At 47.3% G+C, this 116,979-nt stretch overlaps 4 protein-coding genes across 8 annotated transcripts; 3 read left to right on the forward strand and 1 right to left on the reverse strand.

Annotated features, from left to right (window-relative positions):
• The first annotated feature begins 15,425 nt into the window (after positions 1-15,425).
• Positions 15,426-28,350, forward strand: dynlt2b (dynein light chain Tctex-type 2B). Its single transcript, XM_055645810.1, has 5 exons — positions 15,426-15,580; positions 16,602-16,735; positions 19,656-19,725; positions 26,551-26,614; positions 27,858-28,350. The coding sequence occupies exons 1-5, from the start codon at positions 15,537-15,539 to the stop codon at positions 27,903-27,905; spliced, it is 360 nt and encodes a 119-aa protein (XP_055501785.1). The 5' UTR covers positions 15,426-15,536; the 3' UTR covers positions 27,906-28,350.
• Positions 28,351-31,797: 3,447 nt separating this feature from the next.
• On the forward strand, positions 31,798-51,158 carry LOC129703409 (choline-phosphate cytidylyltransferase A-like). 5 transcript variants are annotated; one of them, XM_055645811.1, is made up of 11 exons: positions 31,832-31,932; positions 33,699-33,760; positions 38,937-39,038; positions 40,838-40,969; positions 42,142-42,241; positions 43,782-43,898; positions 46,418-46,569; positions 47,121-47,199; positions 48,152-48,294; positions 48,936-49,124; positions 50,001-51,158. In XM_055645811.1, exons 4-11 carry the CDS (start codon positions 40,850-40,852, stop codon positions 50,196-50,198), a joined length of 1,098 nt encoding a protein of 365 aa, XP_055501786.1. In that variant the 5' UTR covers positions 31,832-31,932; positions 33,699-33,760; positions 38,937-39,038; positions 40,838-40,849; the 3' UTR covers positions 50,199-51,158. The 5 variants fall into 5 exon arrangements, with proteins under 5 accessions (XP_055501787.1, XP_055501786.1, XP_055501790.1 ...); XM_055645815.1 differs by having other exon boundaries at positions 31,835-31,932; positions 40,838-40,960; XM_055645813.1 differs by having other exon boundaries at positions 31,838-31,932; positions 33,695-33,760.
• A 5,194-nt stretch (positions 51,159-56,352) lies between these two features.
• Positions 56,353-75,612, reverse strand: LOC129703411 (organic solute transporter subunit alpha). The gene is made up of 9 exons (XM_055645816.1): positions 75,458-75,612; positions 69,632-69,717; positions 67,331-67,485; positions 66,492-66,565; positions 65,184-65,342; positions 62,251-62,362; positions 58,739-58,885; positions 57,340-57,445; positions 56,353-56,595 (listed from the first exon to the last, which is right to left on the reverse strand). Exons 1-9 carry the CDS (start codon positions 75,487-75,489, stop codon positions 56,408-56,410), a joined length of 1,059 nt encoding a protein of 352 aa, XP_055501791.1. The 5' UTR covers positions 75,490-75,612; the 3' UTR covers positions 56,353-56,407.
• Positions 75,613-88,350: 12,738 nt separating this feature from the next.
• On the forward strand, positions 88,351-109,171 carry tnfsf10 (TNF superfamily member 10). Its single transcript, XM_055645817.1, has 5 exons — positions 88,351-88,565; positions 104,042-104,218; positions 106,014-106,059; positions 106,707-106,826; positions 108,314-109,171. The coding sequence occupies exons 1-5, from the start codon at positions 88,434-88,436 to the stop codon at positions 108,763-108,765; spliced, it is 927 nt and encodes a 308-aa protein (XP_055501792.1). The 5' UTR covers positions 88,351-88,433; the 3' UTR covers positions 108,766-109,171.
• Positions 109,172-116,979: the final 7,808 nt, after the last annotated feature.

The raw sequence follows: 116,979 nt of genomic DNA on the forward strand, positions 1-116,979 counted from the left end.
TGTTTTTGTCTCCTTTTCATCTCTAGCCTTTGCCACTCCTCCACCCAATCAACCCCCCCATCTCCCCCTCACCTGTATCCACTTGTCATTTGCCAGGCTTTGTTCCACCCCCACCATTGTTTCCAGTTTTATTCCCCCTACAGCAATCAGTCTGAAGAAGGACCCTGACCCAAAATGTTCTGTCCATTCCCTCCAGAAATGCTGTGGATATGGAGAGGATGTTTCCAGGTGGGAGAGTCCATGATCAAAGGCCATTGCCTCAGAATAAAAGGACGTACCTTTAGAAATGAGATGTGGAATTTCTTCAGTCAGAGGGTGTTAAATGTATGGAATTCATTGCCACAGAAGGGTGTGGAGACATTTTCAAGGTGGAGATTGACAGATTCTTGATTAGTATGGGTGTCAGGGGTTATGGGGAGAAGGCAGGAGAATGGGTGAGAGGGAAAGATAGACCAGCCATGATTGAATGTCAGAGTAGACTTGATGGGCCGAATGGCTTAATTCTGCTCCTATAACTTACTGTATGTTGCCTGACCCACTGAGTTTCAATCACACTTTGTGTCTTCATAAGATCAGTCCAGTACTACTTACATCATTGGAGACCCTCGGACTATCTTTTATCGGACTTTACTGGCTTTATCTTGCACTAAATGTTATTCATGTTATTTCTTTATAATGTATCTGTACACGTAATCATGTATTGTCTTGCTGCTGACTGGTTAGCATGTAGCAAAAGAGTTTTTCTGTGCCTCGGTACACGTGACAATAAATTAAACTCAAACTTTAAAGCAATTGAAATGGATGTATATAGGGGGTGACTCTTTGATATTAACTGAACAGTTTGAGATTATGGACCATGGATCAAGGAACTCGCCTCCATCTGGATAATCATTCATTGGGCCAGTTCCCAATGTCGGCGTTTCATGCTTGGTCCTTATCCACTCTCCACCGTCACTCCCACAGGGCTGGATCCAATCACAAAATGGCCTTGTATTGTTATTGAAATCACACCTCGTGATGTAGTCTGGAGAAAAACAAATGAAACATGTTACTTTGTGTGGCAACACAAGTATATACAGTGGTAAAGAAGGCATATGGTTTGCTTGCCTTCATTGGTCGGGGCATTGAGAATAAGAGTCAGGCCACATTTGAATGCAGTTTTGGTTGCTCCATTACAGTCGGTGGGCTGATTCCACGCTGTATCTCAATAGTCTAAAGGAAGGATATGGAGGCTTTGGAGAGGGTGCAGAGGAGATTTCCAACAATGCTGCCTGAATTAGAGGGTATAGCTAGAAAGAGAGGTTGGACAAACTTGGATTATTTTCATTGGAGAGTCGGACACTGAGGGGAGACCTGGAGGATATAAAAATATGAGATGCACAGATGGGGTAGACAGCAGAATGGGGTAGACTACGGGTGCCCTTTCTCATATACTCGAGTGCACAGCTATACTGCGAAAGGGGGAAAATTTAAAGGAGATGTGTGGGGTGTGTTCTTTTTAGACAGAGGGTGGTGAGCGCCTGAAAGGTGCTGCCAGTGGTGGTGGTGGAGGCAGATATGATACGATAGGCAACTACACTGTTGTCCTTGGGGGAAGAGGCAGGTATTTTTCTCGAGCTAAGAGAAAACTGGAGTACCAGATTTCCTTATTGGGTCGAATCTTTTTCCCAGGGTCGGGGAATCGGTGGGTATATGGAACAAGGTATTTAAGACAGGTACATGCATGTTCCTCCTCTAGGCGTATAAAGAAACAACGATAAGACATTTAACCTTTCAAAGCCCATCTATAAAAGCTTAATGATTTATCTCCCTGAGTCATTATGATGTTGTGCCAGGATAAATGAGGTAAAAGCATAAGGAAATGACCTTCACAACCTCAATCACCGAAACGCCCACAATAAACTTGTTTAGACCACCGATTACCTGTTCACACTAGTTCCACGCCCAACACACTAGGGGCGATTTAAAGAAGCCAATTAACCTACAAACATGCACGCCTTTTGGATGGGGGAGGAATCCAGAGAGAGAGGGGGAGAGGGGAAGGGGGGGAGGGAGGGAGGGAGAGGGAGAGGGAGGGAGAGGGAGAGGGGGGAGAGGGAAAGAGAGAGGGAGAGGGAGAGAGGGAGAGGGAGAGGGAGAGGGAGAGGGAGAGAGAGAGAGAGAAAGAAACGGGATCTTCAGCCCAACGAGTCCATGCTGACTAACCAGTCACTAACCAATCCTACATTCATCCCATTTTTAAAAATTATTTACACACTCTCCCCCATATTCTCCCCCTATTCATCTACTAATCGAGGCAGTGCAAGGGTGTAGGGTGCAGTTTGTTGATGGATTCAGAATCACTCCTGCACCCTTTGTAAGTTGGTAAGTTAGAAAGGGTGCAGAAACGATTAGCCAGAATGTTACCTGGGCTTGTGAGCTTGAGTTATACGGAGAGGATGGATCGGCTGGAATTTATTTTCTTTGGGGCATAGGAGGCTGAGGGGTGACCTTACTGAGGTATGCAAGATCGTGAGGGGCATGGATAAAGTGAATGGACACAGGGTAGAGGATTCTAAAACTAGAGTGCATAGGCTTAGGGTAAGAGGGGAGATACTTAAGGAGGGACTGCAGGGGGCAACTTTTTCACTCACAGAATAGTCTGGAATGAGGGCCAGAAGAAGCTGGAGAAGCAGATACGATTACGTCTTTTAAAATCATTTGGACATATATGGATAGTTATGCCCCTGTCCCACTTAGGAAACCTGAATAGAAACCTCTGGAGATTTTGCGCCTCACCCAAGGTTTCCGTGCAGTTCCCGGAGGTTGCAGGTGGTTGCCGGAGATTGCAGGTAGTGGAAGCAGGTAGGGAGACTGACAAAAACCTCCAGGAACTGCACGGAAACCTTGGGTGGGGCGCAAAATCTCCAGAGGTTTCCATTCAGGTTTCCTAAGTGGGATCGTAAGACGTGTAATCGTTTCCTCCAACACTCCAAAGACATGAGGGTTTGTAGGTTAATCGGCTTCTGTAAATTATAAATTGTCCCTTGTATGTAGGATACTGCTGGTGTACGGGGTCAGGCATGGACTCGAAGTGCCATGGGCCTGTTTCCTCATTGTATCTCGATTCTGAAGATTCTATGCACCATCTGAATCAACGCCCGTCACTGACAGTCCAGTTGTTTTGAACATACCTGCACCAGGAATCCAGATGTTTTGGTTCTGTTTGCCCGACAGGTCCTCGTCACTGTACATTTAATAAAATTGATTATTTTGAAAATTTTGAACAGTTAAAGCATTTTTAATGAATAAAAATTAAAAATCTGATTTGATCTTAATATTTTATAAACAGTTTGACACGTCATTCTTGGTCATCAGACCTGCAGGTCAGTGAAACACCACAATATAGAGTTTAACCATTCAGCACCATTGCCCATTATGTATGTCTGCATGAGAATATAAACTACAGGAGCAGGGATGGGCCATTCTCAAAAAGTCAATATTTGATGTGTTGTAGGGTTCACTTTCACTCTCCTGCCTGTTTTGTTCAGTTCAGTTGAATTTAGTTTAGAGATACAGCACAGAAACATGCCCTTCCGCCCACCGGATTCGCACCAGCCAACGATCACCTGTTCGCCAGTTCTATCCTACACACTAGGGACAATTTACAGTGGGCCAAGTGGTGGGACACGATGGCTGTTTTTCCCCGAGGCAGCGTGAAGTGCAGAAGGAGTCAATGGTGCGTAGTGTGCCTGGGCTACATCTACAACTCTCTGTAATTTTTAGCAGTCTTGGGCAGACCTGTTCCTAAATTAAAATGTGATTGAAAACAACAGTATGCTTTCTAGGTACACAAAAATGCTGGAGAAACTCAGCGGGTGCAGCAGCATCTATGGAGCGAAGAAAATAGGTGACGTTTCGGGCCAAAACCCTTCTTCATGCTTTCTACAGTGTTTCTGGAGCAGTTTGTACCTGCTGTGTTTGTGTAAAAGGGTACCGACCCGACATGTCACCTGTCCACGTTTTCCTGAGATGCTGCCTGACCCGCTGAGTTACTCCAGAGCTCTGCATCCCTTTGTGTAAACTAGCATCTACAGTTCCTTGTGTCTAGATCTGTATGTGTACAACTTGATTATACTCTTGTCTAGAATGATTTGACAAGATAGCCTGCAAGGTTTGTCACTGTGTCTCGGTACACATGCCAATAATAAACCAATACCAATCATTTTGATGTGCTCCGATGTATATTTTGTATTCAATTCCACTGCCGGTAAACAGTAAGTCTATTAGCTCTTTTATGTACGCACTTTATCACTTCATACTATCAACAACAAGCAGTTATTACCTTTATTTGTCAGTGAAAATGAATGAAGATACAAATTAAATTGAACTTACCTTTTCCCTGTCGTAACGGTTTGCAATAACTGCACCCCAATTAATAAAAGCATTTGGAGACTGTTGCTCCCCATTTTCAGTCTTGTTCTACACTGATTCATGCCAGAAGGTTCATGGCCGAGTCCGACTGCAGTGCACAGGGAAGTAACTGCATGCCGAAGGTGACGAATATATAATGGCAATAATCAGGCAATAAAAAAAGTAGGAGATGTGCACCCTGTCACCAATCGCTCTCCCGGCAGTGAATCTACCCAACAAAGTGCTGACTGCTAGTGGTTGTCAGAGAGAATGTTGCAATATTTGGGTTAAATTATACCCATTTCGCTATACTACTCAGCATCATTGATGACTGGGCTTAATTGAAGCACATTGTGCAAGAGTTATAAGATGTACCTCCCTGGGTAGGAAAGAACTGCAGATGCTGGTTTATACTGAAGATAGACTGGATAACTGGAGTCTTGAGTAAAACATAAAGTGCTGGGGAAACTCAGTGGGTCAGGCAGCATCTGTGGAGAAAAGGAAAAGGTGATGTTTGGTGACGGGGAATTACAGACCAGTTAGTCTAACATCGGTAGTGGGGAAACTGCTAGAGTCAGTTATTAAAGATGGGATAGCAGCACATTTGGAAAGTGGTGAAATCATTGGGCAAAGTCAGCATGGATTTACGAAAAGACGAATCTTATAGAATTTTTCGAGGATGTAACTAGTAGCGTGGATAGGGGAGAACCAGTGGATGTGGTGTATCTGGACTTCCAGAAGGCTTTCGACAAGGTCCCACATAAGAGATTAGTATACAAACTTAAAGCACACAGCATTGGGGGTTCAGTATTGATGTGAATAGAGAATTGGCTGGCAAACAGGAAGCAAAGAGTAGGAGTAAATGGGTCCTTTTCACAATGGCAGTGACTAGTGGGGTACCGCAAGGCTCAGTGCTGGGACCCCAGCTATTTACAATATATATTAATGATCTGGATGAGGGAATTGAAGGCAATATCTCCAAGTTGGCGGATGACACTAAGCTGGGGGGCAGTGTTAGCTGTGAGGAGGATGCTAGGAGACTGCAAGGTGACTTGGATAGGCTGGGTGAGTGGGGAAATGTTTGGCAGATGCAGTATAATAGTAAGATTAAACGAGAACTTACCAGTTTGAAGTTTGATCTGTATTTTATGAGGAGTTACGATGAGGGATTACGTGAAGAAGCCCGCTCAGGGCGCAGGCGTGGCATGCTTCCAAGCAGCGGTGTGGAATCACAGACAGACACGTATTTGAAGTAACATAGTAAAGAATAAAGAGACATCAATTATCAGTTTGATCCATGTAATGAGGGTGGGAGCGGAGGGCACGTAATCCCTCATCGTAACTCCTCATAAAATACAGATCAAACTTCAAACTGGTAAGTTCTCGTTTAATCTTACTATTTTACTTCGGAGTCACGTGAGTGACTTCGTGAAGATTTCAAAGCTCTGTGATTTCAAACCGTGTAACAGTTTTACTCACTCACTACCGAAAGCTCTTGAGGAAGGAAGTGTTATTGTAATCAACCAATGAATCTGTTTTGAAAACAAAACGGTATTTATTAACAACAACAAAACAAAATAGCTCCCCCGGGCTTTAAATTAAATATTTGCAGTTTCTAAAATTTTTGCTGCAAATACATCAGGTTTCACCAACGGCTTGTGATAGAATGTTCGGAATGTGGATTCCCTCGACCATCCTGCTTTATTTAGGATAATGTCAATAGGCACATCCATCCTTGCTGCCGATGATGTGGATGCTGCCCTGGTGGAATGAGATTTATATACATTAATGTCTATCCCAGCAGCTTCCAATACCTGTTTTAACCATCGTGAAATGGTCTGGCTTGTTACCCTGCCATGTGGTTTCTTGTGGCTGACCCATAAGGCTCTTTCACTTCCTCGGATATTATGGGTTGTGTCTATATAAATTTTTATGTGGGTCACCACACACAATCGTGGCTCTGGTGGGTAAGCCCGGAATGCCACTAGCGTGTTTGATGTTCCTGGCCTGCTTTGCTTTATCAGACCTTGTATTGTGAAGGTTATCTGATCTGACGTTGTTTCCATGCTGTCCAGTCGAAGTTTATGCAATGACTGGACCCTCTGAGCAGATACTAGAGCCATCAGCATGAGCGTTTTTAATGTCAATTGCTCTAGACTGAGGGATCTTGCTGGTGGTCTGTCCCGAAGGTATGTGAGCACAATACTGATATCCCAAATTTGAGTATATCTAGGCTTGGGGGGCTTGATGTTAAATATGCCCCTCATTAGTTTGACCACCAGCGGATGGGACCCCATGGGCTGATGTCCTGCAGGTTTGAGGTAGTTGGAGAGTGCACTACGTGCCGTGTTGATGGCACTGTAGCTCATATTTTCATGATGGTGTAAGTAGGCCAGGAACTCCAGAACATTGGCTACTGTGGCTGTTTCGTAAGCAGTCCCCGTTTCTTGGCAGTACCTCTCCCATTTCCTGATGTTGGTTAGGTACTGCCTCTTTGTAGATGTTCTGAGGGATGCTGACATGGTGGTGATGGTTTGTTGCGATAATCCCAGGTCCAGATAAGGTCGGTTTAGAATCTGCAACCCAGGAGATTCATGTCTTGATGGCATGGGTGGCTGATGCCTGACACTGGGTGAGTCAGTAACCCTGGATGACTGGGGAACACCATTGGTGCTTCCACCACCATGTCATGGAGTATTGGGAACCATGGCTGTGTAGGCCAGTCGGGCACCACCAAAATTCCAGATGCTGAGTCCATCTGGATTTTTCGAAGTACCCGACTGATGAGGCAGAAGGGAGGAAAGGCATAGAAAACAAACTTTCCCCAGTCCAGCGTGAATGCATCTACCGCTGATGCCTCCGGATCTGTTTCCCACGCGACATAGATAGGTAGTGGGTGATTCAGTCTTGATGCAAATAAATCTATATCTGGCTTCCCATATTGCTTTACAATTTTAGCGAACGTTTTAGGATTTAACATCCATTCGATGTTGTCATTGAATTTGCGTGACCTGGTGTCCACCACTGTATTTAGCTTACCTGGTAGATAGGTAGCTGAAAGCCAAATATGTCTTTCGACACACCATTGCCAAATCGTATTGACCAATTTGTCGCATGATAAAGATTTTATGCCGCCCATATGGTTAATGTAAGCCACCACCGTAGTATTATCTATTTGTAATCTAACATGCAAGTGATGCATATTGGATACATATGCTTTTAAACCATAAAAGGCGCCCAACATTTCCAAAGAATTAATGCCCAGTGTAGATAGTAATGATGATTCTAAATTAGTCCATCTACCACCTGTGCTGGATATGGAGTTAGTTGCTCCCCACCCTTTAGCACTGGCATCTGTTTGGAGTACTAAAGTAGCATTAGTAATAACAATAGGACTACAACTGTGCCAAATATTTTGTATCCACCACTGTAGCTCTGATATTGCTTCAGGGGGTAAACTCATGATTCGGTCATAATGACCTTTATGTTGTTTTAGTGCCCTTATCTTTGCTCTTTGTAAATTTTGATAGTGCAAAGGTCCAAATTGGATAGCTGGAAATGCTGCTACCATTTTGCCAATTACTGCTGCCACTTGTCGAATAGTTGTTTTTTTGTTTATCTTTAAGTTATTACATGATTGTACTAATGCAATCATCTTTCCCCTTGGCAGGGTAATAGTCATTTGGACTGAGTTAATTGTGAAACCCAGGTAATCCATAATTGTGGATGGTTTTAACTTGGATTTATCTGGATGTAAGACAAAGCCTAGAGTCTCTAGGAGTTGTTTAGTAGCTGATACTGCTGCTACAGCCAATTCCATAGTTTTCCCAACTATGAGGATGTCGTCCAAATATGCCATGACTATATGATTAAGTTTCCTTAACGTTGCCATGGCTGGCTTTAATATTTTGGTGAATAGTCTTGGGGCTGAAGTAAGCCCATTAGGCAGTGCTTTATACTGCCACAGCTCCCCCATCCAGATAAATTTAAGATATCTGCTATAATCCTTATGTATAGGTACCAGATAGTAAGCATCTTTGAGATCAATGCTTGCCATATAGTATCCTTTGGAAATCAGTTGTCTAGCAGTTACAAATGTTTCCATTTTGAAATGTATATACTTAACAAATTCATTCAGGGATGTTAAGTCAATGATGATGCGACATCCACCATCTTTTTTACTTTTAGTAAATATGTTGGAAACAAATTCCAAGGGCTCATGACTAGTTTTTCCTATGACCCCTTTGTTTATAAGCCTCACCAGTTCAGCTTGTCCCTCCTGTTGTTCCTTATTGGAGAGCACAAATTCCCTTTCGGGTCGGTGTTGAACTGGCGGTATTTTTGAGATAAATTCTATTTTATACCCTCTAATACTATTAAGTATATATTTATCATCAGTGATCGTTCCCCATGCTTTTTTAAACAAGTGTAACCTCCCACCCATTAGTAAGGCACCCTTATTCTCGATATGCGGGTAGGAACCAGATCCACCTACCTCCATGGTTATTGTCGGGGTTGTGGTTTTTTCTTCCGTAATGTTTTCCCCTGTCGACGTGCTGGCGATGTTGGGGGGAGGCGCATTTTCCAGGGGGTCCGCGGCGGGCCCTGACCTAAAAAAGGTCTCTGGGGATAGTGCGGCCCCAAGCTTTCACCAGTCGCATATTCCCGATGCCGACTGGTAGATACAGTGGTGTGCTGCCGCCTGGGTGTAAGTAACGGCTTTGGTTTGTTTGTCACTGGTGCTGCCCTCATGAGGCTAAAGGTTTTGGATGCCTCCTCCATATCCTTCAGTTGTTTGGTTAGGTCCTTCCCGAATAACAATGAGTCGGTCTCGAGTGATGGTGTTTTGCATAACCCTGCAAACTTTGGGTTGAGGGCAGGTCGGATGTTCTCTCTGCGCAGATTATTTAACTCATATTGAGTTGTGCACATGAGTGCGAGCACATCCTGCTGGTGTGTGGTCATCTCCTCCGTCTCTACGCACCGCGCATAGGCTGTAATTGCCGACGTGAGGAGGCGAAGTATGCGTTGCAGTTTGACTTCTTGTGCCCGAATAGGTCCCCCCACATTCCCCCAGATTTGAGCATTGAGACTCTTTACTTTGAGAGCCTCGCAATTGTCTGGGGCTGTGTGCTCGTCCAGTACTTGGGCGAGCACCTTCTCCTGAAGTGGTTTATTGGAGAGATGATTAATGCTGGCCGCCATCCTTGGCTCCAGCGGTGCTCCAACCCGTGGGGTAGCGACAAATCGGTTTACTACACCCAGCAGCTGTTCTTCCTGCACACCCTGCTCTCTTTCGAATCCTTCCGCCTGCCCCTTATTCAGACCAGCCCTGCCCTGGTCACTGATGCTAACCTCCAATTCTTGGTCTGAGGTAGCAAAGGGAGGTGCCGGGCTCGACACCATGGAGGAGGCGCCTGTCCTGTCTGTCCGAGAGCGCTGCTGCTCTCGGTAGACCATCCCCTCCAAGAGCTTCTGTATGCAGCCCAGGCGGTTGTCTCTCCTCCGTTTTGGGGAGGACATTTCCCCTTCCGACGAGTCGGAGTCGACCGGCCGGTTGGTCTTCCGGGTGGCTTTCCCAGCCCGCCGTGTAGGCTCTGGCGTGACTGGGACTGGCTCGGTCTCGGGAATCTCAAACCGCTGTTCAAGCGGTACTACCGCCGGTTGCTGCCCCGCTGGAATCGGCTCCTCCGGTGGAGTTAAAGCATGGGCAGTCCTCTGAGAGAGTTTCCTGCGTTGGGACATATTTGCAAAGCAAAGAACTAACGCCAACTCCCTCCGGTTTCCCAACGCACCGTCCACTTAACTGATGGTGCGTTTTAAAGTGCAGCTGGAGAGCCTGACTCCAGCTGCCGCCGCTGTTGCACTTGCTGGCGTAATGCCGCGCCTGCGCCCTGAGCGGGCTTCTTCACGAAGTCACTCACGTGACTCCGAAGTAAAATGTGGATAAATGTGAGGTTATCCATTTTGGTGGCAAAAACGGGAAAGCAGACTATTATCTAAATGGTGGTCGATTGGGAAAGGGGAAGATGCAGCGAGACCTGGGTGTCATGGTACACCAGTCATTGAAGGTAGGCATGCAGGTGCAGAAGGCAGTAAAAAAAGCAAATGGTATGTTGGCTTTCATAGCAAAAGGATTTGAGAAGAATTTTAGTATCCTATTCCCTCACCCCAGCTTTTTCTCATCTAAAAATGTTTTGATTCCATTCTATCCTGGCCAACTATTCTAACAGAATGATTCTAACTATTCTACAAAATGATGCTGGAAATGAAATTCAAATTTTTGCAGGCACAATGAATAAGTAAGTAAATAAGGTAAACACAAAATGCTGGAGTAACTCAGTGGGTCGGGCAGCGCCGCTGGAAAAAATAAATAGTTGATGTTTCACACAAACATCACCTATTCCTTTTCTCCACAGATGCTGCCTGACCCACTGAGTTTCCCCAGCACTTTATGTTTTACTCAAGACTCCAGTTATCCAGTCTATCTTCAGTATAAACTAGCATCTGCAGTTCTTTCCTACCCAGGGTGGTACATCTTATAACTCTTGCACAATGTGCTTCAATTAAGCCTAGTCATCAATGACTGGTCTAGATTGCAACACATAGAAACATAGAAACATAGAAATTAGGTACAGGAGTAGGCCATTCGGCCCTTCGAGCCTGCACCGCCATTCAATATGATCATGGCTGATCATCCAACTCAGTATCCCGTACCTGCATTCTCTCCATACCCCCTGATCCCCTTAGCCACAAGGGCCACATCTAACTCCCTCTTAAATATAGCCAATGAACTGGCCTCAACTACCCTCTGTGGCAGAGAGTTCCAGAGATTCACCACTCTCTGTGTGAAAACAGTCTAGAGTTAAATAATGGCAATGTTTTTCAATGTTTTAGCTTCATCTTTTTTCTACAATATTGCGTAATAGGCCAAAGTCTAAGATTGAAGCGACTCCACCTCCACAAACCCTCCTTTGATCATTTTTTATCAGTTACTTCCTCATCTTGATTATACGAGTCAACCATGGACTTGATAGCTGCAAAGGATTTGCCAATGTACTATGAAGATGTACAAAAAGCATGCAGGTACAAGTGATGGGAAAATGAATGGCCTCAAAACCATAAGCCATATGAGCATAATACCCAGAATTGTACCCAGAATAGGGAATTAAAGAACCAGAGGACGTAGGTTTAATGTGAGAAGGGAAAGATTTAATAGGAACTTGAGGAACAACTTTTTTAAACAGGGGGTGGTTGGTATATGGAACGAGCTGCCAGAGGAGATAGTTGAGGTAGGTAGATGGTGGCCAGGTGAGGCTATATCAAAATGGTGAACGTTGGTTGGCATTGGCAAGTTTGGGCTGAAGAGCCTGTTTCCGTGCTGTATGACTTTATGACTCTTATTAGGCTATTCTGCCGACTGGGTCTGCTCCACCATTCGATCATGGCTGATCTAATTTTCCCTCACAACCCCTTACTAATCAAGAATCTGTCAATCTCTGCTTTAAAAACACCCATTAAATTGGCCTCCACTGCAGTCTATGGCAATGAATTCCACAGATTCACCACCCTCAGTCTAAAGAAATTCCTGGTCTCATTTTTACAGGTAGATCCTTTTATTCTGAGGCTGTGCCCTCTGGTCTTAGACTCTCCAACTATTCATCAAGATTTTATAGTTTGCAAAGAGTGGGGAGAATAAGCGGGGAATGGTACTTATTGGAATAATCCTTTAAAAAGCTGGGACACTCATCACCAGTCAAATGTCCATCTGCACAAAAATACTTCATGACTTCCTGGTTAACCTGTGACCATCATAATGCACATCTAACAGATATCTCATAAAAGATAAAAGGATTGGGGAGAAAAATATTCTTCTTGGAAGAATTTACAAAAATAAATTGTACATTTATGACTCTCATGCTTGTTACTTCTTTAAAGAATGTCAACAGATTTGTTCCCTTAACAAAACCATACTGACCACAGCCTATGTTATCGTGCTTCCAAGTACCCTGAAACCTCGTCCTTAATAGTTGACTTTACAATGTTTTCAACCATGTTTTCGTCCTTTGCGGAGCTCTCGTCCAACTATAGCCTCCCAAACTCCCACCTTTTTTGTTTTTTCCAGATTAGGGATTTTGTGAAGAAGACATTCCCCCATTTCCCAAATCGCCCCCCTGAAACCCTGACCAATAGCATCTTAGCTCTAGATCCCAACCGGTAGAAATGCATCTCTGTTTTGTATAACTTGTTAGGGTCGGTTATATTAAAACCTCATACCTCATTAAAAGCTGCGTGGGAGGGTAAGCTGAATACGAAACTAACAGACCAGCAATGGGACTCTGCCTTGGATTTGATCCATTCTTCCTCCATATGTGCCCGTCATGGCCTAATCCAATGCAAAGTCCTTCACAAAGTCCACTACACAAATGCAAATTATCTAGAATTTACTCCACTGTTAGGGACACCTGCAACAGATGTAATCAATCTCCTGCCAACCATACCATATGTTTTGGTCTTGCCCTAAACTAGCAGCCTTTTGGAGGAGTGCTTTCGACGATAAGCAGAGACTACAGCCAGACTATTCCTCCAAACCCACTGTTAGTCATTTTCGGTACCCCTCCCAACACCAACCTCTCTGTTGCGGTGAAACGGGTTCTAGCTTTTACAACCTTGTTAGCCCGGAGACTGATCTTGCTTAACTGGAGGCGCACCTGTCCCCCGACACACGCCCGCTGGATTAAGGAGGTGCTTTACAATTTAAAGCTTGAAAAAGTTAGGTTCTCTCTCAAAGGTTCTACCAAGACCTTCCTAGATACATGCAGCCCTTTCTTGGAACTTGTTAACTCTCTCAACCGGTCCCCGGACTCGGAAGAGGACTGAGTATTCGCCACCATTGTTCTGCTCTACTGCAGCTGCTCTCCCCTTAACCCCCCCCCCCCCCCCCCCCCCCCCCCCACACTTATTTATTTAATTACTTACTTATTTACTGTTATTAGTGACCCTTTTTTTTTTTCAGTACTTTTTGTTTCGTTTATCTTACCATATTTGTGTGGATGTGTATGTATGTGAGTGTTGTTTGTCCCCGTTTGGTTCCGACCAGATTCGGGTGGGTAAGGGTAAGGGCTTTGAGGGTCGCTTACATACTGTTGCACAATTATGCCTTGACTGCCACTGTCTGTTATCATTGTATGTATGCAAATTGCTGTGAAATTCAAATAAAAAGATTTAAATCAAAATGTTTTCAACCATTAAAGTCAAAATTCCTTTCTCTTGAGTCACTCCCTTCTTAAACTGAGGAGTTATATTCGTGATGTTCCAGTCCTCTGGAACCATTCCAAATTCTAATGATTATTCACAGATCACTACTAATGCCTTCATAATCTCTACATCTATAAAACCTGGGTGTAGTTGACTTGCTCCAGGTGACAACCACTTTTAGACCTTATAATTTCTTAAGCGCCTTCTCCTCAGTAATAGTGACTGCACTCTCTTCTGCCCCCTGACTCTCTTGAATTTCTGGCACGTCGCTTCCGCTGTGAAGACCGAAGCAAAACAACTTATTCCATTCATCTGCCTTTTCTTCGTTGCCCGTTACTTCTCCAATGTCCACTCTTGCTTCTCTTTTATTCCTTATATATCTGAGAACATTTTTTGTATCCTCTTTTATATTAATGGCTAGCTTACCTTCATATTTCATCTTTTCTCTCTTATTGCTTTTTTGGGTGTCTTATGTTGGTTTTTAAAGGCTTCCCAATTATCTAGCTTGCCGTTAATCTTTGCCTTATGCCTTCTCTTTTGCTTTTATGCTGTCTTTGACTTCCTTTGTCATCCACGGTTGCCTTGTTCTCCCTCTGGTACTTTTCTTCCTCTTTGGGATGAAAAGATCCTGCGTCTTCCGAATTACTCCCAGGAACTCCTGCCATTGCTGCTCCACTGTCATTCCTGCTAGGTTCCCCTTCCAATCAACTTTAGCCATCTTTTCCCTCATGCAATCCAGTTGAGGTACTACATCAATTTACTCGACCCTTAGGTCTATGTTGGGAGGATCCCAGTGTGGTCTTGGTTGCTACTTGGGATCTTGGCCAACACTCATTCCAAAAGTTACAAATTGACTAGTTACTGATTTAGAGTAGTGTGTTCAGTTTTGATCACTCTGTTATAGGAAAGATGTTGTTAAGCTGGATAGGGTGCAAAGAAGAATTACAAGGATGATGTGAGATTGGAAGGCCTGGGTTATAGCAGGCTAAGGCTTTATACCTTTGAGCGCAGGAGCATGAGAGGTGTTGTTATAGTGGTGTATAAGAACAAAAGAGAAATAGGTAGTGGCAATCCACAGTCTTTTACCAAGAGTAGGAGACTTGAGAACCAGAGGACATAGGTTTAAGGTGAGGGGGGGAGAGATTTACAAGGAACCTGAGTGGCAACTTTTTTACACATAGGGTGGTAGGTTTGTGGAATGAGCTGCCAGAGGAGGTAGTTGAGGCAGGTACTATCGCCATGTTTAAGGAACATTTGGACAAGTAGATGGATAGGAAAGGGTTAGAGGGATATGGGCCATACGCAGGCAGGTGGGTCAAGTTGGTTGGCATGGGCAAGTTGGGCAGAAGGGCAGTATGAATGAGATGGGCCAAAGGGCCTGTTTCTGTGCTGCATGACTCAATAAATGGGAGAAGTGTAAATGTTGGACAAGGGCCTGTTTCCATGCTGTGTGACTATAAATGGGACGTTTAGATGGGGCATTTTGGTCAGCATGCATGAGTCGGGCTGAATGGCCTGTTTCTGCGCTGTATGACTCTATGTTCTGAGAGTTGGTGACGTGATTTTCAGGGCAGTAGCAGTGACTACCCTTCAGATAAAATCGTTTTCTGATAAGCCTCTGCTCATACGTCTGGAGGGATGGTTGGTTGAGGGCTTCAAGTTCCTTGCAGGTAATATCTCCAAGGATCAGTGGTGAGACCCAGCGGCTGACACGGCCTCTATCTATCGCCTCTCCCCGCCCGGCGGCAGAGGGACGGGCCGGAGGGAGCGGCGGAACCAGAGTGCGCGCCGCGGGTTCCGGCCGGACCAGGGTTGGGGAGCGGCGGGCGGCGGGCGGGCCGTGAGTGAGTGTGAGGCGCGTTGCCAGGGCGACGGGGCGGCTGGAGATGGGGGAGAACAGTTACAGCATCAGGCCGGCGTTCCAGCACAGGTAGCGGGGAGAGGGAGGGAGTGGCGGGGAGGGAGAGGGGATGTAGAGGAGGGGGGAAAGGGGGGGGGGGGGGGGCGAGGGCATGATCCTTTATGGGGGGGGGGGGGGGGGGGGGGGGGGGGGGGGGGGGGGGGGGGGGGGGGGCCGTGATAGTGATCCCAATCCCATGTCCCAATGATACGGATGGGGGGGGGGGGGGGGGGGGGGGATAGGGATAATGAAATGTGGAGGAAGCAATGATGAGGAGGTGATGAGGAGGGAGGAATGATAGGAGGTGGGTGGGGGGGAGGGAATGGAGGGAAGTTCCAAGGGAGAGGGAGGTTTCTGGGGTCTGTTTCCACTAAAGATACTAGAGGAGCTCCTCTAGTATCTTTGGTTTCCACACTGTATGAATTTGATGGAATCTGCGGGAATTGATGTGGGGAGAATTAAAAAAAAAGGATTAGTATGAATAAATGGTTGATTGTTGGCACAAACTCTGTAGATCGATCGGCTCGTTCCGTGCTGTATGTCCAACTATAATTTCAGTAATGGTGAACCACTGGATTGTGATTAGCAATAGGGTGATTAGCAATAGGTTGCACGGCAGTCAAGGTCACGACAATAAGCGTTGTTTACAGTTTACTATGTTTACAAATCTGCTGTAGGTAAGAATTTCATTATTCCATTTGGGACATATGACAATAAAATACCCTTGACTCTTGAGTAACTCAGCAGGTCAGACAGCATCTCTGGAGAACACAGGTAGAGGAAGTTTCAAGTCGGGACCTTTCTACAGGTTTTCATATCCTTCTTATTTGTTTTCCATCCACATATGATGGATTGTTACCAGTGGACCCACTGCTCTCGGATGTTGAGGAATGCAGGGGCAAACCATAAGCGTGGTATAATTCTGTGTGCTCTAGAAAATGCTGAATTATTTTACAGTGATAGGGAATGACCTTCATGCTATAAGCAAGGCAGACCAGAGGGCGAAAGATCTTGGATGGAACGTGCTAATGGACAATACTGTTGTCCACAGGTTCAAGCCAGCCATTGTGAAAGCAAAGATCAACACTGTGCTGAAGGAGGAGCTGACAAACAAGTTTTATGACCCAGAGGAAGTCCCTGTCCTGACCCGCAAGATTGCAGAGACCATTAAGACTCAAGTGAAAGGTACATTTTATACGCAGTGATAGTTTTAGTTTTAGAGATACAGCGTGGAATCAAACCCTTCGGCTGACACATGATCACCAGTCCATTGGTTCTGTTTTATCCCAGTTTTCATTCTACACAGTATGGGCAATTTACAGAAACTAATTAACCTACAAACCTGCACATAGGAACAGGCCCTTCAACCTACAATGTCTGTGCCGAACATGATGTCATGGCCATCTTTTATACAGTACACCTGCGCTTAATCCATATCCTGCATATCCATGTGCCTATCCAAAAGTTTCTTAAATGCCACTATCATATCTGCCTCAACCACCACCCCCTGGCAGCATGTTGCCTCTGAGTGAAAAGAAAGTTGCCCCACAACAAACAAATTAGCACCCTAAAGTTTCTGTTTCAGTAAAACCATTTCAGGTTGCCAGCACCTGCTTTTCTCTTTGATTTACAAACTTCACCTGCAGTCTTGTTCATATTTGGTGGACTCCAAATCTACTGTTAGCCTACTAGCAATACGATGGACTGCATGTAGTAACTTAACAATAAGTTGGCAGTATCAACATTTGTGGGGAGAAAATGTGAACAACATATCAGATAGATAAACTCTGCAAGTTTTGTGCCTGAATGAGGAAACTGCTGAAGATGAGTGATGACTTTGTGGTAGACAGATGGTTCTAGCACCTAGTGAGCCGCACCTCCTCGCAAGGTCCCTGCTGGAAACGTCTTCGATAGAGCGCGACGATGCCCAAAGTGGCTGGCCGACAAGCAGGGTTGTTGGGAAGACCGACCAAGCAAAATAAACTAAACAAGACGCACTCTTCAACCTCCTGGAAGGGCGTACCAATGACCCCACAGTGGCGCCGGCAGCATGCCTACTGCGAGCAAAGTGCTGCCCCAATCCTTGTCTCCACCTGAGGCATGACACTGATAGATGGCTTGTCAGTGGCCATCTATGATCAGAGCGGTGGGTTCCGGCTTGAGGCACGTGCTTCACAGCTTAAGTCTTGGTCGCTCGCTATGATACGGGAGCTATCTTTCTTTCTTTTTTAAGATCAAAGGCTAGACAGTGGGGTCCTTTGATCCCTGGCAATTTAAGCTCCACCGAATTAGATCACTGTGGACAAGCCACGGAAATACCCGAGAAAGGGTAACAATCACATGATGACCTACTCAGGTCTGAGGTTGTCACTATCCAAAAGTACTGTGGGTGTGTGTAGGTTTGGGGGCTAAAACTACATGCATTTTCTTGTAGAATGTTACTGCATGTTCGCCTACAGGTCCACCACCGATTTTCCAGCATTCTTGGTTTCAGAGCCTTTCTGGATTATCCGTTTTGCCGGACTAACCAGAGGTTACGTCCTCTGAAAGGAGTTCAACAGCACTGGAACAGTTCGCCTAGGCTGCCGAGGGGCCGGTCCGCAAAGTCGGCCTCAGAAGTCTGCTTCAGGAACGTATCTGCTGTCTTCAGAGAGTGTTCCAGAGTCCCGGCCACAGGGAGCAAATTTGAACTAACGATCAGCCGCGGTAGACCCGATGAGGTCAAGACTGGTCGCCTCAGCCAGCCTAGGCACCAGACCTTCAGGGGGGCTTCCGGGGGGAGATTTCAAGTGCGCTCTCATCATTTTGATGCTGGAAAAGTGGTGGTGGACCTGTAACACCAAAATTTGAAACAAACCATTATATTTCATTAGATCTAGAGACTATGTATAAATACAAATCATATTCAGCAAAGTCCGGTTATCAATGGTTAAAATTAAATGTTTTGCGAGAGTGGCCTTTGCAAGTGATCTGCATTGTCATATCTGGCTCTCCAAACACAAGAGTTAAGCCTCTGTTCTATTCTGACAAAGCAGCCTCACTCTTGTTACACCTACTGTTTCAATGAGAATTTTTTTAAACACTGCGGTGTGCAGTCCAACTCACTGCAGGATAACTCATTCCCACATCCTAAAACTCAATCTGTTGACTAACTGCATTGAACCCTGTCTGGGGCAGTGTATGCTTCCTTGAGGTTCAACCTTCCATGGCACTGGCGACCCCAGACTCAGGAACAGCTTTCCCCACCTCTGTTATTAGGCGACTGAATGGTCCTTCCATAAGCTGGGATATTGTCCGATTCACCCCAGACATTGGACTTTGCAGTAGAATCATACGGCATGGAAACAGGCCCATTCGGCCCAACTTGCCCTTGCCAACCAAGCTGCCCCATCTACCCTTGGTCCCATCTGGCCACGCTTATCAGCTTAAACCTTTCCTGTCCATATACCTGTACAAATGTCTGTTACACGCCGTTACAGAACTGATCTTTGGAACGTGTCTCTGGAAATGATGCGCTACAATGCTGAGAACTACAGTATATTCCGCACTCTGTATCTTCCACTTTGCTCTACCTATTGTATTTGAATTTGATGTGAGTTTTGCGGCTCAGTGGTGCAGCGGTAGAATTGCTGCCTCACAGTTCCAGAGACCCGAGTTCGATCCTGACTACGGCTGCTGTCTGTATGGAGTTTGCACGTTCTCCCCGTGACCACGTGAGTTTTCTCCAGGTGCTTCCTTCCACACTCCAAAGACGTACAGGTTTGTGGGTTAATTGGCGTTGGTGAAATTGTAAATTGTCCCTAATGTGTAAGATAGCGCGGTGGGCCAAAGAGCCCGTTTCCGAGCTGTATCTCTAAAGTCTAAAGTGATTGTAATGATGTATAGTATTATCTGATATGATTGGATAGCATGCAAAACAATGCTGTTCACTGTACTTTGGTACCCATGACAATAATTAACCTAAATCTAATGTAAACCTAATCTCACTAACACAATGTTCTAGGTGCCATTGACACGGGGCTCTTTATTCCTGCCATCTGAAACATCATCTATAGGTGGCCAATTCCCTGACTAATCACTGATTCTGTCCTTTTTCTCTCCACAGAGTGTGCGTTCGAGCGATACAAGCTGGTGGTGCAGGTTGTCATTGGCGAACAGAGAGGGGAAGGAGTGAAGTATGTTGGCTATTTATACAATACAGTATTTTATTATCACAAGTGCAAAACACAGTGAAATGCTTTTTGAGTCGCTAGATTTGTTGCCTGATTGGGCCCACTTGATATTATGGAGCGGTACCCAATCCAGGCGAGCTCTGGGATCGTTCAACGTACCAACGTTCCTCTGCTCGCCCGACCACCTTTGTGCTCCGAGGGTGCCTCCTGCAGCTGACCTCGAGGGCACAGGACGTATGACCCCGGTTCTCTTTCCTACTGGCCTTGCTCCTAACGACTGTCTCAGGCACCCTCCACTTTAGTTCTTGGCGAACAGTGGAACTAGTAGAATGACCGGTGAGGTGGGGAGGAGGAGGAAGGAAGGAAGGAAGGAAGGAATGAATGAATGAATGAATGCAGGAGTTATTTGAAGTTAGAGAAATCAATGTTCATACTGCAGGTGTGTAAGCTTGTAACCATATCCCAAGCATAAGATATGGTGCTGTTCCTCCATTTTGCATGTGGCCTTGCTTGTGTGTGATTCACAAAGAATCTCAATTTCAACAAAGCATATTTGAAGTGGAGGAGGAGGGAAATATATAATAGAATGGAACAGCACCTCATATTATGCTTGGGTAGCTTACAACCCCAGGGGATGAACATTAAATTCTCCTAACTTAGGTATAGAACCACCCCCTTTTCTCCCCTCCCCTTTTCTCCCGCTCTACCATCTGCCCTGCCTGGATACATACCCATTTCTCCATCCCTCGTCCCGTTCCATCTATATTCCTTCCTCTGGCTTCACATTTCATTCTCTTCTATCCTTTATCAATATTTCTTCATCTGATCCTTGTCCACCCATCTGCCAATCTAACCCTCCCTCTTCTGAATCCATCTATCACATGGACACAAAGTGGAATAACTCAGCAGGTCAGGCAGCATCTCTGGAGAAAAAGAATCGGGTGGAGATCCTTCTCCAGACTTGCCAGGCTTTGTCCCACCCCCACCTCTCTTCCAACTTTATTCCCCTTCCTAAATTAACTGAAGAAGGGTCTTGACTTGAAACATTGGCCATCCACGTTCTCCAGAGATGGTGCTTGACCTGCTGGGTTATGGCCCTGTCCCACTGTACGAGTTCATTCAAGAGTTCTCCCGAGTTTGCCCTGCTTCGAACTCGGAGGTTTATGGTAATGGCCGCTCGTAGGTACTCGGGGCTCTCGTGGACATTTTTCAACATGTTGAAAAATCTTCACGAGTCTTCCCGAGCTTACCGCGTTTCCCAAGTACCTGCCGTTAGCGTTACGAGCCGCTAAGAGACGTCCCGAGCTCCGACGTACCCGCTACGTACATTCTACGTTCTTCCACGAGTTTGATTTTTTTTTAAACTCTGGAGACCTCTTGAATGAGCTCATACAGTGGGACAGCCCCATTACTCCAATACTTTGTGCTTCTTTTATTGCGAAATGTTACTCTTTCCAATGGGAGCCAGCAGAGGGCGAGCAGGAGCAGCCACAGGGACTGATCCCTCCTCCCGAATCCTTTTAGCCTGATCCTTCATCCCTCAATGAGATCCTCTTCAAGCCAGCTCACTGAACACAGTCCGAGCTTTCAATCATTCGCATCCCTTGAGGCTTTTCATTAATTCCATTTTAATTGTTCTTTCACCATTTGTTTTCATAGAATCAACATGGCAGTAAAAGCAGACACATGCCATGGGGAAAGAACAAGGAACTGGGGTTAAATGAAGAGCTCTCAGTAAGATGAACAGACACAGTGGTTAACAGTGATTCTCTGTGCTGTGTTAGAACAGGCCCTTTGGCCCACAATGTCTGTGCCGAACATATTGTCAAGTTAAACCAATCTTCGTTGCCTGCATATGATCCATATCCTGCTATTCCACGCATATCCACATGCCCAGCTAAACATCTCTTAAACACCACTATTGTATCTGCCTCCAGCATCACACTTGGCAGCACATTCCAGGCACCCAAAAAAAACTTGCTCTGCACATCTGCTATCCAGGAGAATGGGGTTGAGAGGGAACGATAGATCAGCCATGATTGAATGGTGGAGTAGACTTGATGGGCCGAATAGGCTTACTGCTCCTACCATTTATGAACTTATGAAGCTACTATGCCTGCTAGTCTTTGACATTTACACCCTGGGGAAAGGGTTCTGACTCTCTACCCTGTCTATACCTCTCATAATTTTATAAGTTTCTATCAGGTCTCCCAAACTCCAGCATTCTGGAAAAAACAATTGGTTCAATCTCTCCTTGTGGCTAACATTTCCTCCGCATCCAAGCAGCCTTCTGCTAAACCTCCTCTGCACATTTTCCAAAGTCTCTAAATACTATCCGCAATGGGAAGACCATCACTGCACGCAATACTCCAAATTAGGCCTCGCCAAAGTCTTGTGGAGCTGCATCATGAATATTCAGGATGCGCCAACAGTGCTTTATGTTCCTGACAGTAGATATTTTAGACCAGTGAAAGAAGTTATTTGGTTCATTGTGTCTGTGGAAATAGAAAGAAATTGCATTTCTGAGATTCTTGGAACCTTTCAGCCCATTGGTTTTGGTCTATAGACATCCACATTTTTTAAAATCTGCTCCCGTCACCTATCAGACGTGATCTCCACGATTTCACCACGTGATCATTTCCCTCACTTTCCCGACACACACAGGAGTGTGGAAACTAGTTTCAAAGGGAAGTGCTGGAGGAACTCAGTGGGTCAGAAAGCATCTGTGGAGGGAATGGGCAAACAATGTTTTGGGTTGGGTCCCTTCTTCAGATTCCTCCATCAGCTTGCTTTTGTACTGAACAAGGGCCCCATCCTGAAACGTCACCTGTCTCTTCCCTCCAAGAATGCCACCTGACTTGCTGAGTTCCTCCAGCACTTTAGTTTGTGCTCAGGATTCCAGCATCTGCAGTCTCTCGTGTGTTCAGTTTCATTTGTAATTTAAATTTACTTCAGGGCCTTTCTTACATTCCTGGTATTGTGCAAGAACCAGTTTGTTGTCTTATTTAATCACTCCTCTATGGTTGATCCCCACCTACATTTCAAAACACACACACCTATAAATTTTTCCTCCTCCCCGTGTGGGTAGGAATTGCGGATGGTGGTTTATACCAAAGATAGACACAGATTTTTAAAGCTGTGGATGTTCTATGGACCAAAAAGCAATGGGCTGAGAGCTTCCAAGAGGAACTGGTCTCACAAAATGCTATTTCCGAAGGAAGTTAGACATAAAATGCTGGAGTAAAGCAGGGGCGGAAATCCCGGGGGGAGGACAGGACACGCCCCTCCCCCTTTGAGAGGTGGGGGCCAACCCCCCAAGTTTTTGTAATCCGGATTTAAAAACCCGGTGAAATCTCCGCTTTCCACGAGACAGTGTGTCCACGTGCAACTGCTGATCGAGGGCGCCGTTTGTACGAGAGATGTTGGTCAGCTGGAAATAGGTGCGGGACATGATGATTCAGCGCGATCATTGGAAGAGGGAGGAGTGGGGGGGGGGGTGGGACTGAGGATAGAGAGCGGTGATTGGAGGAGGGAGTCGTGGCACAGACCTGCGCCTCATCCGCAGCCAGTATCGATCTCGGCTCTCCGGCGCTGTCCCGTCCCCACCCGAGTGCCCCCTCCCACAGGTAGCCAGAGAGGTTGTGAGTGAGACGGGAGCTGTACCCCCAGGCCCACAGCCAGCGCAGAGAAGCAGCGCAAACCCAGCTCAACTCTGCCTGTCCCGCCAGGTTAACCTACAGCCCTGCCTGGGCTTGCGGAAAATATGGCCAGCGCGTAGAAACAGCGCTAGCTCCACAACTCCAGGCTGGTGTCCAGGCAGGGCTGTAGGTTAACCCGGCGAGACAGGCAGAGTTGAGCTGAATTTAGCGCTGGATTGAGCCTCCGATGCCTCGCGCGTGTGAGTGTGCGCATGTGCGCGCGGCCGCCAAATTATTGTGTGCCCACTGTCCCGGTTCCCTCCATATTTTGATCGCGATTTCCGTGTCTGGCGGGTCTGGCTGCATCTCTGGAGAAAAAGAATAGGTGACATTTCAGGTGTGAAGAAGGGTTCTGACCCAAAACGTCACCTATTCTTTTTCTCCAGATATGCTGCCAGATCTGCTGAGTTACTCCAGCATTTGTGTCTCTCTTTACTCCTCCCTCCATCATTTGTTGACAGTGGGAATCATTACATCTTTGCCTCTTCAACTTCTGAGAATAAGATGTGGTCGTATGCCTTAATGTAAATCCACTAATGTAAAACAGTGCGAAATTCTCCTTGGTCATGTTGATCACCTTAAATGTGTCATTACATTACATTAGGATACTTTATAAGTATGAGTTACCACTGAGTTCACACCAACCATTGATTATCCGTTCCCACAAATTTTAGGTTATCCCACTTTCTCGTCCACTCTCTACACTCTAGGGGCAATTTACAGAGGTCAATTAATGTACAAACATAGGGATGTGGGAGGAAACGGATCACCTGGAGCAAACCTACATGGTCCCAACGAGAACGTGCAAACTCCACACAGAGAGCACCCAAGGTCAGGATCGAACCCGGGTCTCTGGCGCTGTGAGGCTGCAGCTTTACCCGCTGCGCCATGATATCATCTGCCTGCACATGATGCATATCCATGTGATCTTGTGCTTTTAGTTGAGAGGTGAATGTGGGCCAGAAAAAATTGGAAAACTTCCCTACTTTTCTCAAAAAGCACGCCATGATATTTTGAGCACCTCTCTGTGGGAGCAGCTGAATTTCCAGTGAAACTTTTCAACTGAAAGACGGCGGCTCTGATTCCCACAGTGGCAATGCTCAAGCCTTCGGGATAGAAATTAAACCCGCAACCTTCCCACTGAGCCTGAGCTGACGGAATTAAAATACTTTGTTGAAAATCTGCCTCGCACGACCTTGAATTGCATTCAAGTAACCGATTTGTGCTGCTTCTTACAATTTCTTGTGGATACTTTCAGGGAAAGGTCATCGCTCAATTCCTTCTCCTCAATGAATTTTAGTGCATTCTTTACATTCTTCAGCTGTCCTGCGTTGCTGTTTTGAGGAACAGAGTTAGTTTTGGTGCCAGTTTATCAGTTGCAAATTACAGATGCATGACATGAACAAGGACAGGAGATCTGCTTTAAAGCCTGCCCCGAATTAGCAACAAGGCAAATATTTGTTGAAAGCAGACATTGTACTGTCAACCCACTGGCAGGCAGATTAGCCTATGCAAACATACAAATGCATTTAAGGGGAAGTTAGGCAACTGACGAATGCAATAGAGGGTTTTGCTGGTACAGGGAATTGGAAACGTCTTGTGTAGAACATAAGCACTGGCATCAACCATCGTTTCTGTGGTAGGAATTTTGTCACGATAAGCAAGCTACGTTTTACGCTTTACCACAAATCATGCAGGGGGCACATGACAACAGGGTTGAGTAATCATAGTCATTCAGCATGGAAACAAGCCCTTCAGCCCAACGCCCATGTCGACCAAGATACCCAATCTACACCAGTCCCACCAGCCCGCATTTGGCCCAAATCGCTCTAAGCCTTTCCTATCCATGTACTTATTCAAATATCTTAACAAAGAAAGCCGGGTTGAGTACAAGGTTCACAGGCTCACTACTCCCTCTTGTCCAATCTATAATTAAGTATAGGTGTATGAGTATTGAAGGCTGTTCAGAAGAAAGGCAAAGAAGCCCAGAGGAGGACTTGAGGCCTGGAGCAGTTCAGCTCTGAATATATTGAATGGAGGGCAGGCCTGAACCTACTCCAGCTCCTAATTTCTTGTTCCTTTTGTCTTGTGAGCACTTAAATTAATAGCTAGACGATCTGGGATTATAGCCTTGGGTTTTTTTTCTTTCTCAGCTGCTGGTTCCTGCCCACTGCAGCTGTGCTAGGCTGGAATGAACCATGATATACTGTGTGTGTGAGAAGGTTTAGTTTAAAGATACAGCGTGGAACCGCCCTTTGTCCCACCGAGTCCACCCCAACCGGCAGTCACCCGTACTCTAGCTATATCCTACACACTAGGGTCAATTTACAGAAGCCAATTAACCTACAAACCTGGACATCTTTCGGGTGTGGGAGGAAACCAGAACACATGGAGAAAACCTACGTGTCACATAGAAAACGTACAAAATGTACACACAGCGCTCATAGTCAGGATCGATCCTGGGTCTTTGATGCTGTTGGAGGAAACTGGAGCACCCGGAGGAAACCCACGCTATTACAGAGAGAACATGCAAACTCTAAACAGACAGCCCCCAAGGTCAGGATTGAACCCGGGTCTCTGTCGTGAGGCAGCAGCTCTACCGCTAAGCCACTCTGCTGCCTACTTTAATGTATTGGCTGTAATGTATTGTGGGATGCTCTGAAAGCAACTGTACAAAAATGCAATAAAAATGAACTGCAGATGCAGTATTATACCAAAGATAGACACAAAATGCTGGAGTAACTCAACCGGTCAGGCAGCATCTCTGGAGAAAACAGATAGATGATGTTTTAGGTCCAGACCTTTCGTCAGCCTGTAAAAGGGTCCAGACCCAAAACGTCACCTATCCACTTTCTCCAGAGATGCTGCCTGACCTGCTGAGTTACTCCACCACTTTATGTCTATCTTGTACAAATATGCATATGTATTTTCTGTCTTTTTTTTAAGGCATTACTCATTGTATAAATAGTTTAGGTTTATTATTGTCACGTGTAATGAGGTACAGTGAATAACTTTGTTTGGCATGTTGTCCAAACAGATCAGATATACCACACATAGATACAATCAAGTCAAACTCCAGTACAATAGATAAATACAAGTCTTATAGATATAAATCTTCATGTTCCTTTAGGATGGCCGCACGATGTTTCTGGGATGCTGACACGGATAACTTTGCACAGGCAGTATACATGAATGTAAGTGTGGCTAATGTATTGTTGCTTCATACTGATGGTTTGTGTGAGGGAACTGATCTCTTCATGAACATAAGTTGTTTTTCTAATTTTTCTTCGTCGCCTCCAGAGGTTTAGTTTGATTTTGTTTATTGTCACATGTACAGTGAAAGGCTTTCTTTGTTGCGTGCTATCCAGTCAGCAGAAAGACTCTACATGATTACAATCAAGCCATCTACAGTGTACAGGATAAAGGATAAAGGGAATAACATTTAGTGCCAGATAATGTCCAGTAAAGTCTGATTAAAGATAGTCTGAGATAGTCTCCAATAAGGCAAAGGGGAGGTCAGGCCCGCTCTCTAGTTGGCGATAGGATGATTCAGTTACCTAACAACAGCTAGGAAAAAAACTGTCCCTGAATCTGGAGAGTGCGTTTTCACACTTCTGTTCCTCTTACCTGATGGGTGAAGAGAGTTGGGTTGTAAGATACCCAAGCGGAATATGAGGTGCTGTTTTTTGTTCAACTGATGTTCAGATTGCATAATATCAGATCCAGAGAAAGGGAGATAAATCCGCCCTAGAACATGGGTAATTTAGTCAAGTCTCATTTTTTTTTTAGTTTAGTTTATTGTCGTGTGTACCGAGGTACAGTGAAAAGCTTTTGTACATGCTATCCAGTCATCGGAAAGACTATACATGATTATAATCAAGCCGTCCACAGTGCACAGATACAGAAGTCATAGAATTGCAAGTCTGTCTTTCTGTCTCCTGGGCTAATGTGAATCGTTCTAGCGAATAGCGCCTTGCCACAGGACGGGAAGCTAAAGGAACATTTCCAGTTCAAAGAAAGGTTCAGGCAGTCGGCTTCTTTTTTGGGTCTTGTCTCAGTAATTCCACCTAGCACAATGGCATTGACGCATAGAGTCATACAGCACGGAAACAGGCCCGTAGCCCAACACGTCCGTGCCGAACAATGTCTTTTAAATGTTGTTATAGTACCTGCTTCAACTACCTCCTCTGGCAGCTCGTTCCCCGTACCCACCACCGTCTGTGTGAAACAATTGTCCCTCGGGTTCCTATTAAAGCTTTCTCCACCTCCTTAAATCTATGTCCTTTGGTACTTGATTTCTCTCCTCTTGGAACAAGACTTTGTGCATTCACCTTATCTTTTCCCCTCTTATTTTATTCACTTCTATACTTATCTCGTGACTGTATGATGAATGTGTAATGTGCAGCATCACTCGTGTTATATTGTTTCTGCTTGCAGGACAGTCTGTTTTGTGTTGCTGCTGCATTTGGCTGCTACCACTATTAGAAAACCAAGATGCAAACAGCGTTGGTGCAATCCTTTCTGTGTAAATATGTTCTTTTTTTTAAAAAAACATTTGTATAATAAAGTGATGCTCAATCACATTTACCTCAAATAATGACATTGTTAAGATTAGTGCTCCTGTCGCATTGTGCTGGAATCTGCTGGACCCAGACCAGCAATCAAAATCTCTGCTGACGTGAGGGTGGGCAGACGTCTTGCTGACCCTCCACAGGCATCGAGATACAGACGGTGACTGGGACTCGAACAGCTGTGCAGAGGTCCTGTCCACACCCCTGTTGGTCAAAGGCAAGACTTGGGGCAATGGGTATCCTGACTGCAATGGATCTTAATGATTTTAAGTCTTAACACTAAAGGAAAATAAATACAGAAAAAAATCACAAAAATGTAAAAAGCTTAAAAGGAAACCATTAAAGTAATTGAAAGTTAATGTCTTATTTTGCACTTTACTTGCATGGTTTGATTAAATGGTGCCTCCACTTCTGTACCAGGGCCAATTTGGCATGGAATCCAAATAGTCATTAGGTTTAGGATTATAATTGTCATGTGTACCGAGGTTGTGTTTTTGTATGTTATCGAACCAGATCGTATAAACACGATTAAGTCAAATTCAAGTACAATGGGTAGAGCAAAGGGGAAGATACAGAGTGCAGAATATAGTTTCCAGCATTGTAGCACATCAGTTCCAGAGACAAATGACAATGTCCGCAATGGGCTACAGATGAATCGGACAGTACCCTAGCTTTTTGAAGGAACATTCAGAAGCCTGATCACAGAGGGGAAGAAGCTGTTCCTGAGTCTGGTGGTGTGCGCTTTTAAGCTTTTGTACCTTCTGCCGGACAAGAGCGGGGATAATTTGGCAAATAAGCAAAACTGGGCTCTGCTGCTGGGTCCAGCAGTCCTATGCACTGTCATTCAGTAAGCCCTAAGCTTACAGTGTTGCAGTGGGTGTGTATTGAAAAGTAATTTCAGACTTTTGGACTTCAAGGTGGCACCTAAAATGTGGTGACTCTTGTGTACTGGCTGTCACACCGGTTCTTCATGACTGTGCCCAAATTTGGAACTGTACGCTTAACGCTGAATGTCTCTGTACTTAAGTGTACGTGAGAATAAAGTACCATTGAACCAATAACATGCCGACTAGATCACAACATCCATTCGATCACTCAAAGAACATTAAAATATCAACAGAATCATAATTTATTTTTTTAAACAGCAGTGCTCTGGGCTATAATTGTCACCAGCATAACATCCATTCTCGCACTTGGAAAGTTTAAAAAAAGACTAAAAAGTGATTATAGAAATCCTGGGTAAGGGGAGCTCTGGACTGAAACGTTTTCTTAACTGAGTAAGTGTTCTCTTGTTGAAAACTTGTGTTTCACTGATAACTCGGGCTTTATATTTCACTCCTCCTCTCCTTATCTGACACCCCTTTGTCTCCTTTTTACCTGGAACACATGTCACTCACTCCACCTTTCTGCCAACCTGTATCCTGCCAACCTGTATCCACCTCTCACTTCCCAGAATTTGTCCCATCCCACCTCTCTTTTCCAGCTTTCTCCATCCCCCCCTCAACAAAAGTCAGTCTGAAGAAGGGTCCCGACCGGAAACATTGTCTGTCCATCCCTCCACAGATGCTGCTTCACTCACTGAATTCCACCAGCATTTTGTTTTTTACTTTAAACGGATCCATCTGTTCCTTTATTTAATGATAGCTGGTAGGAGCTTGGTGTACATAAATTGACTACAGATGGACACAAAAAGCTAGAGTAACTCAGCGGGACAGGCTGCATCACTAGAGAGAAGGAATCAGTGACGATTCGGGTGGAGACCCGTCTGTAGACTACTGTCTTTTATTTTACAAAGACGACTATTTAAGGTGTTCAGAAAAGGTCATCTCAAAATGCAATTTTTTAAAATCCTTTTAACCTTAAAAGAACTGGAATAATTGCCAATAATAAAATATAGATGTGAGGCTTTTGGACATCAAAAGAGGCGACTTTTAATTTGTGAGTTGTGACTTAAGTATCACTATTCCTTAAAGCAATTTGTTACACCAGGAGCTCATTTGAGAAGTATTCTAAATACCAGGCATGCCTGAACACAAAGACCATCTTTCTGTGGTGACATAATCAACTCTTTGGCACAGAACTTCAAAAGTGAATGCAGCTTCTGGTTCTATTCTCGGCAGAACCTCAAATAATTCTGTTGTGTCTTAAAGGGTATAATGATTAATGACATGCCATTTTGTGTAGTATGAAGGGGCCTTCTTGTAGAATGGAGACTGCAATCAGAATACATTTAAAAGTGGAAGAGATGAGAGAGATAAACACGAGCCAAACTGTCTGAGCTCCTCCACACAATCACAGGGTGGGTCCAGCGCTGAAGATGGCGATATGAGGAACTGCAATTGCTGGTTTTACAAAACAGACACAAAGCGCTGGAGTAACTCAGCGGGTCAGGCAGCATCTCTGAAGAACATGGATAGATGACGTTTCAGATCGGGACCTTTCTTCAGCATGATTGTGAGGGGGGGGGGGGGGAGGGGGGGGGGGAAAGCAGGATGAGAGGTGGGGGCAGGACAAAAGCCTGGCAAGTGACAGGTGGATACAGGTGAGGGGTGTTTGATTGGCAGATGGTTGGACAAAGGGCCAGAGATGAAAAGAAAGAAGCGTGAGATAATGATAGAAGAGTTGTGAATTGTGAAGCTAGAGGAAGGAATACAGGGTGAAGGGGTAAATTGGGTGAGAGTCCAGGTGGGACACAGAGAAGAGGTGGGGGTGGGGAGGTTGTAGTTTGTAGGTTAGATATTTAAAATTAGAGAATTCAACATTCATACCACTGGTTGATAAGCTACTCAAGTGGACTATGAGTCGCTGTTCCTCCAGTATGTGTGTGGCCTCACTCTGGCAATGGAGGTGGCCCAGGACAAAAATGTCTGTGGGAATGAGAAGGAGTGTTTTAAATGGTTAGCAAGCGGGAGAACCAGAAGGCCTTGGCAGACCGAGCGGTAGTGTTCCGTGAAACGGTTGCCAAGTCTAATGACTAAAGATAGCTATGTCAGCTCTGCATAAGAGCAATCCAGCCAGTCTCATCCCCCTGTCCTCACCTCACAATTTGCTTCCTCCCAGGGGGAGATAGCAAATTGGATACAAAGTTGACTTGGTGTTAGCGACAGTGGTTTTCAGATTGGAGAGCTATAGCCAATAGTGTGCCGCAGGGGTTGATGCTGGGCCCTTTCTTGGCCATTATGTGTAATTATGATTTGGAACAGAATGTGAGCAGCATGATTTGTTGATAGTACCAACATAGTACTCTGAGCTTCAAGGGCATGAATCGCTGTATCATTCAGATTCAGATTCAATTTTAATTGTCATTGTCAGTGTACAGTACAGAGACAACGAAATGCATTCCGTGATTGAACTCTAAAACGAAATCATGTCCCACCCTGGCCATTCCTTTTTCTCCTGCTCCCATTTGGCAGCAGGCCCAGAAGCTTGAAAACACACACAAGCAGACACAAGAACAGCATCTTCCCCTCCGTTATTAGGCTTCCATAAGCCAGGGTACTGTCCAGTTCACCTCTATCCCATTGCGGACATTGGACTTTGTCTCTGGAACTGATGCGCTACAATGCTGAGAACTATGTATCTTCCCCTTTGCTCTAACTATTGGTACTTGGGTTTGACGATTAAATTGATGTGTAGTAATATCTGGTCTGTTTGGATAGTACACGTGTCATTATGAAAATATTAAACGTAAACCTGAATATCCAGGTTGAGAGCTGACTGTGAGGCAGCCAGGGTGGGTTGCTGGGGGCTGGAGGGCGGGTTGCTGGGGGCTGGAGGGGCGGGGGAGGGCGGGCTGCGGGGGCTGGCAGAGGGGCCGGAACCATTGTTCGGGCCTCGGAACTATCGTGCGGCGCCCCGGTGTTCCGCGTTCCCGGAACAATTCCGGTCCGGCCGCCAATCCCGTCCAGGTCCGTGAGAGGGAGAGAGAGACAGAGACAGAGGTGAGCGTCTGTGGCCGGGCCCGGGCCCCCAGTCCCACTGACACCCCCCCGCCGTACCCCACTCATCTCCCCTGCGGCACCCTCACTCACTGTCACCGCTCGCTGACACACTCAGCCCCTCACATGTCTCCCCTTCCTCTCATCGGCCCTCTCCTCCTCTTCACTGTCACCCGTCACTGACACACTCTCCCTCACCCAGTCACTCTTCTGTCTCTCCTTCCCCTCATTGACCCTCACCCCGACCCTCTTCACTTTCTCTTTCTCTCTCCCCTCCCTCTCCCTCCCTCACTGATCTCTCTCCCCCTCTCCCCCTTCCCGTCCCCCTCTCTCTCTCATCCTCTCTCTCTCTTCTCCCCCCCTCCCTCCCCCTCCCCCCCTCTCCTCTCTCCCCCCCTCCCTCCCCCCCCCCCTCTCCCCCTCCCTCTCCCTCCCCCTTCCCCCCCCTCTCCCCTCCCTCCCCCCCCCCCCCCTCCCCTCTCTCTCTCCCCTTCCCCCCCTCCTCTCCTCTCTCTCTCTCTCCCCCCCCCCCCCCTCTCTCTCCCTCCCTCCCCCCTCTCTGTCTCCCCCTCACTGATCCTCTCCTCTCCCACTTTCCCACATGTCTCCCCTTCTGATCATTGGCCCTCTCCTCCTCACACCCTCACACAGATGTCCCTCTCCTCTTCCTCGCTGTCACCCCCTCACCTTCACTGATCCCCCTCTCCCTCACACTCCCGCTTATGTCTCCCCTTCTGCTCATTGATTCTCTCCTCACCACCTGACCCCCACATTGACCCCCGCTGTGACTCCATCACTGACCACCGTGTAACCCATTACTGACCCTATGACTGAACCCCCTGTGACTCCTCTCACTCACCCCTTTCTCCCTCACTGTTTCCCTCATTCCCCCGCTGCAACCCCCCCCCCCCCCCCCCCCCGGTCACCCTCTCTGGCCCGTGTCCCTCTCACTAGCCCTTTGTGACAACCTCACCCCCTCACCAACCCTTTCTCCTCTCCCTTATTGTGCCCCTCACCAACGCCCCTGTCCTTCTCACTGACTCCCTGTGATCCCCTCACTGATCCACCTCTGACCCTCTGACCCTCCTCTCCCTCGCTCCTTCCCATGCCACCCTTTCCATTCATTCACCCCCTCCTCGGGTCAATACTGTGACCCCCCATATTGACCTCACAGGGACCCCCCCGGCACACCGACCTTCCCTCACACTATCATCGCATGCCCAACCCCTCATGCCCCGCCCCCCATGTCCCCCTCAGTGTCTCTCACTGACTTCCGTCTCCCTCATCCTCTCCCTCTGACCCCACTCCCTTCCATCAGCCCCTTTTGTTTCTCACATTTCCCTCATCGACCCTCCGCTCCTCAACCCCCGTCGTGTCCTGCCCCTCACCCCTACTTTTATCCTCTTCTCTTTGATCCTGCTAACCAAGTCGCCCTCATCAGCCCTCCTCGCCTTCACTGAACCCCTCCCATGTCTTGTGTATTCTCCTCTCGCCCTCCCCCATTCTACCCATTACTGATCCAGTCAATCATCATCCCCTTCCTGCCTTGATCATCCTCACCACCCCCCAATTTCCTTCCATTGTAACAACTTGATCTCCCTCTCCCTTCCCTCTCCCTTCCCTCTCCCCCCTTCCCTCTCCCTCCCCCCCCCTCCCTCTCCCCCCTTCCCTACTCCCCACTCCCCACTGCCCACTCTCCACTCCCCACTCCCTCTCTCCCCCCCTTCCCACTACCTCTCTCCCCCCCTCCTCTACCTCCTACAAGTCAGGATGGAACCTGCCTAAGTGAATGCAGCACCAACAACTCTCAAGACTCTCGACACTGTTCAGGGTAATGCAATCCATTTGATCATCATCCCATCCACCCCACTCAATACCTCCACCACATGGCAGCAGTATGTGGCGCCAACAGTAGTTACTCATCCAGCACCCCACATAATAACATAGAGCCAGTGTGAACAGTTGATCGATGGTGGGCGAGCACTCAGCTGTATCTCCACACTAAATCTCCCAAATCTGTAACCTCTACCGCTGAGATGCGAACACCACTTTCACTTCAAGTGCCACATCACCTCGACTTGGACTTGAAATGCGGCACGGTGGCACGGCAGTAGAGTTGCTGCCTTACAGTGTTAGAGACCTGGGTTTGATCCTGTCTACGGGTGCTGTCTGTACGGAGTTTGTGCGTTCTCCCCATGACCGCATGAGTTTTCCCCTGGGTTCTCTGGTTTCCTCCCACTTTCCAAAGACATGCGGGTTTGTAGGTTAATTGGCTTCTGTAACATTATCCCTAATGTGTAGGATAAAACTAGTGTATGGGGTGATCGTTGGTCAGTACGGACTCGGTGGTCCGAAGGGCCTGTTTCCATGCTATATCTCTAAACTAAATCTATGACAACTTCCTTTTACCATCACTGGGTCTAAATCCTGAATCTCCCTTCTCATTGCAATGTAGTGAATTAAGTGGTGTACCCTTTACCTGTACACGATGGACATCTTGATTGTAATCACATAAAGTCGTTCCTTTGGATAGTACGCAAACAAAAGCTTTTGACTTACCTCGGCATACATGACAACAATAAACTAAACTAAACTAGGTTTGGGCAGTATATTCCACCTGAAACATGTAAACTAAGAAGTGCAGATGCTGGTTATATCAAAGTGCTGGAGTAACTCAGTGGGTCAGGCAGCATGTCTGGAGTAAAAGTCTGAAGAAGGACCCCGACCCGAAACGTATCCTTTTTCTCCAGCGATGCTGCTCGACCCGCTGAGTTACTCCAGTGTTTATCTGTGGTCAACAGAAAGCTTGTTTTCTGCAGTTGCCCTTCTAGGGACAGATACTGAGTATGCAACGCCTGTCCCTGTGACATCATGTAAGTCTCTGCCCACAATCGCCAGGCTCCATTCATGAGCTCACAGGGGGAGCGAGGTTGGATGGCAAAGGTTTCTTTTAAAGGTGGAAAGTAAGACCAGATCTTCAGTGTGGCGGTCCCATTCTTCGTGCGTTGGACACCTTGACTAAGTTGTAAGTTAATTGGCTGTTAGCTGTATTCTGCAGGGTATTCAATTGATATTTCTATTGTTATGTAATTCATTCTGTGTTCCTGAGATGTGAAGGTTGCAAGCAAGGCCAACATTTCCAGCCCCTTCCGAATTTCTGTTGACACCCTGTGCTGTTGAAAACTTACTCAGTACTTTTTTTTTTAAATGGACACAAACTGCTGGAGTAACTCAGCGGGTCAGGCAGCATCTCTGGAGAAGCATCTGCAGTTATTTTTTATTGCATCACCTCTGGTGAACATGGATGGGTGACGTCTTAGTTTGGGACCTTCTTCCAACATGAATAGGTTGACATTTTGTGTTGGGACTCTTCTTCCAATATGGATAGGTGACGTTTCGGATCGGAACTCTTTGCCCAATATGGATAGGTTGACTTTTCTGGTTGTTATCCTTCTTCCATGTGCTGTTTTAGGTCGGGATCCTTGCCTGACCTGCTGAGTTACTTAAGGGTCACGAACCAAAATGTGGCCTATTCACGTTCTTTGGAGATGCTGCCTGATCTGCTGAGCATCTCCGGAGCGTTTTGTGTTTTTTTTTTCTAAACCCATATCTGCAAACTTTCTCCGAACTTTTTAATTTGTGTCACTGTGTCGCAAGAAATGTTTGCAAGAACGTCTTGGATGAGCTTACATTTGAAGGATGCACTGGGCGGTTGGTGCTTGAAATAAGCCATTCAGTGGGTCCTTTACGTGGTGTGAACAACAACAGTAGGTTATGTGCACCGTGTCCTTGCAGAGGTTTGTTGTTTGCTGAGTCTCAGGGGCTTGTTGTGTTTGTAAAAGATTCCACACTTCACGGAGCACATGATCATTTGCAGCAGGACATGGGGGAATGCAAGTATCAAATACACACACACATTGGATGTTTTTGTGTGTGGGGTGTTGTGTTTCGTGGCCTTTCATTTTTGTTCAGTTGCAGTGATTTGGGTGAAAGCGGACGAGGGAACATCGCAGCCGGCAAAGCAGGTATTGGTCAGACAGGAGATGGAATTGTTTGAGGAGTTTCCTGCCCTTCCCTCTTTAAAGTGGCAACCCTGTGCTTTGTGGACCTGTTTAAACATGGACAGGGTTGGCGTCTTGAGTGTAATGTTGGTGCAATCATGTGCTTTAATATTGTGTTTAATATTCTCCTGAAACATTTCACACATCAGTCCCCTTGATGGAGGAATCTGTTGAGTGATTTGGAACGTGTAGGTTTATCATTGTCATGTGTACTGAGACACAGTGAAAAGCTTTGTTGTAGAATTTATCTGTCCTGAACACCATTCCAAGACCATTACTTATCTACCTGCCCATATCCCTCCATTCCCTGCATATCCATGTGCCGATCCAAAAGTGTTTCAAACACCACCATAGTATCTGCCTCCACCAGCTCCTCCCAGACCTCCACCACCTTGTACGTAAATCAACTTGCCCCTTAAACTCTACCCCTCTCACCTTAAAGCCATGCCCTCTAGTCTTTGATTTTTCCATCCTGGGAAAAAGATTCAGACTGTCTATCCTTTCTGCATACTATCTGGGGTGGCAGGGTGGCACAGCTGGTGAAGCTGCTGCTTCACAGCACCAGAGACCCAGGCTCGATCCTGACCTTGGGTGCTGTCCGCGGAGTTTACACATTCTCCCTGCTTCCCGGGTTTCCTCTGGGTGCTCTGATTTCCTCCCACATCCCAAAGACGTGCAGGTTTGTAGGCTAATTGCCCTCTGTAATTTGCCCCCTAATGTGCAGGGAGTGGATGAGGAAGTGGGATAACATGGGACCAGTATGAATAGGTGATCAATGGTCGGTGCGGACTCGGTGGGTCGTTGAGCCTGTTTCCATGCTGTAACTGAACTCTAAACTAAGTTTAGTTTATTATTGTCGCGTGTACCAAGGTATAGTGAAAAGCTTTTTGGTGCATGTTTTCCAGCTAGTGGAAAGACTGTACTCAAGGCGTTCACAGTGTACAGATAATGGATTAAGGGTATAATGTTTAGTAGAGACAAAGTCCAATAAAGCCCGATTCAAGGTATTCAATCTAATCATATAATACTATACGTAAATACAATTAAATCAAACTAACTAAATAGTTAGGGTGGCACAGTGATGCAGCTGTAGAGTTGCTTCATTACGGCATCAGTGACCCGGGTTGGATCTTAACTATGGGTGCTGTCTCTTTCTCTCTCCCTGTTACAGTTTCCTCCCACACTCCAAATACGTGCAGGTTTATAGGTTAATTGGTTTTGATAAGATTGTAAATTGTCCCTAGTGTGTAGGAAGGCGTTAGTGTATGGGGTGATTGCTGGTCGGCACAGACTCGGTGGGCCGAAAGGCCCGTTTCTGCGCTGTATCTTTAAAGTCAAAGGTTTCTGCAGGAGCACGATGTCTCCTCAATGCTGCTGTTAAGTGTTGTGACACTGGCTCTAGTTTCTGGAGAAGGAGTTTAAATCCTTAATCCTCCAACTTGACTTTGGGAAAAGCAGCAATTCTGAGATCGTGCAAAGGAAGTCAGGAAGTGACAGATGTGATACTTTGTTCAAGGCCAGGTCCTGTATCGCTTTCCCTCTACATTCATGTAAGATGAGTCAGGCAGCTATAAAAGGAGTAGAAGTGAGTGATTGTACTAACTTACACGTCATGCTAGTGTACAGTCCAATTCTCTATCTCATTGGACTTTTTCTCTGGAGCTGGTGTGCTACAATGTCTGTTGAGATACCTGAAATACCTGAGATACCTGAAAGACACAAAGCTGCCTGACCCGTTGAGCTATTCCAGCACTTTATGTGTCTGCAGTTTCTAGGTATCTGAAAGACACCCCCTCTGCCAGTGCATGGCTCCCACACTGCGGTGTCAGCAGGAATGTTATGTTCATGGGAACAAGGGGAGGAGGGGGAGTTAGGAACCGTAGTACAGTCATCAATAACAGCCTACGGGTGGCTAAAGGATTGGTTCAATGTTAAATGGTGTTTTTATTGACACATGTATAAAGTACATACACAGTTAAATTATTTTCTTACAAAGTCCAATATGGTATTGCCATACCCAAGCCCATCCTCGGTTAGCAAGTGTACAGTCATAGTTCACTGACCGCGCATGCAAGAGGCATCACCATTTGGCGTTATTTTCAAAGTCCAGTCTGTGTTCTAGCTGTTATGAGTGTTGCCTGATCCAGGCAAGCTCCTTGCAGCTGCAGGCCTCCAGCAATCACCTTCCTTGGACTCACACTTGGGAATGGACAGAGGTTTGGGCAGATCTATCCGAGTAACTGCGACCAGTTACTCGGATAGTAAGAAAGGTTCTAGAGAGTGTTTTAAATGTGGGCTGCTTTGAGAGAGGATTCCAGAACTCAAGATCTCAGCTTCCGAAAAAGGGCGGAGTTGGTAAAATCAGGGTGCGTAGGAACACATTTCTATTGCTTATTGTTTTTTTATTGTCACCTGTATCAGGGCGGCACAGTGGTACAGCGATAAAGTTGCTGCCTCACAGCACCAGAGACCTGGGTTTGATCCTGACTAAAGGTGCTGTCTGTACAGAGTTTGTATAATCTCCCTGTGACCGTGCGGGTTTTCTCCGGGTGCTCTGGTTTCCACCCACACTCCAAAGCCGTACAGGTTTGTAGGTTAATTGGCATTAGTAATATCTAAGCACACACCAGCTAATTATACTATACGTGAGTACAATCAAGCCATACGCAGGTACAACAGGTAGAATAAAGAGATAAATACCAGAGTGTAAAATATAGCCGAAGGACGCGTTTCTGTGCTATATCTCTAAAATCTAAAGAGAGATAGCGAGCCCTAAATATCCTCATCCTAGTCAGCAACAGAGATGCATTCCTTCAGTACTGCAGTGTCAGCCTAGGTTACTAGATTTTAAATGATGGAGAATGAGAGGGGGCGGAGATGGGGTTGAAGATGACCATCAAGCTCAGGAAATTATGTCTCACTGTGTACTCTTTCTCATTTCTGCAGCTGAGACTTTGAGCTGTGTGTGTTTCTGCTTTGCTGTGTCTTTATACTGAAGATTTGTTTCCAGTCGGACCTGGGTTGAAGTCATCCTCGAACGCCACACAGGTAAGAGAAATGCTCACCGACTGCTCTCTCACCACCTCCCCCACCCTAGTCATCCTACTAATGCTACAGTTTGGACCCTTGTATCGCTCTCGTTACCACATCTTCCCCAGCCAACAAGGGCCATTATGGACCTCATCTTTCTTGAGGTCACCTGGCAGTGATTTGTTCTGGCCTTTTCTCGTCTCCAGTTTCTCCCCTCGCCTCCCCCACCACTATCTTGCACTCTAAAGAAGCGTTCCGACCCAAAGAGTCACCTATTCCTTTTCTCCCTTGATTCTGTCTGACCCACTCCAGCATTTTGTGTCTACCTTTAGCATAGGATTAATGGGTACTTGGCATGGTTAGCATTGCATTAGTAAGCCAAAGGGTCCGTTTCCTTGCTGTGCCACTCTGACTTTATTGTGGGACTTTGGTGCCTTCCAAAGAACCTGTCTAGTAACCTAGGCTGACACTGCAGTGCAGAAGGAATACGTCTCTCTTGCTGACCTTAGGATGAGGATATTTAGGGCTCGCTATCTCTCTTTAGATTTTAGAGATGTAGCACAGAAACATGTCCTTCGGCCCACTGAATCTGCACTGACCAGTGATCGTTCCGTACACTAACTATCCTACACACGTTAGGGCCAAATTACAATTGTACCAAAGCCAATTAACCTACAAACATGTACATCTTTGGAGTGTGGGAGGAAACCAGAGCACCCGGAGAAAACCCACACGGTCACAGTGAAAACAGACAAACTCCTTACAGGCAGCACCTGTAGTCAGGATCGACCCGGGTCTCTGGAGCTGTAAGGCAGCAGCTCTACGGCTGCGCCACTGTGCCACCTCAGTTCTGTGCCAAAATTTCTACCTCAGAAATTATCACAAAAAACAGGATACTGGTACTTATCTTGCTGACATGAGAACGACATCACTGTGAACAAATTCATTGCTGAACCTCCGAAACACCAATGCTGCAGAAGCATTTGAAATGTGATAATTCTCTATGCTATGTGAACCAAGCCTGCATGACTACAGATCTGAAAGTGGGAAGTGTGGTTCAGTAGGATCTTTCATTTTGGCCGATGCTTCCTGTTACATTACTCGCTTGGAGTTTATAGATAAGGCGATGACTTGCGTGTGGACCACAGGGATTGATTCTAAGTCCGTGCCAAATCCCATAGATGTTCAGAGAAAGGTTGCCCAAACTTTGAAGTTGTAACTGGAATAGTTTACCATCCAGTGACCTTTAGAGATTTGCACTTGCAGTTGTGAGCCAGGCTGGTGTGTGGACAAGTGCATTCTTGTGTGCGTTCTTACCTGTACATCTGTGGAGCTGATTAAAATACTTGAATACAACATTGGCTTCTGCAGAGATCCAATCTAATCTTTATAATCTTATTTGAAAACCTGCAGCTTTTTTCAATGTACCTTTCTGACATTTGTGACCAGCGATCCACTGTGCACTAATTCTATCCTACACACACTAAGGACAATTTGCAAAAGTCAATTCACCTGCAAACCCCGCACGTCATTGGGATGTGGGGGAAAACTGGAGCACCCGGAGGAAACCCACGCGGTCATAGGGTGAACGTACAAACTCCACACAGACAGCAGCCGTTGTCAGGATCGAACTTTAGCACCGTAAGGCAGCAACTCGAACACTGCGCCACTGTGCCACTCATGTTGTAATTTTTTGATGAATTCAGAGAATGCAACATCTGATTCTTTAAAACCTTGTTCTAAAATCTGCAGCCTTTACAATTTATATTTTTGACACAGATGTACATTTGTTTTCATTTTTCTTTTGCCCACTGCAGTCGTCTGATGAGATGGACATGCAGGTTGCTGCAAAATCAAACTCCAGGAAGAGGAGGAAAGAAGACACAGGCTCCAATGGCATCACAGACGATGACGCCATCCCAGTGAAAATCTTACGACCTGTGAGTATGGTGAGAGTGATCAGGCTATTTATAATCTAGTGGGAGAGTCGTTGTTTAAAGTCCAAAAGGACTATGACTCCATTTATTTGTTTAAAGATTTATTATTGTTACATGTACTGGGGTACAGTGAAATACTTTATTTTGTATGGCATCCAAACAGATCTCTTATTCCATACATAACTAGGGCGGCACAGTGGTGCAGCTGGTAGAGCTGCTACCTCACAACGCCAGAGAACCGGGTTCGATCCCAACCTCGGGTTTTGTCTGTGTGGAGTTTGCATGTTCTTCCTGTGACTGCGTGGGTTTCCTCAGGGTGCTCTGGTTTCCTCCCACATTCCAAACACATGCAAGTTTGTAGGGTAATTGTCCTCTATAAATCCCCCCTAGTGTGTAGGAAGTGGATGAAAAGGTGGGAGAACATGGAACGGGTGATCAATGTTCAGCATAGAATCGGTGGGCAGAAGGCCCTGTTTCCATGATGCATCCCTAAATCTAAATACAGTTGGCACTCAAAAACAATAGATAGTCAAAGGGGAAGATACAGAGTGCAGAATATATTTCTCAGTATTGTAGCGCATCAGTTCCAGAGACAAAGTCCAATGTCTGCAATGGGGCAGAGGTGAATTGGGCAGCAGCCCAGCTTATGAATGGACCATTTAGAAGCTATCTAGCCCAAAACAGGCCCACTTGGCCTAACTGCTCCTTGCTGGTTTCTAATTATCCTTCCTAATTACATCTTCTGAACTATCTTGATCTATTACCATCTTCTGTCCCTTCCTTCCCTATGGGTTTTGCAATTTCCCCTTAATCCCATCCAATCCTTCATGTGAGTTTATTATTGTTACCTGTACCGAGGTACAGTGAAAAGCTTTATTTTGCCTGCCATCCAACAGATCAGATAATACCATACATAAATACAATCAAGTAACACTCAAGTACAATAGCTCGAGTGAAGGGGAAGATGCAGAATGCAGAATGTTTGATGGCACCTCACCTCTCGGCGATTCTGTGCCCAGCTGCGTCAGTTTCAGCAAAGTCTGGTTTTCTGCAGCTCCAAAGAAAACCATTAATGGCAGTGAATCTGGGCAGCAGTTATTCTTTTGTGGTGCCTGCAGGAGAGGCCTCCCACTAACCTGAGTCCTTTCTCGCTCACTCTCGACCATTGTTCCTCTTCATTTCAGACTCTTTCTATGCCGGCTCCCTTTGCAAATGAGAATGGAGTGACGGGTGACAAGCCGTATGAACGTGTGACATTTGAAGAGGCGAAGAGCGGGACTCCGTGTGAGTACAGAAACAATTGAGGTTGTGTGCGGCTGTTGACCTCCTTCAATCATGAAGTTAAGACCAACGTGTCTAAGGGTGTGTAAGGGGTCTAATTACAAAGCACTGGTCAGTCCCCATCTGGAGAACTGCATTCAGTGCTGGGCTACGACCCCTCCATGAAAGATGTAGTCAAAAGGAAGGTGTGCAAAAAAAGACACAAAATGCTGGAGTATCAGGCAGCATCTCTGGGGAACATGAATAGGTGACGTTTAGGGTCGGGACCCGTCTTCAAATTGAACTGTCACCTATCCATGTTCTCCAGAGACGCTACTGTACCTGCTGAATGACTGCAGCATTTTACGTCTTTAATGAACGATGTATTGACCTTGGAAGAGATAAAGCGTAAATTAACCAGGGATGCACAGGTTAAAGATATATGGGCTTTTTGCAGAGTCTAAGCAGGAGCCTGGAAGTTAAGTAGTAACAATTGAGGTGTTGAATTAGAGGATTTGAAGGATGGAGTCGTAAATGGAGTTTGAGAAGCTTTTAGATAGGCTCGAGATTATGCAGGCAATGGAAGGGTACGGATCACATGTAGGCAGAGGGGATGCTGCTGCTAGGTTCTATGATTGTGTGTACTGTGAATTATTTTATACCCACTTGTAAGGTAGAGGGATCATCAATGTGATGACTCCTCTGCTGACGACTAAAGTGAGAGGGCAACATTTAACAAGAAACGGAGGGGCAACTTTCTCTCTCAGGATGGTGAATAGGTGGAAAGAGTTGCCAGAGGAGGTAGTTGAGGCAGGTAGTACAACAGGATTTAAAATACATTTGGATAGGTACATGGATAGGAAACGTTTAGAGAGATATGCACTAAACCCGTGCAAATGGGACTCGCTTAGATGGGGCATCTTGGGCAACATGGGCGAGTTGGACTGAAGGACTTGTCATAGAGTCATGCAGCACGGAAACAGGTCCTTTGGCCCAACTAGTCCATGCCGATCAACATGCCCCATCTACACCAGTCCCGCCTGCCTGTGTTTGGCCCATATCCCCCTAAACCTTTCCTATCCATGCACCTGTCGAAATGTACCTGCCTCAACTACCTCCTCCAGCAGCTCGTTCCATATACCTACCCCCATTTGTGTAAATAAGTTAACCCGTAGTTCCCTACTAAATCTTGGCCCCCCTCACCTTAAACCTATGTCTCCTTATCATTGATCCTCCCCTACTCTGGGCAAAAGATTCTGGGCATTTACCACATCTTTTCTTCTCATGATTTTGTGATCTATATGATCACCACTTCTCCTCCTGAGATCCAAGGAATAAAGTCCTTGCCTGCCCAACCTCTCGCCATAGTTCAGGCCCCCAAGTCTCGACAACATCCTCATACGTTGTCCTTTCCCTTTCATCCTTTCACCCTATGATGCCATAGAATGAACGACATAACACTGAAGAGGACTATTTAGCCAATTGTGGGTGTTTCAGGAATGAATGAATAAGTTTGCAGAGCTCATTTGATGTTGTGATGTGAAAAGGTTTCTTCCTCTTTCAGTAGATCGCCCGGTTCGAGTTTACGCTGACGGTATCTTCGATCTCTTTCACTCGGGGCATGCGCGGGCTCTGATGCAGGCCAAGAGCCTTTTCCCCAACACGTACCTGATAGTGGGAGGTAAGGAATGAGTCGTCAGTTTCCCTGGGAGTTTGTGCTACATTTTACGTGAAAAAAGATGCAAAGTGCTGGAGTAACTCAGCGGGTCAGGCAGCATCTCTGAGAACATGGGTAGGCGATGTTTCAGGTCGGGACTCTCCAGATTAAAGTGTCACCCATCCCTGTTCTCCAGGGATGCTCCCTGACCCGATGAGTTATCCCAGTACTTTGTGTCTATTTGTGACGTCTGCATCTGCAGTTTGTTGTTTCTACAGGAAAGAGAAACAGTGTTAACCTTTCATGCCGGAGAATTCCATTGGAACATTAACACTGATTCTCTTTCCACAGATGCTGACTGACCGGCCGAGTGTTTCCAGCATTGTCTATTTGAGTTTCAGGTTTACAGCCGCTACACTGTAGAGTCTACAGCCTTATTTATCTTCATGTCACGATTGCAGCACTATGGGAAGCATTGTTTTGTAAGCTGAGTTACTCCAGCATTTTATGTCTACCCTCAATTAGTTTGCTTACATGTATGCAAGAGAAATTTAATGATTTTTAAAGATTTACAAAACGGTGCTTCCCATAGTGCTGCACTCGTATGCCTCTTAATCTAGATGTAATAGATGGCACAACACGTGCTTTGAAGAGGAGGGAGCCATCACTGGTGTTAATCTTTATCTAACTTCACAAAAGCAGATGATGATTTTGTTGCCTCGCTAACTGTCTACGCTGATGGTGCTAAAATTAATCCGCACCTCGTGCTGCCTCAAAGAAGCAGCCAACAATAACAGTCAAAGACTTGTCCCACCCCTCATCCCGCCTCGTCCCTGCTGCCATCTGCAGCTCCTGTGTCTGCCCTGTTTGTTTATTCAGATTGGTTTATTGTCATGACATTCCTTTTCAGTTTAGAGATACAGCGCAGAAACAGGCGCTTCAGCCCACCGAGTCCGCACCGACCAGCGATCCCCGCACACTGGCACTATCCGACGTACACTAGGGACAATTTACACATGCACCAAGCCAATGAATCTACAAACTTGTACGTCTTTGGAGTGTGGGAGGAAACCGAAGATCTCGGAGAAAACCAGTCACAGGGAGAACGTACAAACTCCGCACAGACAGATAGTCAGGATCGAACTCGGGTCTCCGGCGCTGCAAGTGCTGTAAGACAGCAACTCTGCCGCTGCTCCACCCTGCCGCCCTCTGTTGCCATTCCCTGTTTGGATGAAGCTCACAGAGTAAACTGTAAACATACGGTAGTGATAAATATAATGACAAGTGCAAAACAGCAAATTGTAATGCAGAATGAAATAGTGTCAATTAATAACTAAGTACAATAATAGAAAAGTGGGCGATTATGTATAACCAACTCTGTTTTTATGGGTTTCTACGTTACTTCCCTTATCTTTGTTTACTTGGTTTTAATGTTAATCATTAGTTTGTGGTTACGGTGTAGATAGAACATGCAGGAAATGTGGCCAGCTAACAGGATTTTATTGACTGTATCTTCAGCTGCAACTTCATCGCCATTTACATACCACCTGTTTTACATAAATTGCACTTAATTTGGAATGAGTCTGGATTCCGTGACGCTGCAGTTTGGAACCAAGAAATAAAATTATTTTTCCAAATTATCGTGATTGGCAAAAAAAACACCTTGGAATAGTTTGAGAGGAGGAAAGGCATATTGTTATTGATATTGGTTTATTAGTATCACGTGTATCGAGATACAGCGAAAAACTTAATTTTTGCGTGACATCCAGTCAAATCACACTATACATGAGTACAAGCATGTCATACACAAGGACAACCGTCAGAGTGGTAGAACCTGACGCGGGCTGATGAGTGAGCTGGGAGAATAAATAAAGTGGGCTTAATGTAGAATTAGTATAAATGGGTGGGTGATGGTCAGTATGGACAGTGGGCTGAAGGGCTTGTCTCAGTACTAGGTTTAGATTTATTGTTTTCAAGTGTATTGAGGTACAGTGTAAGGCTGTGATTTACATGCCATCCAATAAAATCAGATAATACTACACATCAATACATTCAAGTCAAACTCGAGTACAATAGGTAGAGCAATGGGGAAGATACAGAGTGCAGCGTTGTAGCGCATCAGTGCCACAGACAAAGTCCAATGTCTGCAATGGGGCAGAGGTGAATTGAACAGCACCCTAGCTTATGGGAAGACCGTTCAGAAGCTTGATGACAGGGAAGAAGCTGTTCCTGAGTCTGGTGGTGCGCTCTTTCAAGCTTCTGTATCTTATCCCCGACGGGAGCAGTGAGAAGAAGGAATGACCAGGGGTGGGACAAGTTTTTGATTGTGCTTTTGTCAGGCAGCATGAAGTGCAGAAGGAGTCGATGGTGGGGAGTTTGTTCTGTGTGATGGACTGGGCTGCATCCACAGCTGTCTGCAATTTCTTGTGTATGGCTCTCCAACTATGATTTGAATAGATGTTGTAGCTTCATCGACGGGGGCGGGGGGGGTTCAGTTTAAATGGAAGTGAGGCAAATAATGGGATGTCTGTTTGTCCTTGTAGTGTGTAATGATGACCTGACCCACCAATTCAAAGGGTTCACTGTGATGAACGAGGCGGAGAGGTACGATGCGGTCAGGCATTGCCGCTACGTTGACGAGTTGGTACAAAACGCACCCTGGTCACTGTCGCCCGAGTTCCTAGAAATGCACAGGGTAAGTTGCTGCATCTGCTGACTACTATAGGAAGCATACACCACACAGCAGTGTGCTGATCAAAAGAAACCCTTTCTGCTCTTTGGACTGGGATCAGAGTCGGAAAAATTGGACTGAAGTTTGAATGCATGCAGAAAGTGAGAGCAATTGGGAGTCCTTTCACAAACATAAATTGTTGCTGGGATTTGAGGTACAGCACGGAAACAGGTCCTTCTGACCACCAAGTCCGCGCCGACCAGCGATCACCCGTACACTAGTTCTATCCTACACACCAGGGACAATTTCCAATACTTAGCGAAGCCAACTAACCTACAGACCTGCACGTCTTTGGAATGTGAGATGAAACCAGAGCACCCGGAGAAAACCCACGCGGTCACAGGGAAAATGTACAAACTCCGTACAGACGGCACCCGTAGTCAGGATCGAACCTGGATCTCTGACGCTGTGAGGCACAAGGCCTGAGAGCCGTGTGAGTGTAGATGGCCCAGATCTCCAAGAAGTGCGTCAACGTATCGTTGTTGTTTTAATATCTAGATTTCTTTCTGTTTCAGATTGACTTTGTAGCTCACGATGATATCCCCTATTCCTCTGCAGGGAGCGATGATGTTTACAAGCACATTAAAGATGCTGGTAGGTGGATCGGCAGCCTTTCACCACTCCACCCTTTCTCAGTCTATCAGGCTGTGTCAAAAAATCAGACCATTACGGCAAGTCACTCCCTCCCCTTACCACGCAGACAACCACCTGAGTGTTTAGCTGGTAGCTAACGGTAAAATTGGCTTGTTGGTGTATTATTATTATTAGAAACTTTAAATGGAAGCTTTTTCATTTAGTCTTTAGAGATACAGCATAGAAACAGGCCCATGGGCCCTCCGAGTCGACGCTGACCAGTGATCGCCCCCTACACTAGAACTGTCACACACACTAGAGACAATTTATAATTATACCAAAGCCAATTAACCCACTAACTTCTTTGCAGCGTGGGAGGAAACTGGAGCACCCGGAGAAAACCCACGCGGTCACAGGGAGAACGTACAAACTCCGTACAGACAGCACCCGTAGTCAGGATCAAACCCAGGGTGCTGGAAGGCAACAACTACCACTGTGCCACATCAGTGGTTTATCATTATTATTATTTTTATTAGAAGCTTTAAATGGAAGCTTTTTCATTCTGATAATTACAGGGACTGTTTTAAGGCTCAGTGATGGTGTAACTGCCTGCACTGTGTGTGACCTGTATGATCATCGATGATGTAACTGCATGCACTGTGTGTGACCTGTATGATCATTGATGGTGTAACTGCCTGCACTGTGTGTGACCTGTATGATCAGTGATGGTGTAACTGCCTGCACTATGTGTGACCTGTATGATCATTGATGGTGTAACTGCCTGCACTGTGTGTGACCTCTATGATCATTGATGATGTAACTGCCTGCACTGTGTGTGACCTGTATGATCATTGATGGTGTAACTGCCTGCACTGTGTGTGACCTGTATGATCATTGATGGTGTAACTGCCTGCACTGTGTGTGACCTCTATGGTCATTGATGGTGTAACTGCCTGCACTGTGTGACCGACAGGCATGTTTGCTCCAACACAAAGAACAGAAGGGATCTCGACGTCGGACATCATTACGAGGATTGTGCGGGATTATGACCTGTATGTGCGGCGGAACCTGCAGCGTGGCTACACCGCCAAAGAGCTGAACGTCAGCTTTATAAACGTAAGTGTCGGCAATGATCTGCTGCAACGTGCCTTTACAAACCGCAAATTACATATAATAATGCGAAGGATTGATTAGAAATCACTATTTGTTTAGTTTATACAGTAGATGCCACTTTTCCACACAGAGGGTAGAGGGTACATACAACAAACTGCCACAGGAGGTCGTATAGCGGTGTATAAAATCATGAGGGGAAGAGCTAGGTTGACTGGACAAAGCTGTGCACACTCACTGATCATAACCATTCACACACTTGCTGTTCCCTACCTATTGCACACTCACTGCCCACTATCCTTTGCACACCTATTGTTCACAATCATTTGCTCAGTTGCTATTTCCCTTTGTACACCCACAGTACACTGTTTTGCACACTCCCCATTCACTACTATTTTTCCACTCACTGTTGCCTACCTTTTGCACGCTAGTTGTTCGCTAGATTTTGCTTTCCATTGTGTACTACCTTTTGCATTCTCACAGTTCCCTCTCTTTTGCACACTTGGTGTACGCCGCCTTTCGTACGCTCACTTTGCACACTTGGTGCACAGTATCTTTTGTGCACTCACCGTGCACTACACTTTGCACACTCGTTGTTCGCTACCATTTGCACGCTCACTGTTTACCCCGTTTACACCCTCTCCCAGGAAAAGAAGTACAACCTGCAGGAGCGGGTCGACAAGGTCAAACAGAAAGTCAAGGACGTGGAGGAAAAATCAAAGGAGTTTGTGCAGAAAGTTGAGGAGAAGAGCATCGACCTGATTCAGAAATGGGAGGAGAAGTCGAGGGAATTCATCGGCAACTTCTTGGAGATGTTTGGCCCCGAGGGAGCCTTGGTGAGCACGCACGCCCGCGGTCAACAGGAGAGAATGTAAAGGGAAGCCGGGGGAGGCCATGCCGTCCATCACATTGATGCTTTCCTTCAGCACCACGTCCCTGCACTAACCCCACCTCCCTCAAGTCCCCTCATAAAGGCAGAACAGCAGCAGAATTTGCCCACTTGGCCCATTGACTTTGCTCCACAATTCAATTACGTTGATCTACTTTTCCCCTTCTCCCCGTAACCTTTGTCGCCCTTGGTAACCAAGAACATGTCAATCTCTGCTTTAAAAATACCCAATGGCGGCCTCAACTGGCGTCTGTGGCAAGGGATTCCACAGATTCACCTCCCTCCGGCTGAAGAAATTCCTCACCTCCTTTCTAAAGGAGCGTCCTTTTGTTCTGAGGCTATGACTCTTGCACTAGTGGAAACATACACATGTTTTGAGGTTTTCATTCCTCAATCCTATCTGTTGCTGCTTTGGGCGTTCTCATCGAAGGAACCCCCTTGGTTAGTGAATTCGTTTCACATTCCAACACATTGATTTCACCCATTCTGGATGGGGAAAAAACATCATCTAATTCCTATCCTACATGGTCGACTTCCTAATTTATGACCAACCCCTTGCCCCTGATACTACAGACAGGAAAATCATCTCCACATCTACCATGTCAAACCCTATAAGAATCTTCGGAATCAGTCTGAAGCAGGGTCCTGACCTGAAACGTCACCTATCCATGTTCTCTGGAGATGCTGAGTTACTCTAGCACTGTGTGTCTGCACTGCTCTAAGTTCTATGACAACTTATCTTGTGCCGCTGTGGATGATTCCCACACCGTGTGGTTATTTTTTAAATGTAATTCCCTGTTCCCCTCTTCTCTCAAACCTGTAGAAGCACATACTGAAAGAGGGGAAAGGCCGCGTGCTGCAGGCCATTACTCCGAAGCAGAGCCCGAGCAGCAGTCCGACCCGGGAGCGTTCTCCTTCGCCCTCCTTCCGCTGGCCCTTCTCCAAGACCTCCCCGCCCAGCTCGCCCAAACCGGACGTGGACGCGACCGGCTACGACACCAGCGATGACGACACCGAGTGAAGGTGCTGCGCTCTCTCTCCGTCTCCGTCTCCGTCTCTGTCTCTCCTCCTTCCTCCCCAGAGTTTTGGCGGCCACCTCCACTCTCCCCCGAGCCCCCCCCCCCCCCCCCTGCCCTCGGCTCCGTCTGTCGATGGCAACAGGTGGGGCAAGCGTTGCCTCACGCCCAGGGCGAAGGGCAGAACAAACGAGGACAAGCTACACTCGGGAATTAGAACGTTTAAAAAAGAAAATCAACCATTTCTCGCATGGAAACTGCTCCAAAAAACAAACTATGCAAACTTTTTTTTTTCCATTTTTGCATGTCAAACCATTAAAAAGAAAACTCGAAATAATCGCCAGGTAAAACAGCTTTTTCTGATACTTTAGCCTTGTGCCACAAAGCTCAGCAGACCAGGGCTTGTGTGTGTCTTAGGAGGAGAGGGCGGGACACCTTCCTTTCAACCCAATGCAGGTGGAAAGTTTAGACAATCCACCAGTGTGCCCTGTTGCCCTCTAATGGAAGACTTGATCCATGCCTATAGCCTGCTACTCAGATTTCAAAACATTTCAGATTCCGCTATTTCATAAAAAGGTGGCGCAGCGGTAGATTTGCTGCCCCCCAGCAACAGACACCCGGGTTCGATCCTGACCACGGGTGCTGCCTGTACGGAATCATTCTCCCTGTGACTGTATACGCTTCCTCTCTCACTCCAAAGACATGCCCTGCAGGTTTGTAGGTTAATTGGCTTCTATAAATTTGTGAAACTGTCCCTAGTGTGTAGGATAGTGCTAGTGTAAAGGATGATCGCTGGATGGCACGGACTCGGTGGGCCGAAGGGCCTGTTTCTCTAAAGTAAATTATCCCCTGCTCCTGAGCCTCCTCAGATGGCCATGTCCCATGCAGGAGCCTGTGCTGACAAGGTTGGGAAAAGATTAAAGCAGAGAGAGGAGGGGTACAAGGGGAACTTACTGGCTAAAGACTAAGGGGGGGGGGGTGGGAGTGGTAAGACGTAAGCGGGGGGGGGGTGCAGCATTTCGGCGATGGGCGAGATGGCTCAGAAGCGGGAGGCGGGGGAGATCTGGGGAATCTCAATATGCACGACTGAGTTAAGAACTGTGGGAGGTTTCCCCCCCGACACTCACCTGCATGCCAGTCGTGACTCCTTCCCTGACGAGTCATCGTTCAATGGCAGTTCCCTAGGGCAGGCTCGTCAGTGTAATACAGGGTTAGAGCTGACCCACGGAGTTAGTGCTTTGTGGGTTCCATCTCTGTGATATCAGCCCACCGGTTTGTGTGATTCAGCTACTTAATGTTCTCTGCATTATACTCTGGCACATGAGTGTGAAAAGCAAGCTGGTTTATACTTGGAAAACACAGGAGGAACTTGAGTAACATTTTTTCAACGGGTGCCTCTTGTATATTTAAGGAAACCTGTGATCCTGTGAATAATTCTGCTTCAAAATGCCCCCAGTTTAACTATCCCTGACATTGCAAGTTGATGCGGAAGATGCTTAAAAGAGGATGAGAGTATTTTAGCTTAAAAGTCATAGAAACAAGTAACTGCGGATGCTGATTAATGCACAAAAGGACACAAAGTGCTGGAGTAACTCGGCAGGTCAGGCAGCTTCTCAGGAGAACATGGATATGTGACGTTTTGGGTCCTTCTCGACGGCTGAAATGTCTGAAGAATGTCTGGACCCGAAATGTCATCCATCCTTTTTCCCAGGTGCTGCGTGACCCGCAGAGTTACCCCAGCACTTTGTGACCTTTTGTTTACAGGTTATACACCTTGTTTGTACCTGGGCAAGGCACCAGCAACAAATGGAGGATCAAGGAACTGCAGATGCTGGAAACAAAGCGCTGGGGGAACCCGGCGGCTCAGGCAGCATCTGTAGAGGAAAATGGATAAGCGATGTTTCGGGTCGCGACCCTTCACAGACTCATTTCCCTTCCACAGATGCTGCCTGACCCGCTGAGTTCGCCCAGCACTTTGTGTTTCGCTCAACATTCCACCATCGGCGGTTCCTTGCGCCTCCCTTTGTTGCTTGTGTTTGCAGGTGAGACCGGTGTTGGCAGGCTGATAATTAACGGAAACTCCTTCCATCTCCCACAACGTGAGTTTGCAGCGTTATAAAGAAAGTGGAAGGAGACACAGAAACAGAACATTTTGTATGTGTACACCTGCTCCCTCTGTGCCTCTGGTGTTTCAGTGTGACTGACAGGTGGCAACTGACGCTGTAATCTCTTGCAAACAAGTTGCAAACTTGTGTTTCCTTCTTGCGAGCAAATCTTTCAATCTCCAACAAGTTTTGCCCTAATGTTTTAATGAGGAATGGGTGATCAACCGCAAATGGACAAATGTCTGAGAGTTAACCATCTCAGTGTAGAAATCGCCAGTCCTAAGAAGACACTGAGCTAAACACAAAGTGCTGGAGGAACTCAGCAGGTCAGGCGGCATCTGTGGAGGGAATGGACTAATGATGTTTTGGGTTGGGACCCTTCAGACTGATGGAGTATGAGGGAGAAAGCAGGAAAAGAGAGGTGGGGGTGGGGCAAGGCCTGGCAACTGATAGGTGAACAATTTCACCTCCTGCCTTTGTCACTTCCTCCACTCATCTTTCAATCACCTGTATCCACCTATCACTTGCCAGGCTTTTCCCCACCCCCACATCCCCACACTTTTCCAGCTTTCTCCCCCTCATCTATTCCATCACATTTGGAGAAGGGTCCCGACCCGATACGTCGCCTCTCCATGTCCCTCCACACATGCTGCCTGACCCACTGAGTTCCTCCAGCACTCTGTGTTTTTGTTGACGATTCCAGCATCTGCAGTTCCTCATGCCCCCACACGTCACTGCTGGGCTGTGTGTTGGGCTGCCCCCTCACGAGCTGATGCTGTTACCCTGCACTCCTGATTATTTTTGACTGCTCAAGATTTTGTCGAAGTCCCAAACTGTGTTTAAAAAAAAAAAATGTAAACGAGTTTTTAAACAAATCTGTACTGCAAGCAGGTGAAACCAGAGCTGCATTATCACGGTGTTATTCAGTCTTGCCCAGTAACAATGGTGTATGTGTGGTCTGCAGTTGCTCACTCTTGCCCACATCCGAGGCGTCTAATGGTGCTGAAAATCAAGTGTCGTGCCCTCACAGCCAGGGGACACTACAAAACGTTTTGCAACCTGTGGAGTATTGCCTCTTGTGTTTCCTTGTTTCTACATAAAGTGCTCAGTGGGCTGGAGAAACTCAGCGGGTCAGGCAACATCTGAAGAATGGTCCCGACCTGAAACGTCATTGATCCATGTTCTCCAGAGATGCTGCCTGACCCGCTGCGTTACTCCTGCACTGTGTACTTTTGGAGCACTGTCGCTGTTGTGCTCTTGGCAAGCGGAGTATCGCTACGTTGCGGGTGGCGAGTTCCTCTGTCCCCTGTGTATCCCGTCCCCAGGTACATTCCCCTACACTGCTACCCGCTTGCACCTACCTACCCATCAGGGCTAGTCAACAAGCTTGGTGCAGGCTGCCAAGAGTTGGTCCCAGCCACCAGCGGTCCAAGTCTCTCTTGGGGCTGGTTTGGTCCCAGCGACAAGTTGCCTGGTAATTGCACCAAATCCCCGGCTGCAGGGAGGCTGGAATCGCTGATGGGACTCGGACTTCCCTGTGGAATGCTTGCTAACTGGGAAGCTATCTCATCACAACCAATGGGCAGCCTATTCACCAATGGGGAAGCCGAGTGCTATCTGTCCCACCTCATGGACTCTCTGAGGGGGGGGGGGGGGGGGGGGGGGAGGAAGTAAGGAAGGTTGGGGTGTACGATAGTGGGGGGGGGGGGGGGGGGAAGGAGTTGGTGGTCTTACTGTAGACAGTGAAATCAGTCCCAAACTACAATCCACCTCCCCAGCACCAAGTGACGGGGAGGAGAGTCAGTGCCGCAGTGTAAAGTTTAGTTTATGCAATGGCCAACCTCTGTTTCTAGGGCCAGCCTTGTGGATCGCTTCAAGGGAAACCACGTTTAAAAAAAACGTACGTCTTTTTACTATTGTTAAGACTTCTCATCAAATTTTGTTATCTAATTTAGCGAGGGGAAGAGTTTAACTTCAAAAAAAAACAACAAAAGATTAAAATGCAAAGATTGTGGGTTTGAGGTATTTTTAAAAGTTGCATGTTGTCAATAAGTGGATTCTATGCTGATCTTTTAATCAACTCACGGCTGTTAAACAGTGGGAAATTGTCTGATTAAACCACAAGTGTTATAACGTTCTGCCTCTCGCCTGCTTTCTCTTGCATCAAGCCAGTGTGTGAATTGTCTCCCCTGCTCTTCCAATGAGTTTGTCATTCGTGGAGAATGGCGATCTCGTTTAGTTTAGTTTATTATTGTCACGTGTACTGAGGTACAGTGAACAGCTTTTTTGTTGCGTCTTATCCAATCAACGGAAAGACTATACATAATTAGTCAGGCGGTGTACAGATACAGGATAAAGGGAATAACGCTCACTGCAAGGTAAAGCCTGATTAAAGATAGCCCAAGGGTCTCAAATGAGGTAGAATTTAGGTCAGAACTGCTCTCTAGTTGGTGTTAGAATGGTTCAGGTGCCTGATAACAGCTGGGAAGCAACTGTCCCCGATCTCCCTGACTTATGATGTCCGAAATGTTAACGCCCAGGAATTTAAAGCTCCTAACTCTCCACCATCGACCCACCAATTAAAAATGTGGCACATGGTCTCCTAAAGTCAGCAATTAATTCAACAGACGTGGTGGGCCGAAGGGCCTGTTTCTGTGCTGTATGACTTTACTAAGGCTGATGTACCATTAGCTTTCCTAATGAGCTGTTGAGGAAAATAGGCACCGTTTAATTGAGACTAAAATGGAGGAAAGTGGAAACAGATTTCTGTGAGCTGAACAGGATAGTCTTAGATTTAATGGGTGGCAAGGAACTGCAGATGCTGGTTTGAACCGAAGATAGATACAAAAAGCTGGAGTAGCTCAGCGGGACAGGCAGCTGCTCTGGAGAGAAGGAATGGGTGATATTTTGGGTGGAGACGGTTTGGGTCTAAAGAAAGATCTCGAGCCAAAACCTCACCCGTTCCTTCTCTCCAGAGATGCTGTCTGTCCCACTGAGTTACTCCAGCTTTTTTTGTCTATCTTTAGTTTTAGATTTAGTTTTAGAGATACAGCGGAGTACTGTGCTAGAGATAAAGAGGCACAGAAACAGGACGTTAAGTTTAGTTGAGAGATACAGCATGGAAACAGGGCTTTTGGCCCACCGAGTCTTGGTTCTTGGTTTCTTGGTCCTCCAAAATATTCCACATGGAATTTAAACTGGAGGTGGTGAAGGGAGGTGAAGAGAGTCCATGCCGACCATCCATTCACACTGCTTCTGTGTCATCCCACTTTCTCAGCCACTCCCTACTTCTTAGGCCCCCTTCAGTCATGGCTGACCATGGGTGTCTCCAGGGTGCTATTCCCTACATGGAGGACGCCTGTGCGTGACTTTGTTTAACGTGGGGAGACTGCTGCACAGACAGCCACCCCACGGTCCTTGACAGGCCTGGGTCAGGATCCAGTGGCATGGAGTACAAGACGACTGGAGACCCTTCTCTGCTGCAGCCTTCATCCGCCTTACCAGCCATGACGCTCCACTAAGGTCAGCCATCGTCCTCCGCCTGTTCCAGCTTGTCTTGGTTGGATTGCTCTTTGTCAGAGACCTCCCCCTCGACCTTACCGCCATGGGTGGCCCTACCAGGAGCATAGCTCCAGACGGCATCGCTCTCAGGATCTCAGGACCACACAAGCTTCCCCACCACGACATTGTGACAATCCCCTCCCTACACACTGGAGGCAATTTACAGAGGGCCAATTAACCTGCAGACCTGCACGTCTTTGGGACGTGGGAGGATACCAGTGGAAACCTATGTGGTCACAGGGAGAACAAACTCCGTATAGACAACGACCGTAGTCGGGATTGAACTTGCGTGTCTGGTGCTGTAAGGCACCAACTCTACCGCTGCACCACTGGGACAAAAAAACCGGTCACTTAGGAATATCTTTGATCTGGAGTAAGTAAAATTTATGCTCGAACCTCGGGGCTGTTTAACATGGCTTTGGACCCCGTGATATTCCAACTGTATCAGAATGCTGCCACTGGGGACAAAGTCGACACATTTTTAAGCCTCTCCATGCAAAATCTCACATTTTAATCCAAGTACAGGTAGTTATGTTGCTGATCTGTGTTTATATGTGGGAGATGCTGGAGTGATCAGCCTGTTGGTCGGCGATGGCTGGTTGTTCACATTCTCTGACGATCTGCTGGACCTCACCGACATGTCGGTGTCCCGGATGGTCATCCCTCTTCCTGTAGGAAATCCGCGTCAGGATACCAACGAAGAACATCTCGATAATCAACAGCTGGTTGTTCATTTCTGCGGAACGTAGAAACAAGGAACTGCAGATACTGGTTGACAAAACAAGACACAAAGTGCTGGAGTAGCTCAGCAGGTCAGGTAGCATCTCTGGAGAACATGGTGACATTTAGGGACTGGACCCTTCTTCAGACTGATTGTAAGTGGGGGGGGGGGACCGATAGCTGGAAGAGAGGTGAGGCAGGACAAAGCCTGGTGAGTGATAGGTGGATACAGGTGAGGTTTTTTTTTATAGTATAGGCAGATGGTTGTACAAAGACCAGGGATGAAAAGACGGAAAGTGTAAGACGAAAAGTATTGAAGAATTGTGAAGCTAGAGGAAGGACTATGGGTAGAAGGGGACACAGTGGTGCAGCGGTAGAGTTAATGCCTTACAGCGCCATATACCCGGGTTCGATTCTGACTACGGGTGCTGTCTGTACAATGTTTGTACGTTCTCCCTGAGACCGTGTGGATTTTCTCCGGATGCTCCGGTTTCCTCCCAAGCTCCAGATGCGCGGGTTTGTAGGTTAATTGGCTTCTGTAAATTATCCCTGGTGTGTAGGATAGAACTAGTGTATGGGTGATCAGTGTGGACTTGGTGGGCCGAAGGACCTGTTTCTGCACTGTCTCTCTAAAGTCTGAAGACTTAATGTCCAAAGGAGGGGGGGGGGGGGAAATAGGAAAAGAAATAGGTGCAGGGGGGGGGGGGGGGGGGGGGGGGGGATTGAATGGGAGGGTCTTTCTCAGGTTGGGCTTACTTACGCTGTCCTCTGGTCCTTGCAGAATAGGGAGGAGCACAGCCAATGTGCCCCGCTCCCGCCAGCGTTCCAATGATGGAATTCTGTAGCGAGGACAGGATCAGGATAGCCTTTGGAATGTGAGAACAGAGTTGGTATTTTTTCTAATCAAAACTAAATATATTTATTTATTTACAATAATAATATTTATAAAGTAAACAATAACATTGCACCCACCTCCATGATACAAAAAAAATACTAAATATCAAATGACTCTTGCAATCCTGAACCAGGATCCAGTTGCCCAACGGTCCCTGGGATTACATGGGTAGATGACAGGGATTATTTACGAGAATGATCCTGGGGATAATTGGGTTAACATATGATGAGAGCTGGACGGCACTGGGCCTGCACTCGCTGGAGTTTAGAAGGATGAGTGGGAACCTCATTGAAACTTACCAGTGAAAGGCCTGGATAGAGTGGATGTGGAGAGGATGTTTCCACCACTGGGAGAGCCTAGGACCAGAGGGCAACAGCCTCAGAATAAAAGAGCATACTATTAGAAAGGAGATGAGGTGGAATTTCTTTAGTGAGAGGGTGGAATTGGTGAAATTCATTGCCACAGACAGCTGTGGAAGCCAAGTCAATGGATATGGGTTTGAGAGAGAGATAGATCAGCCATGATTGAATAGCGGAGTCGACATGATGGACCAAATGGTGTAATTCTGCTCCTAGAATTTGTCAACTCTGAATTTCTGAAAACTTCCATGCTGCCCTTGGACACCGCATGTTCCTTTTCCAGGGACACCCTGGCACGGACGTAATAAGCCAGGCAGTCAGCTTGGGCAGAGCCCTCGTCTGCCTGGCACCGTGACCCACGAATGGCCAGCTTGGCCAGGCCCAGGAGCAAACCAACCAGGGCATCATCTGTTCTACCCACTCCCCGACAGAGTTGATGTCTGTTGTCACTTTATGTGCAAAATGAATTTCATTATGTAATGTGTAATCACATCCATGCTAACCGTTGGTCACCCATTCACACTAGTTCTATGTTATCCCACTTTTGTCAACCGCTCCCAACACACAGGAGGCAATTTACAGAGGGCCAATGAAGCTAAACTAAAGCTTGTCATGCACCACATGAACTAAACTAAACTAAGCAAACCTATAAACGTCTTTGGGATGTGGGAGGCAACCGGAGGAAACCCACGCGGTCACAGGGAGAAGACGCAAACCTCACACACGCACAGACAGCACCCAAGGTCAGGATCGAACCTGTGTATCTCTGGTGCTGTGAAGGGGTGACTCTACTAGCTGCGCCACTGCGTATTGTCTTTTCTTCCCCCTGTTCTCTCTGTGATGCTGTCAGCCAGCGGCGTGGCCCTCTCTATCCCAGAGTTTAAAGGCAGCAGTGGCTCACTCACCTGGAACAGAGCAAACTTGCAGGTCAGCTTCTGGTCGGCCATGAGCACCTTGGAGTGTCGGAAGAGGACGTTGACCGGCCACAGCCCCAGGATGGTGGAAACGCCCAGGAACAGGTTCAGCCAGAGGAAGATGCTAGTGGAGGACCACTGAGTCATGCAGCGGGGAGCAATGCAGGAGATGCATCAGAGTGAGTGCAGAGCCATGCGCAAATGCATGCAGATCAAGGTAAAAGATAAGGTACCCCTTCTGCTTTCTGCAGAGACCGTTCCCTCCGAAACTCCCTGGTCAACTCGTCCCTTCCCACCCAAACCACCCCCTCCCCAGAAACATTCCCTATGCAACCGCAGGAGATGCAACACCTGTCCCTATACCTCCCCCTTCGACTCCATCCAACCCGAACAGTCTTTCCAGGTGAGGCAGAGGTTCACTTGTAACCTCATCTACTGTATCCACTGTTCCAGGTATTAACTTCTCTACATCGGCGGGACCAAGCGCAGGCTCGGCGATCGTTTCACTGAACACCTCCGCTCAGTCCGTCTTAACCTACCTGAGTGAGGCTCAGCACAAATTAGAGGAACAGCACCTCATATTTCACTTGGGTAGTTTACACCCAGCGGTATGACCATTGACTTCTCTAACTTCAGATAGCCCTGGCTTTCTCCCTGCATCCCCTCCCCCTTCCCAATTCCCCAACTAGTCTCACTGTCTCCGACTACATTCTATCTCTGTCCCGCCCCCTCCCCTGACATCAGTCTGAAGAAGGGTCTCGACCCGAAACGTCACCCATTCCTTCTCTCCAGAGAAGCTGCCTGACCCGCTGAGTTGCTCCAGCAGTGTGCGTCTGGCTTGCATGCAGACTAAACTGCACTGGTGCAAGGGAGGGGGGTGGTTCATCTAGTGAAGGAGCGGGGGGGGGGGGGGGGGGGGGGGGGGGGGGGGGGGGGGGGGGGGGGGGTGGGGGGGGGGGGAAAATATCACACTTACAATGGATTGTGTAGCGAGAGCTTCACCATGTGTCTAATCTGTGTCCTTCCTGGGAGTGTGGAGGGAGCTTCCTCTGTGTCTAACCCCAGGAGTATATGATGAGACTGTGTGGAGGGAACTTCCTCTGTGTCTAACCCTGGGGGTATAATAGACCAAACTAAACAGGTTCGGGAGAGATGGGTGTGGACTGACCAGGGATGGGAAGTGAAGTCAAAGGGGAACCCGATGCTCAAGTCAAACTCAGGAAGAGGAAGGAGGTGTCATGGTGTTGTCAGTTAAAGAGGAAATCAATAAAACGGTGAGGAAGAGACCGTTAGATTTGAGAGTCTTGATGTGGGTTCAGTGTGAGTAGAACGTGGAATGGGAAGCAAAGAAATTGAGGATATACTTTGATGTGGTCAAAGCATCAAACTTTGGGCGATCAATTTATTGAATTTTTGTTTGTTTTATATTATCTGTGTGCTTAGTGTTTACCGGCCTGTTAGACTGCAGCAGGGAAGAACTTCATTGTTCTGGTGTCCGTACATCTGACAATTCACATGCAGGAAGGAACTGCAGATGCTAGTTTGCACCGCAGATAGACACAAAATGCTGGAGTGACTCAGCGGGTCGGGCAGCATCTCTGGAGAACATGGATAGATGATGTTTCAAGTCAGAACCCTTCTTCACACTGACCCGCTGAGTTACTGTGAATCGGACAATTAAACGCTCTCGACTCCCCTGACACTTCACAAAGTAGGTCACAAATCAACTGCCGGAAATGTTGGGACACAGGGTCCCAGTGAGAGAGAGAAATGAGATCAGTATTGGTCGGGAAATGGTGTTGGGGAAATGTTGGGATGGAGAACTGATTGTACTTCAGTCTCCAGAGTCAGCAGCCTGGAGAGCACAGAAGATAGAACATTGAAGCAATGTCCGTGTCAGACATAATGCCACGATAATCTAATCTCATCAGCTTTACCCCTGCATACCCACGAGCCTGTCTAAAAGCCTCTTAAACATTACCCAGCAACTTGTGTCACAGTTGTACGTTGCAAGTTATGTTTCCATTAGTGGGAGAGGGCACAGCCTCAGAACCTTTAGAATGGAGATGAGGATGTATTTCTTTAGCCAGAGGGTGGTGAATCTGTGGAATTCATTGCCACAGATGGCGGTGGAGGCCAAGTCATTGGGCATTTTTAAAGCAGTGATTGATAGGTTCTTGATTAGTACGGGTGTCAGGGGTTATGGGGGGAAGGCAGGAGAATGGGGTTGAGAGGGAAAGATAGATCAGCCATTATTGAATGGTGGAGTAGACTTGATGGGCCGAATGGCCTAATTCTGCTCCTTAAGGGGTTGGACAGGCTAGATGCAGGAAGATCATTCCCGATGTTGGGGAAGTCCAGAACTAGGGGTCACAGTTTAAGGATAAGAGGGAAGTCTTTTAGGGCCGAGATGAGAAAATCATTTTTTACACAGAGAGTGGTGAATCTATGAAATTCTCTGCCACATAAGGTAGTTGCGGCCAGTTCATTGGCTATATTTAAGAGGGAGTTAGATGTGGCCCTTGTGGCTAAAGGGATCAGAGGGTTTGGAGAGAAGGCAGGGATGGGATACTGTTGGATGATCAGCCATGATCATATCGAATGGCGGTGCAGGCTCGAAGGGCCGAATGGTCTACTCCTGCACATATTTTCTATGTTTCTATGTTTCTATGTGGAGGAGGACTGGCCAATGGAGGAGGACTAGCCAAATGTTGTGCCTTCCACACACTGATGAATGCTGTGGTGGATGTTTATGTAAATTTTTATTGTGTTTTTGTGTGTTCTTTTTTCATTGTACCGCTGCTGGCAAATTCATTTAACTTGCACTTTATGTACAAGTGACGAATAAAAACGGGTTGATTGATTGATTGATTGATGTGATGGTCCGATGATGAACTTGCAGAGTAGTCAAGATCAGGTGAGATACTTTAACCACCCAATGAGCCAGAAGCCCGGTTCAGTCTTGACTACGGGTGCTGTCTGTATGGAGTTTGTACATTTTCCCTGTGACCACGCGGGTGCTCCGGTTTCCTCCCACATTCCAAAGATGTACAGGTTTGTAGGTTAATTGGCTTTGGTAAAAATTGTAAATTGTTCCCATTGTGTAGTGTGTGGTGGTGTAATGGGGATCACTAGCCAGCGCGGACTCGGTGGGCCGAAGGGCCTGTTTCCGCGCTGCACCTCAAAAACTAAATGGATACGATATAATGGTGGTTATGGCGAGTTGTGTGTTTGGGAGACCAGGGATGGGAACTGAACACAAAATGAAACCCAACACGCATCTCAAACTCAAGAACAGGTAGAAATCCATGCGATCACAGGGAGAACGTGCAAACTCCACCCAGACAGCACCGGAGGTGAGGATCAAACCCAGGTCTCTGGTGCAGTGCGGCAGCGGCACTACCAGCTGCGCCATTGGGCCGCCCAATATCGCGGTAGACGTGACGATAGTAAACCAATGCCGATACCAATGGGCAGAGGTATTGAGGGTTTTGATAACTCACATCATCTGGGTCATAGAGGCCGTTTGTCCACAAGACCACGCCCAGCAAGAAGAGGGCAGGCCGGAGGAAAGCCACTTGGAAAGCTCCCAGCACAAAGATCTTGTATTTCTGCCTGCAGAGATCAAAAGAGGAATTAAAGTCCTCAAAGGTCAGCAGAACGTCGTGGGGAGAAGACTAGAAGACATGCTGGTTTTCCATTTATGTAGCGCCTATAGGAGTAGGGGGGTTGCAAAATGAAAGCCTCACCGCACCACGCCAGGAGACATTGGGGCGGGTGAGTATAGGTCAAAGGCAATGCCTTAAAGAAGGAGTGTTATGATGGGGTTGGGGGAATACACATTCCAAGGTTGGATAGGCACATGGATGTGCGGGGAATATGGAGGGATATGGATCAGGTGCAGGCAGAAAAGAGTTGGTCTTGGCCTTGTGTTCGGCACGGACATAGTGGGCCGAAGGGCCTGTTCCTACATTATGTTGTAATATAACATCATTTAAAAAACACTTGAACAGGTACATGGACAGGATAGGTTTGGAGGGATATGGCCCCCAGTGTGTAGTGAGTGTATGAGAGTCGGATAATGGAGAACTAGTGTGAACGGGTGATCGCTGGTTGGCATGTACTCGGTGGGCTGAAGGGTCTGTTGGCATGGACGTGTTGGGTCAGGGAGCCTGTGTCTGTGCTGTGTGACTATGACTCTTGGAGTCAAACCAAGGCTGCATTTCCAGCAATTTGTCCCCCAGAGTCGTAGAGTCACACCTCTTTAAGATCACCCCGCATCCTCCTGCGCTCCAAGGAATGAAGTCCTATACTGCCAAACCTCTCCCTATAGATCAGACCCTCAGGTCTTGACAACATCCTCGTAAATCTTCTCTGCACCCTTTCCAGATTAACAACATCCAATGCTGGAGTAGCTCGGTGGGTCGGGCAGCATCACTAGAGAATGTGAATGTGCACAGACACTTTTTTGGATTGGGACCCTTCTTTAGACTCAGTCAGAAAAAGGGTGCTGTCAGTCAGAAGAAAGGTCCTGACCGAAAACATCCCCTATCCATGTTCTCCGGAGATGCTGCCTAACCCGCTGAGTTTCTCCAGCATTTTTTGTCTACCTTTGATTTTCCAGCATCTGCAGTTCCTTCTTAAACGCTGAGTTACTCTAGCACTTTGTGTCCTTTTGTAGACCAGCATCTGCAGTTGCTTGTTTCTACATCTGCCACTGTAAGTAATTTACTCTGTCCTTTAAAAGGTTAATAAACCAGACCTTGAATTGGATTAGATTTCCGTTGAGCATTCCACCTGCAGTCCCAGCTGCTCCCAGTTGGCGGTGCTACCGAGCGCAGTCCTGACCTGCCAGCGTGGACAGGTTCGGGGCCAAAACCAAAGATTATAGAGGAGCCAAAACTCTCCGGCGCGCCACTGCAGTACTGCGGTTCCCCACTCGGTGGTGCTGCTGTCCCACCCTGGCAGCCAAGTCCAACTCCAAGCCCCAAAACTCGGCTGAAGGAAATGCAGATGCTGGTGCACAAAACCAAACACAAAATGCGAATGCTTCATGCACAAGACCATCTGGCTCCCTCCGCACTTCACCTCTCAAGCGGCACTGAAGTTTGAAATATGAAACATAGATGAGTACAGCACAAGAACAGGCTCTTCCACCCACCATGTCTATGCTGAACTAACTCTTATCAATTCCTTGCACATCTATACGCCTATCATTAAATAACCATGCTGACCACAGGAGGCCACGTCACTGGGTATTTTTATAGCGGAGATTGATAGATTCGTGATGACTAAGGATGTCAAGGTTTATTTAGTTTATTGTCATGTGTACCAAGGTACAGGGAAAAGCTTTAGATGCTTGCTATCCAGTCTACGGAAAGACAACATATGATTACAATCGAGCCATCCATAGTTACAGATACAGGATAATGGAAATAATGTTTGGTATAAGATAAAGTCTAGTAGATTCCGATTAAAGACAGTCCAAGGGTCTCTATTAAGTTAGATGGGAGGTCAGGGCTGCTCTCTGGTTAGAAATAGGATGGTTCAGTTGCCTGATAACAGCTGGGAAGAAACTGTCCCTGAATCTGGAGGTGTGCGTTTTCACACTTCTGAAGCCAGGAGAATGACTTTGAGAAGAAAAGATAGGTCAGCCTTGATTGAATGGCAGAGTAGACAGGGTGGGCCGAATGGCCTAATTCTGCTCCTATGGCCTACGGTCTATCCAAAAGTCTCTTAAATGCAACTATTGTTTCTGCCTCAACCACCAATAAATGCAATGATTTTTTTTAATGTAAAAAAAAGGCACTAAGTGCTGTATCTTCCCCTTTGCTCTATCTGTTGTACTTGAGTGTGATTTGATTGTATTTGTGTACGCTATTATCTGACCTGTTTGGATAGCATGCAAAACAAAGCTGTATGCAAAATAATATCTGAGTACTTGTGACAATAATTTAACCTAAATCTCTTTCTCTCTTTCGTTCCCCCTCTCTCTCCCTCTCTCTCCCCCTCTCTCCCCTCTCTCTCTCTCTCTCTCTCCTCTCTCTCTCCTCTCTCTCTCTCTCTCTCTCCCTCTCTCCCCCTCTCTCCCCCTCTCTCCCCCCTCTCTCCCCCTCTCTCCCCCTCTCTCTCCCTCTCCCTCTCTATGTCTCTCTCTTTCTCTCTGTCTCTGTCAGTCTCTCGCTCCCTCTCTCTCTCTATTTCTTTCCCTTTTCCCCTTTGTCTCTCTCTCTCTCTCCCCCCCCTCTCTCTCTCTCTCTCTCTCTCTCTCTCTCTATTTCATTATCTCCCTCTATCTACTCTCTCTCTCTCTCTATCTCTTTCTATCCCCCCCTCGCTCTCTCTCCTCTTGGCCACCCTCTCTCTCCCTCTCTCCCGTTGCCCTGCATGTAGCCTCTCTCCCCGTGTGCAGTGCATGCTGGCTGCGGCCTCTCACCGTGTGAGGTGTATGTGGGGTAGACAGGGGCAGCAGCAGCAGCAGGGCCCGGTGCTAATACGGATGGTGTGTGTGGCCAGGTGTTGGAGCATGGCCTCCTCTCCACCGTACCCCTGTACGATGATCAGCAGCATCAGGTAGAAGCCAACACCAAAGTACCTGTGGGGAAGGCACAGTCAGATCTCGCAGCTTCAGCCCCTTGGCCCCAAGAGTCAGACTTCCACCCTGGGGTCATGCATCTCGCTGGGGTCAAGGTCAAAGGGTAGGGTCGATGGGTCAGGCGAGGGTCAGAGCCAGGGTTAATGGCTGGTGTCGAACGTCATAATGTCGGGTCTGTGGGAACCAGTCAGTGGAGTATCTTAGTATTTTAGTGGCAGACTGTAGTCCAGGGCCAGGACAGGCCTGGGATACAGGGCCCTGGTTACCCGGGTTACAAGGCCAGGCCTGGGTTACAAGGCCTGGGATACAGGGCCAGGCCTGGGTTACAGGGCCAGGCCTGGGTTACAGGGTCAGGCCTGGGTTACAGGGCCAGGCCTGGGACACAGGGCCAGGCCCGGGTTACAAGGCCAGGCTGTGTTGTAGGGCCAGGCCTATGGTTTAGGGTTGCCAACTGTCCCGTATTAGCCGGGACATCCCGTATATTGGGCTAAATTGGTCTAAACAGCCCTTGTCCCGTATTTTACTGCTATTACTTGGGTCGAGGGGACTATCGGGTCAGAGCGCCACGTCCGGCCCCGCCTCACCCGTCCCGACGTAGTACAGCCCATGGAGTGCAGCAGCAGCAGCGCCTCGCCCGTGGCTCTGTCGTTCGGCAGCCCGGCCAGCTGTCCGACCTTCGGACCTTCGCTTACCGCCGACACAACCACCCCTCCTTCTCATGGCCGATCATCGGTTCATGAGTTGGATGGGGTGCCGGACTTTGCGCGCAGTAGAACACAAAGCCCAGCCGGCGGGCCAGCTGAGGAGTTTCGGCCCGGGCTTTGTGTGCAGTCCAGCACCCGGGACAACTCATCGTTCACCCAGCCATGGCCGAGTCGGTCGACGGATTGTCGTCAGGAATTTGCCTCTTATTTTGACTTTTTGTCCCTTATTTGGGAGTGAGAGAGGTGGTAACCCTACCTGTGTTACAGGGTCAGGCCTGTGCTTTAGGGTCAAGGTGTGTTCCAGGGCCAGGTCTGTGGTTTTGGGTTGCACCTGTGTTATGGGGTCAGGCCTGTGTCATAGGGTCAGGCGTGTGTTACAGGGTCAGGCCTGTGTTATAGGGTCAGGCGTGTGCGTTAGTTTGTCCTACTGTACGGTCCCACTCACATGGCAGCCGCCATGTCCACGAACATGATGGCTCGTGGGACCCAGAGACCAAGGCAGGAAGTGATGGCGATGACCTGCGGGAGAAAGCAGAGGGTCAGCGAGGCCGGCCGTGACCCTGTGAACAGAGAATGACCCCTGCAGACCTTTTTTTCTGACCCGCTGAGTTACTCCTGCACTCAATATCCTGACCAATGAAGGCAAGAACGCCAAACGCCCACCCGTGTCACCACTGTCATGGGACTATCTACCTGCACCCCTTGTTCTCTCTCTTCTCCAGGGCCCTACCATTTACTCTTAGCCCTGTCCTGGCTTGGCGTCGCCAAACACAACATCTCCCATGTATTGGAATTAAACTCTATCTGCCATTCCTTTGCCCATTGGTCCAACGGATCAAGATCCCATTGTCATCATAGATGGTTTTCTTCCCTCGTTCACCTCCCCGCCAATCTCAGTGTCTTCCGCAAATCTACTCCCCACGCCACCAATATTCCCTTTCAAATCGGTAAAACGAAGAGGACGGAATTGACTCGGGGTTGGATTGGGAGGAAGGAGGTAACTGGTGATTGGATTGAGGAGAAGGAGTGGACGGAGAGTGGGACGGAGAGGATGGAGTAACTCACGGTGGGATTGGGAGGATGTATTTGACCATGTGGGATTGGGAGGATGGAGGTAGATGGAGTTGACTGAGATGAAGATGACTTTGAGATGCAGGAGTTGACCCACGGTGGGAGTGGGAGGAAGGAGGAAACTCATGGTTGTATTGAGGGAAAGGTGTTGACCTGGTGGGATTAAGGGGATGGAGTTGAGGGGGTGGAATTGGGGAGGACGGAGGAACTCACGGTTGGAGCTGCACTGTTCCACATCAAAGTCTTTCTCTTGATGGGACACTTCACCTTGTCCATCAGGTAGCAGGTGATCTCCAGGTAAATGGCGATGGTGAGCACAGTCATCGCGGTCAATGCGGCGAAAACACCAATGTCTAACCACGTCAGCTCTGCACAAGGACAGGGGTGGTAGAGAGAGTCACTGTGGAAACATGGCGTGGCATGGCCAGGCCTGAGGTGGAGAGGTACAGAGCAGATCTGCCCAAACTGAGGTCCAACCGGTGGACAGAGCAGAGACCGGCCATGGGGTGGAGAAGAGGACTTCTGGATTGGAGGACAGACACAAAGTGCTGGAGTAACTCAGCGGGTCAGGCAGCATCTCTGGAGAAAAAGGATGGGTGACGTTTCGGGTCGAGAACCGTCTTCAGACTGAAGTGTCATCTATCCATGTTCTCCAGAGATGCTACCTTAGCCATTGAGTTACTCTAGCATTTTGATGAAAGACACTAAAGCCAGTCTGAAGAAGTGTCCCGGTCCAAAACATTGCCCATCCTTGTTCTCCAGAGATGCTGTCTGACCTGCTGAGTTACCCCAGCACTTTGTGTCTATCTTTGGTACAAACCAGCATCTGCAGTTGTTTGTTTCCCCATTCTGGATGGGAGAACTTTGGTTACAGAGAGAGATTGGATAGGCTGCCTTGTTTTCCATGGAGCATCGGAGGCTGAGGAATGGTCACATGGTTACAAGAGGCATGGATAGGGTGTAGGGTCAATATCTCTCTGCCATGGTAGGGGTATCAAAGACAAGAGGGAGCAGCATGTCTAAGGAGTTGTAAAGGAGATCGCAAGAGATAGGTTTTTGCACAAAAAGAATGGTAGATATCTGACACACACGTTACCAGAGGAGGTGATTTACGTTCAGGTTTATTATTGTCACGTGTACCATGATACAGCGTAAGACTTTCTTTTGTATGCTATCCAATTATATCAGCTAACACTATACATAAATAAATCAAGTCAAACTCAAGTACAATAGGTAGAGCAATGGGGAAGATGCAGAGTGCAGAATTAAGTTCTCAGCATTGTGGCGCATCAGTGCCAGCGACAAAGTCCAATGTCCGCAATGGGTTAAGCCCTGTCCCACTTAGGAAACCTGAACGGAAGCCTCTGGAGACTTTGCGCCCCACCCAAGGTTTCCGTGCGGTTCCCGGAGGTTTTTGTCAGTCTTCCTAACTGCTTCCACTACCTGCAACCTCCGGCAACCACCTGCAACCTCCAGGAACCGCACGGAAACCATGGGTGGGGCGCTAAGTCTCCAGAGGTTTCCGTTCAGGTTTCCTGTGGGACAGGGGCATTAGAGGTGAATAGGACAGTACCCTAGATTATGGAAGGACCGTTCAGAAGCCTGATAACAGAGGAGAAGAAGAAGCTGTTCCTGAGTCTGGTGGTGCGCGCTTTCAAGCTTCCATACTTCCTGCCAGACAGGAGCAGTGAGAAGAAGGAATGACCGGGGTGGCACGTCTTTGATTATGTTGGCTGCTGTCCTGACGCAGTGTGGTGCAGGTGGAGTCGATGGTGGGGAGTCTGGTCTGTGTAATGAACTAGGTTACATCCACAACTCTTGGGCCTTGGGCCGAGTGGTACCCAAACCAAGCAGTGAAGCAACAGGACAGAATGCCTTCTCTGGTGCATCCATAGAAACCTGTAAGAGTCACGAGAGGCATGCTGAATTTCCTCAGTCTCCTGAGGAAGTAGAGGCGTTGGTGTGGCTTCCTGATGTCACTTTAATGTGGCTGGTCTATGACAGATCGTTGGTGATATTATCGACAAGGAGCTTGGCGGCACAGTGGGGCAGCGATAGAGTTGCTGCCTCACAGCGCCAGAGACCCAGATTCAATCCTCATGATGGGTACTGTCGGTACAGAGTTTGTGTGTTCTCCATGTGACCACGTGGGTTTTCTCTGGGTGCTCTGGTTTCCATCCCACATACCAAAGACATTCAGGTTTGTAGGTTAATAGGCTTTGGTAAAGATTGTAAATTGTCCCTAGTGTGTAGGGTAGTACTAGTGTATGGGGATCACAGGTCGACATGGACTCAGTGGGTCGAAGGGCCTGTTTCCGCGCTGTATATCAAAACTAAACTAAACTTGGAATCAGACCAGTTTAAGAGGAATTCAGGCATGCAAAGTGTAGAAGGATAAGGCCATAATTAGGGAAGGTGAGATTGGTGTAGATAGCAAGAAAGGTGGGCATGGGCATGGCCTGTTTCCCTGCTGTATGACTCTCGTACTATCAACGTGACGTAACCTGGACTTACGCAGTATGAGTTGGATGGATATCGGAGGGGGCAGGAAGCACGCCTCAGAAACGTTGATCTTTTCCATCAAGATATCTGGAGAAAACCTTCAAATGAAAGAAGAGACACAAACTTCAGATCATGATGGACACAATCAGCTGGAGTAACTCAGCGGGACAGGCAACATCTCTAGAGAGAAGGAATGGGTGACGTTTCAGGTCGAGACCCTTCATCAGATCATGATGTAAGGATCCATGGTAAGGTCCTCCATGGGTTGGTTACCAACTTCCAATCCCCATTGATGGTTTAGTTTAGTTTAGAGACACACCATGGAAACAGACCCTTCGGCCCACGGAGTCCATGCCGACCAGCGATCACCCGATCACACTAGTTCTACATTATCCTGCTTTCTCATCCACTCCCGGCAATTTACAGGAAGGCAATGAACCTACAAACCTGCACGTCTTTGGGATGTGGGAGGAAACCGGAGCACCTGGAGGAAGCCCACACAGTCGCATGCAAACTCCATCACCCAGCGACAGCATCCGAGGTCGGGATCCAACCCGGGTCTCTGGCACTGTGAGGCTGGGGCAGGAATAGCTCCAGATGGACGGGGCAGAGTCCACCCCTGATCTGTGTAATCTCCTTCGTTCCTGGGCGTTCGAGTTGCTGAACCAGGCGGTGATGCAATCAGTCAGGATGCTCTCTACCGTACACAAATTAACTGGCATGACCTTGGCAGTGGAAAAAGGGTGAGCTCTTCTGTTTTGGTATAAGCTATGGTGAGGGAAGCTTGTTGATATATCTCTCCCTCACCATGGTGACTTGGGGAACCTGTTCCCTGTGATGCCTCGGCTGTGTGGAGAGTTGTGGGTGAATGAGTGAGAGACCATATGGGCGCACCCCCCCTCCCCACCCCCCCCCCCCCTACCCACCCCCACCCCCCCCTCACTGCCCTCTGCTCCCTCCCCCCCCCCCCCCCCCCGTGAGAGAAGACATATGCACATCTTTAACAAAAATCACAAAGTCTTTGGAATGAGATTCACGTATTCACAGCAAAGGTGGTGTCCCCACCCGAAACCTCCCCTATCCATGTTCTCCACAGATGCTGCCTGACCCGCTGTTTGTTTTTGTAAACCAGTATCTGCAGTTTTTTTATGACGATAACTAAATGAATTGATTTAATGGTTTTGCAGAGAAGTTGAGTAGTTTAGTTTAATTAATTTAGTTTAGTTTAGTTTAGTTTAGAGATGCAATGAGGAAATAGGCCCTTCGGCCCACCGCATCCATGCCGACCAGTGATCACCTGTTCATTAGTTCTAACCTATGCATGGGGAACAATTTACAGAAGCCAATTGACCTACAAACCTGCACGTCTTTGGAGCGTGGGAGAACCCCGGAGAAAACTCACGTGGTCACATGGAGAATATACAAACTCCATGCAGACAGCACCCGTGTTCAGGATCGAACGTGAATCTCTGGTGCTGTGAGGCAGTGACTCTACCGCTGTGCCACCATGCTGCCCCAGTAGTAGATGCCCCATGGTGGGGTTAGTCATGACTGGAGCACACACGGTAGCAAGGGCTGGTGGTAGATCAGGGAACTGGGTAGGAGAGGAACAGAGGGATATGGGTCTAACACCAGCAAATGGGACGAGCTTAGATGGACATCTTGGACAGCATGGATCAGTTGGGTGGAAAGGTTTGTTTCTGTGCTGTACGACCCCAAGACTGGGAATTTTCAGGCAACCGGGGGTTAATAAGCTGGAAGAGTGCATTATCAGGATAAAATGAAAGTTTAAAAATAAACAAGAATGTACAGATATGCAAGGACAGGGGTAAGACACACAGCCCAGCCTCCCCACCATTGACTCCATCTACGCTTCACATATGTTCATAAGCAACAGGGGCAGAATTTGGCTGTTTGGTCCATCGAGTCTGATCGACCTTTCCCTTTCAACCCACTGGCTTGAGAAAGCAGCCAGCATAATCAAGGACCACACACACCCTCTCTCTTCTCATTCCCTCCTCTCCCCTCACCCGAATGAGAAGGTACAAAAGCTTAAAAGCAAGTATCATCAGATTCAGGAACAGCTTCTTCCCCACTGTTATTAGACTACAGAATGGACCTCCCATAAGCCAGGGTGCAGGCTTGATCTTCAAACCATTGCGGACTGTGCCCTTTTTTAAAACCTGCACTTTCTCTGTTACACCATAACGCTGTAACTCTATACGCTGCCCTCTGGTATTTTTCTCTTTGCACTACCTGTTGAACTTGAGTATGGCTTTGTTATGTTTGGTATGATTTGACTGGACTGCACTCAAACAAAGCTTATCACTGTATATCGGTACACACAGCAATTACAAAGTCAGGACCTCCTGCTGAGTCAGCGTTACAAGGAACAAGGAAATAGAGGTCATTTAAATCAGCGCTTCACATCAGTGTAGCAAATGTTGCAAGGTGATGGGCAAGTTTAAATAGGAATCACCAACTTGTAGCGATGTCGATTGTCAAACACCAGGTGCAGACATTTCACCATATCCCCGTGACCTTCACCCATGGGTTGAAAAGAAGAGAAGAGTGGTGACCTTCTTCAGACTGAAGAAGGATCGCAACTCAAATCGCCACCCATTCCTTCTCTCCAGAGATGCTGCCCGTCCCGCTGAGTTACTCCAGCATTTGTGTCTATCTTCTGTCGATGGGGCATGTAGGTCAGTGTGGGCCGAAGGGCCTGTTTTCATGTTGTATGACTCTATGGATACAGGCCCTTCGGCCCAAGTTGTCCATGTCAACCAAATTGTATAACCAAGCTCCTCACACTTGCCTACACCTGGCCCATATCCTTCCAAACCACTCCTTTCCATGTACCTCTCTGGATGTATTTTAAGCATTGTAATTATACCTGCCCCACACTTCCTCTGGCAGCTCGTTCTATATACCCATCGCGCCCCGTGTGGAAAAGTTGCCCCTCGGGTTCCTTTAAACCTTTTCCTTCTCACCTTAAACAAATGCTTTCTAATGTTGAATTTATCTATGCCAAGAACTGTGACTCCTAACCTTATTTATGCCACTCATGATTTAATAAAGCTCTACAAGATGACTTCTCAGCCTCCTAGATTAGTACGGGTGTCAGAGGTAATGGGGAGAAGGCAGGAGAATGTGGTTTGGAGGGAGAGATAGATCAGACATGATTGGATGACGGAGTAGACTTGAAGGGCCGAATAGCCATGTTCTACTCCAATCACTTATGATCCTACACACCAGGGATAAGAGACATAGCCTATCAGAGACAAAGATAAAAGACAGGGCCTATCCAGTCCCAAACACTCCAGACCCGATAATATCCTCGTAAAACTTTCTTGCACTTTTTTCAGTATAATGCCATTCTCTAGCAAGGTAAGAGAACTGTGCACAGTGCACCGAATGCAGCCTTGCTGCACAACATTGCAGAGGGTGGTGGAATCAGCCCAGACCAACACACAAAACAACCATCCTTCCATTGACTCCATCCCCACCAGCACAATGCAGGACCAGTCTCACACGCCCTCTTCTCCCCTCTCACGTCAGGCAAGAGATGTGAAAACACACAGCTCCAGATTCAGGGACAGTTTCTTCCCGGTTGTTATTGGAAACTGAACGGTTCTCTCATCAGCTAGATTGCAGTCCTGACCTTCCATCCACCTCATTGAAGACAGACACAAAATGCTGGAGTAACTCAGCAGGTCAGGCAGCATCTCTGGAGAAAAGAAATAGGTGACGATTCGGGTCTGAAGTCAACCTGAAACGTCACCTAATCCTTTTCTCCAGAGATGCTGCCTGACCCACTGAGTTACACTTTGTATCTATTTTTGATGTAAACAGCATCTGCAGTTTGTTCCTACACCTCATTGAAGATCTTTGAACCATCTTTAATCGAACTTCATTAGATTTCAATGTTATATCTTTGCATTAAATGTTGTACTATTTTTCCTTTACCTGTGGATGGCTTGATTGTGTTCATGTATAGTCTTTCCTTTGACTGGATAGCCGGGAAACAAAACTTTTCACTGTACCTCGGCACACATGACAGTAACTAAATTAAACTAAACCTGTACAAGTGTAATATAATGTATCTGACTAATGAGGAAAGCTCGCTCTTCACCATCCTTGTCTGCCAGTGTTGCCATTTCATGGAACTATGTACCTTCTGTGTATCTATTCACTACGGGGGCCGATGAGAATGAAGGGGGACCCAGCGAGGGGGGTCCCTGTGACCACGTGCAGCGGCAATGAGAAGATAAGACTGGTCAATGAACTGGTTGTAACTTTATCAGCGGCAGAAACGTGGTGACTCTTTGTGTACCGTCTAGGTGAGGTCCACTGTGTGATTTTACCGGGTTGGATGCAAAAACGAGGCAATGAAGTATCATTGAATCATTTCACCTTAGGTCCGTCTCTCCTCCGCATCACTTCCCAGGGCCTGATCATTTAGTGTAATTATTTCCCCCTTTATTTCCCCCTAACAAAATGTAACATCTTTCATTTATCTGCACTAAACCGCATCTACAATTGTGTAGGAAGGAACTGAAGATGCTGGTTTACACCGAAGATAGACACAAAATGCTGGAGTAACTCAGCTAGATGGGCAGCAGCTCTGGAGAAAAGGAATGGGTGACGTTTCGGGTCGAGATGACGTTTCGGGTTGAGACTCTCTCTCCTCTGACTCTCAGTCTTAAGAAGGGTCTCGACCCGAAACGCCACCCACCCTTTTTCTCCAGAGGTGCTGCCTGACCCACAGAGTTACTGCAGTCCACCATGCCACTGATTTTAGTGTTATCTACAAACTGGGACAGTATCGGAAATCCACAAATGTGATGCCTCTGTTTAGGAAGTGAGACGGTCGATAAACCGGGTCATCACAGTTGGCTGTCTGGAAGAAGGGTCTGACCTAAAAAGTTGCCCCTCGGGGTCCAATCCCTCCACAGATGCTGTCATAGAAACATAGAAAATAGGTGCAGGAGTAGGCCATTCGGCCCTTCGAGCCTGCACCGTCATTCAATATGATCATGGCTGATCATCCAACTCAGTATCCTGTACCTGCCTTCTCTCCATACCTCATGATCCCTTTAGCCACAAGGGCCACATCTGACCCACCGAGTTCCTCCAGCACTTTGTGTTTCACTGAAGATTCCAGCATCTGCGGCCCCTTGTGTCTCCACTGTCCACATCCACTCCCCAGTCAACAATTACCTGCTCGGTCTCCTATTGCTGTTTGTGAGATCTTGCTTCACGCAAATTGCCCCACGCGGACGTAAGTTTATTTCTAGAACTGAATCATTTGAGGGTTTTTTCAGCAGACACAAAAAAAGATTGATAACAATCCCAGTTCCACAACTCCAAGCGGCAATTGATCTTGTGGTTTTCATAAATTCATAAGACATTGTAGCAGAATTAGGCCATTCAGCCCATCGTGTCTACTCTGCCATTCAATCGTGGCTGATCTATCTTTCCCTCTCAACCCCATTCTCCTGCCTTCTCCCCATAACCCCTGACACCCTTACTAATGAAGAATCTGTCAATCTCTGCCTTAAAACTATCCATTGACTTGGCCTCCACAATGAATTGCACAGATTCACTACCCTCGGGCTGAAGAAATTCCTCTTTATCTCTTTTCTAAATGTATGTCCTTTTATTCTGAGGCTGTGCCCTCTGGTCCTAGACTAGTGGAAACATTCTCCTCACATCCATTCTATCCAGACCTTTCACAATTCAGTAAATTTCAATGAGGTGACCCCTCATCCTTCTAAACTCCAGTGAGAACAGGCTCAGAGCTGTGAAACGGTGTATCGATGTCCTGGGATCAGTTACCTGGTCACTTCCTCAGGGTGAGCTACATCCATCTTCTTGGCAGTGTCGGGATCCCTGGCGCGGTTAAGACCACCGCTGTGACTGTCCGGGGTAAATGGATTTGTGCAGGGAGCTTTACGACGCGAGGTCAGAGTTAGTGAGCACTGAACTCCAGAATGTGACCTCTGTCAAGCTTCACTGCCAGGAATAGTTAACCTTTAGACTATTGGCTACTCCACTTCCCACAGAGACTTCAGTTTTCAGATTTAAAAAAAGCAGCATTTCCCTTTCCCTCTGGCCCCTCTGTTTCTTTGCTGGTAAGCTGCTTGCAGAAAGACACCATTCGTTTTGCAGCCAGCATCATCAGAAACCCACACAACCCTGGCCACGCTCTCATAGAAACATAGAAACATAGAAAATAGGTGCAGGAGTAGGCCATTCGGCCCTTCTACCCTGCACCGCCATTCGATATGATCATGGCTGATCATCCAACTCAGTATCCCATCCCTGCCTTCTCTCCATATCCCCTGATCCCTTTAGCCACAAGGGCCACATCTAACTCCCTCTTAAATATAGCCAATGAACTGGCCTCAACTACCGTCTGTGGCAGAGAATTCCACAGATTCACCACTCTCTGTGTAAAAAAAGGATTTTCTCATCTCGGTCCTAAAATACTTCCCTCTTATCCTTAAACTGTTACCCCTAGTTGTAGACTTCCCCAACATCTGGAATAATCTTCCTGCATCTAGCCTGTCCAACCGCTTAAGAATTTTGTAAGTTTCTATAAGATCCCGCCTCAATCTTCTAAATCTATCCAGTCTTTCTTCATATGAAAGTCCTGCCATCCCAGGAATCAGTCTGGTGAACCTTCTCTGTACTCCCTCTATGGCAAGAATGTCTTTCCTCAGATTATGAGACCAAAACTGAGATTAGGAGACTAAAACTCTTCTCACTCCGGCCATTAGGAAGAAGGTACAGGAGTCTGAAAACCATAACATCCAGGTTCAGGAGCAGCTCCTTCCCTACAACCATCAGGCTATTGAATGTTACAACCAGCAAATAGGCTCCAAACTACATAGACTTAGGGGCATTGGTTTTGTCTTTGCACTATCATTGTTTGTTTGTTTGTTTTTCAACAGTATATATACTCAGGTATAAGTGCAGATACATAGTTCCACAAAAGTGGCAACACTGGTATATATATTCAAGAATGTATGTATTCTTGAATGGACTTCTCACAAGCTAAGAGTGAAATCTCGATCCTCCAACTCACCTTGTTGTGGTCCTTGCACGTTTTTCTTTCATCTGCACTTTCTCTGTAGCTAGAACACCGTATTCTGCGTGGTTGGATGGTGCTCACATCTAGATGTTCTATCGGGATAGCATGCAACACAACTTTATCACTGTTTCTCTGTGCATATGGCTTCAATAATAAACAAACGCAGCCTTGCCTGTCCACAAGAATTCAGTCTGAACAGTGTCTTTATTTATTTGCGGCACAGTGGCTCAGCAGTAGAGTTTGCTGCCTCACAGTGCCAGAGACCCGGCTTCGATCCTCACTACGGATGCTCTCTGTACGGTGTTTGAACGTTATCCCTGTCACCACGTGGGTTTTCTCCGGGTGCCCTGGTTTCCTCCTACAGTCCAAAAACATGCAGGCTTGCAGGTTAATTGGCTTCTGTAAATTGTCCCTAGTGTGTAGGATTGAACTACTGTAGGGAGGATCGCTGGACGACGCAGACTTGGTGGGCCGAAGGGACTGTTTCCACCATGTGTCTCTAAACTAAACTTATTGTAAGTGCGCCGTGCTCAAGTTACATCCTCCCTCTGGGACTGATGTAAGTATATTTTGGAAGAGGCGCAAGTGTGCAGCTGCTAATGTCAATGCTGATCACAGATCTCCCCATGCTCAGCTGTTAGTTATGTGCATACTTCCTGAAGGCAGAGGGGGAGGCCATTTGGCCCATTCAAGTCCATGCCAGCTCACACATCCCATTCCCCCACAAAGCACAAAGTGGTCAGGCAACACCTGTGGAGGGAATGGACAGATGACGCTTCGGGTTGGGACCCTCCTTCCTCCACCAATTCTCACCACATTGCCATAAGACCATAAGGCATAGGCTTAAAGCTATCCGCTCTAGTCTTTGACACGTTCAATCTGGGAAAACAGTTCTGACTGTCTACCCTATCTATGTTTCTCATCATTTTATATATAATTCTATCTGGTCTCCCCTCAACTTGAGACGCTCAAGAGAAAATAATCCAAGTTTGTCTAACCTCTCCTTGTAGTTAATATCCTCTAATTCGTGCAGCATTCTGGACCCTCTACAAAGGCTCCAAATTCTTCCTGTTAAGGGATGACCAGAAAGAGACGGCAGAGGGGAAGTGGTGGCAACTGGGGGTTGGGGGGAGTGGGACGGGAGGCGTTGGGAATGAGTCGGACATCTACGCTTGGGCTACTGGGCAAGTTGCGTGGCCAGCAGGTAAACTGGACTCGAGCCAGATGAACTAAACTAAAACATTGAAGTTGGCCTACTGGTACAGACTCTCACATCGCTGTGACATTTGACCCAGTTTTACTGTCGTCAGAATTAGTCTAGATGCTTTTAATACTTTAAATAGTTTCACCCTCCAGCCCTTCTGTGCCCTGCAGAACAACAACAACAAAGTCTTTCGGAGCAGGCAGCAGGAACTGCAGATGTAGGAAAAAAACTCAAAGTACTGGAGTAACTCAGTGGATCAGACAGCATCTCTGGAGGACGTGGATAAGTGACGTTCCAGTTTGGGGCCCTCTCTCAGAGAGAGTATATTGTATGTTTGCAGAAGTCTGTTCAACTGTTTGAGCATTTGAATTTGGCAAGCGGTGACTTCTCGTTGGAACAGGGAGAGGCCTGTTAAAACTATCATGCAAAGTGTTGGAATAACACAGGTTATTCAGGCTGCATCTCTGGCTGAGGAAGTGTCCCGACCCGCTGCATTGCCTATGTATGTTCTACAGAGATGCTGCTTGGCCCCGCTGAGTTTCTCCAGCACTTTGTGTCTTTTTTAAACCAGCATCTGCAGTTCCTATTACAACTATTCTGCATTCCATTGAGTCAGGGCTGATTTCTGCCAAATCTCAACTTGACATCTATCCAACAAAAAAACAGACAATCTTTATGTTCATCTATTCCTCTGCTCACTTCACAATGATGCCCCGACTCCTTACTGTCCCTGTATAAAGGTTTAGGTTCAGGTTTATTACTGTTACTTGTACTGAGGTACAGTGAAAGGCTTTGTTTTGCATGCTATTCAATCAGATCAGATAATACTGTACATGACTACCGTTGTCAAACTCAAGTATAATAGTTGGAACAAAGGGGAAGATACAGAGTGCAGAATATACTTCTCAGCATCATAGCGCATCAGTTCCAGAGACAAAGTCCGATGTCCGCAATGGGGTAGAGGTGAATCGGACAGTGCCCTAGCTTATGGACTGTTCAGAAACCTGATCACAGAGGGGAAACAGGGCGGCGCAGTGGTAGAGTACAGAGACAGCACCAGTGGCCCTGGTTCAATCCTGACCACGGGTGCTGTCTCTGTACAGAGTTTGTACCTTCTCCCCGTGACTGCGTGGATTTTCTCCGGGTGCTCCGGTTTCCTCCCACATTTCAAAGGCGTGCTGGTTTGTAGATTAATTGACTTCTGTAAATTGTCCCTAGTGTGTGGGATAGAATTAATGTACACATGTAGTCTGCTGGTCGCTATGGATTCAATGGGCCGAACGGCCTGTTTCAACACTGTAAATCTAAAATAAACTAAACTAAGCTGCTTCTGTCTGGTGCGCACTTTCAAACGTCTGTACCGTACGCCCGATGGGAACAGGGAGATGAAGGAATGACCAGGCTTGGACAAGCCTTTGATTATGCTGACTGCTTTTCCGAGGCAGCGTGAGGTGTAGATGGAGTCGATGGTCCAGAGTCTGGTCTGTGTGATTTGCTGGGCTACATCCACAACTCTCTGCAATTTCTTGCGGTTTTGAGCAGAGCTGTTGCCAACATCCCAGCAAACAGACAGAATCCCAAAGTGCTGCTTCCTGAACAGTCTGAATCAAGCTAAAGGTGGAGCTAATGTTGGCGGCTTCCATCATAACCAGGCTACAGCAATCACTGTAACAAACCGTGCAATACAAGGAAATTGAAAGGATTACCATGAATCGAAACTTATCCTGAGGCAGTGGGTAAAGCAAATCAGATGTCGTTTAGTTCAGTTTCATTTAGTTCAGTTTAGATTCATTTAGTTTAGTTTAGCTAGTTTAGTTTAGTTTAGTTTATTGTCACGTGTGTAGAAGGAACAGTGAAAAGCTTTTTTATTGCGTGCTAACCAGTCAGTGGAAAGACTATACATGATTTGCTATACAACCATACAACGATATATTGGCGCAGCGGTAGAGTTCCTGCCTTACAGCGAATGCAGCCGGAGACCTGGGTTCAATCCCGACTATGGGTGCTTGTCTGTACGGAGTTTGTACGTTCTCCCCGTGACCTGCGTGGGATTTATCCGAGATCTTCGGTTTCCTACCACACTCCAAAGAAGTACAGGTACATAGGTTAATTGGCTTGGTGTATGTGTGAATTGTCCCTGGTGTGTGTAGGATAGTGTTAATGTGTGGTGATCGCTGGTCGGCGCGGACTCGGTGGGCCGAAGGGCCTGTTTCCGCGATGTACCTCTAAGCTAAACTAAAATAAATTAATCAAGCTGTCCACAGTGTACAGATACAGGATAAAGGGAATAATGTTTAGTGCAAGATAAAGTCCAGTAATGTCCGATTATGGATAGTCCGAGGGTCTTCAATGAGAGGTCAGGACCACTCTCTAGTTGGTGAGAGGACGGTTCAGTTGCCTGATCACAACTGGAGAGAAACTGTGTAAGAAGGAACTGCAGATGCTGGTTTAAACCGCAGATAGACACATAAAGCTGGAGCAACTCAACGGGACAGGCAGCATCTCTGGAGAGAAGGAACGGGCGACATGTGTGCGTTTTCACACTTCTACAGCTCTTGCCTGATGGGAGAGGGAAGGAGAGGGAAGGAGAGGGAAGGAGAGGGAATGACAGGGATGAGACCGGTCCTTGCCGAGGCAGCGTAAAGTGTAGATGGAGTCAGAGGAATATCCTCCTCTCAAGATAGTGACCTAAATTGAACACAACACTCCAGATGAGGTTGGATGAATGTTCTTTGAAGATCCTTTCACCTGCAACTATTGTAGATAGTAAATGGATGAAACCCTACAGCACTCCACCACTCAAGTGACTCCAGAGTGTTAAGAGCCAAGAGTGTTTCATTGTCATTTGCACCAAAATGGAACAATGAAATTCTTACTTGCAGCATAACAGGTCTGTAAACAAGTACCTCACAGGTAACTTAACAAACAAACAAACAAAAATGTTCAATAAATTAAAAAAAAACAATATTAGTGCAAAACCAAAAAAGCCCAAAGTCCCAATTGCAACTAAGACAGTTCATAGTTCATAGATTAGTTGCTGTTGTGCAGTGTTCAAAAGCCTGATGGTTGTCGGGAAGAAGCTGTCCCTGAACCTGGAGGTCACGGTTATCAGGCTCCTGTCCTTTCTTACTATGGCAGGAGTGAAATGAAAGTGTGGCCAGGGTGGGCTGGGTCCCTGATGGTGGTGGCTGCTTTTTTGAGGCAGTGACTCCTGTAGTAAATGATTACCAATCTGAGTATGACCAAGTTAATCTTAACTCTATTTTCTGGTGGTTAGCCAGTTCCCTATCTGTGTTAATATGTAAACTGGTATCTTGGGTGGTAACTTTTCACATGGCCTCTTTATTGAATGATTTCTGCACTACAGCAACATGTTTCCCTTTACCCATCCTGTTTGTTACATCCACAAAAGAATAAAGGCCAAACATAATTTCCGTTCATAGGAGCATTTTGATTGTCTTGGTATATTTTGGTACAAATTTTCAGTTTCGAGTTTTGGACACACAGCAAAACACATGTTTTTTTTTGTGTTTTGCTGTATGTGTGCAGATACAGGATAAAGGGAATAATATTCAGTGCAAGATAAAGTCCAGTACACACTGGACACACGGACCCACCGAGTCCACACAGATCATCGATCACCCGTTCAAACTAGTTCTGTGTGTTCTTGATACTTCACTGTACCTTAGTACACCAGTTCTGTTCACACTAGTTAACCCACTCTCTCATCCACTCCCTACACACTAGGGGCAATTTACAGAGGGCCAATAAACCTACAAACCCATACGTCTTTGGAGTGTGGGAGGAAACCGGAGCACCTGGAGGAAGTCGCAGGGAGAACGTGCAAACTCTGTACAGACAGCACCAGAGGTTGGGATTTAACCCAGATCTCTGGCCCTGTGAGGCCGCAGTTCTTCTCACTGTACCACTGTGCCACTTGTTTGGCTTACTTCCAATTAGTCACCTTGGTGGGGTTGGATGAGTTGGGCTGAAGAGCCTGTTTTCATGCTGTATGACTCTATGCTTCCTAGACTCCAAAACTCTCCAGAAAGTTGAAGAGGTATCCTTATGGCAACATATAATCCTCTAGTGGTCTCAGCCCACCGAGACCACGATTCCCGCACACTAACTCTCTCCTACACACTGGGGATGCCTTTCAATCTTCATCAAAGTCAATTAAAGTACAAACCCACACGTCTTTGGAGTGCAGGAGGAAACCAGAGCACCCGGAGAAAACCCACACAAGTCACGGGGAGAATGTACATCTTCTGTCCAAACAGCACCCGTAGTCAGGATCGAACCCGAGTCTCTGGTGCTGTGAGGCAGCAACTCTACCACTGCGCCACGGTGCCAGGGTGGAATCTGATTCCTGTGGCTGCAATATCTCAAACTGGATATGGGCTTGTCCATCCTGGAAAGAGATGAGGAGAAAGCTCGTCACTGAGGCTTGTACATTTTTGGGTTCTCTCTCTCAGAGACCATCTCGGAATATATTGAATGAAGGCTGCGAGCGATAGAGATTTGAAATCCAGAGTCGGTCAAGCAAAGTTAAGATCATGTGACACATGGCAGGTGGGAAATGCAGGTGGACTGACCCTGTTCTTGGTTGTCACTCTTGTGAATGGAGAGAAATGCCATGGAGTCATAGAGACATTCAACGTGGAAACAGGCCCTTCGGCCCAACGTGCCCACACTGACCAAAATGCCCCATCTATTGTCCCACCTGCCTGTGTTTGCCCCATATCCCTCTAAAGCCATCCTGTCCATGTACCTGTCTAAATGTTTCTTAAACACTTATTAGTGATAATACCCGCCTCAACTACCTCGTTCCATACACCCACTATCCTTTATGTAAAAAAGTATTTCTCATTAAATCTTTCCCCCTTCACCTTAAACCTATATCCTCTGGTTCTCGAATCCCCCATCTGGGGCAAAAGATTCTGTGCGTTCACACTATCCATCTTCCTCATGACCTTATACACCTGTAACGTTGCACCATGTGTGATACAGCTCGGGTCAAGAGAAACCAATCAAAGACTTTAGGAAGGAAGACACAAAGTACTGGAGTAACTCAGCGGGTCACACAGCATCTCTGGAGAGCATCGAGAGGTGACCTTTTGGGTTGGACCCTTCTTCAGACTGAAGTTACTCCCGCACTTTGTGTCTATCGTAAACCAGCACCTGCAGTTCCTTGTGCCTCTAACTTCAAAAATTGCATGAATGTAGAAAGAAGGAATTGTATGTGCTGGTTTACGAAAAAAATACACAAAGTGCTGGAGTAACTCAGCGAGTCAGGCAACATCTCTGGAGAAACTGGATGGGACCTTTTGGGTCGGGACCCTTATTCAGACTGAAATTACTCCAACACTTCATGTCTAATTTTGTAAGCCAGCATCTTCAGTTCGTTGTTTCTACATTTAAGCTATTTGTTGAAATTAGAGAAACAAGTAACAGCAGATGCTGGTTTACAAAAAAGACACAAAGTGCTGGAGTGACTCAGTGGGTCAGGCATCACCTCTGGAGAACGTGGATAGGGGATGTTTCGGGTCGGGACCCTTCTTCAGACTGATTGTCGTGGGGAGGAAGAACAGCTTGAAGGGGGGGGTGGGGGGGTGAGGACAAACACTGGCAGGTTAAAGGTTGATAAGATGAGGAGGGGAAAATGGTTGGACAAAGTGGTTGGGACAGTTTACCAGAGACAAATGCACAAAGGCAGAGGCGACGGACGAGGTGCTCAACGTCATGGTGGGATCAGAGCTCTTTGGGGTGTGGGTGTTGGGGTAGGAAGGATTTTACAGCACAGGGCTGCACTTGCTTGGGCTGCACCCCCCACCTCCTCTTCCCTGATTCTTGTTTAGTTTAGTTTAGAGATGCTGCATGGAAACGGGCCCTTCTGCCCAGTGTCTACGCCGACCAGCGATCACCCATACACTAGCACTATCCTACACACCAGGGACAATTTACAGAAGGCAATGAGCCTACAAGCCTGCACATCTCTGGGATGTGGGAGGAAACCGGAGCACACGGAAAAAACCCACGAGGTCACGGGGTGAATGTACATAGTCTACACAGACAGCACCCGAGGTCAGGATCGAACCCGAGTCTCTGGTGCTGCGAGGCAGCAATCCTCCCACTGTGCCACCATGCCGCCCATTTTGGGTGATACTGGTGCTCACCCAATTTCCCACTGTCCCACCTCCTTTCCATCCCCCCTGTGAAGAAAAGGAATAAGTGACATTTTGGGTCGGGTCAGTGTTTGCTCCCAAATCAGAGGTCCATGGACAGCAAACCCAAAGGGGATGGGAAATCGACATAAAGTGCTGGAATAAGTCAGCGGGTCAGGCTGCATCTCCGGAGAAAAGGAATAGGTGACGTTTCGGCTCGAGACTTCTTCAGACCTAAAGGGAATGGGGACAGGTTATAGCAATGTTGGTGAGGTGAAAGACTAGCCATAACCTAATTGAATGACATAACAGGCCTGAGGGGCCGAATGGCCTACTTCAGCTCCTGTTTACCCCATCCTCCTGTTATGTAACCCAGCACGGATTCAAGGAAATAAAAAGTGAAATAAAAAATAAATGAAAGGAAAGAAAAATTGGCCATAAAGACAAAGGTTAGGGTCCAAATTGATAAGACAAACATTACGGGAACAGAAAGTAATCATAAAGTAAACATGAAGTTTGAAACCATGACTGATAAAGAGCAACTCAATGTTCCCCTGCTAGTTTGGCAATTGCATCTGAAAGTGAAATAGGTCAACAGAGCAGGGTGGGGATGCAGTCAGGCCATGCATTGTGTGCAAAGCTCAGGGTGAAACACGTAATCTAATTGCAAATACTCATTATGGACCTGCTCAGGAATTCATCAGGGTTTCAAGCTGGATGTCAAGAGTCAAGAGTGTTTTATTGTCATATGTTCCAAATATAAATATGTGCATGTGTGTGTATATATGTGTGTGCATGTGTGTGTATATATATGTGTGCGTGTATATATGTGTGTGCACGTGTGTGTGTATATATGTGTGCGTGTGTGTGTATATATGTGTGCGTGTGTGTGTATATGTGTGTGCATGTGTGTGAGTATATATATATATTACGCACAAATATGTACACACAAAAAACAAACAATAATAGTGCAATAATAGTAATAATTGTCGATGTAGTTCAGAGCCTATTTGAGGTTGTAGTGTTTAATAGCTGGATGTCTGAGGGGAAGAAGCTGTTCCTGAACCTGGACGTTACAGTTTTCAGGCAGCTGAACAGAATCAAAAGTTTAGAAGCCCAAAGCTGCTTGGAAATTCCAAAGGTTGAGGAGGAGATTCATTGGGTCAAGGAACAGTGACAATATAAATCTTTGTTGGCAACTGTCCACAGACTTCAGGCCTTGGGGTGTAAACAAGGAAATCAGAGCTTCTTGAAGAGGAAGCAAACTTTAAACAACAGGCACTGCAATTTGAACAATGGAACTTGCAGAATCTGTGAGATAGTCACAAAGTTCTGGAGCAACTCAGTGGGGTCGGACAGCATCCCTGGAGAAAAGGAATAGGTGATGATTCGGGTCAGGACCTTCCTTCAGCCCGGTTCATCACATATTCCAATTCTCCAGAGATGCTGCCTGAGTTACTCCAGCACATTCAGTTACTCACTGAGTTACTCCAGCACATTGTGTCTATCTTCAGTATAAACCAGCATCTGCGGTTTCTTCCTGTACATGGGGAATATAGGTGCAGGTTGATAGGAGTTGGTCTTGGCACAGACATATTGCGCCAAAGAGTCTGTTGTGGTGCTGTACTGTTCTATGTTCCTATCTACCTGCACATGAACCATCGCCCTCCATTCCTGCCTATCCATGTGCCTATTCAAAAGCCTCTTAAACACCACTCTTGTATCTGACCACCATCCCCAGCAGCACATTCCAGGCACCTACCACCCTCTGCGTAACAAATAACGAACTTGCCTCACACTTCCTTAAACTTTCCCACTCTCACCTTAATGCTATGCCCTCTAGTACTGCCGCCCCTATCTATGCCTCTCATCATTTTACATACTCCTATGGAGCTGCTTGCACCAGCAGTCATTTAGTGAACAGCCAGCATCTCCCTGTGTGTACATGTGAATGTGAACTAGTTCACTGATCCTGACAGTGAGCCAATATCTGTGCAGAACGTGATGCCAAGAACTATTCTTATCTGCCCGCACATAATTCATATCCCTCCATTCTCTGCATATTTATGCTCCTATCCAAAAGCTTCTTAAATGCCACTATCTTATCTGCCTTCATACCACCAAATGCAACAATTTTCTAGATTGAGCAAAAAGGCACAAACTGCTGGAATCACAGTTGTATTGTTGGGGAAGTCCGTGTGGTACACTTTGTATTTGTTTAGCAATACAGCATGGAAACAGGCCCTTCTGCCCACTAAGTCCACGCTGACCATCGATCACCCATTCTATATTTTCCCACTTTCGTATCCACTCTACACGCTAGGGATTTGCAGAGGGCCTATTACCCTACAAGCCCGCACGTCTTTGGGATGTGGGAGGAAACCGGAGCACCCGGAGAAAACCCACACGGTCACGGGGCGAACGTACAAACTCCCGTAGTCAGGATTGAACCCAGGTCTCTGGCTCTGTGAGGCAGCAACTCTACCCGCTGTGCCACTGTGCTGTCCCTATTCTCACTAATTCTTCGGCAACAACATACAACATACTGCACATGCTTGAAATGCAAAACAACAACAAAATCATTCTGGATTTGCAAGTCAAGCAGCTTCAGGGAAGGAGTTAAATGGGTCGACGTTTCAGGTCAACGGCTCTTAACCAGAACTGGAAATGTGAGAAAGCAGGTTCATTCCCGACAGCGGGAGGAGTTTCGCGGGCCGGTGGAATGCCTGTGGCAGGTTAAAACTGGCAGGTCGACAGCGCCTCTAAAACCCAGCAGGAAGAGGTAAGAAAAAGTGAGAGAAGTCAGAAGAAGGTCCTGACCATATTCTCCCGAGATGCTGCCTGACCCACTGAGTTACTCCAACACTTTGTGTCTTTTTGTTTTGTAATCCAGCATCTGCAGTTCATTGTTTCTAGATAAGAAACGGTGGTGCAGTGGTAGAGCTGCGGAGACCCGGGTTCAATCCTGACTACGGGTGCAGTCTGTACGGAGTTTGTACGTTCTCCCCGTGACTGCCTGGGCCTGTTCCTGACGCACCCAAAGTCAGGATCGAACCCGGGTCTCTGGCGCTGTAGGGCAGCAACTCTACCACCATGTCCCCTCTCACCTTAATGCCCCTGTCCCACTTAGGAAACCTAAACGAAAACCTCTGGAGACTTTGCACCCCACCCAAGGTTTCCGTGTGGTTCCCGGAGGTTGCAGGTGGTTGCCGGAGGTTGCAGGTAGTGGAAGCAGGTAGGGAGACTGACAAAAACCTCCGGGGACTTCTGGGAACCGCATGGAAACCTTGGGTGGGGCGCAAAGTCTCCAGAGATTTCCGTTCAGGTTTCTTAAGTGGGACGGGCATAAAGCTCTTTAGTCCTTGATATGTCCATGCTGGGGGAATAAAACATTCCACTTCTCTAAACCATGACCCTCCTCAGATATCTGACTCAAGGACGCTGACCCATGCCCCCGGGATGCCCTGTGACAGAAATTAAACCATTAACCCGGATAAAGCTCAGAAGTGTGTAAAACAGAATATCGACACAAAGTGTACTCAGCGGGTCAGGCAGCATCTTTGGAGAAAAGGGATGGTATGGATTTTTTGTGTCAAAACCTTTCTTAAGACCTGGGTGGCCAACAAACCTGAAAAAGGGTCCTAATCCAAAACATCACACACCCTTTCTCTCCAGAGGATGTTGCCTGACCCTGAATAGGTTGGGAGATGCATAGAGCCTCTTGCCCATCGCAGGGGAATCAAGAATCAGAGGACATAAGTTTAAGGTGATAGTAATAGTAACACGAGGGGTAACTTTTTCACACAAAGTGCGGTGGGGATTTGGAATGAGCTGCCATAGGAGATAGCAGGTACTATCACACAACTTAAAAAACGTTGAGACTGGTTAATGGATAGGACAGATTTAAAGGGATATGGACCAAATGCAGTTAGGTGCAGCTAGCGTAGATGAGGCATGCTGGTCGGTGTGGGCAAGTTGGGCCGAAGGGCCCGTTCCCTGTGTCTGAAGAAGGGTCGCCCACCGTCCATTCCCTCTGTATGACTCCATATCTCTCTATGACTATGATTCTATGACCCCAAGAGTTACTCCAGTATTTTGTCTATCTTCGGTATGAACCAGCATCTGTAGTTCTTTGTTTCTACATTGTGTGAAACAGAAAGAGTTTTTGATTGCAGTTGAAATAGAAACCGAAGCAACGCTGGCTTGGAGGTAGCTGGGGATTGTTTTTAGTACTGTTGGCAGCTTGTTTGGTGACGCCTCCCGCTTTTGCTTCTCAAAAGAACACTCCCATCTCAGCGCAAGGCACTCCAGGGGTGGTGGAGTCGAGAGTGAGCACGGAGCTAACGCAGGATGGGAAGCAACAACATCAACAACAGCCCCATCACTGGCCCGCGACTCGGGTGGTTGCTCTGTACCCTTCTGATGGTCCAGGGCGTGTGTCTCACCGTCACTTATCTGCACTTTAACAGCAAGTTGAAACAGGTAGGAAATAAACTAACTACTCCATAAACTTTTTGCTTATGCAAAAAATTAAAAAAAACCAATGCAAACAGCTGGAGCAACTCAAGGATGAAGAAGGGTCTTTGCAAACAAGCATTTGCAGTCCCCTGTGTGTCTGAAGAAGGGTCGCCCCACCGTCCATTCCCTCCGCAGATGCTGCCTGGCCAGCTGAGTTTGGACCAGCACTTTGTGTATTGCTCAACATTCCAGTATCTCTTGCCTCGCTTGATCCATATCTCTGCTGGCATCTCCCGAAAATTGCACAATTCAACTCGTTTTATTTTTCTTGTATAAACCGGCATCTGCAGCTTTTTCTTTCCACTGCTTCGTTTCTTGAAATATCGCCTATACCGGTCGGCTCGGGGCAGCTGCAGAGTCGCGCACTTTTAATGCAGAAAGCGATGACATATGCGATTGATGCATGAAAAATAGGACTTGTTTTTCAATGCAACTTTAAACATCCATTTGCAAAACCGTCACAGATAAAAAAAAAATCCGACCGAGCGATTCGGGGCAGGGAAAGAAGGAATCAGTTTTTAATTGCTGCACTCTTTGTGTTTCTGGGCTGCCTCTTGCTTTGGTGCCAGGAAGCTGCAAACAAAACACATAAACAATCTCCCAAATCGCGTGCAATTAAAAAATACATAGACACGGGTATAAATAACAGTCACGTCCGCATTTTCCCGAAAACCAAGTTTGCTCCCCTCTAACTGTGAAACTTTTCACAAAGTGATTAAAAACTAAGAAATCATTTTGTATTTTTCCTCTTTCTTTCCTTTCCTCGCAGCCCCCGTGCACATTTTACTCCCACTATTTCTCCCCCCCCCCCCCCCCCCCGTCCCCTTTCACCTACATGACCTGATCTTTGTATTTCTTTCCTTAAATCTGAAGTCCCCTTTTCACCTCTTGCCTTTCTCACCGACTCCTCCCAACGGCCAATCAAACCCCAACCGTCACCTGTATCCACCTATCACTTATAGACACAAAGTGCTGGAGTAACAAATTGGGCCAGGCAGCATCTCTGGAGAAAAATGATGGGTGACTTCCGGGGTCTGAAGATGCGGCCTGTCCTGAAACTTTATCCATCCCCTTTCTCCATAGATTTGTGTCTTTGGTGTAAACCAGCATCTGCAGTTCTTTGTTTCCACACTTTGTTTTCACTTGCCAGGCGTTGTCTAGCCCCCACCTCTCTTTTCCAGCTTCCTCACCCCTACTACATCTGCAGTGGCACAGTAGTGGAGTTTCTGCCTCACAGCACCAGAGACCCGGGTTCAATCCTGACTACGGGTGCTGTCTATACAGTGTTTGTACCTTCTCCCTGTTACCATAGGTTTTCTCTGGGTGCTCCGGTTTCCTCCCACATTCCAAAGACGTACATGTTTGTGGGTTAATTGGCATCAGTAAAATAGTGCTGGTGTATGGTGCGATCGCAGGTGGGCGTGGACTGAAGAGCCTGTTTTCACGCCGTATCTCTAAAGACTAAAGTCTAAATCTGTCTGAAGGAGTGTCCCGACCTGAAGCCTCACTTATCCATGTCCTCCACAGATACTGCCTGACCCGCTGAGTTATTCCAGCCCTTTATGTTTTACTCAAGATTCCAGCATCTGTAGACCTTAAGTCTCTGTTTTTGTACATGTTTCAACTCGTGCCCCAGTTCCCGCTGAGCACTCTGACCCACATTGACATCTGCTTCGGTGATGCCTGTTTCCAAAATATTCTGCATTGTTTCCCTCTCTCTGCGGGACTTTGCCGTTCCCTTTCTCCCGACTCCCACAGAACCTCAGCGACACTGCTTTTCCTCCACTTTCCATCTGCAGGCTCAACTATTTAACGGCTGCACCCCGCTGCGGAAGTAGGAGGGGGTGGGACTGAGGATAGAGCGCGGTGATTGGAGGAGGGAGACGTCCGTGGAGCAAAGAACATGGAGCAATAGGGTCACAAGTGAAAATCACTGTCGGCAGCCCTGGACACAGACCTGCGTCTCATCAGCAGCCAGGATTGATCTTGAGTCTCCGGCGCTGCAATAGCTGCTGAACCGCCACTGGATCATCCATGTCCACACCTGAGTGCCCCCCACCCCACGCCCAGGGGTGGCCAGAGACGTCGGGAGTCAGGCGGGCGCGGTGCCCCCAAGCCCACAGCCAGCTCAGAGAAGCAGCGCTAAATCCAGCTCAACTCTGCCTATCCCGCCAGGTTAACCTACAGCCCTGCCTGGACTTACGGGAACGACGGCCCAGGCTTACGGCCAGCGCGGAGAAGCAGCGCTAGCTCCACGGCTCTGCCGAACTGGTGTCCTGTCAGTCCAGGCAGGGCTGTAGGTTAACCGGCGAGACAGGCAGAGCTGAGCTGGATTTAGCGCTGCTTCTCCGCGCTGGCCATAAGCCTGGGCTATCGTTCCCGTAATTACCGTCCACAGGGCCCATGGCTGAAGCCTCTGAAGCCTCGTGCGTGTGTGTGCGGCCGCCAAGAAATTGTGTCTCCCCTTGTGTACCCCCCATGTTTTGAAAGCGATTTCCGTGCCTGAACTCAACTCAACTCAATTCAACTTATCTAAACTGAATTGAACTGAACTAATTCTGCTCCTATGCGTTATTAACCCCCCAGGCGTAAGTTATCATTGGCAGGTCGTGGTTCCTCTGTTGGTGGAAATGGGAGGGAGGAAGGAGGATGCCAGAGGGAGTCGGGGTGAAGTGGGGAAGTGGAGAGTCTGTTGCTGGACGTTGTACCGCTCAGTTTTCATTTCCTTGTTGTACTTGAGGAAGTTTTTCAGGAAGCGAGAAGTGAAACTTGACTCCTGTCAAAAGGAAGTCTTGGGGTAACGAGGGGCAGGGCAGGGAAACTCTTCTGCGGTTTCCACAGACGTCTCTGAGAGGATTTTTTTCGCCTCCCAAAAGCAATTTTCAGCCATCAAATCTGCGTGAACAGTGGACCCCATGGCGGTGCAGGGGTAGCGTGTCCCGGGGGAGCCGCGCGGGCCCCATCCACCCGCCAAACAACCGCAGCGCCGATTACCAGAACAACAACCCAAGGCCGGAACAAGCCTCATTAAACTGACCCGTCCCTCAGGCAGGCCTTCCACGGGATTGCGGTGAAGCGGGGCTGCGAGGCCTGTCTGGGCCGAAGGAGCCTCAGTGGTGGCGGTGATGGTGGCAGTGGGAGCCTCGGCGACCGCAGCGGGAGCTTCAGTGGTGGTGGGGCCTCGCGGTCGATGAGCATGAGGGGGGGAGGGGAAGACAATGGGGTGCCGACGTGGGGGGACTGCCGTGGGGGGACTGCCGTGAGCGACGGTGGGAGAACAAAGGGGGACCCGGTGTGGGGGCACTCTACGTAAGAATCCTCTGCCCAGGGGATAAGTCTGTGTTTGTTTATTTGTTCATTTGTTCCGGTGTAGGCGCTGGGCACACAGCAGCCAACTAACAGTTGCTTGTCTTTTTCGTTTTGTTTTCACTTTTAATTTCAAGTTTTCGGTTTCGGCCCGAAACGTTGCCTATTTCCTTCGCTCCATAGATGCTGCCGCACCCGCTGAGTTTCTCCAGCACTTTTGTCTACTTTCTAACTATCAACCCTATCAATGCCAGTACAATTTTGACAGCTCCTGTATCAACCTCCTCCAATGCAATTAAAACCAAACCAGCCCATCCAGTCATTGCTCAAACTCTCAAAACTCCAGGAACATTCCAAAGAGACAGAGATTGCAGACGTTGGAATCTGGAAACTTCCCAGAACTTCTGTGTTTGTTGGGTCAGAGAGACTGGCTCTTCAATTCTTGAGTCGCAGGAGTAGAACTCTGTCAATGGAGTGGGCGCAGTGGTGGAACTGCTGCCTTACGGCGCCAGAGACCCAGGTACGATCCTGACTATGGGTGCTGTCTGTATTAAAGTGTGTACGTTTTCCCTGTGACTACGTGGCTTTTCTCCGGGTGCTCTGGTTTCTTCCCACACTCCAAAACCATGCAGGTTTGTAGGTTACTTGGCTTCTGTAAAATTGTAAATTGTCCCAATTGTGTAGGATAGTGCTAGTGTATGGGATATCGCTGATCAGTGGTGGGCTGCAGAGCATATTTCCACGCTGTATCTCTAAAATCTGAAGTCTAAAGAGTGTGATACTACAACCACCTACCTGAGGGGCAGCTTTTGTACACAGAGGGTGGTGGGTACATGGAACGAGCTGCCGGAGGTGGTAGTTGAGGCTGGTCCATGGAGCCGAAAGGTTTAGAAGGGCATGGGCAAAACACAGGCAGGTGGGACTAATGTAGATGGGGCATTTTGGTCGACATGGGAAAGTTAGGCCGAAGGGCCTGTCTCCACGCGGTATGACTCTATCACCATAGAACACATTATATTGGATCATAGTTTGGTTTAGGATCAGCTGTGCGCATATCTGCTAAAAATTGCAGAGAGTTGTGGATGTGGATGTGGCTCAGTCCATCACACTGACCAGACTCCCCACCATCGACCCCATCTATACTTCACGCTGCCTCGGGAAAGCAGCTAAGATAATCAAGGACCACTCACACCCTGGTCATTCCTTCTTCTCCCCTCTCCCATTCGGCAGAAGATACAGAATCTTGAAAGCGCGCACCACCAGACTTAGAACAGACTTTCCCTCTGTTTTCAGCCTACTGAACGGTCATCCATAAACTGAGATGTCCTGATTTTCTGACCTACCTCATTGTGCGCCTTGTATCTTTTTGCTGTAACTGGAACACTATAATGTTGTAACACTATAAGTCCGGAAGTGGTGGCGCTGGTGAACGGCTGCGGCTCGCCTGCAGTCCGTTTGTTTTTACTTTTTTATGTTGTTTTTTTCGTTTTGTCTAGCTAAGTTTTTGGTTTAGGTTGTGTTTATGGGGGGGGGGGTTGAAACAGGGCTTGCTGTCTCTCCCTTCGTGGATTGCGACTTTTTTGTCGTATCCCTCTTCTCTGCCTCCGTCTGCGCTGAGGCCTAATGGCGGAGCTGGCGGTCTCGAGACTCCGGAGGCAGCCTGACAGGACCCGCCCTGGGCTCGCTCCCGTGAGGGCGCCCCAGCTCGGGGCTGGAACGCGCTCCCGTGAGGGGCTGTGATGCTCCCGTGAGGGCGGCCTGGCGCGGGGCTGAGACGCTCCCGTGTGGGCGGCCCAGCCCAAGGGTAACGGCGCTCCCGTCGGGGCGGCCCAGCTCGAGGGAAATGGCGCTCCCATGGGGGCGGCCCAGCTCGAGGGTAACGGCGCTCCCATGAGGGCGGGCCAGTGGACGACGTCGTCAACAGCTGCATCCGCTGGACTGGAGGGCGGCAGCTTCGACCACCCCGGGCCGCGGTGTTTGAACCAGCCCGTTCGCGGAGCTCGGTGAGCCGCGGGACTGACTTACCATCGCCCGGTGGGGTATTGCCTCAGCGCAGAGGGAGAAGAGGAGGGAAGAGACTGCAGCCCTAAGATTTTTGTCTCCATCACAGTGAGGAGATGCTTGGTGGACTCACTGTGGTGGATGTTAATTTGTGTTTACTGTCTGTTCTGTTGTCTATTATTGTATTATTGTAAGTATGACTGCAGGCATGAAATTTTGTTCAGACTGAAAGGTCTGAATGACAATAAAGGAAATTCATTCATTAATTCTATATTCTGCACTCTGGTATTTTTCTCTTTGCACTACCTGTCTTTCCCCTCTCACCTTAAACCAATGTCCTCTGGTTCTTGGTGCATTTGTAGAAGCTAGAAAGAGTTGTTGAAGATATGCCAAACTTCCCTATCTGCTGAGGAGTAGAGGCGTTGGTGTGCTTTCTTGGTCATATGATCAATGATAATGGTCCAGGACAAATTATTGGTATTATTTACATCTAAGAATTTGATGCTCTGAATGAACCATCTCCACTTCGGCACCATAGATGCTGACTGGGGCATGTACGCCATCAGACCTCCTGAACTCAATAATAACTAATTAAATGCCAGATGTATCTAAATCCAGAGTACACAGATTAAGGTGAGGAATAAAGGATTTAGAGGGAACCCGAGGAAGAATTGTGTTTGCTCCAACGAAGGACCAGGGTGCCTGAGAGATTGTGGAGGCCGAGATTGTCACAAAATTTAACAACAATCTGGATGAGTCGTTGAATCACCAAGGCATAGTAGTCTGTGGACCTTGTACTGGTAAATGGGATTAATGTATTTAGCTACTTGATGGCTAGCACAGACATGGTGGGCTGAAAGGCTTGCTTCTGCGCTGTATGGCTGCCTTACCCATTAATCCCTCATTGCTGGCAACTTTGGCACGTGTGTATTGTCCATGCCAGTTGTCCCCTTACAGCGTGATGGTTGGTCTTTTCTGGAATAGCTGACAGTGGCATATCATAAGACATGGAGTCATACATTGTGGAAACAGGCCCTTCGGCCCAACTTGCCCACACCAACCAACATGCCCCGTCTACACTAGTCCCACCTGCTTGCGTTTCTCCCCTATCCCTCTAAACCTATCCTATCCATGTACCTGTCTAAATATTTCTGAAATGTTATGATAGTACCTGCTAAATGTTGTGATAGTGCCTGCACATAGTTAGGCCATTCGGCCCATCAAGTCTACTCCACCATTCGATCACGGCTGATCTATCTTTCCCTCTCAACCCCATTCTCCTGCCTTCTCCCTGTTCCGTTTGATGCCCTTGCTAATCAAGAACCTATCAATCTCCGCATTAAAAATACCTAATGAATACCCAGATTCACCACCCTCTGACAAAATAAATTCCTCCTCATGTCCATTCATTAGGTTCCTCCTTTTATTCTGAGGCTGTGGCTGTTTCTAAACTCTCCACTAGTGGAAACATCTTCTCCGCATCCACTCTATCCAGGCCATGGGATTGCGATTTGGTCTGATATTAAGGCATACAGAATTATAAGAGATAGAGTAGATCGTAGGAAAACTTTCCCCTTGGCTAAAATATCTGAAACCAGAGAGCATGGAGTCAATGCAAGAACGAAACATTTATACAGGTTAAGGTGAGGTCTGAGGAAGACTTTTAGTTTAACATAGGTGGGAATCTGGAATACACTGCCTGAGGGGTGGAGGTGGCAGAGGCTCTTGTGACACACTCAACGTTCTGGTTTCTTCTCCCCCAACAATGCCTCGGGCTCATCAAGTCAAGTCAACTCAAGTCAAGTCAAGTCAAGCCAATGATTTAATTATACTTTACAGTCATTTGTACCTAGGTACAGTGAAAGTCAGTGTTTTTGCACAATCTCCGGTAAAATCCTGCAGCAGACCTCGTCTGGGCAGTACACAAAGAGTCGCCACGTTTCCCAGGCTGACAAAGTTTAGAACAGTCTTATCTTCTCGCAGCGGTGAACCAGGCCTGCGACACACCTGCAGCCTCCCCGTCAGCTCCCTCTTTGTTCTCGGCAGCCCCTCACTCAATCTCCACCTTAAAAATATCCGATGACTTGGCTTGCAATACCATCTGTGCTAAAGAATTCCACAGATTCATCATCCCCTGACGTGAAAGAAATACCTCCTCATCTCCTTTCTACGTCCTCATATTTTGAGGCTGTGCCCTCTGGTTCTAGAATCTCCCACCAGTGGAAACATCCTCTCAACGTCCACTCTGTCCAGGCCTTTCACTATTCAGTAAGTTTCAATGCAGTCCCGCTTGTTCTGAGTGCATAGTTAATTAAAACTGTGGGATTGAATCATCTGGCATACTCACAAATGGAATGACCTGTTTCTGTGCTGCAAGAAGTCAAAGATATATGTTTTTGTCATGTAGGCCTGTAAATGGTCTGTTCATTTATGTAATAAACAGAAATTCAATAAATTGATGACCGCTAGCACAAAGAAATTCCTTCATGCAACCTAAGATGGTTCATAGAAGTTTGCAGTCTGAAGAAAGGTCCCGACCAGAAACGTCATCTATCCATGTTCTCCAGAGATGCTGCCTGATCCTGCTGAGTTACTTCCGCACTTTGTGTCTTTCCGTGATAAACCAGCATCTGCAGTTCCTTATTTCTCATTGAAGGTCGTAGTTGAGAATCATAGTAGGACCTCTTCTCACCAATTGCAAGAGTCATTACTTCAGTCTTGAAGAAATCAAGAAATCAGTCCGCAACACTTTGTGTCCTTCCGTGCATTAACCAGTTTGTGCAGTTCTTTGTTTTCCGAAAGTCATAACTACTCTTAATTCACACATGCACTGACTTCACAGCCCAACACCCGGACTTCCATCTATTATATCCACGTACTGAAATTTGGAACTGTAATGTGTATTGTAACTGTAATTTTTAACATTTTTTTAAAAACATTTTTAATATTTAATATAATCTTTAAATATCTGCCTAAGAATACTACCTATTCATCCTTCACCATTTTGCCTTTATAGATATGTATATAGCGCCACAGAATTGTGCACCTATCCCCCCCCTCTCCCTTTTGTTTTTGTTTCCTGTTTCTTGTTTTTTTTGTACTAAATTATATGTATGCACTGAGTACGAGCTGCTTTTAATCTCATTGTACATGTATAGTGACAATAAATGGCATATCTATATCTATATCTATTTGATTTGCATGAGGGGTGTTCGGAGCTGTGGCCACTGCCAATTCTATTTCCCTCGGTGAGTCGGTTTAACTGTTGTGGGATGAAACTTGAGATGCATCTCCGTGGAGACTTGAAATATTCTGGGGATTGAATTCAATAAGTGGGCTGTTGAATGGGTCTATTGTTGTGCTCATTGACAGACACATAGCAGGGAATTCTATCACCCCGGATCACTTTACTGGAAGCTGCTGCACATCCTGTTGTTTCCAAAGTTGAAATGATAAATAGAGAGAGAAATAGGGAGATGTTTTTCACAGCTGCACCGGCCCCGGGTTCAAACCTGACCTCCAGTGCTGTCTGTGGGGAGAACATGGACAGGCGATGTTTCAGGCTGAGACCCTTCTTCGGAATAATTGTATTGGGGGGGGGGGGGGGGGGGGGGGGAAAAGCTGGAAAAGAGATAGAACAAAACCCTGGCAAGTGATAGGTGGATACAGGTGAGCGGGGGGGGGGGGGGGGGGGGGGGGGGGGGGGGGGGCGTGGAGATTGAATGGCAAATGGTTGGACAAAGGCCAGAGATGACAAAAGGCATGAGGGGCAGCACAGTGGCACAGCAGTAGAGTTGCTGGTCCACAACATCACAGACCCGGGTCCAATCCTGACTACGGGTGCTGTCTGTATGGAGTTTGTACGTTCTCCCCGTGACCGAGTTGGATTCCCCTAGGTGCTCCGATTCCCTCCCACACTCCAAAGACTAGCAGGTTGGAGGATAATTGGCTTCTGTAAATGGTAAATTGTCCCTAGTGTGTAGGATAGTGCTAGTGTACGGGGTGGTGGGCCGAAGGGCCTGCTTCCAAAGTCTAGAGTCTAAACATGGACAGGTGATGTTTCAAGTCGGAACCTTTCTTCAGACTGATTATAGTGGGTGGGGGGAGGGAAGAAAACTGGAAAAGAGAGGTGAGGGTGGGACAAAGCCTAGCAAAGTGATAGGTGTTTACAGTTTGTCAGGCAGATGGATGGACAAAGGCTAGGGATAAAAAAAGGCAAAAGGTCTGAGATAAGGATAGAAGAATACATTTAAAATAGCTGTTATCTGAAGGGTTGGATTGTGATCTGACCTCAATAGTTTAAGGTAGACACAAAATGCTGGAGTAACTCAGCGGGACAGGCAGCATCTCTGTAGAGAAGAAATGGGTGACGTTTTCGGGTCGAGACCCTTCTTCAGGCTGATGTCAGGGGAGGGGTTGGGACAGAGATAGAATGTTGTCAGAGACAGTAAGACTGGTGGGAGAACTGGAAAGGGGGAGGGGATGGAGAGAGAGGGAAAGCCAGGGCTATCTGAAGTGAGAGAATTCATGTTCCTGCCGCTGGGGTGTAAGCTACCCAAGCAAAATATGAGGTGCTGTTCCTCCAATTTGCACCAGGCCTCACTCTGACAATGGAAGAGGCCCAGGGCAGAAAGGTCAGATTGCGAATGGGAGGGGAGTTAAAATGCTGAGCAACCGGGTGATCAGGTTGGTTAAGGCGGACTGAGCAGAGGTGTTCAGCGAAACGATCGCCCAGCCTGTGCTTGTTGTCGCCGATGTTCAGGAGTTGACACCTGGAACAGCGGATACAGTAGATGAGGTTGGAGGAGGTGCAAGTGAACCTCTGCCTCACCTGGAAAGACTGTCGGGGTCGTTGGATTGAGTCGAGGGGAGGGGGGGGTAATGCCCCTGTCCCACTTCGGAAACCTGAACGGAAACCTCTGGAGACTTTGTGCCCCACCCAAGGTTTCCGTGCGGTTCCCGGAGCTTTTTCTCAGTCTCCCTACCTGCTCCCACTATCTGCAACCTCCGGCAAACACCTGCAACCTCCGGGAACCGCATGGAAACCTTGGGTGGGGCGCAAAGTCTCCAGAGGTTTCCGTTCAGGTTCCTTAAGTGGGACAGGGGCATAAAGGGACAGGTATTGCATCTCCTGCGATTGCAGGGCAAAGTACCTGGGGAGGGGGTGGTTTGGGTGGGAATGGATGAGTTGACCAGGGAGTTGTGGAGGGAACGGTCTCTGCGGAAAGCAGACAGGGGTGAAGATGGACAGATGTGGCCAGTAGTGGGATCCCATTGCGAAAATGTTGGAGGATTATATGCTGCAAGCGACGGATGATGGGGTGGAAGATGAGGACAAGTGGGACTCTGCCCTTGTTACGAATAGGGGAGGGGGAAGTAAGAGTGGAGCTGCGGGTATTGGCATGTAGATTGATGGATTGTTTGAAATATATAACATGGAAACAGGCCCTTCCACCCGCCAAGTCCATGCTGACCATCGATCACCCACTCACACTGGTTCTGTGTTATCCCACTTTCTCATCCACTCCCTACACACTAGGGACAATTTACAGAGGTCCAATTAACCTTCAAACCTGCACGGCTTTGGGATGTGGGAGGAAACCGGAGCATCCAGAGGAAACCCACGTGGTCACAGGGACAACGTGCAAACTCTGTACAGACAGCACCTGTGGTCGGGATTGAACCCGTGTCTCTGGCGCTGTGGGGCAGCGGCTCGACCAGCTACACCCTTGTGCGCTGTACAATTCTGCTTGTTAAGTAAATGAATCGGGTGTCAGGGGGAGAAGGCAGGAGAATGGGGTTAGGAGGGAAAGATAGATCAGTCATGATTGAATAGCGGACCAAACGTGATGGGCCGAATGGCCTAATTCTGCTCCTATCACTTATGACCTCGTGATTAAAGAACTAGCAGCTGTTATTGTGATTGTGAGTCCAGCAGGTTACTGTACAAACCCCTTCCGGTTCAATTATGTATTTTTTGGAAAAATCTTCTGTTACAGGGTGGGATAGAAGTGGCAGGATAGACTCGATAGCCGAATGGCCTCTGCTGTTCCAATGCTGTTGGTGAGTGAGGCTGGTTTTGAGCTCACCTGAGAGCGTGTTGGTGGATTTCCAGATCTGGGCAATGCTCTGTTGTTGATTGAACCACCACAACAAAGCTCTGTGCAGCTGGGTTTAACCCTGCTGCTCTTGGTCTAACCTTGGCCTCCTCATTGTGGCTCACACTTCAAACGTTATTGTCCCATTTGCCCACATTTGGCCCTTATCCCTTCAAACCTTTCACATCCACGTATCTGCCAAAACACAGGAGGCAGAATTGTACAGTAACATAGCTATTGGTCCACAATGTCCATGCTGAACATGGCACCAAGTTGAACTAATCTCCTCTGCCAGCACATGATCCATATCCGTCCAAACCCCTCCTTCATACTGATGCAGGGTGGAGGGGGGAGGAGGCGTAGAGTTGGAGGGAAGGGGGAATCACAGAGAGGGGGCAGTCAGATAGAAGGTTGTGAAACTGTCTTCGGAGGAGGAGAACGTCTTCAAAGTAGGCATACCTTGAGGAGATATCGCAGTGGAGTAGATAAAATGTTCAAGAAGGAACTGCAGACACTGGAAAATCGAAGGTTGACAAAAATGCTGGAGAAATTCAGCGGGTGCGGCAGCATCTATGGAGCCAAGGAAATAGGCAACGTTTCGGGTCGAAACCCTTCTTCAGACTATCTACTCCACTGCGACATCTCCTCAAGGTATGCTTGCTTTGAAGAAGTTCTCCTCCTCCTCTCTGACGAGAGTTCTGTGAGAACCTCTCTCTCTGCTCCCCCCCCCCTCTGTGATTCCCCCTTCCCTCCAACTCTACACCTCCTCTCCCTTTCTTCTTCCCGCCCCCCATCTTGCATCAGTCTGAAGAAGGGTTTCGGCCCGAAACGTTGCCTATTTCCTTCGCTCCATAGATGCTGCTGCCTTACCCGCTGAGTTTCTCCAGCACTTTTGTCAACCTTCGATTTTCCAGCATCTGCAGTTCCTTCTTGAACATCCATATCCGTCCATTCCCTCCATATCGAGGTGCCTATCTAAAAGCACCACTATTGTACCTGCCTACACCACACGTCTTCCAAGTACCCGCCACCATCTGTGCAAAACAACTTGCCACGCACATCTTTGTTAAACTTTCCCCCTCTCACTTCAAAGCTACGTCCTCAGGTCTTTTAGATTGCAACACATTTGATATATAAAGTGGAGACTAACAAATACTTGATTAGTAAAGGGCCTGTCCCACTTTGCAATTTTTTCGGCGACTGCGAACGTCTGTGACTGACGCCCGTAGTCGCCCTAAAAACCGTCAAGTTGTACGACACTCCGCGTCACCCGTCACGTCAAGCTACGACATGCCGCGTCACCCGTCTTCACAACACATGAAGGTTACACCGAAGTATAATAATCACATTGGAAATGAACTTATCTACAATAAATCTATGGACCAATAACTTTTTTAATTGTTTATTTAACGTCAGCTTAAAAATAACATCATATTGAAAACAACAATTTGTTTAACAAGAAAGGTTTAACCAACAAAAGTAACTGTATATATTTAACGGCATATTTCAAAGAACGTCATACTTAAGCACAATTTATATTTAACACATTAGTCAGATCTGACAATAACATTACAATTTACAACAAACTCCAAAGAACTTCAACAAGACAAAAATATGTTTATTTTTTCGCCACATTAGAAAGAACATTATTTCAGATGTTCTTAATAATGTACGTTCTACATTTATGTACTTTTGTACTTTTGATTCTTTATAGGCACTTTGCCCCTGGCTATCTTCAGCCAAATAATCTAAAGAGTAGTTGAAAGTCGGCGTTTTATATACCCGTGTCACCGGCCGTCACCTGCAGGACAGCGTACGTCAGCGTGTGACAGGGCGCACCACATGATAAGACACCCAGATGTCGCCTGAAGATTTTGAACATTCCAAAATCCAGGGACAACAGGGAGACACCGCGCGTCACTACATGCGTCACCCCGCGTCACGCCCCGACCACCCCGCGCCGTGGCTGTCGCTGAAAATGTCGCCCAAGTGGGACAGTCCCTTAAGGGTGGCAAAGGCTATTGGGGAGAAGGCAGGAGAAATGGGATTGAGAAAGAAAGACAGATCAGCCATGAATCAATGGCGGAGTAGACTCAATGGACCAAATGGCATATTTCTGTTCAAATGACTTAAGAACGTATGTTCACACAAAAGGTTCTGACTGTCTACCCAATCTACACCTCAAAAACTGAAAACAAGTTCCACTGTCTGTAATAAACTTTGCTGTCAGAAAACGTTGTAAATTGTAATTTTATCTGAGGGACATAAAAATGAGGGAGGAACTCAGCGGGTGAGGCAGCATCTATGGAGAGAAGGAATAGGCAACGTTTCGGGTCTGAAGAAGGGTCTCACTTGGCATCAGTCTGAAGAAGGGTCTCGACCCGAAACGTCGCCTATTCCTTCTCTCCATTGATGCTGCCTCACCCGCTGAGTTCCTCCAGCATTTTTGTGTACCTTCGATTTTTCCAGCATCTGCAGTTCTTTCTTAAACAATCTTTAGTAATTTAACCTGATCTCACTTCCTAATGCAATCATTTGCACTTCGTTAAAGTAATTAGGAACTGGGGATTTTAACTGGGGCGATCAAAGGAAGGGGAAATCCTAATGTTCTGTTTATATATCAATAAAGATGCTTCAGTGAGCAGCCTATTAGTGATTTCACCCATGCAAGCTTTGTAATTGGCAATACATGAACAATGATCGGCACAGGGGATATCTGTGAGGTTAACACCATTGTCAAAGGCCTGAAACCTGGATGTGTACGCCTTTGTTTAAATAGCACGACAATGACCCAAAACACAGGGGAGGTCATTTTGTTAGTCTTATTTACCAGGACAAGCGTGAAGCCTGTGTGAGTCACAGTTCTAATTAAAGCAGTAGACACAAAAGGAAACAGGGGCGACACAATGGCGCAGAAGTAGAGTTGCTGCCTCACAGCGCCATAGGCCCAGGTTCAATCCTGACTGAAGGTGCGGTCTGAAGTTTGTACTGTATCTTCTCCCTGTGACCGCGTGGGTTTTTTCCGGGCGCTCCGGTTTTCTCCCACATCCCAAAGACGTGCAGGTTTGTAGGTTAATTGGTCTCCGCAAATTGTCCCTAATATGCAGGATAGTGCTAGTGTATGGGGGTGATCACTGGCTGGGTGGACATGGTGGGCCGAAGGGCCTGCTTCTGTGCTGTATATTTAAAGAAGCAAAGTGCTGGAGTAACTCAGTGGGTCAGGCAGCATCTCTGGAGAACACGGATACGTGATGTTTCGGGTTGAGGCCCAATTTCTGATGGGTCTTTAGACTGATGCCCAGTTATATTCATCTTCTCTGCCTTCAGGCAAGCCATATCCCTCCAGTCCCTGCATATCCACGCAGCCATCTAAAACCCTATTAATCCCCACTATCATATCTGCCTTCACCACAAACCACTGGCAGCATGTACCAGGCACCCACCCACCTGAAACATCACCCATCCATGTTCTCCAGAGATGTTGCCTGACCCACTGAGTTACTCCAGCTGATGAGTCTTCTGACTCACTGAGTTTAGTTTAGTTTCGAATGACGGCATGGAAACGGGCCCATCGGCCCACCACGTCTGCACCGACCAGCGATTAGCCATATACTAGTCTTGAAAACATCCAGTGAATTGGCCTCCACTGTCTCCTGTGGCAGAGAATTCCACGGACTCACAACTCACAGGGACAGCGTGCAAGCACCTCCAGCCAGCACCTGTAGTCACAATCGAAACCAAGTCCCTGACGTTGTAAGGCAGCAACTTTACTGCCGTGCCGACCCCCAGCACACTGTGTCCTTTAGTGTACACCAGCAGCTGCTGTCCCTTGTTTCTGCATTTTCCAACCTCCTCTGCATGTTCATCACGGAGTAGCCACAAACTATGAGGTAAGAATTCCATTTACCTGGAACTGCTGCCCGTGTTGAGGTGACAGGAGCGGCCCCCTGCTCTGTGGTGGCTGGTGCACGACATGCAACGAGTTCTCCCCTGTAAACGCCACTGAATTCCTGCGCCTTCCACTCTTGCTTCCAGATGGAGGAGACCTTCACCAAGAACAGTATGAGGTGCCTGACAGAAGACATTCTCAACCCTCTCGCCGGCTCTGCGGAGGATGAAGATCTGAACGACGGCCAGGGTAGCGAGCTGGAGGGAAGGGGTGAAGATGAATGCTGGAGATTCCGAGGGCAAATCCAACAGCTGGTGCAAGATGTAAGTCACTCCTCGCCCCCGCTCACTGACTCTGTGCTGCTCATTATTATAGATATCAGCCCCGCCACACTTGAAGTGGTGTGTCAAACCAGGGGTGGCCTTACACAGTAAATGGCCCTGTCAGATAACCCTATGTTGTCAAGCTAGGAAGGGTGTAGAGAAGATTTGCGGGGATGCTGCCAGGACTTGAGGGCCCGTGCTAATACAGTGAGGTTTGGCAGGCTAGGACTTTGGCACACAGGAGGATGAGGGGTGATCTTATGGAGGTGTACAAAGTCATGAGAGGAATAGATTAGGTAAATGCACACGTTCTTTTACGCAAGGTAGGGGAATCGAGAACCAGAGGTTTAAGGTGAGGGGGAAAGATTCAATAGGAACCCCAGGGATATCTTTTTTACACAAAGGGCGGTGGGTATATGGAACGAGCTGCTGGAGGAGGGGTTTGAGGCAGGTGCTAACACAACGTTTAAGAACCATTTGTTCAGGTGCATGGATAGGATTGGTTTAGAGGGATATGGGCCAAGCATGGGCAGTGTAGAACTAGTGTAGATGGGACTTGTTGGTCAGTGTGGGCAGGTTGGGCCGAAGAGCCTCTTTCCGTGCCTAATGACTCTATGACTACGATGTTGCCCTGGAGAGCGTTGGCGAACAGAGAGATATGAGGGTGCACCCTTCCTAGCCATACATTGGCCCAAATGTCTTTTGAAAGTCGTAATTGTAAGGACATTCTTACTATTGAGGGAGTGCAGCGTAGGTTCACAAGGTTAATTCCCGGAACAACGGGACTGTCATATGTTGATAGAATGGAGCGGCTGGGCTTGTATACTCTTGAATTTTGAAAGATGAGAGAGGATCTTATTGAAACCATATAAGATTATTAAGGGTTTGGACACCCTAGAGGCAGGAAACATGTTCCCGGAGTTGGGGGAGTTCAGAACCAGGGGCCACAGTTGAAGAATAAGGGGTAAGCCATTACGAACGGAGATGAGGAAAAACTTTTTCACACAGAGGGTTGTGAATTTGTGGATTTCTCAGCCTCAGAGGGCGGTGGAGGCCAGATCTCTGGATATTTTCAAGAGAGAGCTAGATAGGGCTCTTGAAGTGGAGTCAGGGGATATGGGGAGAATGCAGGAACGGGGTACTGATTGGGGATGATCAGCCATGATCACATTGAATCGGTGCTGGCTCGAAGGGCCAAATGGCCTACTCCTGCACCTATTGTCTATTGTCTATCTATTCAGCGAAAAGAATATGATTACAATCAAGCTATCCACAATATACGGATACAGGATAAAGGGATAAACGTTTAGTACAAGGTAAAGTCCGTTTAAAGATTAAAGATAGATTGGAAAGTCTCCAATGAGGTAGATGGGAGGTCAGGACCGCTCTCTAGTGATGAGAGGATGGTTCAGTTGCTTGATAACAGCTGTGGAGAAACTGTCCCTAAATCTGGAGGTGTGTGTGTTTTCAAACTTCTGTACCTCTTGCCTGATGGGAGAGGGGAGAAGAGGGAGTGACCGGTGTGAGACTCATCCTTGATTATGCTGGTGGCCTTGCCGAGGTAGCGTGGTGTAGATGGAGTCAATGGAATGGAGGTTGGTTTGTGTGATGGTCTGGGCTGAGTCCACAACTCTGCAATTTCCTGCGGTCTTGGATGGAGCTGCTCCCAAACCATGTTGTGATTGGTTGTAAGGAGTTTCTTAAAGGAGAAAGAGGAAGTGAGGTTTCTGCAGCGATGAGGAAGTGTAGGAATGTATTTTTAAAGCTTACCCTTTTTTTTCAAAATCAATTACAGACAATATCCAAACAATATGAAGAGGACATGTCACTCATTGTGAAAGGTAAGAAAAATGTTTTTGCTTTTGCTATTAGTTATGGATTCAAGATTGGTTTACTCGAATGACATGCTATTCCTTATTGGTGCAAGGGTTGAGATGAATTGAATTGAAAGATGCAGCATGGAAAAAGGCCCTTCGGCCCACTGATTCCCTGCCAGCCATCGATCGCCCGTTCACACATTTTTCACACAGAGAGTGGTGAATCTCTGGAACTCTCTGCCACAGAAGGTAGTTGGGGCCAGTTCATTGGCTATATTTAAGAGGGAGTTAGATGTGGCCCTTGTGGCTAAAGGGATCAGGGAGTATGGAGAGAAGGCAGGTACAGGATACTGAATTAGATGATTAGCCGTGATCATATTGAATGGCAGTGCAGGCTCGAAGGGCCGAATGGCCTACTCCTGCACCTATTTTCTATGTTTCTATGTTCCTGCACACTAGGGGTAATTTGCAGAGGCCAGGATGAAGGCAGAAGAATGGGGTTGAGAGAGAAAAATAGACCAATTGCAATTGGATGGCGGAGCAGACTTGATGGGCCGAATGGCCTAATTCTGCACCCATGCCTTATGAAAGGGTCAAGGGAAGGAAAAAATAGATCTTTATGATGTGTCTTGGCTCTGAGCTAACATGTGACGTGTGTCTGATCTGTGCAGGTGAGGTCTCTCAGTTCCTCCCGTACCTGAGGCAGTCGGGATTTGGGTCACAGCCGCCTGCGCAGAAAGTAGCCGCACATCTCGTCGGGACACAAAGGACAAAGGCAGCCTCTCTGGAAGGTGAGCTCAGGCCTCCACTGTCATAGAGTCATACAGCGTGGAAACAGGTCCTTCGCCCAACTTGCCCGCACAGACCAACCCGCCCCATCTACACTAGTCCCACCTGCCCGCATTTGGCCCATATCCTTCTAAACCTGTCCTATCCGTGAACCTGTCTAAATGTTATTTTAAAATTGTGATAATACCTGCCTCAAATACCTCCTCTAGCAGCTTGTCCCATACACCCGTAGTAGAGGCCGGTTTGCGACACTATGTGAAAAAGGTACCCCTCAGGATCCTCTTCCCCCTCTCGCCTTAAACCTTTGTCCTCTGGTTCCCATTCCCCTACTCTGGGTAAAACACTTTGAGCATTCACCCAATCTACTCCCCTCATGAGTTTATAAGCCTCTATAAGGTCACCCCCTCATAAATCTTCTGGAAAGGTTGCCCCTGAGGTCACGCTTAAATCTCTCCCCTCTCACCTTAAGTTTTGTTTAGTTTTAGTCTTCTCTGCACCCATTCCAGCTTGACAACATTTCTCCAAAAACAGGGTGACCAAAACTGAACACAACACCCTACATGTGGCCTCACCAATGTCTTGTACGACTGTAATATGGACCAGTTGCAACTGATATGTTGGTTCACGCTGATAGGTCACGGTAACGCCAGTGGGAGTTGTCCAATGGTAGAACTAATGTCCGTGAGGACGTCTCCAATCTCGCAGCACCAGTGCGTTACCTTGTAGAACTCTCCATCGCACTCATGGACCCATGGCCACCAGACCAAGAGGCAAAGATAGACACAAAGTGCTGGAGTAACTCAGTGGGTCAGGCAGCATCTCTGGAGAGCATGAATAGGTGACGTTTTGGGTCAGGATCCTTCTTTAGATTATCCTTAGTATTCATTCTATCTATGGTACGAAACAGCATCGGCAGTTCACTTTTATTCTCCAGAGATGCTGCCTGACCCATGGAGTTACTCCAGCACTTTGTGTCCATGGTGTATAAACCAGCATCTGCGGTTCCTTTCTCCTGTGCCGTGATGATGTATTGTGGAGAAAGTAACTGCAGATGCTGGTTTATACCGAAAATAGGCACAAAGTGCTCAAAGAAAAAAGATGGTGACATTTTGGGTCGGGTCTGAAGAGGGGTCCTGACCCATCCTTTTTCTCCCGAGATGCTGCCTGACTCGCTGAGTTACACCAGCACTTTGTGTCTATCTATGATGCTCTAGGTTTGGTGGACTACATTGCGTTGTTGACCATGGCGTTAAATTGTTCTTTGGTGTTGTGCCTTATTTTTATTGGTGGGCTGCAAATGAGAAAATGGCTGCCGGAAGTGAGAGTGAACGCTGGATCGACCAGCTGCCGCTGCTCTCTCTCCGAACTCTGTAATTTGTTGTAAGCTTGTAATTTGTCTGTAAACTTGTTTTAACTGTAAGGTGTCCTCGAGTGTCCTGAAAGGGGCCCATAAATGAAATGCATTATTATCTCCATGTTTCTGGTGCAGAGTCCACAGCCAAGATGCTTCAAGGGCAGAAGATCCAAGAGTGGGAACCCACCAAAGGCCAGGCGTTCCTGCACAACGTGGAGTACCAGAACGGGGAGCTGATCGTGTCGCAAACCGGCCTCTACTACGTCTACGGCCAGACCTACTTCCGTCACCGCGACCTGGGGGCCAATGAGGGCCGCAGTCGGGGGGAGGGGCCGTCCGATACCGACAACAAGCAGATGATCCAGTACATCTACAAGAGCAGCGCCTACCCCGAGCCCATCCTCCTCATGAAGCACACACGCACCACCTGCTGGGCCAAGAACGCTGAGTATGGCCTGCACTCCATCTACCAGGGCGGCCTTTTCCATCTCCGATACAGCGACCGGGTATTTGTGGCCGTCAGTAATGTCAGCCTCATCGACGTGGCTGGCGGCTCCAGCTTCTTCGGGGCCTTTCTGGTCAGCTAGTCGGCTGGAGATGAACATGAGGTTGCTCCATGAGCCCCGGTGTCAATTGCACATGATCTTGGTGGAGGAAGGTCACTTGGGAACGGAGGGACTGAACCAGTTTGATATTGGTATATTAGTGTCACGTGTACCAACACACAGTGAGAAACCGCTGGTTTACCTCAATCTAAATCAGTCTCAACCAAGAGCCACCCCACCAGCATAGGGCGACGCAGCGGGTAGAGCCGCTGCCTCACAGCGCCAGAGACCCAGGCTCCGTCCCGACCTGGGGACCTGTCTGTGCGTGTGGAATCTGCACGTCCTCCCGAGACCTCGTGGGTTCCCTCCGGGCGCTCCTGTTTCTTCCCATGTTCAAGTTCATGCGAGTTGTCCCGCTTGTAAATTGTCCCCGTCCCCCCCCCCCCCCCCACCCACCTCCTCCACCTCCACCACCCCCACCACCACCACCTCCGCCTCCCTCTTTCCATGGAGGTCTTCTCCTTGGCCACACTTTGTGAGGGGCTTACCCCGTCCCTCACCCCACCCCACCCCGGCCTGCCTGCCGCAGATGACCCCTTGACAGGAGACCAGCCCCCCATGCTTTAGCGCCCAGGATCTAAGGCACACACAGGCTTCTCCACACAACCGTGTGGTGACCCTGGTGGAAGTTGTTTCTACCAGATGGACGATATTGACTGTTGGTGTGTGCGTCCTCTCGCCAGGGCAGGGGGGGGGGGGGTATATGGAGTGAGGTAAACCCTGTCACTGTGTATCGATGATTGCCCCTGAATAACATCGAACAGTACAGCACAGGGCCAGGCCCTTCGGCCCACAGCCCCTTGAAGTGTTTCTTTTCGTCAATTCAATTTTAATTGTTTCCCCACCATTTGTTTTTGGGGAATCAAGAGGAATATGGTGCCTCGTATGGGAGAGCAAGGAATTGGGGCTAAATGAAGAGTTGAACAGACACAGTGGGATAAATAGACTCTCTGTGCTGTGTTAGAACAGACCTACATTATCCGTGTCAAACATGCTGCCAACTTGAACCAACCTCTTCTGCCTGTATGCGATCCATACCCTTCTTTCCCTGCCAGTCTAGCCACATGCACTGAGCCTTCAGATGTAGCACTCTGTATATATATGTATAGGATAGCATATTTTTTTATTGCATGGACTATGCTTTACATTTACATCTGGGCAGATGTTTCTTCTGCCGCAGCCTCTGAATTGGCAGAGGTAGGTGATTCCTGTGGGTGCTCCGGTTTCCTCCCACATCATAAAATACTCGCTGGCTTGTTCACCTCTGTGAATTGCCCCTCTAGTGTGCGGGCAAGTGGCAGAATCGGGGACAGGAATTGGCAGGGATGTGGGGAGATTAAAATGGGAATAGTGTGAGTGCTCGATGATCAGCGCAGACTCGGTGGGCCGAAGGGCCTCTCTCCGTGTGGTTTGTTGCTTTGTATTCCGTAATCCCTGGCTGAGAATGTAAAACAATACAGCACTGAAACAGGCCCGCAATGTAAACTAATGCCACGATGCCAAGACTTCCCCATTGTGAAGACAGGTCCCGACCCGAAATGTCATCTATTCCTTTTCCCCAGAGATGCTGCCCGACCCGCTGAGTTACTCCAGCTTTTTGTGGCCGTCCAAGTTAAACGAATCTCCTCTGCCTGCATGTGATCCATATCCCTGCGTATCCTTGTGCTTGTCTCAGAGCCTCTGAAACAGAATGAGGTGAGATGAGGAGGGTGCTGAAGAATTGGGCAACATTTGCCCATTGACCTGCGTCGAGCCACGTAGTTCCATCTTGAAGTCCCTACATTGGGGAGATGTTGACTTCTTGCTTTAGGGTGGGGTGGGGTGGGCTAGCGACCTTCCACCATCTTGCCAGCTGCCAATGTACCTGTCCAAGTCTTTTAAATATTGCTATAGCACCTGCCTCTTCTGGCAGCTCGTTCTAGATATCCACCTGTGTGAAAAAGTTTCCCCTCATGTTCCTATTAAATCTTTCCCCTCCCAACTTAAACCTATGTGTTCTGGTTCTTGATTCCCCTACCCTGGGTAAAAGATTGTGCGCATTCACCCTATCTATTCCCCCACATGATTTTATACACCTCTAAGATCACCCCTCAGCCTCCAAGGAATAAAGTCCTAGCCTGTCCAACCTCTCCCTGTAGCTCAGGCCCACAAGTCCTGGCAACATCCTCGTAAATCTTCCCAGCGCTTTTCCCAGCTTCGTGTATATTTCCCACAGAGGGGTTTAACGGCTATATGATTATTACCGGTAATCCTGGGTATTTGCATAAAGCCGTCCGCAAATTTGAAACACAAATTTGGTTAACCTCTGTTGATTTAAACAATGACATACTTGATTAAATGCGAACAAACAAGGAAAGAAAAACTCATGGTCATGCTAATTGTAATGGATCATGACAGCAACGCTGGTGACAAGTCAAAGAAACAAAAGTGACAAAAGATATATAAACACTCTCAAATTTTTCACCGACAAAACATTTCCGTTCAGAGTCACCAAAATTAAGTTTTTTTTAATAATTATTGATACAATTGCCTTTTTGTTATTAAAAGATTCTATGAATTATTACTGGTGTTTGAATTAGATTTGTTACGCTAGTGTGCTTAAATCTCGTCCCCTCCTCTTCCCCACCCTTCTCTCTCCCTCCTCCTCATTAACACCTCAGCTCAGTGCCCAATGTTTCGTTGCCTATCCCTCATAATTGCATATCTCCTGAGTATTTGTGCGGCACAGTGGCGCAGCGGTAGAGACCCGGGTTCGATCCTGACCTCGGGTGCTGTCTGTGTGGAGTTTTGCACATTCTCCCAGTGACTTTTCTCCAGGTGTTCCGGTTTTCCTCACACATCCCAAAGACGTGTGAGTTGGTAGGGTAATTGGCTCTGGTAAAATGATAAATTGTTCCTCGTGTGTAGGATAGTGCTAGAGTACGGGGTGATTGTTGGGGTGCATGGACTCAGTGGGCCGAAGGTCCTATTTCCAAGCTGCCGCCTTAGACCCGGATTCAATCCTGACATTGAGTGCTGTCTGTGCGGAGTTTGTACGTTGTCCCTGTGACCACGTGGGTTTCCTCCGGGTGCTCCGGTTTCCTCCCACGTCCCAAAGATGTGCAGGTTTATAGGTTAATTGGTCTCTGTAAATTGCCCCTAGTGTGTATGGAGTGGATAACATACAGTGGAGGTAGTGTGAATGGGTGATTGATGGTCGGCATGGACTCGATGGGCTGAAGGGCCTGTCTCCATGCTAGATCTTTCAATCAATCAAACATTCAAGAGATATTAGAACTAATTAATCAATATTATAGACAATAGGTGCAGGAGTAGGCCATTCGGCCCTTCGAGCCAGCACCGCCATTCACAGTGATCGTGGCTGATCATCCACAATCAGTACCCTGGTCCTGCCTTCTCGCCTGACTGCTATCTTTAAGAGCTCTGTCTAACTTTCTCTTGAAAGCATCCAGAGAATTGTCCTCCGCAGCCTTCTGAGGCAGAGAATTCCTCTGTGTGAAAAGGTTTTTCCTCATCTCCATTTTAAATGGCTTACCCCTTATTCTTCAACTATGGCCCCTTGTTCTGGATTCCCCAACATTGGGAACATGTTTCCTGCCTCTAGTGTGTCCAAACCCTTAATTATCTTATATGGTTCTATAAGATTCCCTCTCATCCTTCTAAATTCCAGAGTGTACAAGCCCAGCTGCTCCATTCTATCAACATATGACAGTCCCGCCATCCCGGGAATTAACCTCGTGAACTTACGCTGCACTCCCTCAATAGCAAGAATGTCCTTTTCTCAAATTTGGAGACCAAAACTGCACACAATACTCCAGATGTGGTTTGCTGGGAATTACCAGCTGTTTCATCATGAGGCCACAAGTGACTACAGATGTTGGGATCTGGAACAAAACACAAAACTACTGGAGGAATGTGGTTAACAGACAATTGGACAGGTACATGGATAGCAAATGTTTAGAGAGATATGGGCTAAACGTGGGCAGGTCAGACTAGCGCAGATGGGGCATCTTGGTCGGCGTGGGCAAGTTGGGCTGAAGGGCCTGTTTCCGTGCTGCTTGACTCAATGAACTCAGTGGGTCAGGCAGCATCTGTGGAGGGAAATGGAAGGAAGGAGATTACAGGGAGTGGTGAACACTGCCCAGTCCATCCCGGGTACTGATCTCCCCACCGTCTAAGTGACCTACAGGAGTTGTTGCCACAAAAAGGCATCCAGCATCATCAGAGACCCACACCCCCCTGGCTATGCAGTTATCTTACTCCTGTCATTGGGAAGAAGGTACAGGAGCCTGAAAACCATGAGCTCCAAGTTCAGGAACAGCTTCTTCCCAAAAACCATCAGGGTTTTGTACACCGCACAACATCAACGTCAGCAACTGTGAACGTCTATGGACCAAGTGCTTGGTTGCACTACAGACCTTGGTCTGTGCATTATTGTGGCTACATAGTGGTTTCCACTATGTTATTAGTAACATATAGATTAATACTATGGTTTTAATTTATCAATTTAAAAAAAAATGATTGGAGTGCAGGAGGATGAGGGGTGATCTTATAGAGATGTATAAAATTATGAGGGGAATTGATAGCGTGAATGCACAGTCTTTTACCCAAAGTAGGGGAATCGAGAACCAGAGGATATCGGTTTAAGGGGAAAGATTTAATAGGTACCTGAGAAGCCACTTTTTCACACAGAGGGTGGTGAGTACATGGAACGAGCTGCCAGAGCAGGTAGTTGAGGCAGGTACTATCACAAAGTTTAAGAAACAGTTGGATAAGTACGTGGATAGGAAAGGCTTGGAGGGATATGGGCCAAGGTGGGACTAGTGTGGTGTAGTGGGACTAGCACCTTGGTGGACATGGGGAAGTTGGGCTGAAGGGCCTGTTTCCATGCTATATTACTCTATGAGTTTATATATTTATCAAACCGCTGAGAAGGCATATAAAAAAACAGCGAGGAAAAGGGCATCAGTACGATAATGAAATGCATTTGTGAAGTGAATGAACAGGCGATGTTTCAGGTCAAGACCCTTCTTGGAGTTTTAGGCTTGGTGGGAGTCAATAAATGTCAATAAATAATATATAAGGCTGGTGGGATTGCCCTGAGAGCTAGCAGATGTTTGATGGGCTGAATAGCCTCCCTCGATGTCACAATATGAAAAACTATTCAAAGACAGTGGGTAGAATATTCACCACAGCAAGTTTCAAACTGTGCAGCAACAATGGAGACAGAAGGAACTGCAGATGCTGGAATCGTGAGCAAAACACAAAGTGCTGGAGGAACTCAGCGGGTCAGGCAGCATCTGTGGAGGGGATGGATAGGTGACATAGAAACATAGAAACATAGAAACATAAAAACATAGAAAATAGGTGCAGGAGGAGGCCATTCGGCCCTTCGAGCCAGCACCGACATTCATTGTGATCATGGCTGATCGTCCCCAACTAATAACCCGTGCCTGCCTTCTCCCCATATCCCTTGATTCCACTAGCCACTAGAGCTCTATCTAACTCTCTCTTAAATCGATCCAGTGACTTGGCCTCCACTGCCTTCAGGGAGGGAATTCCACAAATTCACAACTCTCTGGGTGAAAAAGTGACATTTCCGGTCGGGACCCTTCTTCAGATGAGTAGAAACAAGACACAAATTGCTGGAGTAACTCAGTGAGTCAGGCAACACCTCTGGAGAACATGGATAGGTGATGTTTCGGGCCAGACTGATCAGATGAAGGCTCTCGACCTGAACGTCTTCTGTCCATTTCACTCCGCTGATGGGGACCTACCGAGTTCCTCCAGCACTTTGCGTTTTGGTGACCGCACAGGTTGTGTTACTCAGCCGCCAGCAAGTGGCAGTGCAAACTCACAAATCCTCAGTCCACTGGTGAAATTCCCAAAAGCTGTTTTGAAGTGAGAATCACTGTTCAGTTTTGAATCTGAAATTTGCATCTGAAATTTAAATGGATTAAAAATACTCGCCGAAAGAAGATTGATTAACGGTGGGAATAAACATTATAAGTTGTTACATATTGGGCTGTGATTTTACTGTGAGCAAGCCTCTTTTTGGATTAAAAGCAAAAAACAAACTGCTGGAGGGAAAGGATTTGTTGGGCGTTTTGGGTCGGGATCCTGCACCAGGGCGTGGATTTTCTCCAGTCTCCGGCATCTGCGGGCCCAATGTCTTCCTGGATTTATTTTCTCATCTCGTCTCCCCCTGCAACTGGTTATCGTGAGGGGTAGTGTCCCTGGAGTGTCAGGTATGTGGACTGTGTGTGAACTTGGGTGGTGAGATGTTGACACTGGCGGCTGTGCAGAAAGACAAGGGGTAATGTTGAACCAGGAGTGACTTCCCCCCTTTGCCTACTAGGACTAAGTCAAAGGGTCAGTCCGCGTCTCTGGATAGGTGGCATTTTGGGTTGGAACCCTTCTTCAGAGCTCGGGTGCTGCTTGCGTTGAGTTTGCATGTTCTCCCTGTGACCACGTGCGTTTTGGGTGCTTCGGTTTCCTCCCACGAGTGGGTTTGTAGGTTAATTGGCTTCTGTAAATTTTTCCTCGCCTGTGGACGTGGGGTAGAATTGGGGGGGGGGGGGGGGGGAGAAGTTCATGGGAATGAAGGGAGAATAAAACACTTGGACTAATGTGGAATCAGTGTAAATGAAAGATTGATGGTCAGCACAGGGTTGGAACCCTTCTTCAGACCTCGGGTGCTGTCTGTGCAGAGTTTGCACGTCCTCCCTGTTTGTTCGCTCGTGTGTCAGATGACGCATAGCTCGCTGTTGGCTTCCGTGATCGTCCAACATGGTGACGGGATTGGTCGCCCGTTGCATCACAGAGTGCATCGTGTCGTCGTTTCCGGGGATCGCCACCAGGGGGCTTCCGTCATGATCCCCGTTCTCCCTGTCACCATACGGGCTTCCTCTCACATTCCAAAGGCGTACAGGTTCGTAGGTTAATTGGCTTTGGTAAAATTGTAAATTGTCCCTAGTATGTAGGATAGTGCTAGTGTACGGAGGATCGCTGATCGTTGTGGACTCTTGGCCAACGAGCCTGTTTCCACGTCGTTTTTCTAAAGTCTGTCCCACCTCTCCCTGTAGCTAATGCCGCCTAATCCAGGTAACATTCTAATAAACCCCTTGGACATGATCGCTACGATTGCATCCGCCTCCACGAACCAGCACGTTCCAGGCACGCACTACCCACTGTGTCAAAAAACTTGTCCTACGCATCTCCTTTAAACTTTACCCCTCTCACCTTAAAGCTATGCACTCTAGTCTTTGATTTCTCCATCCTGGGAAAAAAGATTCTGACTGTAGAACCCCTGCCTGGATTTATTCTCACTCACATTTATTCTCACTCACCGATGCCCTCCAACACTTGTTTAGTTCATTTGCCAGTTATCGGTATCGGTTTATTATTGTCACGGACTGAGATACAGTGAGAAACGCATGTTTTGCATGCTCTCCAGTCAAATCAGTCTCCCTCAGAACTTCTGCCGTTAGCAGAGAGGCCGGTGCCACGATAACTACTAAAGCGCTTCTCTGCCTGTCAGGTGGTTTAATAGGTTCTGAGGTTGTTAAAACATTACGAGATATTGAACTCTTGCCTACGACCCTCCAAGGGTGTGGGTGCGTGCCGGGGAGGAGGTCAGTGTCAGCCCTATGACCCACCCCCTGTGATGCTCCACCAACATCTGGGTAAGGGAATGCCCATCGAAACATTCATCTTCAACAACACCCTGTCATCCAGCAGGCAGCAGTTGATGAGAAAGACTTTCATTTGTGTTTCTGTGTTGTTGCAAACCCTTATAGATCAGCACATGGATGGGCAGTGTGTGTGTTTGTATATGTGTCTATGTCTGCATGTGTATGTATGTGTGTGGGGTATGTGTGTGTGCATGTATGTGTGTATGTACATGTGTGTACACATGTGTGTCTGTGTTTGTGTGTGTATGTATGTGTGTGTGCATGTATGTGTGTATGTACATGTGTGTACGCATGTGTGTCTGTGTTTGTGTGTGTATGTATGTGTGTGCGGTATGTGTGTGTGCATGATTGTGTGTATGTACATGTGTGTACACATGTGTGTGTGTTGTGTGTATGTACATGTGTGTACACATGTGTGTGTTGTGTGTATGTATGTGTGTGCGGTGTGTACGTGCATATGTGTGTGTGCATATTTGTGTGTGTGTGTGTGTGTGTGTGTGTG

This window comes from Leucoraja erinacea, chromosome 14, assembly GCF_028641065.1.
Source record: "Leucoraja erinacea ecotype New England chromosome 14, Leri_hhj_1, whole genome shotgun sequence".
Classification (NCBI taxonomy): domain Eukaryota; kingdom Metazoa; phylum Chordata; class Chondrichthyes; order Rajiformes; family Rajidae; genus Leucoraja; species Leucoraja erinaceus.

What these genes read in the sequence shown, in the direction of transcription:
- LOC129703411 (XM_055645816.1), bottom strand. Translation starts at nt 75,489, where the DNA reads ATGGATGTAGCTCACCCTGAGGAAGTGACCAG. An exon ending in GTGGACATGGCGGCTGCCAT is followed by an intron (nt 65,343 to 66,491) that starts GTGAGTGGGACC and finishes CCTTCCCCACAG; the next exon opens with GTACTTTGGTGTTGGCTTCT. An exon ending in TGCAAGGACCAGAGGACAGC is followed by an intron (nt 56,596 to 57,339) that starts GTAAGTAAGCCC and finishes TACGTTCCGCAG; the next exon opens with AAATGAACAACCAGCTGTTG.
- dynlt2b (XM_055645810.1), top strand. Translation starts at nt 15,537, where the DNA reads ATGGGGGAGAACAGTTACAGCATCAGGCCGGCGTTCCAGCACAG. An exon ending in CAGAGAGGGGAAGGAGTGAA is followed by an intron (nt 19,726 to 26,550) that starts GTATGTTGGCTA and finishes ATGTTCCTTTAG; the next exon opens with GATGGCCGCACGATGTTTCT. An exon ending in CACAGGCAGTATACATGAAT is followed by an intron (nt 26,615 to 27,857) that starts GTAAGTGTGGCT and finishes TTCTGCTTGCAG; the next exon opens with GACAGTCTGTTTTGTGTTGC.
- LOC129703409 (XM_055645812.1), top strand. Translation starts at nt 40,850, where the DNA reads ATGGACATGCAGGTTGCTGCAAAATCAAACTCCAGGAAGAGGAGGAAA. An exon ending in TCTTACGACCTGTGAGTATG is followed by an intron (nt 40,970 to 42,141) that starts GTGAGAGTGATC and finishes TCTTCATTTCAG; the next exon opens with ACTCTTTCTATGCCGGCTCC. An exon ending in AGTTCCTAGAAATGCACAGG is followed by an intron (nt 46,570 to 47,120) that starts GTAAGTTGCTGC and finishes TTTCTGTTTCAG; the next exon opens with ATTGACTTTGTAGCTCACGA.
- tnfsf10 (XM_055645817.1), top strand. Translation starts at nt 88,434, where the DNA reads ATGGGAAGCAACAACATCAACAACAGCCCCATCACTGGCCCGCGACTC. An exon ending in TCCAACAGCTGGTGCAAGAT is followed by an intron (nt 104,219 to 106,013) that starts GTAAGTCACTCC and finishes AATCAATTACAG; the next exon opens with ACAATATCCAAACAATATGA. An exon ending in AAAGGCAGCCTCTCTGGAAG is followed by an intron (nt 106,827 to 108,313) that starts GTGAGCTCAGGC and finishes TTTCTGGTGCAG; the next exon opens with AGTCCACAGCCAAGATGCTT.